Genomic DNA, 121,896 nt, shown 5'->3' with positions numbered 1-121,896 from the left:
CCAGGTGGGCAGGCGGCGGCGGCGGGGTAGGTGGCGGGCGGAGGGCCTCGGGGTCGGCGGAGCCGGGCAGCGCGCCGGGTCTGGGCGGTGAGGGAGTCGGGTGGCACCGCGGGGGAAGAGACTGGGTTCCCGGTGGAGCCGAGGGCGCCGGGCCGGAAGGTTCCTGCTGAGCCCATTCGAGGTGCCCGAAGCAGCGCCAGGCCGGCGGGCTGCAGGACACGGCCTTGACCTCAGGAGTTGAAAAGTCTTCCTTTCCTATAAGCAAAAGACTTCCCAGCTCCTGATGCTAGTGGAGACTTGAACCGAGGGTGAACCCCAGGCAGCAAGACCGGACCTTCGGCAATGGTACCCCTTCTACAACCTGACCTTTTCAAATGCTAGCCTCTTTTATTCTTTGAAGTCATTTGCACCTTAGAAAAAATTTGGTGCGTGAGAAACGACGATCACATAACCTTTCCTAGCCGCCTTTCTGCGTGGGCGGCCACATGCATTCCATTTCCATTCCACAAGTACACTCCTCCAAAGTAAAGGTCAGAGAGAGGGACGCCAGATCCCTGACTAATCTGTAGCTGTGGGACTTTTTCCTTCTTTCCCAAATCAGCATTAGAGATGCTCAGATGTATTTTTTTAATACTGTGTTTTTTGTTTGTTTGTTTGTTTTTAAATCTAGAGCAAGCAATCTCAAAAAAGAAAGTCATATCAAGTTGAAACTTAACAAGATAAAACTACGCAAACTATATGCTAATAAAAAAACAAACCAACTAACAACAGCAACAGCAACAAAAAACAAATCTAAACCCTGCAGCTCCTTCTAACATCTTAAGAGGTTTATGTGGAGGTGAGCCCTGACCTACCATAATATTGCCAGTTGTATTACAAATTAGCTATTTGAAATTATTTGGAAGTATCTCTGTCCTTGATTTGCTTCAAAACACAATACTTAACAGAACCACTTTATTTGTTTTCAAGTTTTCTTCCTGATTTCTTTACTAGCGTGTAAGTTTAGTGAGGATTCGGTTTGTTATCTGTCCGGTCCACCTTGTTCCTCAGTGCCTAACTGGATGGATATCTGTCACAGAAGAGGTGTATATTTGTGGAAAGCTCATCAAAGTCTGGTAGGATACTGGAGAAAATAAAAATATGTGTTGAAGTTGGAAAGCGGGTGGTGTGTTCATTAAAAAAATTTTTTTGTAAGGTGGATTGTGCAGTAAGTTCAAAGAAGTAGAAAAATATTAAATACTTAAAACTTAGCACATTATTATTGGCAGTACACTAAGTGTAGGCCTTCTACTATTTGCTGGGGATTCGAAGACCAATGGTGGGATTGTCTTTAAGGATTTGAGATACTTGGGAAAACAAAGCAAACAGCAAAAACAAACAAAAAAGCAGAAGGTAGGATAGTAGCAGATGAGTGTAATTCACATGATACCTACACAGTAGGTGAGGCTCACTTTTGATGGGAGAAATATCCATGGTAGAGTGGGCCTTGGAGCTGGGTGAAAATTTGGTGAGCAGAGTAGTAGAAAATTAAGCATAAAGCTTAGAAGATTTTGAGTGCATAATGGAGGATGTTGAGTACCAAGCAGAGCAACTGGGTTTGTTTGTTTGTTTTTCCTATGAGTATGGCGAACTGTTTAGAGACAAAAATTGACTCCACATTTCACGAGAGCAATTTGACACTCAAAAGGTTTTTAATGGTGTTCAGATATATTGCTGTAAAATTAGGAAAATATTTGATATGAAAGAGTTCTTTACATTTTCCTTTTTATGGCAGATTAAGAGTTGAGAACTGTGTAGAAGGATCATCAAACCATCATGGGTAATTTGGGTCATATTGTTTGTATTTGTGTGGGGATGAACAAGGTTGGGGTCAGAAAAATGATGCAGCCTAATAAACTAGGTAACTAGAAAATTTTCTAAATAACTACTAAGCTTTTGATAAAAAGCTAAGCTAAGATAAAAAAAAAACTGAGTGACTATTAAGGACAGGTGGAACTATGAGGTTTGCATAATAGGGATTTTATCTGTATTTCCCTGGTTCCGTTAGGCAACTGAAGTTCTGTGCTTTGCATTTCTTCCTGATGACATTGTTATATGCTTGCTGTCCCCAAAAAGGTGACTAATTCTCTGTTGGTTTTTTTTTAAAGGAAACAGGCAGAACAGCATGATTTAGGATTATAATCTTCCTTTTTCCTTCCTACAAGAAAATTGGTTTATGTGTGTAACTCGATAAAACATTTAATTGAGAAGAAACCTCACTAATTGCATTCAGTGAAGTGCAATGCCCCCCGAACAAGACCATTTATTGGTTAAATCACGTTATCAGCAGAGCTATAAATCTGAATCATCTCGTCGTAATGAAATTCACTGACTTCTCTTTCATTCATTCCAGTCTTTGTGTATCAGATAAACTTTACGCGTATGTACATCACATATAAATTGTATTGTATATCTCAATGTATACATAAAATTAGGGCAATTTAAATAATTACAATGGTTTAGACACATTAACTTTGGAGATTCTTTTACTTTTTAAATGATAATTGTAATGATGACAGTTGAATTTCTTGATTATAATCAAAAAGGGATATAGACGTTATGCTAAAGGAGCAGGATTATCCTGGAGGTTTTCTTAAAAATAGCTATTGTCATCTCTGTTTTGACAAAAGCAACACAAAGATTTTACCTACAAAGGTGCATCCTCCCCTAAAGCAAACAGAATCCTCGTTTTCCATTTCCATGGTAACTTAAGTTCTTTTTGACGCTGGTTTTGGCTTTGAAAGAGAAGTGGGTGGTTGAGAAATGACTCAGAGGGGGACGCCCCCCCTGTGTCCTTCTGTCAGGAAATCCGATGGTATTGCTCTTGCTTTGTGGCCTTCCCTTTTACTGTGAGTTCTTTGAGGGAAGATACCATATGTTATTTACCATTGTGACTTCAGTACCAAGTCATAGGGATCCCAGAGGAGCAGCTACATAAATATTTGTTGATCAAAGAGGCACAAATATGCTTAGTCTAACCAGTACATGATGAAATTTACAATATAAAATTATTTTGTGACATTCCATTTTGGAGTTATCTTCAGAGAACATATTCCTTCAGAACTTCCTCCAAGGTTGTACAAAGCTCTCTTTTGTGCTAGATTTGATATTTTGCGGTGATTTAAACAAAGCAGTCACTTCTGCTGGACAATATTATTTTCAGTTTTAAATAAATCACAACAGAGTAGATAGGTTTTTTGAAGGTATGATGGAGCCTGCAGACCATTTCAAAAGAGACATCCCAAAAATGTTTTGATCAGTGGTTGTATCATTGAAATTATGATTTTCCCTAAAGAACAGAAATGAAAATAATTAGACATTTGATTATGTAGACTTTGAAGTCACAGAAGCCTTCCATTTGGTTATTCCTATTCTGATGCCTTTTCTCCTTAAGTCTTTGCGCAAAACCTCCAGAGTTATTTTATGTTTTTCCCTCTAAAACTTTCAGCGACTCTCATTAGCTACAGAGTAAATTCCAAAAGCTTTAAAGCCACCCCATTACTGGTCCTCAGCCTGCATTTCCAAACTTATGCCCACTTTTCCCTCCTCGTGTAACCTATACATCAATCACATGGCATCTGTCATTTGTCACCATTCAAGAGCTATACATTCTTACAGTGTGCAAGGTTCATGCAATCCATATCATAACATATAAGCCCTGCTTCTCCTTAAAGCTGTAATCAAAATGCTAGCCAGCTTGAATTCTCTCACTTGTATTACACACATATGTTTTAGGGTCCTTATAATTTCTAGTTTGTTTTGTGGCTTTTATACATAGGTATTAAATACCCTATTTAACTCCATTTGAGCCCAAACAACAAATATCCTTGGACCTTGACTTTTTCATACCTCTCAGCACAGTACCTTGCATGTAGCAGAGACTTCTCACTATTTATAGGGATTATGGGCACATAGGAACACATACAGAAACTGGTAGTATGAAATGGTTTGGGCATTTAAGAGTAAGGATTCTATGATATTGCCTTTTACATTTCTTTAAGAGTATTTGGAATTTGGAAAATTTTATTCCTATAAAAATAGTTTTTTATGTGATTCAGTCAGCATTGAAGAGTAAATTATTATAGAACCATGAATAATTGGGATACTCAGGAAACAGGGTGCTCTGAATAATTTAATTTTCTGGTTAACCTGGAATTAGGCAGAAAATCTTTTTTGTTTCATTTCTTGTTGAGAATTCTTTCTAAATATGCTAATTTTCTCTCTTAGGCAGAGCATCATTTAGATTTTTTTTGTTAAATGACAATATTGAAATGCCTTTGGGTAATCATTACATACCTTAGTTCTCATTTTACATTACCGTATATGTAAAAAAAGAGGTTTTAAAATTTGGATTGTATCTTCAGTACATTTATCCTTGGATATTATGTTTGGATGGGGACAAACACATGATATTTGTTTTTATAATCTTAATATAAGATGATCCAGAATATGTACACTACTTGTCTTTATGAATGTATTCTTCACTTTCAGATGAGTATTTCCACAGTCTTTTGCTGCATAATTATTGGTAAAATTTTATTTCTGCCAGAAATGTTATATTTATAACTTCATTACTAAGTAAATTTATATTACTTATAATAATTAACCATATATAATAATTCTTTGATGTTTAACCTTTGAGTTAGCCTTTTCCCTTGTAACAATTTCTGTTTTAAAAGTTTCTCTGAGTTATATGTAGTTTCAAATTTGTAAGTTAACTTTTTTTACCTCTGATATACTTCTTTTTTCTTTGTTACTTTTTCAAGAGTTTCTACAAATCACAATAATTTTTCAACAGTATTAAGATAGTAATCATGAACACCAAAGACTTTGTAGTTCTTCCATGGGGAAAACCTGGACATTCTGTAAAGCTGAAGTATAAGTAAGTACATGCATATTTACTTAAGTAGACATAGTTACTGAAGTTTCTGTATATTGTAATTTAAAATGCTTTTTTCATGTGAGACTGTTTAGAATGGAACTAAAATTTTGTGATTCTTGTCTCTATTTTCTTCACAGCGCTATTTTTATCTGTAAGAGTCCATTTGAAATATTATACATCTATATAATTTTAAAAATAAGGAATAAAAATATTTATGCCACAGGAATCAAAGGGAAAGGTTGTAAATGAATGGTGGGGTATTAAAACTATAACAAAGTTATAAATATTTTTGTAACACTTATTCAAAATTAAAAAAAAAAGAATTAACCTTAAGAAAATGAAAGACGTTTAAAATTAAGGGTACTAATAGGCTGAGTGACCTTTTAACAGGAAAAAAAGAAGTACTAACTAACCTAGCACTTTGTATAGTTAAAAGATGTTATGTTGAATTCCCCTTTCTTGGAAAGCGTACCTTCTGTTCTAGATCATTCAGCCAGAACCAAGCAGTTCTGGGTATCTTGGGAATTTTATGTCATGGCAGGGATACCAGAAGGTTCAATATGTTGTTTGCCCTTGAGATTATTGCGAGTCACTAAGAATTCCCAAGACATTTCTAGCAAATATGACTAGGGTTAACCAGCATGGGTTGGGGAGACTGTCAGATTTTATTCATTCATTCATTTATCTATTATTTATTTATTTAAAATTCATTTATTTACTTTTAATCTTCACCTGAAGATGTGCTTAGTGATTTTTTTTAGAGAGAAATGAAAGGAGGGAGAGAAAGAGGGAGAGAAACATTAATAGGTTGCCTCTCACATGCACCCTGACTGGGGACCAGTCGGCGTGCACCCTGACCAGGAATCTAAACCATGGTGTTTTGGTTTTTGGATGACACTCCAACAAACTGAGTCATGCCAACCAGGGCCAGACTGTCAGATTTTAATTTTAGTTTCAGACTTCCCCGTTCCAGATCAATAGTCCTGTGGTTATTCAGTGTCTTTAGAGCTTTCCTAATTTTCCATTTACTGTAAAAGCATTGTGTAAGCTGGAAAATGTTATAATACAAATTTATGGCATTATCATGATAAGGATTACCATTTTTTGGTGGATGAGGAGCTATGAAATTGCTAGTATTACCAATTGTCCATTTTTATGCAAAAAGAGAAGGGGACATGCATTAGTTGATTTTAGTGGTATGTGTCATGTCTGTGTGTATATACTTACAAACATTCATCCAAAAGACATTTATTAAGAGTGCCTGGGAATGGTAGATACAAAGGTAGAAAGTCACAATATTTGCCACCAGGTACAATAGCTTATAGAGGATGTGAATAAGTAAAATCGCATTTACAATATAGCGTGAACCGTGATGTGATGTGAAAGCACAGGGGCTATGTGAACCTGAGCCAAAGTGCTGGGGTAGGGTTCGGTGTGCTCCAAGGTTTGTGTGAAAGACACGGTTAGTTGGGTGAAACTTGGGCAAAGGCAAAGAGAGTACATTGTTTGGGGCTTTCAGACATATCCAGTTGGCTAAGATTTATAGGACAAAATTAAAGAGAAGGCAGGGTCATATAGATAACAAACTACTGGTATACCATGCTAAGGAGTTTGGAATTTATTTTGGATATGAGGGGGAGTCATTATTTTCTGGTCTGTATGTTTCCCTGATCCACCCTTGATCCATAGCCCATAAAAACTAGGACTGGAACACCCACTCTATGGTAATTAATCTGGAGCTCCCTTTCTTGTCCTTTCCTTGTTCCAAGCCTGTTTTCATTTGGCATTGTCTTGATATTTGTCTGATATTATGGTGTCTTCCAACTCCTTACTACCTCTTTCCCAGCCCCCAACTCATTTCGGTAAGTTATTTTTGGCCTTTGGGTTTGTCATGTTGACTTGTTCTCTCTCTGTAGGATCAACCTTAGTTTTCTTCAGCGGCCTTCCCGCTCTGCTGGCTCTGTGTCCAAGGCTGTTCCAAAAAGAAGGTCTTTATCTTGTTCTAGACACAGGGAATCCCACCATAAACTTGACCACTTGGTCAGTGGGCCAGTACATTTTTTCTGCCTCAAACATTTCCTGTACCACAGTGAGGACTTCAGAAATGTTAAAAGTTCTCTCAGCAAATGAGTGTCATAGTCATATACGTGCTTTTGAACTCTTCCTCTGGAAGCCACATGGAAAGTATGGTAGGCCCTTGATACTTTGGGCTGGGAAACTCAAAGTGATCTGGGATCCTACCCAGAGGGATCTGGTTCAGGAAATGGCATCACATCCTCCTTATCACTCAATAAGAAACCTGGGATTGTCTTAGATTTTTTCTTTGTTGCTTCCCTTGGGCAGTAATCTACCTCTGGTAGTCACCAAGTGCAGTTAATTCTAATTTCTTATATTCTGAAATGTTCACATTTTTCTCTATCGTCTCTAACATTAAGATGATTAAAATAGTCTCCTAACTGTTTGCCTTGATTCCAGGCTGTGCCATTGTTAAATTTTCCATTATGCAGCCAGAGTGATCTCTCCAAAAAGCAAGTCTGATCAATTCTTTCAAAATTTTTAATGATTCTTATTGCTCATAACCTATATGGCTCCTAATGATCTTGCCACTGTAACCCTCAGGAGTTCCATTTCCTCCCATTTTTTCCATTCTGCACTTAACTCCTGGTCACATAGAGCCTCTAGCTCCTTGGCCCACATCTCGCTCTTTTTACTTGTGCCTACACTTTTCTTTATTCCTGGAACACTGCTCTTACCACCTCCCTTTGACAAATGGCTAAGTCCTTTTATCCCTTAGGGCTCAGCTCAGTCTTCACTTTCTCCAGGAATTGTTCCTACAGTCTCAGAGACTGGATATGTGTGCCTTTTCTGTATGCTCTGATACCTTCCTGTGCATCTTCAGTGAGTTCACCATCATGCTGTAGCTCAATTACCTTCATGCTTGTCCGTGTCCCTCTCCATACTGGAAGCTCCATTGGGTCTCATATCCTATTACCTGCTTCAGTGATTTTATGTAGTAGGGGCTGAATTACTGCTAGTAGAGCAGATATAATGAAAATAATGCCTCTCCATCAATATCTTTGCAGCTTCTCTGACTCTTCCAGACAGCCATTGCTTCCTATCACTTTTCATGTATCTTTCTGGATTGTGACCATTTGGGGATATATCTTTAACCTACTTGCCCTTTGATGAATGTTCACCATCTATATAAATTAGTCCTGATATCTGTTATTCTTAATTTGGTCCCTTGCTGTAGCATGCATGGGTGCCCATGCTAGAGGATTAGAGTAAACCACTAATATATAATAATGAATATGCAGTTTTAAACTCATGATAGATCATAAAAGATAGACAACTACGTTGGCTTCCACCTGTGAAAGATTGAATGACTAATGCTGGTTAGAGAACAGAATTGTAAAATGGAGAAAATGGCTTCTGTCAAAAGTTTGATGAGCTTCATTCAGATAATATCAAAACCTCTTGTATAAGAATCTATAAGGGGGCTTTTCTCTGTTCTCAAAGAAAGGTCTTTTCTTACTGCTTTTCTTCAGAGGAAACATTCCCATTTATTCTTTTTGATGGCTCCTATACCAACACCTTTAGTGGGTGCTTTCCCCAAGCAGACTCTGCTCTTAAAAAATGTTTGATGATACATACATGACATAAAGGTAGAAATTTACTGAAGGTTTAGTGAAACTATCCATTCTCCTTATACAGAAAAAAATCATTTTTTAAATAGTGTGCTTCAAACTTCTTCAATTCTTAGAGATAGTATAAAAATTAAAAAAATAAAATTTCCTTTGTTTTCTATTGTGTATCATAGATATTTGTTTACATATAAAGGCATAGCTCCTATGTAAAGTGAATTATGAATTTAAACCTCTAGGAATGCAATGGGAAAAACAAAAGTCTAAGATTTTAAGAAATACCTTGTTTAAGGAGAACATTAATAGAAAGCAAATGCTAAGAGGCCATATGCTTTAGAAACCATATTTCAAAGAACAAAGAGAGTAACTACTTTATCACTCTTTGTTATTCATAATTTTACTTAAGAGAAAAAGATGATACAAACTTATTTAACCTTGATTTTGTTTATTTGTTTAGCCCAAATAAACATTCTGCCTTTAACTCTCATCAGAAATGCTCAAGAACTGAGGATGGAGAAAGTGCAGTTGGAGTTGCAGAACCAAGAGATGGAAAAGAAACTGCGGGAATTTCAATCAACAAGGAGCAAAGACAAGGAAGAAAGAGAGTAGGTGACATTTTTAGAGAATTTTAGAGGAATAAACTGAGTTATGTAAAGAACAATTTTAGATACTATTGTAAGTCCTATAAAGATCTGTCCTGAAAGAATACTTTCTGGCTTTTCCTGGTGAACGAGCAATATTAAATTTCCCAAATATCATAAGATTTTACTTATATGTGGGATCTAATGAACAAACAAACAAGAAACAGACTCATACTGAAAACAGAAAAACCTCATAGACATGGACAGCAGTATGGTGATTACCAGAGGGAAAGGGAGGTGGGGTGAGGTAGAAGAGAATAAAGGAGCGATGAATGGTGACAAATGGAGACTTGACACAAGACGAAATACAGACGATGTGTTATAGAATTGTGCACTTGAGACCTATATAATTTTATTAACCAATATCACCCCAATAAATTCAGTAAAAATTAAAAAACACTTTTTAATTTTAATGTTTTAACTTGTTCTAGTTGAATTTCTTGTATAAGACATGTTGCTTTAAAAATTTTTTTCCATTAGTTTTATTTTCTCTGGACCTTATTTGCTCTTACATTTGCTTATTTCAGTTACATTTTTCTCCTGAATCATTTATAGTTTGGAATGTTTAGGACATCAATGTAGTATTTGCCCTTTGTTCTCATAAAATTGCCATCAACAGGGGATTGCCAATTAATATTTTGGGACATTATTCTTTATTAAAAGACTTTTTGAGGCAGAAGTTTATATGTACATATAAAGGAATCATTGAAACCCTCAAGTGTCTTTGAAATATTCTTAGCAATGTGCTTTAGTTGAAATTTTATGAGAACTTTCTAATATTATGCTTGCATATTTGTAACAATTTTTACTGAGAATTTGATTTTATTATAAAAATAATAAATAAGTATGATAAAAGTCAAATAGAACTGATAATTATAAAATGGCAGTTATCTCTTCTTAGCACTAAGCTGACTCACAGCCCATTTTATAACACCACTTTTAAGAACGAAGAATTTTTTCACCACAAATGTCATATCTTTATACAAGCCTATGTATGTGTGTATGAATATGTGTGTAGCTGATGTCTTTTATGTTTTTACAAATGGGATTATCCATAAATATATGTGAATTGACTTGTATCCTATATTTCTACTTAACATATCTTAGTGCTCCCACCAAATCAGCACCCATTTATCTCATTTTTTTAGTGGCTACATAATATTTCTTTGTGTGGATATAATAGCACTTCTTTTTCAGATTTTTATTAAGTTTTCTGTGTTTTGGGATTATATATATTCCCATGAATACACGTCTGCCACGGGAATGGAGCATGTCTCGGGGAGTGCGGTGCCCCAGGATCTGAGGGTTACTGTCCGGGGCCAGCTGAGATGGGAGTGGGGGCTCTGAATCCCTCAGAGCCCGTCTTGGGGTTGTCACGGATGGAGGAATGAACACGAGTTGTTGCAAACACTTCTCTGTCTGCCAGGAGAGGGGACATGGCTCTTCCTTCCAGTGGGGGAGGTCCCGAGCCCCTTTGTCCATAGGCTTTTATTGAAAGGGTTATCAGTGGGGCTAGGTAACCAGAATGCACAGGTTACCTCATTACATCAATATATTAATGTTCACAGAGAACAGATGATGTTTTCAAGAAAACAAATGGCAGGAACACACTGATTTACATGAGTCGGAGAGAAGGCTAGTAAACAGGAGAGGACTAAACAAAACATAGTAAACATAAGAGCGCCAAAGTGTATAGGGTTAGGGTCTGTGAATAATGTAAATTCCCTTCCCAGCATGAGCTGGCTATCATAACTTTTGAGGGAGAAACAAAGCACACTTTAAAGATTTTACTTTTAGGCCTGATTTCCCTGGGAACCACCAGATCTGGTTTAGGACTGTCTCCTGTATTGTTTTGAACTTGAGCCAGGCGGGGTGAGGGAGCCGCCAAGAGACAAGGAGACTTCATTCAGATAGAATGAGGTCTCTGGCCATGTCCAAGCTGAGCTGAGGGGTACGGGCCTTTTTGCTCTTTCTCCGTGTTCCCCAAGTCCTTGACTGCTGCCCATACCAGCTGATGTCTGTCTTAGGTTGCTTCTCCTCTTGGGAAAACTTACCTGTCAGCAACAACTGACCATCACAGGGCCAAGCAGGGTGATGTGAGGGAGGCAGGGGCGCAGCCCCTGCCAGGGGGACAGGTTTTGTCTCCTCAGTGTCCTGTTTTCCCAAGGCTTCCTTGATTATTTCCAGCCTTGGGGCCCTTTTTCCTGTCGGCAGGGTTAGAATTCCTGAAACCAGGCAGGTTTCCCAGCACACTTCTATGTATTTTTTTTTGCTTATATGGGCAAGAGTATTTATGGGATAAATTCCTACCTGTATATTTTAGGTCAAAGTATATGAGTGATTTACATATTGGTAGACATTGGAGAAATTGTCTTTCAAATAGTCCTCAACAGTCTGTAATTTTCTCCTCTAAGAGAATGAGGGTTCATGTTTCATGTGTTTTTGCTGGTAATAAATATTACCAGACTCTGTGTATATTAAATTTGTTTTTGTTTGGTGCAAAAAGTGATGGTCATCAAATTTGTATGAAGTACCTTCTGAACCATTAAATTCAAATGTTTATTGTAGTTTCAGTAGTATTTATTTTTAAGTATAACTCTTTGAAAAATATTCATGACATAAACATACCTTTTATAAAATAACCAGAGTATTGATTTAATCAAGGCATCTTAATGTTGTACATCATTCCAGGTGAAAAAGTTTATTGTGTGTCTTGCTGCTTTTCTCTTAATGATCCAATTATTAGTTCTATTTTTTGGAACTTCACTGCTTTGAACTTCTCAGTGGATCACAAATGTGTCTGTGAATCAGAGTTTCTGAAATCAGCCCTCAGGAGAGTTTTCATTAGCTCTTTTATAGAATTTAAAAAAAAATATTCTAAAGCTTGACTGAGTTTTCAGAACAGTTAAATGCTTTTCTAAGGTCACAAAGATAGTAAATGTCATACCCACAATGAGAACCTGCCACTTAGTGCTTAGGAAGTTAGAAGTCCAGTGTTCTCAGCTTGCCTTTATTTTTTATTATCTGTGACCTTGGGCAAGTTTTTGTCTCATTATTTTTTAAATGGGATTTGGACTCCCTGCTCTGTTGACTTCAAAAAAATTTGTGAGTCTCAAATAAAGGTGCCTTGAAAACTAAACTGTAAAGCTAAACACTTTGCCTTCTTTGTAATCTCTGTTACCTTTCAGTGTATGGATAATTTGAAGTTTTAATAAGGAATTGATCATGTAGTAGATCTGCTGAATTTTTTTTGTTACTATTTTACTTTACATTTGTGAACCTTAGCTTTTAAAACTGCATCTAAAATTTTCTATAAATTAGTAAAGCTGTACTTAGTCATTATAATGTCTAAAAAATAGAATTCTTCATCTGTTTGGACATTTTGTTTTTATTCATTTCATCTGAACAGTTCCAAATATGGTAGAGCAATGTGAGGTCTGTCTGGAAAAAGTCCAGCCATTGTTAGTATAACAAGAACAGTCTGTGTGACATCAATGTAACCTGGCAGCCAAGGGGAGTGGACTGGCATGCACATGGAATGAACAGTGATGACTTCACTGTACTAGTCAGTGGGGGCGGTAGACACCATTAAGTGAGCATGTGTGGCTGTCACATTCAAATGACTGGGCAAGTAGAGCAACAAATCTACATCAAATTTTGCATTAAGCTTGAACATTCCTCCATGGAAACTATTCAGATGATTGAGAAGGCTGTGGCTATGGGCAACTCATGACTGGCGGCTTCATAACCACAATGCACCTGCTCAAGCATCGTATTTCTTGCAGAGCTTTTTGGCCAAACATCAAATCACCCAGGTGACTCAGCTCCACTATAGCCCAGATGTGGGGCCCTGTGACTGACTTCTGGCTTTTTCCAAAACTAGAGTCACCTTTGAAAGGGAAGAGATTTCAGACTGTCTATGAGATTCAGGAAAATACAATGGGGCAGCTAATGGCGATTGGGAAAACTATGTGAGGTCCTAAGGTGCCTGCTTTAAAGGGGACTGAGGTGTCATTGTCCAATGTACAATGTTTTTTGTATCTTATTCAATAAATGTCTCTTTTTCATTTTACATGGCTGGAACTTCTGGAGAGACCTTGTATTTTAAAGTCACTGAGGATATTGTGGCATTATTAATATTTCATTTTCATTTTGTTGTGGTCTGTTACATTTTAACAACTGAATTTCCATTTCCTGAAACAGGAAAATATATTTGTTTTCATTAAATGGAAAAATATATCTAGTTACATTTGTCTTCTGTTTACACATATTGAAGGTCAAGTGGATATCACTGGAAATCGGGAAAAGTGGGCAAATTGGGTAATCAATCACATATAATGTCACAAAATAAAGGAAATGTTATTAAGGTAAGAAAACACTATTTGATTCTCAAGCAATTTGCTAACAAGAATATATAAATTAATTTTCCTGGTCTTGCATTCCCTTCCTAGTCTTGTTTTAACAACTCCGCATACTATTTGATTATGATTAATTTTTATAAGTTATATAGAGCTTTCATATTCAGATATCTTTTTGTTTTCCATCTACATGTTAATTTTTAGAAATTCACTTTGAGCTGAATTTTCTAAACTAATTTTTTTTCTGTGCAGTCCAGTTCTGGTTTCAAGTATGTGAAACACAACTATGTAGTTCTGTTTTAAGGTGAAAGCTGTTATTTGATGTAACAAAAGACAGATTTTTTTCTGCCTTTTCATAATATCGCATTTGTTTAATATGTTGATGTTCTGCTTGAATAGTAATTATTATTCTTATCTTGTTGATTCCATATATGAGGATACCCAAGGTAAAAAACTTACAGGTTTCCCTACTATAGATTGCTTTATTTTTACCTATGTATTATAAAATATATCATTATATTGTATGTATGATTAAAACCAGATGAGTGTCTTCCTGTAAAGAAAACTGATTTTCATCTCAATTCTTAAACACAAGATTCATGACTTTGTAATTTTTAACTTATATAGATTTACCTTTTTTATGTATGTATCATTAAACTTTCAGTGGGCAGTTGGCATCTACAAACATCTTTCTTGATGCTTCTAAACTTATTGGCTTTGCAAAAGCATTGTATTCTTTAATGTCATTTTCTAACTAAAATCAGCTTCTTTAATTTTTGGATTAAACATTTTATAATCCACTTTCCATTTTTTATTATCTTTATGAGATATAGTGTTCTATGTTTCAGATGTTTTTATATGTATGATATATTAAAAATTCTGAGTCTGTGATTATTGACTTATTTATTCTTCAGTATTTATTAAGTGCCTTCTTTGTCATTTAGTGACTTTTCCTTATTCTCCAGTAAATTCTCATGTAATGTGAAAGATGATTTACATATGGAAATATTTATAGAAAGCATCAGTATGTAATTTTTGTCATAACTATTTAGTGTATGAACCATCTGTGCTTGGGAAATAATAGTTTAGTTCTACAAATATTTGAAAGTCTACTAGATGTGTTTGTAAGAAAAGAAGTGATGAATAAATCATAATGCTAGTCCTCACAATCTTCATAATTGAGTTGAAGGATGAAAACATGGGAGGATGATGTAGAAGGAGGGTGTAGAAGGCGAGTTAGGACAGGAGGGAAGGCCTTCAATAATACTCTTAGGAGTCTTTATTTTTTTCATTGGTGAATGGAATTCCCTGACAGCTTTGGAGCAGGGGGGTTGCAAGATTAAGATGATGATTTCTGATGGTTGATTTTGATCAATTATCTAATGCAGTTGGAATTTATAAATATAGAGCAAATGATATCCAAACTATTTTGATTTTGCATCACATCAATAAAGAATATATTTTGAGCATAGCTTTGTACACATGAACTCTTTATTTATAACTAGAATTTTATACACACACACACACACACACTTGTTTTTTAATATACCATGTGCAAAATATGGATAAGGGGCCATCCTTTTTCTCATGATCACTGAAACATTAGCCTTTACTCACTGGCATCTGCCTTTCTTTTTCAGCCACTTGAAAATACTTTTACATCTAATGACCCAATCATCAAACCATATTCAGTGTTTCTAGAAATTCTCATTCTCCACAAAGAGATATTTTAAATTGATATTCAGGTAATGTTACAATTGGCCTCACACATATTACCTCACACACAACCCAAAACTCTGTGTAGTTAGGAAGTGCCACTAAACATAAATAATGTAAACATAAATAAATGTTTCTTTGCTTCTCTCTGATTTTTTCCTGAGCCCCTCAGGCATGTGTACATGCTACATTGGAGGCCACTGCTATAGAGGCAGAAAGACTATTAAAAACATCTAGAGATTCAGATAAGAAGAGTCTAACATAAAATGTAGCAGAATAAATAAAAAGGAAAATATTGGACCAGAAAAACAGTGATAAAGGAGAGGAAGAATGTAATTGATATCGCAGCCTAAGTTGGCTAGGAAGTAGAATAAAGAAGGAAGTTAGAAAAAAAGTTCTGGGGTATCGATTTAGACCGGTCCTTCCTTCCTTCCTTCCTCCCTCCCTTTCTCCCTTCCTCCCTTCCTCCATTCCTCCCTCCCTCCATTCCTCCCCTCTCCACCACTTTATTGAGGTATATGTGACAAAATTGTTAAGTATTTAAGGTGTACAATGTGATGATTCAATATACATATATATTGTAAAAGGATCCCCATGCCGAGTTAATTAATACACTTCACATATCTCTCTCTTTTTTGTGAGACCATTTAATTCTACCCTCTTAGCAGATTTCAAAGATTTAGAATTTTCATTCAAATTCTCATGTGTTAGTTGAAGCTGAGAGAGTAAATTGGTTCCTAAGAATTTATAAAAAGGAGAAGGAAGATACAAAGGATCAAGCTCAGAGAGGGCAGGTGTGAAGGGTAAAGCTCAAAGTCTATGGAGGCAAAGAGAACTTTAATATTTACTCTCTATCTGTTTTATACCAGTCAACAGTTTAGCTGCTTTTTCCGTTTTATCTCATTAAGTACTTATGTCACTCTCAAAAGGCAGTTGTTCCTTTTTTAGTTCCACAGATGAAGTAATTTACCATCAAAAGGGTTAAATAACTTGCTGAAGGTCAAGTGCCAGGGCCAAGAGTTGGAGTGCAGGCTTTCAGTCTGGTCCTAATTTGCCAGCTCTGCAATAAACGGAGCCTGAGAAGAGAAAAATGGTAGGAGTAGAATCAAAGTAATGTGATTTCATAGAAGAGGAAAGGGAAGGAGAGTGTTTTTAGAAAACATGGAGAAGTCAACATTGCCGAATGCATTGTGTAGTGGACACAGTTTTGAGTCTAGTGTTAGACCAGCATTTCTCCACAGGGGTCAGTCCCCTTCTACCCCTCACCCCTGTCACTAGGAGACATTTTGCAATGTTTAGAGACATTTTTTAGTTGTCACCAGGAAAGGGTTTTTTGTCTTTGGTGGTGGTGTCGTTGTTGTTGTAGTGGTTATTGTTTCTTCCTAATGGAAGTGAATGGCTGCAGGCTGGGATGCTGTTCTACATCCTGCTGTGCATTGGACAGCCCTCACAGCAAAGAATTATCCTGGCCGAGGTCAAGAAACCCTGTTTAGACTAAATTTCTCATTCATTTTATTGGCTCTGTGATTTTAGGCAGGTTATTTGACCTTTCTGTGTTTGTGTCACCATGTTTGTAAACATGCATAGTGTCACTTCCTAACTACACAGAGTTTTGGGTTGTGTGTGAGGTAATATGTGTGAGGCCAATTGTAACATTACCTGAATATCAATTTAAAATATCTCTTTGTGGAGAATGAGAATTTCTAGAAACACTGAATATGGTTTGATGATTGGGTCATTAGATGTAAAAGTACTTTCAAGTGGCTGAAAAAGGCAGATGGCAGTGAGTAAAGGCTAATGTTTCCGTGATCATGAGAAAAAGGATGGCCCCTCAAGGGTCTAACAGGATCAAGGAAAGGCTGTATAATACTATTTTTTAGATTCAGGGAGAAGATGAATCAGTATGTCGTGGAGAGATGGACTCACGAAAGTGGAGTGAAGATTAAAGATGCAAATGAGAAAGGCATCAGTTTCTGGGGTGTAATCTTGGAAGAGGTGGTCCATTAAGGAGTTCTTCACCAAAGGGAAGGAGGATGCATTTTCTCTGAGACAAGAAAGATGGGAGAAAAGCAAGTGGCAGTAAGGGTAAATTTTTAGAGGTTTTATTTGATGGGGACTGAGGCAGAGGAAGCTGTGGAAACCTCCCAACGGGAAGACCTCAGCATTCTTCGTAAATTGAAGGCAAGATCATCTGCTCAAATTAAGGAAGAAAAATGGGGTAAACTTGAGTTTTTTTGGAATGGAGAAGTTTTGGGTTATACATATGGGTGATTGAAGATTAGCAACAAATGAATACAGAAGTTGTGGAAGGGCCATAAGAACCCATTGGAGTTGTTCAGCATGGATTTATAAGGGACTCAATTGGGATTTCATCACAATCCTAGGTAGGTATGGGAGGCTTAAGGGGGAGGAGGAAAGGTGATTTAGCACTGAGAAACTCTGACTTTGGCATTTTGAAGGTGTCACCATACAGATATCTGGTTAGGTTCAAGGTGTGGTGGTCATAGTGGTCAAGTGGCTGAAAGAGACACGTGGAAGTTCATAGTAGTCAGCATGTTGGAGGGTTTTCAGCTTCAGGATGTCAGGTGAACATGGACATTGAAGTCTCCATCATCATCCCCCAGAAATGTGATGAAGAGAAATATCAGGCAGATCACTGACTTTCAGGTGCACGAGGATTCTGGGTATTGATAAAGGCAGGAAGTGGATGGTGAGAACCTTCAGCAGACGCAGCTGAATGATAAGAGCAGAGCAGTTCTCTGGAGGCAGCACTGAGGAGCAAACAGGGAGAAAAAATTTCTTCTCCTGGTGAGTGAAAGGGAGTAGAAATGGATCTAGTTCCTCTGGAGAATTCTGTGGAGGACGTTGTGTTGGAAGAAAGATAGGTCCAATGCATGTGAGCTTTTGGAAGAGGTATTTTTAGGAAAAGTTGAAGACATAAGATAGTTAAATGACTGTTTTATAAGTGCTCTGTCAACTGGCAGGAGGGCCTGGGCAGAAGGACAAACAGTAGGGAACAGCAAAGGTCAAGTGCTAATTAGATTAAGAATGAGTATATTTGAAAAGGTGGCTTGTGGGAGGAGTGTGGGTCCAGCGTGGCAGATTAGGGCATTGGAGGGAGTTTGGAGGCATCTGTGAATACCAGGGAGGCAGATGATGACACTGTAGTCTGTCTGACCCCAGTGGCCCAGATGGATATGTCAGTGTGGTAGAGCCACTAAACTGCCCTGGTCCCTGATGGCACCCTTTTATTATCTGCTGGTGGAGGCATAAGAGGGATAATAGGCCCTAAGCTTCAGCATATTGCATTACTGATATTTGGATATACCTACATATGCATATACATATACCCATATGTATGTGCATGTATTTGTATATATGCATGGATGTGTGTGTGTGTGTCACTGGTCCAGCCCTACTCCACCCTCAACTCTCCCAAACAGATAAAAGGCAGGCTTAGGAAGATATTCTGTTTTCTGAAAAATAGCAGCTAGCAGTTTGTTCATTGCAATATTTTTTTATGCAGTTCGAGTTATTTTTAGTAAATATGAGCAGGGAAATATTATTCACAATACTAAAAACGAAGTATAACATTTCCCTAATTTTCCTAACAATGGGTTCAGTTTGCTTTAGCAAATCCATTCTGCCCAGGTAGCCTATAACTACATTGAACATGTTGCAATTCAGATGTAATCATTAAGGTAATATTATTAGATAATTTGGTTATAAAAAATGAGATTAAATTATTTGTAACTTGTATAACATTGCAAGTTTAAAAATAAAAGCGTGATTCACTAAGAATTGCTTATGTCAATCCTATTTTCTTTTTTGCTGTGTTTGGTACACAGCATCTGAGTAACTACTTAAAGAATATGAACAACAAATGTCCTTTTGAAGCAAAACCACTAGATTCACTGAAAATAATTAGGCTGAGATTTTCAGATGACTGCATTTGGTACCACCAAAGACATAGAGGCAAACATTGTTCTCATATTCTCATGTACAAATTGGGCAATTGAGCATGCAAATTGCAAATTGAAAACTAGGCATACATTGACAGCGTCTGTGTAAATGTGCATCTTGTCTACTACATTCATTTGTGTATTTTGAATGTAGGTTTTAATAAGACCAAAGCAAGTATGTGCAATTGGCGAGTCTGTTTTATTTCTTTAAATCTTAAATTCCAGGATTTTAAGCAAATATTTATCTGAAATACCTAGCAGTGAGTCTTAATTACCCATATATATCTATATTTTTGGCTACAACTTGGGAAAGTCAGGGATCATGAATAATATATTTGAAGGTTAAATTTATGATCCTTAAGCATGTAGTTCTCTAAATTGGGCAAATACGATAATAATATTGGTGCCTCAAGTTATGTAAGCAGAGTAGCTCAGTCAAAATTCAGTTTAGACTCAGTCGACATATATATTTGACTTTGTGCCTTTCGGAAAAATCAGAGATAGAGAAAACTTTAATATTTGAACAGTAGTTTTGTCCTAAAATCTTTTCTTGATGATATATAATGATTTTTATTTAACAAATAATTTATGGCATATTTAAAAGACTGGTTTTTACATATTTACAAAATTTATATTTTTATTAATTTAATTAAAAGGCTTTTTATGCTTTCAGGGCAACCTATTAATTTTATACTATTCTCTCAAAATGTTTGGTTTGTTCAAGATGTACTAAAATTTTATAGCTTTCTAATATTTTTGTTAATGACTTAGACTTTCTTTGAATAAGAAAATGTATATGTAACAAATAATATCTATTTCATTAATACAGTTTTCTCCTGGAAAATTGAAATTAAAATTGCTGAAGGAGCAGCTTCAAGGTAAACAATTTACCACTGTATTATTAACTGCTACTGATAGAATTTCTTCTACATTTGAATTACAAAGAAAATTAAAGTGCTAGAATTGTTCATTAAATATAAAGATTCTCAATCCCCAAATGATGACTCTTTGCTTTTGATATTCAAAATACATTTCACTTATGTTTGGGGGGGAGGCTTATTTTATTGTCAAAGAATGTCAACTTAGAATATGATTATAATATAGCATTTTTTAATAGTGAGGACTTTCCTAGCACTGGTCCTTATAGTTTATTAATATAATTTTTAACTAAGATAAGAATTTTTCAGTATAAAATAATAAATTGAAATTTTACTCTAGAAAATTAAAAGAATATTGAAAAATTCCTTTATATTTTAAAACATTTTGACAATAGCAAAAACCAAAATCAATTTTGAATATGTACTAATTTCAAATGGATGACTTCTTAATTGAGGATAAACGCATTTAATTTGAATAGTTGAGATGATTTGATAGAACAAGTTATATATATAAAACATTTATTACAGAAGATGTTCTCTGTGGGCTTCAGTTTGATCCCGAGATGGGACAGGATCCGTAGGTATTCTATCAAGAGCACAGTTTTTAACACTTACTACATCCTATACCTTCACGTGTCCAGCTTAAGTGAGTTTTAAGCAGGGTGGATATGGGTGGGTGTGTGTGGCCCTGTGGTCACCGGACGGGGATGTGAGCTCCCCAGCCTACTGGGAGGATTAGGCTTGGCTACATGTCGTTATTATTATTAGGTAACTAGTATTTAATATTATTTGAGAATTTAGAAATATGTATACTTTCATTACTTTATCAATCAGAAATCTAAGCATCATATTTTAAAGTGATTAGTCTGACTTATTTTTTTCTTCCAGAGTCAGTAAGACAACCGCTTAATTATAAAATGGCAAATTCTTCTGGAAGTGAAAAACCCAAGATAAAAGGGAAGCTTTGTGGACAGTGTGAGAACAAAGCCGCGCTGCTAGTAGGTACACCAGGATAAGATATGAGAATAGAACTTAGGCATGGCGTCAGACACTTCTCCCAACTTAACCTGCTTGGGAGGCACATACTTTTCCTTTGTGGCTCGTGTTAAGGGTGAGGTGTGCATGCTGCTGGGGAAGGCCTGCCTCTCATGGAAGCGCGTCCTCTCATTCCTGTTTAAGACACTAGCTTAACTCACCCTCTCTGCCTTGGGTCATGCCTGTCAGCATACAGACATGCTGCAGTGTCTTCTGTCTACAACTAAAGCTAAAACTACAACGAACATTCTCCTTTGTCCCCCCCATTTCCCTCTGTACTTCTCTTTTGGTAACAGTTGAAGAGTTGGCTATACTTGCTATCATCATATTCTCTTCTCTCATTCTATTTTTTTTTATTGAGGTATATTTTACTTACTTGAAGTGGACAGATCTTAAATGTATAATTATATGCCTTTTGACAAATGTCTACACTCCCATCAAGTTAATGGAATACTCCTGAAAGTTCCTTGTTCCTTTTCCAATTCATCTTTACCACAAAGGCAACCACTGCTCTGATTTTAAGTACCTTACATTTAGTAGTACCTATTTCTATATATTATACAAATGGAATTATAAGGGGGATATACATACATGCACACAGGGGTGGGCAAAGTATTTTTATAGTTAGTGAGTATGCAAAACACAGTTTATTCTTGTATTATTAATTATTGCATTTATTATTATTATTATTTACCTTTTTTGCCCACTCCTGTATATATATTTTTTGTGTAAGTTTTCTTTTGCTCCATGTGGAGATTCATTCATGTTACATTTATCAGTATTTTGTCCATTTGTATTACTGAGTTGCATTCCGTAGTATAGGTACACCAAAATTTGTTTATTCCCTCACATGTTGAATGACATTTGGCTTGTTTTAGTTTTTTTTCCCTGTTACATTTAAGGCTGCTGTGTACATTTATGTGCAAATCTTTTTTTTTGCCCCCAAATGACATTCATTCTTTCCTTAAAAGTTCTGAAGTGAACATAAAAAAAATACAAAAAAATAATGCTTTCTGACAGCTCTCTAACTTTTCGTAGGTGTCAATTCATGAGCTCCAAAAAATATTGTGAAATACACCGTAATTTAAAAGTTACCGCCCTGGCCATTTTAAGTGCACAGTTCAGTGGCATTAAGTACGTTGCAGTGCTACCCTCTCCACTATGTAGCCACTGAACTCCTTTCACCTTGCAAAACTGAAATTCTGCACCCAGGAAACAATAACTCCCCACTTCCTCCTCCCCTCAGCTCCTGACGACCTCTACTCTATTTTCTGCCTCTGTGAATTTCACAACTAGGCTTCTCATATAAATGGAACCACATAGTATTTGTTTTCTATCATTAAATAGTATTGTCCGTATTTCATTTAGCATAATGCCTTCAAGAGTCATCCATGTTGTAGCCTGTATCAGAATTTTCTTCATTTTTAAGGCTGAATAACAGACCGTTGAGTGTGTTTTCCACATTTTGTTTATCCATTCGTCTATTGATGGACAGTGGATTGCTTTTACATTTTGACTACTATGAATAATGCTGCTGTGAACATGGGTGTACAAATATCTGTCCAAGTCCCTACTTTCAACTATTTGGGGTATACACCCAAAATTGGAACTGCTAAATTCCATTCTTTCTTGAACCCTCTCCATTCAGTACTGACCCTCCATTAGTGTCCAGCAACTGCTCCTATGATAGTTGCCAGTGACTTCTACATTCAATTCTCAGCTCTTAATTTATCTATCAGTGGTCTATTCTCAGTTCTTAATCTATCAGTAATATTTGATACAATATCCCTCTCCTCTCCGATGACTCTTCACTTGGCTTTCTCTGAAACACCATTCTCTCTTGGTTTCCTTTTATTTTGCTAACTATCCTTTTTCAACTGTCTTTGTTGGTTTTCTGTATTCTTGACCCCTTAACATTGCGATGCCACAGTCCTCGGTCCTTAGTCCTCTTCTCTAGTCTCTCTATACTTGCTCTTTCGGTAATTTCATTCATTCTCTTGGCTTTAAAGGCCATCTCTACTTTGACTGCTCCCAGATATACATCTCTGACTCATCCCTCTCCCCTTGAACTTTTAACTCAGTCTGCCAATCAACACCTTTAGTAGGATGTCTGACAGGAATCACTAACTTAAAATGTTCAAAATTGAACTTTAGTTTATCTCCAACAAATTTTCTACCCCCATAGTCCCCTCATAGCAACAAAAGTCAACTCAAATGTTACTTACCGCAACTGCCCTTTATAAAATAGCAATAGCTGAGTTGAACTCTGGTTGTATGAAGCTTCTTCACTTGTATACATAGCAGTTGTCATCTTATAATGTGCATTTGTTTGTTTTCTACGCACATTTAATGTAAACTTCATGAGAATGGTGATTTCATTTTGTTTGCTGCTGTGGGTGCACCATCTATGCCTGCAACTTAGCAGGTACTCAACAAATATTTGTTGAATGAGTCATTTCTTTAAAACTTGTCTGTAGTATAAACTTTAGACATATTTTTCTCTCAGTATTGAAGATACTCCCATTCCTTTTGTAATTTAATATATCACACATACTTGAGAAGCAGTTTTTCTCCCAAAGAATTTAATGATTATAACTGATATTATGGAATTTATTGTAGTTTCAGAGAATTTAGCCATAATCACTTCTGATTTAAGTCTATTTTACTAACTTTATTTCATAGTAGAGGGTCAGAGTTAGAATGCTGTGAGTTTGATAAAGGGCTAAAAACAATATTAAATATAAAACTCTGGATGTTGGTAAAATGCTCTTACTATTACATCATACTATTATAGTATTTGATGTAATGGTGGACAATAATTGAAAGAATATTAGCCAATTGTATTTATGTAGAAATGTTTAAAAATATAAACAAAATATTTTTGAAGCTAGAAGTATGAAAGGGACTTATTGGCTGAATTGAATTGTTGAGGTTCATTGTTCATGATCTGAAAAAGGATTTATGTAGTAACTATGGGTCAGTATTTCTCTGGGATCCTGTCTGTGCTGAGCACTTTTTAAAGGTTGTGGAATTTGAACAGTGTGGCATATGTAGGTAGGACTTGACCTGAAAATAAAGTCTCAGTTTATCCATGGAGTAGGAAATGCAAGGAAATGACTTCCTGGGCAGGTTAAATGACATATGCCTTTGCTGGGACGTCATTTCCCATGCCTTTGCTGAGTGATTAAAAAGATGATTTGCTTGAAACTGTAGTATATAGAAGCTGGGATTTAGGTGCTAAATATACTTAAACATTTCACTAAGATTTTAATAAAGGATGTTCTTTGATGTGATGAAAATAATATACTTGTCAAAACACAACAATAACTTGTTTAAAAATTGAAGCTAGCAGATCTGTGAAGTAGACTGTGATAGTGCTTAACTCTGAGCAAGGTTATCCTGTGTTTTAGCTTCCGTCATTCTAGGTGATAATGCTGGTTGGGGAATTAAAGTCAACCTTCCTATACCTTATGATGGGGTCTTCATGAGGGAAAGTTGTATATTGGGGTAGCAGTTAAGAGCTTGTATTTTGCGGGTTTCAGTCTCAACTTTATCTGTTAACTAAGTGACCTTTAACATATGAATTGATTCTTCTAATTTCTCTTCTCTCATTTGTATAATGGAATACTGTGAATAACAGTAGCCTATACTTTTGAGTTATTCAGGACAGTGGGTTAATGCACGTGAAATATTCAGCCTTGTACGTGGTATATTGTTAGGAGACAATAAATTACGTGCTTTTGTTTTTGGCATGTTTTCTTATGTCCTGATGCATTCACATAGATTGATGGTGAAAATAAAATCCCAAACTTCTATTTTTTTTTCTTTTATAAAGAAGTTATGGTAACTTTAGGCCGTTTCTACATGGCAAAAGTGAAATGGATAGTTAAAAATTGTATATTAATTTGGCAAAAGTGTATCATTTAATTAAACTCCAGTGGTTTCTGAAGACTTGGTACAACTGACTGGTCTAGCCTTCATCAAATTAAAAAGGTGTTTACTGAAACTGCACTTGGGTATTCCATCAGTGGAGAAGCGTCTGTGGTGGAATGGAGTGCTTATCTATGTTCTTAGTATGTTCCTGCTAGTTATGCACACTGCCTAAAAAGATTTTCCAGTTGGCGGTCATTTTAACCCAATTTAAATCCAAATGTGCTTGTATAACAAAATATATAAGCTTACTCTGCTACTCCAGCTTTGATCTTCCAGTTTATAGCGTCTGTTCAGCTACTTCCATTAAAAGTCTGTTGTCAACAGATACTTGGCTTAGAATTATGTGTTGAAACTGACTTTCTGTCCTCTATATTGCATTGTAAAACCATTGCTGAGTGTTTATAAGAAATTTATTAAAATATTAACAGATAAGTAAAATAAAAAGCAGAATACACTTTAAAATATATACTAATACAAGGATGCTACCATATATGTATCTGGAATTACAGTTTTTAATTGATTTTGGACTTGAAAAATTATGGATTTAGATATGTTTATCATCATTTCTTTAAGAGACTGTAGCTTTTGAAATAAGAGTTGAAAGGGTAAGACTAGTTCCCATAGTAGGGATAGTGTTTATTTTTCTCCCTCTTAAACAAAAAATCCAGTGCTGTATAGCTAATCACATTTGAAAAAATATATATTTGGATTTTTGACATTGGAAAAAAATACTTTTGGATTTTGACAAATACCAGCACATGCAGTCATTGAAATATTTATTTTATTCATTTATTTTATTGCAGATTTTATCGTTTTTTCAATAAATGATTAATACTTAAATTAATGCTCAATAATTGATTTAATGAATAGTAATGTGGATTGTGGGAAAAAGCTTGAGCTTTGAGTCAGAATGTGAGGTTGAAATTCTAGCTCTCTTAGCTGTACTACCTGACAAATTTTTAATCATTATGTTCTCTTGGTACCTCATCTTGACAATGGACATACAATGACCTTTATCACTTGAGAGGATTGTTGTAAGGAGCAAATGAGATATGTGAAGCCCTTAGAACAGTGAGTAAATGCTCACTAAATGTTGTGAATATTGTTATTTGATCCTAGCCTTCCTTTTTAGTTTCATTACAGTTACATAAAAGTTTCTCACTCTTTTAACCTTTTTGTAGTGTTGCCTTAATCATTTTACATTGAATAAATCTCCATTATTGTAGGTGATTGTGTCATCATATGGGGACTTAACACAGTTTTTAAAAATTAATGGACTTAAAATGTCTGTTGGATATTTGATAAGAATTAGTCAGTTTTTCTGTGTCTTAATGCATTCTAGAGCCTGATTCCTCAGTGTGTGGTCTGTGCACCAGCTGCTGCATGGTCTCACCTAGCAGCTGGTTAGAATGCAGTATCTCAGGTGGCATTTCAGCCTTTCTGAACTGGAGTCTACCTGGCAATAGATGGCCAGATGGTTCATGTGTACATTAGAGTTTGCGAAGCATCACTGTACTGCACATTTCAATCCACCACTGACCAGGACTAGGCCGAAGAGCTTGGTCAACCTCTCCCCAGTCTACCGCATGTGTTTTATGCTGATGTTTCCCTGGTATGAGAGCAGAGGAAGGAGGGGGAGAATGGTGGTGGGCACCCTAAGCGGGGGATAAAAGAGTATCAAAGGGAATGTGAGCTCCTTGTCATAGGTTTTCTGACACCATCTCTCCAAGCCGTCATGCTTTCTTATTTGCACTAACAGTAGTTCCTAACCTAGGCAAACCTCAAGAAAAGAGAGATTTTGGCATTTTAGCCATTTCCAGTTATTTTTCATATTTTTACAAGTGTTGAAGTGATCCCTGGCTGGTGTGGCTCAGTGGATTGAGTGCCAGCCTGCAAATGAAAGGGTCATTGGTTCAATTCCCAGTCTAGGGCCCATGCCTGGGTTGCAGGCCAGGTCACCAGTAGGGACCACATGAGAGGCAACCACACATTGATGTTTCTCTTTCTTTCTCCCTCCTTTCTCCTCTATAAAAATAAATAAATAAAATCTTAAAAAAAAAGAAGAGTGTTGATGTGGCTGTACAGCTGCACGGTAGTAATTTCACATGTAGTAAAAATTTCTTTGTTTTTTATCTTAACATTTAGTTTTGCTTGGTACCGTCATAAATACAAATACATCACACTTTTCTATTTATCCCTAAATTTAAAAAATTATATTTTAACACCGTAAAGAATTTAGAAGATAAATATATACTAGTCCATAATCATTTCACTGGTCATAAACATTGCTGACATTTCTGATGCAGTTCTATCTAGTTTTTAAAAATACTTTCTTTTGAGGAATCTTTTAAAAATAGTTTTGAACCTTATTTTGAGAATCATCATTGAAGGAGTACCACTCAAGGAAGTGTCTGGGGACTCTTGGAGATAAATAGTATACATATCATTTGAAATGAATTGTGCCCTGTAAATCCGTATAGAAAGATAGAAGCACTAAAACTGAAGTAGTGTTGACCAGACAGAGATAGTGCTGTTTAGTTTTAACCAGGTCAAGAAGTTTGACCTGATGCTGCCAAATGTTTTATGATTTATTCAAAAACCATATATACATACTTGCAAAACACGTGTAAAACCTACATTTTAGCTATTATAGTTATTTGATATGAGAGTAATTTGTTTCCAAGTTAGTTTTTCTCAGAGTTAAATCTTAATTGGGACAAATAGCTGTCACAATCTCCTTGGACTTCTAAATTCTAATGACATCTAGGTATGTAAGTGGAGAAATAAAGATAATAGCAATAACATCTTTACACATTTTCTCAAAGTCATAAGATTTTTTAAAAATATCTTTTTAAGGTATGTCTTGAATGTGGAGAAGATTATTGTTCAAGGTGCTTTGCCAAAATTCACCAGAAGGGGGCACTGAAGCTCCATAGAACAACTCTTTTGCAGGTATGACTTGAAAAACTTTAAAATGCTTTACTGGTAGTGTATTTATAGAATGTTTCAACACAAAGACATTTAAAACATGCTTAATTATCTAGAATTTAGGATGATTTACATTAATTTCTGAAATCCTGTTATGTACAGACGGTCTTTACATGTATCTTAAAATTATTTTACTGAACACTAATCTGGATTCTACTTCTCTATTTAAACTGTGTTTTAATATAGTTCCTGAAACACTTAGCTTGATTAGAATTTTTAGATTGTGCATTCTATCTGTGAACTTGACATTTAAAAATTAGACAATATTTTTATCTATTGTTTTAAGTGAACACATGACTTAAGTATTATTTCTAATTTATAAATAGAAATCTCATGATTGCTTTTTTGTTTAGTTTTAAAAATTATTCTTTTATGTATCTTCACCCATTATTATTTAAATAAGCTTACCTCTCAGGTTTCTACTTCTCCTCCTACATGGTAGCATCTTTTATTTATCCTCATATAGTCATTGCTTTTTGAAATGCCTAAACTCAAACCACGTCAGGTGGTCTTAAAATTTTAATACTTAAGCAATAAATATTGTTAAATATAGATACAACATTATACCATTTACATTTAACAATACATTGATTTCATTCATTGGACAGTAATTTATTCGACAAATATTCATTGAATATCATTGGGACACAGTGTCTATGGGAGGCAGCGACCGTACACAGGTAACACTAGGATCCTGCTCTTGGGCCTGGAGATAAAACAACCAAGGACCTTATGTGATGGGTCAAGGGTTTTATTATCTTAGACACAAAAGGATGGAGAGAATTAGATCTGTATTTAGAAAGATCACTGACAGATTTCAATCTTTACATGTTACTTGAACATAAATGTTGGTAGCTGTAAAGACCCAAGTCACGATAGCCACAAAACATAAAATATCAATATTTATCAATATTTATCAAAGTTGGTTGCTTTTGAGTGGCCCCTCAATGGTTAGATCCTCCTGGAAGAAATGTTGGAAAGAATGAGAAAAATAAACAAACAAACAAAACAATGACCTGTTTTTTCCCCTCCCTCAGGATGGTACAATTGAAAGGTCACAAAAAACAAGAATTGATGTATATAAAAGTGAGTGTAATTGTTAACATAGAAATAGTATAGAATTTAACTAAAGACACCTCAGTTTAAAGGGAAAGGGTGTAATTACTCCAACTGTGAGTTCATGTTAGGAATTTTCCATTCAGTGATTTATTCAGCACATGTTTTGAGTTATCACTCATTGAATTTAGGTACTGTGCTAGCTGTTACAGAACATACAGAGAGGAATGAGACAGGACTTTTCCTCCCAACTTCTGCATTTGACCTTTAAGGTTTATCCAAATCTGATTCTTTTCTCTCCCCTCTCTCTCTCTCTCTCTCTCTCTCTCTCTCTCTCTCTCTCATACACACACACACACACACACACAGAGGAAAGAAGAGAGAGAATATTTATTTCAACCTTTGTTAAATAATTGTGTGCAAAATAAAATTCCTGAGGGGAATTACTAAGTTGTCTTGCTTTTTTTCTCCTTGTTTTTATTATCCCTATGAGTTAAGGTGCTTGATGCTCTCTCTGTGCCTTGGCTTAACGACATTGTGCAGCAATTAGTGGGTATCTCTGTTTAGCTCTTATAAACCAGTCATATAGTGTTTTTCGTTTTCTACCATTTTGGTAACTATCAAAGTCATGAGATTTTTAATTGACTGCTGAATTTATACCTTATCTGAGAAGTTAGGGCACACATCTGATATCTGAATATTAATCATTACTGTATAAAAAGCAAACATTCTAGGCTAATGGTTGCTGTGCTTTACATTCTTTACCTGTGCTGACATTTCTGGCTATTATAAAGCATAGCAAAATTTGACTGTTGTAATTCATTTAAGCCCCCGTCCTATAGCTCAGCGACTCTGTACAAAGTTCACAGTTAATAAGGACCATTTTATGCTGGCATATCTTGTTTTACTTATGAGATAATCTCTGAAAAAATTAAAGGCAAACTATTAGCATTTCCATGTTGACTAACATTATAATTTCACAGGACCTTTCTTTTGACTTATGATTAATTTATACTTGGCAGTAAGTCTGACACAAGCTTAGTTTTACTTTATCCCAACTCTGTTAAATAATTGATTATTTGCAAAATAAAGTGTAAATGTACAAGGGGAATTACTAAGCATGAAAATTCTACTTCTATATTTTGAATGATTTTTAACAATAAAGGTTTAAAAAAGGTTATCTTAATGGGTAAGTCTCACATTGATGAAAAATAAGGCATTCGTATATCAGGCATTTCTATATCCTTTTAACAACAAACAGAAGAGACAAGGTTAATCAGAGATAATAGAAACTACAGGGGAAAACAAACAAAAAGGCATTCGTTCTATTGTGAGGTATGGCATGCACAGAAGGAGGCTGGATTAAATAAATCATTAACAGATTCTGTTATGTATATTTTCTTAATTGGAATGGAGATTTTCTTAAGTGGAAAGGAGAGACCTTGGAAAGTGGAGAGGTTTAGTGAGAAGAAATAATTGAGGCATTTATTTTCAGCCTTTTACATTTTTTATCACCAAAGAAAGGCAAGTCTATATAAATATAGATATAAGTGGGACTATATGCTTGTTTGAATATACTTCCAGGAAAGTATCAGGAAGAACCTCAGTTATCATCAGAGTACAGTTCATGTTTACTGACTCTGGTGGGCTTTTTTTCTTTTAGCTGGCAATGACCCAATACTAGCTTCTGGGCTCACATTATCATTATTCGGTTACTGTTTAGAATAATACAGTATTTTTAATTGAGGTATAATTTACATGTTAGTTTCAGTTTTACAACATAATGATTTAACATTTGTATTTTGCAAATGATCACCATGATAAGTCTAGGTAACATTTGTCATTATACATAGTTACAAAAAGTATGTATTTTTCTGGCAATGAGGAATTTTAAGATCTACTCTCTCAGCAACTTTCAAACAGGCAACATAGTATTATAAACTAAAGTCATGATGCTGCACATTACCTTTCTATGACTTATTTGTTTTATAACCGGAAGTTTGTACCTTTTGACCCCCTTTACCCGTTGTGCCCATTCTCTACCCCCGCCTATGGAGGCCACCGGTCAGTTCTCGTAATACAGTGTTTTTGAATCATAGCTAGTCATTTTGGATACTGTGCTTACTTAATTAGATGATCTCATTGTGGCCCATTTTAAATGCTGTGCGTACACATATTTGCAGATGCTGTGGTGTGCTGCCCTCACCCTCCTTTTTAGGACCGAGACACTCGCTTCCCTAGCTGCCTGGGGTGCTGCCTGGGGAGGAACCAGAGCTGAGTCTCTTCCCAGGAATTACCTTTGCTCAAAGGGAGCTGCGACTTCCACGCTTAAACTCCATTTTTGGAGGCAGCCCGTTTTCCAGTCCAATTTCTGGCCATTGTGAGGGTACAAACTGCCAGCATCTCACTTACTTCAGTTGTCAACAACTGTGATGGGCCGCCAAAGCTCCGCCCCTTGGGATTGGCAGTTGCCTTGAATTCAGCTGTTCCCTTTGCCCAGCTCTGCTTCCTTCACTTGTCTGTGGGTATTTTCAGAGCACTCCCCAGTAAAAGTCAGGCAGACAAATCTTAGAATTTGTTTCCTGGGGAAACTGGCCCTTTACAATATGCAATTTTGGGTAAAATTATAGATAATCATTGGCCTAAATTTAGAGTAATTTAGTGCTGCAATTTTGAAGGCCAATACAGAACATCTTTTTCTTTACTTTCTAAATTCTGAACCAAGTGAGAAGTAGGTATTAGAGTCAAAAGGTAGAAATGGAAATACCAATTTTACTACTGATACAATCAGAATTGCTGGTTGAGGTATGAATGTACAAATTCAACTTCCTGATAGTTCCTTGGCTTGAACTTTTTTGTTTTCATCTTCCCCACCAAAGTGTAGGCATTTTCCTTCAGCAGGGCAGGGCCTCCCCGGTAAAACCCGTTAAGGGACAGACATCTAGTTGGAATGCATCCCTCTTTGGGCAAGCAGCTCGTGGGGAGCCTGGAAGGCATAGAAGGCTCGCTTTTGTCTCCCAAAGCCTCACCAATAAGGTAGAAATACAAGGATGGGGAGTAAATGTTCTCTCAGAAATGAATTATTATAATTCACATGATTTTAGAGTCCAGGTGAGATTGTATCTATCTATCATCTATCTAGCTCCTAGAAATGTATATATTTGCTATTCATATTACACTTAAAAATAAAGCATTGTATATATGTATACAATGTATATATGTATGTGTGTATATGTGCACATATATGTGTGTATATGTATATATGTATACACACACATGATTGAGTATTGGCATGTCTTACCTATTTCTTCAATGGGAATAATTCTTATTTCTTGTGCTGCAAGTCTGGGTTCATTGTTCTTCAATATGATTATTACTTTGCACTTTGTCAAGGGGTTTTAAAAACTACATTGTTATTGAATAGGCCTTCTTTTATATCTTCTGATAAATTTCAAATTCTATGAGGAGAGGGACTATTTTTGTCTTGTTCATCACAGTATTTTCCATGCTTAATATTGTACCTGGTGCAAATAAATCAATTTTGAACAAATGAAAATGTGAATGAATCCCTAATGATGTGTTCAAACTCCCGAAATAATTTAAAACTATATTTTAAGTAGCAGAGTTCATTTTTTGCTGCATTTTGAAAACTGAAGATTGGATAGGTAAAAGAACTTGTGATATGTTAATGTGTTATGCTGGTGAAGGGTTAACAAAACCCTTTGCTCTTTAGTATGAGAATTTGACATTTAGTTAATTTTCTAGCTCTTTCCCTGGGAAACAGATAAAGGTAATAATGTCAAGTGTGTTTCTAGACTTGGGGCAAATATGACTCCTGATTGGCAAATTGCACCCAAACGGGAGAACTGTAAATCCTTGGCCTGAGACATGGCTCCCTGAGGGTGGTGGGCTTCACAGCCGGCACCTTTGCCATGGGGCTCTGGAAGCCCTGCGGATGGGGATTAACTACGGTGGAAAACAAGGCTCTAAGTGAGGTGTGTCCCTCAGCTATATGAGCCGTGCCTCTGCATGAACTGCTGCAAGGCTCCAACCCAAGCAGACGCTGTCCGGGTGGCAAACCACTGTTCCTATTCTTCCGTTTTGGAGTACACTGATGCCAAGGCTGGTGCGGTGACAGCCTGTGCGCCTGAACCCCGGCAGGCTCGCTGGGGGACATTACAGTCAAGTCTTTAATTAACCGGTGTTTCGAAAATCAGAAAGTAGGTTACAAAAAAGATAAATAAAGAATACTTCTGTAGGCATCGTTGACTTGAATTTTTTCAAAATTGCTTTCTTGAGATATAATTTATATAGCATATAATTAATTCATTGAAGTTGTACAAATCAATGGATTGTAGTATAGTCACAGATATGTGCAACTATCAGCACAATTAATTGTAGAACATTTTTATCTCCTCAAAAAGAAACCCATTTGCTACTACTTCCATCCCCTCTATTTCTCTCCCTCAATTCCTTAGCAACCACTAATCTATTTTCTGCCTATTCTGGACACTTAAAAATGGAATCATATAACATGTGGTCTTTTACGTCAGGCTTTTTTTACTTAGTATAATATTTTCAAGGTTCATCCATGTTTTGATATGTGTCAGTACTTTATTTTTATTCCATTGTTTGGTTATACCATATTTTGTTTATCCCTTCATTGTTTGATGGACATTTGAGTTTCTTCCTTTTGGCTATTATGAATATTGTTGCTTTTGTGTACAAGGTTCTGTGTGGACATACGTGTTCTTCCTCAGTTATACCTCCAGTAATGGGTCATGTGGTAACTTGATTTTCAGTTGTTTGAGGAACTCCATGATGTTTTCTGAAGCGGCTGCTCCATTTTGTACTTCCATCAGCAGTGTGTGAAAGTTCTGGTTTCTTTAAGTCCTAGCCAGCACTTGGTATCTGTCTTTTTGATTCTGGCATCTTAGTGGGCACAAAGTAGTATCTCATGGTCGTTTATATTTGCATTTCTCCAATGACTAATGATGTCAAACAGCTTATGGACTATTTGTGTATCTTGCTTGGAGAAATGTTGACAAGAATTTTTGAGAAGACCTAGATATGAGACTGTTTATTAGTCTGCACTTTCAGTGAAACTACATGTGTGGTGATGATCTTTTAGACGCCAGTACTAAAAAAAAGCTAGAGGAAGAGAAAAGACGACATTTGAAAAGAGCGTGGGAAAGGGAGAAAAGTGATTGTGTTAGCATTAGTGAAGAGCTGGAAGAACATTATGGTTCAGGGAGCATGTTACGGAACCAAGTTGCAGATACAGTGGAGAGGTTAGAAGCAGTGCAAGGGTTTAATGAAGAGATAGCCAGAATCAATGTCAAAGGGAAAAGAGGGGGGCCTCTCTGATATTGATGCTGAGGGGATCTTTAAGACAAGACTCACATTTGCAAGCTCAGAAACTCATAGGGCTAGTGTGTGGGTCGGATTAAACGACAACAAATATAAAAGTGTTTGTGTGGGTTGGATTAAACGACAACATATATAAAAGTATTTGTGTGGGTTGGATTAAACAACAACAAATACAAAAGTATTCTGCTCTTGGCAGGTGCTCCACACGTGAGTTTTTATTAGTCAGGATACATTGTTAGTAAAAATTCAGTACAATTCCTACACCATCTAAATTTAGAAACAGGAAAACAAAGTAATAATAAGAATAATAATAATGAATCTAAAGTATTTATGAAATGGTTACTTTTGGTTTTAGGGCTGTTTTCCAAAGTATTACAGTAATATATATTTTGGAATGCTTTTGTGAAAAATACAGACTTTCTCCTTATCTAAGTTGAGAATAATAGAATCTCAACTTTGGAGGGGACCATTCAGATCATTAGTTTAACCACATGCCTGAACCTTTAATCAGTCACACTGGTGCTGGATATTTGAGGAGCTTTTGTGATTTGCAGATGCTTCTTATGTTATCTCACAATTTTATCATGGAGTCTGACAAATTTTACGGTAGTTTTATGTACTCTAAGATATGTTCATTGGACTTAATGAGATAAAAATCATCTAATTGTGATATAACATCACTATTATATATAAAAATCAGGTATGACAGATTATTGATTGTTAGTTAATGACTATTATTCTAATCTGCCTAAAATCTGCCATTCAAAGCATTGCATATGAAATAATTTGTTCCTCATGTAGCTCAAATATGAGTAATTGCTGAAAGTAGCTAACTCATCTGGATGCATTTTTACATGTAATGTGAGTTTAAAACAACAGTAAGTGCTTGCTAAGATAATTAATATTGTGCATAATTATATGGCATCAAAACTGCAAATAGAAAGCAGATTGCAGGTGTGAATTTCCTGCACAGTTTTCATGTTGCTATTCTGGCTCACTTTTAAGATTGCTCTCTAAATAGAATTTTTTAATATTCTAGTAAAATTTGAAAGGCACAATTACTTACCCTGAGATCACATTTTGTTATTTTTTGATACCAAGATATTTAAATTTTTTGACAAATGCTACCTTTTGAGCTATTTCATGCTATATTGCCTCATTTTAAAATATTTTAACTGCATTGTTTTATTTTATTACTTTTCACATGTTACTTTATGACAGTACTAAATAAAGATCCCAGTTTAGTTTTATTTGACATTTACTATCTGTTGAATAGCAAACAACATTTATATCAGGGGCATGTGTCCGGATCAGGGGAAAGAACAGCAGTACATACACCTTTGATTAATAAAACCTGTGGTTCCTATTAGACTTTTTTATAAGAAAGGTAAATCTGAGGGTCCTTTTAGTTTTTTACTTTAAGTTTTCCTTAGATGATACTGAAATAAGCAGTAAATTTCAGCCACATGAATTTCACACTTCTAAGATTTGATTCCTGTCTGGCTTGCACTAAGTAGATTTTTATACCATTGATATTTTTGGACTACCCATGCATATTCCATATCTGTTTTTAGAAATATGATGAGCAGAGCTGGATTTCAAACATTATTCTGTTGTAAGTTCCCTTGTTGCAGTTTTATTTTATTTTTTAAAACACATTACATATGAGCATATAGTTGATTCTATATATATGGCTTCAGAATAGCTCAGTGTATTAATTAGTTTTTAAGTTCAGTACATTGACCTCAATGTTCAAAAGCAGCAACACAAATGCATTCCTCAAATCAAAGGCTGGAAGTAGCCAGTCTGGGGTTAATATGGAGCTCCATAGGGTTTAGGGATATAGGCTCTTTATGTTTTCTTGCTCTGACTTTGGGGAAAGGGTGCTCTGTTTCCCAAATTACCTCAAAGCCTGAGATGTCTGTGAAGCTTCAGTTGGCACCTGTTGCAATTTTATTTCACCACATAAATATTTAGTTTGCTTCTGTTTTTCATTTATATGATAATTTTTACTCAAGTTCTGTTTTTGTTTTTTACTTTCTGGCACATGGATTTTCCTGTCCTTCCCTTCTCTCTGCTTTTCGAGCTGGCTGGAAAACTTAACATTTTTTATATTTTCTTTTGATCCTTACGGTAGCCATAACCTTTGGTTACATGATTTATGGATATATTTTTCTTTAACTTTTGTAGAAAATTCAGATTTGACTCTGTGGTAAAATGCAAGGAACCAAATTTGCACTAAGATTCTCTATAAAGATGGATTCATCAGAAAAGCAAGATAACAATGTGCTCCAAGAATAGAAGATATAGTTTAATAATGTAGAAAAATGGAAGGAGAAAGATAATTTTTTCATTCTTGTTTAATGAATTAGGTTGATTAAAAATACGTATTTTTATAAGTAAATTATTTTTAAGTTGCAAAGATATTTTTACTAAGTGGAAACTTAATGAGGTCGTTACATCTTGTCATAGACCCATGATCATTTGAGGAATTTGTCTGTTTGGTATAGTTAGTATTCCCTCTCTTCCATGTAGTTTCCAGCTCAGAGAGATTTAGTTAGTCTGGTTTGTCACTGTTGATTTTAGTTAACGGCATCCTTAGACTGTCATTATGCAGTGTGTTCAATGCAATGTATAAATAGAAATATGCTGGCAAAATAATTTGTAGAGCTTTCTTTGAATAAATAGATCTTGAGCAAAGATTTCATAATTTTTAATAAAATTACTTTGCTCTAAATTAACACATAATTCTCCACTGTACATGTGTTTCTGCCATAAAAAGATATGTTTGTATATTGTTTTATGGCAGAAACGTGTAGACTGAAGACATAATTTCTGAAAACTTTCCCATTCTTGGAAATCACCCACTTAACTAACACGACTTAAGGAAAACTTTGGGTTAGGGGAGAGTCATTCAATTCCTGTGACACTTTGTAACTGGAGTCCTAAAAAGACAGTTAACCATCCTAATAAAACCGCCAGCATAGGTGTCTTGAGGACTTTTGTTTCCTTCTCTGTGGCGTAAATCTTGGTAGCAATTCACTTCTAACAGAGATCATTTTCATCAGAATGAAAAATCCCAATCAAACTGCTGCTTCCTTTATTAATCAATTGTTTAAAACCAGGGAGTATCTTTATAGCTTCTTTATCTGCACTCACATTTTTCTTTCTTTTTTTTTAAACAGTTTATTTATTTATTTTGAGAAAGAGAGAGAGGAGGGGAGGAAGAAAGAGAGAGAGAGAAACCCCGATGATGTGTGGTTGCCTCTCGCACGCCCCCGACTGGAGATCTGGCCCACAACCCAGGCTTGTGCCCTGACTGGAAATCGAACCAGGGACCCTCTGGTTCTCAGGCTGGTGCTCAATCCATTGAGCCACACCAGCCAGGGCTGCACTCACATTTTTCCAGATAGCTTAACTTGTTGGAATGCGTGGTTGTTCAATCCACTGAACAGTCAGTACTTGTGCTAAGAGGACATATTTCTATATATTTTCAACTTTTTTCTTAAGTTCTTCATACATTCATGGCTAAGGTTTTGGCTTTAATTGTGAGACAGCTTGCCCCCAGTTGCCGCCAAACAGTAATGTGCTGGAGAAGAAAAACTTAAGAATCAATAAAATTCCACAGCTGTACTGATACTGTAGTTCTATTTACCAACTGCTTATGAGGCATTTCACAGCAAAGAAAACAGGACAAACTGTACTTGGGAAAATATTCCTGATATGTGAAGGGCATTGTTTTTTTTCAAAAGCCAGGCCCCCAAAAATAAAATTAAATAAATAAATAAATAAATATTTGAAAATTCCATTTGGTGGACAGTTGGATCCTCCTGAAATGATTTATCATTTAAAACTGAGTCCACCTTACATTCAATCCCAACAATCTGCAAAAAGTGAATTCATTATGTTTGTTTGGCTGTAACACATTTTTTTTTTCTGTGTGTGTATGTATATATATCTCTACCCCTATCTTATGGCTTAGCATATACAAATGAAATAACAGAACTCTCCTGCAGAAGTTGGTTTTTAGTTTCTAATGCAAGGCTGTGGTTGCAATAAATCTCTTCTAAAATGTTGTAATTGGGAGATCAACGAAGGCTAACACAATGAGGAGAGACACTGCAGCATTTTCTTTTCCACACTCAGGAAGTGATATAGGTCCAAATTATGTGTGAGCTTCTGGATCACACAAGGAGGCATAGCAGTGTCCACGCGATCATTGGTATTTATTGCTGGATAGGGAACGTTTGTGATGAGGGGGGTAGGTAGAGCTCTGAAGCACTGACACTATCAGAGAGTATATCATTTTTCTAACTAAACTAAAACTTTTGCTCTTGGACCTCAACTTCTACAAGGTGCCATCCATCCCAAAATGCTATAAAATATCAACTCTCTTTACCTTGATTAATGATACATTGTCAGAGTGATGAATTCTTCTAGAGTGTAATTTGAAAGATAATATCATTCTAGGGAGAACATATAGAAAGTTCAGGTGAGAATTTCGAACAGCAAGCAGATGAAATCCTACCATCACACATTGTAGTGAAGGATGTGGGGGGAATCTGGAAATGCTGGCAGTAAATCACATTCTTTGGTTTTAGTTTAAGCTTCTATTCTATTCTACAGTGAGATACATGATTTACTATGTGCCCTGAAAACTGTTTTGGTTTAGTTTATAAACATTTTTAGCATGTAGAGAAGTTGCTCAGGTAATTTTATTCATTTTCAGTCCCCTTTGCTTCCTGTTGATACCTTTTAGTACTGCTATACATAAATTTCCATGTTTAGGAGATGGAGATACTATTATCTTTGAGTTTTAAAATTTGAATATATCTTTTTAATAGATTTAATACAGTTATGATATTTAATGTGCACAGTTATCTATTTTCAGTATTTTATAACAATAACCTTCACATTCTTGTTCACTGGCTACTTTGAATGATAGTTTTTATATTATCAAGTGAAAGATAATATGTTTTGTGTTGCAAATCTAGATGGGTTCTTCTAAGCAGAGACAAAAGGCTGCAGACATACGTATATGCCAAACTGTTAATAGCTGTTATCCCTGGGAAGTACTCTTCATGCATTAGAAGGAACCTGTATTTTTTTACTAATATGGTGCAATTATGACTTATTTTCACTCTTTCTGTAATTTTAAAAATGTTGCTAAAGCTACATCTAAGCATTTCTCTATGGGAATGCTCTTGAGCATTTTGGGCAGGAACTTTTCTTTTTAAATTGTACCATCTCTCACATTTCAGAATATTTGCTAAACCTGGTTATTACCCATTAAATGTTAGTAATGTTCTCTCATGATTGTGAAAACCAAAAGCACCTCCCTACATTTTCAAATCTCGTTGCCTAAATCGGGAAGCACTGGTCCTTGTACTTAGATCTCTTTACACTAGGTTGAGCAAAAAAGAGCTTCTCTTGCTGCTGAAGACCTCACACATGTCTAGCTGGAAGCGGGCAGGGCTGATGTGGCAGAGGCCTGGTAGGAACCCGCACTGGGAGTTAAAAAGCTGGTGCGAGCCCAGGCCACTCCTTCGCTTTCAACTTTAGTTTTTTTTTCCTGTGCACCTACTTTATTCTTTTCTTCTAATTAACAAAGTATGAATTGGCATAACAGCGGATCACTGAAAAACAGACCAAATGTCCCTTTCTTGATTGCAACTCTAAATTTTCATGAAATCAGCCTGGATCAGGTGCTCATGTCTTGTCCAATGAACTTTGGTTCAGGGGGCAGAAATTTTTAAAAGTAAAGTTACAAATGTGTGCAAAAATCATTTTTAAGTATAGAGTTCAGTATGGTCACATTATTGTGCAATTAATCGCCAGAACTTTATCTTCTAAAACTGAAATTCTATACCCACTAACTACCATTCTTTGTTTCTATGTATTTGACTACTCTACATACCTAATATAAGTGGAATCGTACAGTATTTGCCTTTGGTGACTAGCTTATTTAGCATAATTTCCTCAAGGTTCATTTATGTTATGAGTAGTGTCAATTTTTTTCTTTTTTAAGGTTAAATAATATTTGATTGTATACCATTTTGTTTATTCATCCGTTGATGACACTTGGGTTGCTTTTGCCTTTCGGGTATTGGAAAAAAATGCTGCTATGAATGTGAGTGTGCAACTATCTCTTTGAGATGCTGAGTTCAATTGTTTTTGATATTGGGTTGGCCAAAAAGTTCATTTAGTTTTTTTGGTAAGATTGTTTCAGTAGCACTTAGTTGTCTTTAACTGCATTCAAAACAGTTCTGTTAGATTGTATTGTGACAGCTGTCATATCAGTGTGCTTTGCAAAAAAACTTACTAAAATTGCTGAATTTTGGGTAGCCATTTTAATATTGAAGATGGAAGAAAATGTGCATTTTTGGCATATTATACTTTATTATTTCAAGAAAGGTAAAAATGCAGCTGAAACACAAAAAGATTTGTGCACTGTATGGAGAGGGTGCTCTGACTGATCTAATGTGTCAAAAGTGGATTGCGAAGTTTCATTCTGGAGATTGCTTGCTGGACAATCAAGTGTTTAGTCCATTTATATTTAACATAACTATTGATGTGGTTGGGTTTACATCTTCCATGTTGCTATTTGTTTTTCATATGTCCTTTGTTCCTTTATTTCTCCTTACTGCTTTATTTTGTGTTAAACAAATATTTTTAATTTTTCCATTAAAATCACCTTTTTATATGTGAATGTTCATGCATGTGTATGCATGTATTCATTCAGTGGTTGTTCTAGGTATTACAATATATGTCATAACAATTTACATTAACAGTGACTTATTGTGGTAAAATATTGTATAAATGGTTTTATTTTAGTTCTATTTTTCTCCACTTCTTTGTGATAATTTTATACATATTACATCAATGTTACAAAGCCACAGTAGTATTAATCTTATTGCTGTATATAATTTTATGCCCTTAAATTAAGGGAATAAAAAAAGAAAATAAATATTTAATCACCTTTTATATTACTTATATATTAATGTTCCTGGAGTTCTACCTTTCTTCTGGTAGATTTAATACCTTTCAGCCTTAAAACCTTTCTTTAATGTTTCTTTTAAGGCAGATCTGCTAGTAATGAATTATCTCTTACTTTGTCTACTTGGGAATGTCTTAAGTTTTGCCTTTATTTTTGAAGGATGATTTGCTGAATATACAATTATTTTTGGAAGTTTTTCTTTTAGCACTTTCTATTATTCCACTGCTGTCTGCTCTTCATTTTTTTTCAGATGCAGAACCAGCCATTGTTCATACTGATGCATGCTTATATATGATGAGTTATTTTTCTCTTGTTGCTTTCAAGTTTTTCTGTTTGTCTTTGGATTTCAGTAGTTTGTTTATAATATATCTTGGTATGAATCTTTTTGTGTTTATTTTTTGTAGGGTTTGGTCAGTATCTTGGCTTTATAAAGTAATAATTTTCATCAAATATGAGAATATTGAGGCATTTATTTCTTCATTTTTTTTGCTCATTTTCTTTCTCTGATACTTCCTCTAAATGTATGTTGGGTACTTGTTGCTATTCCCTAGCTCTGTAAGGCTGTGTTTACTTTCTCAAATCTTTTTCTCTTTGATTTTCAAATTGGATAATTTATCTTGATCTATCATCAAGTTTACTGCATCATCTTCCATTTCACATCTCTTATTCACCTATTTAGGTCATCCTCAAGAATTTTTATTAGGTTCACTCTGATAATTTCTATTTCTTAATCAGCCCTTCTATAGTTCTCTGATTTTCAAGAACATCCCATTAAATGTTTGGCTGGTCTGCTGCTCACCCCAACTGGCACCAAAACCTCAGTCTGCCAGAGCTATAGATTTGCCCCATTCATTTATGACCAAATTTGCTAGTTCACTGATAATGCCACAGGAACTTTAAGATTCTGTCCTCTGTTGAGAATCAAGCACACTCCCTACTGAGCAAGACCAGTCTTGCCTTAGTTGCACTGATAGACTTGGAAGGGAGATGTAAAATAGGAGCAGCCCCATGCACGGAAGCCATACACTCTTGCTCTTATTCAGTAGTATCCCAGCAGTTTTCCTTGAGTAAATACTTCTCAATTTGTTGTTTGTTTTTCATTTGTTTCCTGAAAGTTTTTAACAAACTTATCCAGTTTTATGGAGATACAATTATTTACTGTCTTCTTTATTATACAGAAGTCTGAAGATTCACTTCTGTCTATTGAATTTGGTAGAAATTCTGTTTTCTGTAATTTGAACAATTTTATTTTACAGAGAAATAGTGTATTGTGATCGAAATACAATGGTAAAAATCGTTTGATTGCGCTACTTTATGTGATCACTTTGCTAGGTGTTTTTCATTTAGAATGTATATACAACAGCTCTGCAAGGTAGCTATTGTCTTCATTTTACAGGTACAAATACTTAAGATTCAGTGAGGTATATGATTTGCCCTTTTATGCATTATTAGCAGTGCCATTTATTTTACCTGCATTGACATTGACTTAGCTTGGGTACAAGGAGCAAATGTTCAAATGGAATTTTTAGTCATTTTTATCCAGAAAACCAGTTAAATTTGATTCAACCAACATTTTTCAAGAACTTAACCAGCATTAAGCAATGTCCTTCACACTTCTGCAAAGAGTGAAGGGCAGGGCTGCAGGGAGAATTGAAAGAGGGTGATAGAAAACACTGTGTATAAGGCAGAAGAAGACATGGTTCCCTCTCTCAAGGAATTCATAATCATAGTATTCAACCAATTGTAACACAATTGACTGGTAGGTGTTTGGACACAGTGATGCTCAAAACTTAATGTGCATTTGAGTTATCTGTTCATTTGCAGATCCTGATTCAGTGAGTCTGAATGGGACCTGACATTTTGTATTTTTAGAAAGTTTGCAGGTGACGGTGATGCTGCTGATTTATGGATCGTACATTAAAGAGCAAAGCTCTAGTATCAATGTAAGCAAGGATTTATAAGATCACACCGAAGATATGTTAATTTTGCTATGGGTAGTTGAGGAAGAAAACCTTGTTTCATAGAGATTAAACGATTTGCCCTTTAAAGCTATTTTTTATAATGCCATTGGATATATATTAGAACTGGATAGCATTTGATCTGGGCCTTAAATGATAAATAGAATTATAGTAGGAACACTCACCTTTCCAAGTAGAAAGGAAAACTTTGGCATGGCTTGGAAATAATGTATTTATGTATGTTATTAATGGGAAACACCTTTTTAAGACAAGTTTGTTTCCCCGCCGCCCCTAGTTTAAACACTATCCAGCGAGGGGTAGTTTCCAAATATGAGACATTCTGGTAATGCTTGCTACTGTAAAGGATCCCTAAATCTCAGTGTCTTAAAACAATAAAAGGTTTATTTTCTACTTACCTAAGAGTTCAACAGGGATGTATGGCCTTAAGACAATTTCCCTCTTAAGAAATGATTTGGTGACTTTTACTTTACAATTCATCATTTTTGATATATTACTTCTAAGGTCACCATACATCTTTTTATGCCAAGCTTGCTGAACAGTACAAAGGGTAGAGAAGGCAGTCCGTTTCTTACCACCCTGCCCTGGGAAGGGAAGCTCATCACTGTTTCTGCCATGTAGTGATCTATCACAGAGCTTCATCCAATTCAAGGGGAGGACCTACGTAGGTGTAGAGACACATGTAGCAACTAGCTGTCAGTTCTTTTCTGGAGTGAACGTGGGAGATTGGGTCTGGAGAACAGGAAACTGCAAATTATTAACATGTGTGATATATGTTTCAAATATCAAAGGACTTTTCAATATTGTAAAATAGCATGTTATAGTACTGTGGTTTCTAGTCTTACTGATTCTATTAAATTATTCCTCTCAGTTAAGAGATAGGTGGTTTGTTTGTACTATAATTTCACTCTTAAAGAATATTTTTTGCCATGTTGCTCAAAAGATAATTTTTTCAAAGTTTATATTGCCCCCCAACCCTCAAATATGTAGATGACAGAGATGAGCAAAAGGAGAATCTGTCTTCCTTCAATTTGCTGGTGCTTGCTCAGATGTGAAAATAAACAAGCAAAGTAAATTAAAAACAAAATTTAAAAAATATATCTTAGTTTCTAGAAATTATAGGTAAGGTGCATTTTCCGTGTTAACATAACTCAGTAGGGAGAAGGATTAGTCTGGAAGAAGGAAAACCTTGCTTTTAGTCAAGCCCTCTTGTTTTGTATCCATTGGCTTTGACCTAAGCTTATTGAGTTTGGGTTTCCTTGTCTAGGTAATTGAGGATTGAAATGTCTGTTCCCTCTCCTGGAATGATTATTTTAAGAATAAGAAAAATAAAGTAAACACGGACACTTTTAAAACCGAGGAAGGTAATAATTAAATACATGATTTTGAGGGGAAAAACTTATCTAACCTGAATTAACTTAAGACATACAGATAATAGCATTCCATTTTGTCAGTTACCCATGATGTTTATCATATTTTTAGTAATAAACTTAATGTAAGAGTAAAATAATTTTTTGGCCATTTCATAGTCTTTTAAAATGCTCCCTTGAAATGTTATAAAAATTATTGTAACATTGAGAGCAAGATTTATTTTAGGACAGGAATAATTTTTGTGTTTAAATAAATATACATACTTGAAGGATAAATCTATCATAATTATATATAAAATAAGTATCATCGTTTTTTATTTTGATATATTCGATAAAGTGAAAACTATATATTTTAACTACTTTTGAAATCAACAGACTTTTATTTTAGGAAATTTAAAGTCGGGGTTAAATTGGACTAGTCTGTTTAAAAAATACAAACAATACAGGTATTTCTGGAAGGATAAACCATTATATTGGCTTGAAATTTTTTCTTTTCTCTCATCTTTTCATTTTTTCTTGTTAAATCAACTGTATTTATCTCCAATTTATAAGCAATAAATTACATCCATCATTTATTTCTATGTGCTCATTATTTTAAAATTGTGGTAAAAAACAAGTAACATAAATGTTCCCATCTTAATCGTTTTTAAGTGTACAATTTAGCAGTGTTAAGTACTGGTGGTAAATAAGCCATAGAGATCTAATGTACAGTATAATGAATATGCACAATAAGAATGCACTGTAATTATGAATTTCTTTTTTCAAAAAGGCTGCATAAGTCTACATGGGCTTTTGAATGATCATTGGGGGATTTGGAGCAGATACCACAGATTTGAATATGCACAGCAATATATGTGCATAGGTCACATTAGTCATTTATTTTTAAAGATTTTATTTATTTATTTTAGAGAGAGAGGAAGGGAGGGAGAGAGGGAGAGAAACATCAATCTGTGGTTGCCTCTCACGTGCCCGCTACTGGGGACCTGGCCTGCAACCCAGGCACGTGCCCTGACTGGGAATCGAACAGGCAACCTTTTGGTTTAGAGGCCAGCACTCAGTCCACTGAGCCACACTAGCCAGGGCTCAGTCATTTTTTATATGTAATTTATTGATTCAGTGTGAAATAACACTAGTTAGTTTGATGTTCACTGGTTTGATTTCAGAACCAGATTGAATCTTAATATATTTAAAAAAGACCATACTGGAAAGTTTCCATGTAATCTTGGCTATTTAAATAGGTAACTAGATGAAAATTGAAAAATATGAATATTTTCACGGGAGAGTATAAAATGATTATTTCTGACCCCTGCTGGAGTTTTCCTCTGGCTTGAGGACATTTGCTTGGAAGTAGGGCCCATCGCTTTTGTTCCTAATGCCGGGTTCTCACAGGGCCTCTGAAGGGCCTGCAGATTCCCTCAGGACATTGTCTTCTTCAAGCTCAGAGGGCATTCAGAGTCCTGCAGTGCCCTTGGACAGACCAGGGTAGCTCTGGTGAGAGGCCTCTCAGAGAATAGGGCCTTGCCGAGATTTGTCTATTTCTTTTCAGGCACTTAGAAGAAGGCCCGTGTAAAGGTTTTTTGAATTATTTTTCTCAATCATTTATTTTAATTCTGGAGTCCTTCCGCTCCATTCCCCCTCCCCAACTTTTTTTCCACCATGTGTTATTTTCCCAGCATGGTGGTAGCCATAGCAAGATTTAAGAAGACATGCCATTTTATTCTGTGAGCTCATGTGCTATCATAGAATAACTAGACACCAAAAGATGATATAAAATCAATATCGTAGAGGTTGGGAGAGACCCACTCAGGGGAAGAAGAGTTTACAGAGAATGGGCACCTCACATGACTGGGAAAGGAGGACAGGGAAAGGTTCCTACACATGTGAGTAACTTGGGACAAAGCCAGAAGAAGGAGAAGTCTGGCCGGCACGAAGGGCCTTCCTGATAGCTGAAACTCAGCCAGGACAAGGCATGAGGGGAAACTTGGCGTGCACTAGGGAACTACAGGTGGACACACCTCCTGATCTGTACTTTGAGATAGTTAATACTTTCTAAAGATGTTTTATCACCAAGGACTACTTATTACTGCTTATTCAGGCTCCTACTAGATTAGCTATATTTAGTTCTTTAGCTGTGGTATGCATAAAATAACATATCTATTTGTTTGGGGTTGACTATGAGTCAGAAGTACACACTCCTGGGGTTGCTTCCCAGCTCTGCCACCCACTCATTATGTGTCCAAGGACACATTAGTTAAACAGTTAGAGCTTTTGTTTCTTTATCCCTGGAACAGAGATAAGAATAGATATACTTTACAGTTGACTTTAGGATTAAATAACATGTTTTTAAGACACTTATAATAGTATGAATCCAAACTAGCCCCTCAAAAGATTGGCAACTTTTATTATTATATTGGTTAATGTAAATGTCAATTTATATTTTTAAATATTAAATAAAACATTGAATTTAGTAGTCATAGAATAATGAAAATATGATTTGATGAATGTAAGTTAGTTAGGCTTATATATTAGGCTTTTTAGTCATATTTTGTTCCTTTTTTAACAGGCAAAATCTCAAATATTATCCAATGTATTGGATGTTGCCCATCAGTTTATAAAGGAAGTTAATCATGATGAACCCAAAAGAGAGAATCGCTCTACACAAGAGATTAGTAAAACTCAGCATAAACCTAAACCTCCTCTTCTGCAGGGGAGCAGCTCTGAGGTAAGCTGAAGAAAACAGTAGACATTTTCTGTTGTGTATGATCATGGAGATTGTCATGCATATATTTAACTAGAGCTGCAGAGTTTTGCATATTATTTTATCATATTGTTTAATATAAATTTGTTTTTTTATTAATCAAAAACCTCTTGACTATAAAAATCCCTTTAAGAGATTGCTTTGATTCTACTGCACACTGATTTTTTGACGAATGATCTTTTGCCCATGTGGCTTTCTGGGCATTTCCATCATGTCAGGAAATAAATGAGTATTTGAGGAACATAAAAGTAGATAACACAATGCAATATAATGATTTTATATTAATCAGAACTGCAGAGCAGCTTAAAATACAAAATCTTGCCAAATGTTTTGGTGACAGTAAATCTCCCAGTTATTTAAAATCGAATTTATACCAAATGTTGGTAGTTATTGAGATTGATCACTGATCTCACAATGTGCTAGATAAGTTTTCATCAGCTCATGTCCATATTTTTACAATAGTGTTGTATTGATTTTTTAGCAAAAAACAAACTTCCTTAGATTTTGATCTATGTAATAATCCTCATTCTTTTAGATGCCACTCACCTTTTCATTGCAGTTCAGAAATAGTGTATAACTTGGCTGAAGTCACACAGCTTGTTGCTTGGTGACAGAGTGAGGCTTGAACTTCATCAGTCTGTTGAGTTCCAAGCCCATGCCAATAGAACAAAGAAGAAAACATGCTCTATTTTAGTGCGATCTCTGTTTAGCAGAGGAACTATGCTTGAATTTCCCAGGAAAGTCAGCACATTTGAGTGAATTTAATGTTCTAATAGACCTACCATGGGTGTTTGTGAGGAATCACTGAACAAGTTAAAACCTCATAATAATAATAATAATAATAATAATAAATTGAATATTGACAATGTGCCAGACACTGTCCTAAATATTTTACATGTAATATCCATTTTTGTTCTTTCTTAAAAATTTTTATTCCAGGTGAGAAAATAGTGGCAAAAACAGTTTTTATAAAGCACTCAAGGAATTATTGATAGTGGAACTTATATTTGAATCCAGATCTTCTGATTTCAAATTATTTGCTTTTAACCACTACTCAAAGACTGTGGTTTTAAGAATTTTCCTTCATGCCTGCCATTTTATCTAATTTATCCTATCAGTAATGATACTGATAAATCAACAACTAACATTTATTAAACATCCGATGCTAGGCATTGTGCTTAATTATTTCCCTGCCTTATCTTATTCAGTGATCACAATAACCATTGCATTATTTTTACTTCATTTAATAGGTAGAGATAGTGCTGGTTAAGTAATTAGCCCTACGGAAAAGCTATAGAGCTTATTTCTTTTAATCCCTACAATAAATGCTGCCCCTTGTCAATGTAGGTAACTACGCTATAGACTCTCCACCTCTTAAGAACCTTTAATTCAGTGGTTTCATCTAGGAGTATATGTTTAGTCAACTAGAGAAACATCACAGAAACACACATAACTGAATTCAGTACCTCTGTGGGTGAAGTACAGGTGTGTGGTTTTAGCAACTGCTCAGTGATTTCAGCGAGTATTCCTGGTTGGGAGTCTCTGCTATTGACCCTCAGGTGCACACCCGTCTGCAGAGTATGCACTGAAGAGATGCCCCTTCACTTGTATGCTTGCTACTTATCTGTCATGAAGGGCAGTGGTTCTTCCACTTTAAAACATCAGAAACAGAGTGTATGCATTCCTGGTCTGCCACTTAAATTTTGATTTTTTTTTTTTCGCATCTGGGCTCCAGCCCAGGAATCTGATTTTTAATTAGCTTACCAAGCAATTCCAAAGCCTAGAACAGTCAAAATGGAGGTAATGCCTAATATCTATCTTAGCGCTTTGCCTGTGGAGTCAGGCCACTGGATATCCTTCGAAAAAGGTGCAGTTCATGAAAAAGCTTTCATTTTAGAGACTGAAATCTGGGTTTGAAATACTGACCTTGATCCTCTTATAGCTTTATAACATCAAGCTATTTACTTAGCCTTTTTGATCCTCTGTTTCCTCTTCCGGAAACTGGGGATCCACTGAGTTTTCAATGCATCTTCATTAGTGCAGTATAGGTACATATACACACACACTCATATATTGCTTACTGGATACTTGTAATTACTTTCCAACATCCTTCTAAAACTCAGTATTTTCAAACTAAGTTCCTTATTTCTCTTCCATAACCTATAGATGTCAGTGTTGGTGTCAGCCTACCTTCTAGCTTCCCAGGCTGGCAAGAACAGTTATTTTCTATAGTCGTTTTCTCTCCCGCCTCTGCACATCCATGCGGTCTACCATCTAAAAACTCTTCTTAATGTTTGGTCATTTCTATTCTTGTTGTTATTCCCAATACTGAAATTAGCTTTTACTTAAAGTATAAAAGGTTTATAGAGTGTAAATTTCATTTCATTCTTTCCCCTTCTAAAAATCAATAATATTTCCAATTTTGTATGTATTTATTGAAACCAATATTACTGTGTTTTTCATATTGCTCTGCAAACATGCTTTTTACACTTAACAAAATATTTTTATATCCTTAAAAGTACATTCTAAAACTTTCTCCTTCTGTATAGTGGCTATAAAATACTTCATTTTTTTTTTACTTTTAAAAATTTGATTTCCACTGATGTACATTTACACTGTCTTTGCCAATACAAACTATAGTATAAAGAATAATTTGGAACACTGTTCTTTTTCATATATATTATATTTACATAACAAATTCCTGAAATTCCTAAGTGAAGGGGGTAGTGCATTTGTAATATTGATATTGCCAAATGGCTGTAACATTTCCATTGGTTTCTTTGCATCCATACTCATTATTCCCCAATTTCTCTCTTTCCCACAAAATTGTGTGGTACTCTTCAGTGGCTTTGTGCTTCCAGTAATTTGAAGCCTAATTTACTGTGTATGGCAGGCAGGATCCTTCATTCTCTGCCTCCTGTTTGTCTTTCCATCCTTTGTATTTTTTCATATCCCACTTTTCACTAGTACAATATAAACTACTTGCAGTTTCATGCCTTTGTGCTGTTTGACTCTGTGTCTTAATCTATGTATCATTCCCTCTCTCTGGTATCCTGCCTCTGCCACTTTTTGCCCATAGAATTCGTTTTTATCTGAGTTAAATATCTGCTCCTCGCACCTGTTTCTGTTGTGGACTTATTAACCTGTGTTTCTGTGGCCAACAGCTAGCATAGTGTTTGGCAGGTTCCCAGATCCTTTTGGTTTATATTAAAATTTTTTATACACTTATTTAACGATCTTCTCTCAGTTGTACTCTAACAATCTGCCTGTTTATTTTGCAATTAAGGACTGAACAGAAAAGATTCTACTCTTGTATCTGGAAGATACATAATGGACATTTAGCAATTTGATATTAGAATAGGTAATCCACATTTGATAATTCCATATTGGTGTGGAATTTATTTTTCTTCAATTTCCCAATTTGGATATTTTCTGTGTTTCAGTGGATAACAACCAAATTCTACCTTTATTTTCTTCAGTGTGTTCACAGCAAATCTATATTTTGTACTGAATTCACCCTTTCTCCCATCATTATGCAAAGAAGCATGCACTGTTTCATGTGCATTTATTTATTCATTCATTCAGCTAACATTATGAGCAACACTTGGTGCCGGACACAGCTTTCGGAACTGAGGGGGAAAAAATTCCCTGATTTTTGTCCATTCTTATGGAGAGAGGGAGACAATAATCAAATAAACATGGAGAAATTCATGCAGATGTTATTTTGAGAAAAATAAAACACATAAAGGATTAGAAAGCGGGGGGCCTGTATTTTTAAGGTCATCCATCAACAGGGTCATCCCCTATTCTCAGAGTAGGTAATATTTCAGCAGAGACTGAACGAAATGAGTGGAATGGCTCTGTGGCGATGTAGAGAAGGTTCATTCATTCCAGGCATTGCACAGCTTGTGCAAGGTCCTCTAGCAGGAAGGTGCAGTGCGGGTTCCCAGAACTGAAGGAATTTGTTTGGCTGGAGCAGGGTGAGTGCAGGGGAGAACTGAAGGAAGTGAAATAGAAGGCAGGGAGCACAAGGTTGTGCAGGCCAGTGTAATTCCTGGTAGGATTTGGGGGCTTCAGAGAGAGTCATTGGAAGGTTTTGAGCAGGGGCCTGACATGATCAGACTCTCTTGTTATAAAACCGCTCTTTCTGGTCTGGAGAGGTTGCAGGAGCAGGAACTTGGAGAAATAGGAGGGTCACATACAGGGCTATTGTTGCTTTCCAGGGAGAATGCTTGTGTGTAACATAATGATGAATCCTCAGTTCCGTAGGCCCCAGCTTTAATAGCTTCTGAAGGATCATTTGTAATTGCTGATACACAGTTTTAAAGAAACGAGTAAAGCATATAAAGAAGCACAACTTCCAAACATTCTATTCTGAGTTTAAAAAATGTGTGACTTACAATGCCTCATAGTTAATGCTACCTGCATTTTAAGATACAGAAGATTTTGAAAAGCATACTTAGATACATTTCAATTGGTTTAGATGGAAGTTTCAACAACACAAAAAGGAGAAGGTACAAACCCAAGAGATAGGCTCACGTGTAAAGGGTCATTTGATGAAGAAGCTTCTGCCCAGTCCTTTCAGGAAGTTTTAAATGAATGGAGAACCGGACACCATTCTGACAATGAGAAACAGAGCTCACCTGCAGCAAAACCAGGTATAACTGTTTTTTATAAAATGAATGTTGTAAAATAAAGCTGAACTTACTTATCTCCATTCTCTGCGAATATAAAGGCGATGTTCAAAACTATTAATGTTGGGATAGCAGTTTGCATGACCATCGGTTAGTGGTTTAATATTTATGGAACCCCTGAATTGGGAATTGGGGGTTTATGCTTGTTTTCTATGTAAATTCAGGCTCTCAAATGAATAGAGAATTGGTTCCTTTTCAGCTCCCATTCTCCTAGCAGAAAGTTTTTATCAGGGCAACTATTTCTTTATTAGGCTGTAATTACAATACATAAAACAGGAGGATCTGTGAGATAGGGAAAGAAAAATTTTGTATAAGTATCTTGAAAAATGTGTTTCAAATACTGCCATGAACTTCAGGGGAGAATTGATTTGTCTTCTGTTTTTCTTTGTTTTTGAAGAAATGCTTCCTGTAATCAGTTTTTCCTTGATGATTTTCACACCCACTTCCTAGATGCTGAAGAACTGGATGGCTGAAGTGTACAGTATCTTTGCTTTGAGTTTCTCAATATCTCTTGAGGAAAATCATATTTGTAAAAGTATTTGATTTATTAATTTCATTACTCAGAAACTTGTAAGGACTTCCAGTTGCTTTTAATTTAAAAATAAAATGTTAGATAATAAATTTCAATAATGTATCTTGGTTGATGGGATCCAAGACAGCATCCAATTTTACTATTTTTATTTTATTCTTTTTCAGCGAAAGACTCTCCAATTATTCCTTCTTTATAACACAGTTTAATCTCTAACATCAAGGTATCACATACCATCTTCCCATTAGAACTGGATTTTTACTAAATAATTTTCTCTCCTTCAAATATTTTTTCTTATATTTTTATGATACATTAATTTTATTAATACTTCTAAAATTTTATTTGTATACTCTATTATGTGCCTCAATATAATGTTCATTGACTATGTTTGTATGTATTTTTTATTTTAACTTTCATATTTTGATGTGCTTTTTACTTTTCTGCTTTGAAAGGGACTACGTCTTTCATGGAAATATCTTTTTGATTGTCCACTTTGAGAGACATAGTATTTAAAGTAATGGACAGATTTGATAAGTCAGATTAAGTTAAGGAAGTCCAAAAATCATTTAAATGTTTTAAAAAATTATATTTCAATTACAGTTTACATTCAGTATTATTTAGTATTAGTTTCAGGTGTATAGCATAGAAAATCATATAGTTTACAAAGTGTTCCCCCCGATATTTCCAGTACCCACCTGGCACCATACATAGTTATTGCAATATTATTGACTGTATTCACTGTGTTGTATTTTATATTTCCATGACTATTTTGTAACTACCAATTTGTACTTCTTAATCCTTTCACCTTTTCCACCCAGTACTCTAACCCCACTCCCCTCTGGCAACTATCAGTCTGTCCTCTCTGTCTATGAGTCTTTTTCAGTTTTGTGAAATCATATGGTATTTGTCTTTCTCTGATTCATTTATTTCACTTGTTATAATACCCTATAGATCCATCTATGCAAGTGGTAAGATTTCATTCTTTTTTATTACCAAGTAATATTTCATTGTACATGTGTATACCACAACTTTTTTTTAACCAATAAGCTATTGGTGAGCACTTGGGTTGGTTTCATATCTTGGCTATTGTAAATTACACTGCAATGAACATAAGGGTGAACATATACTCAGAAGTAGAATCACTAAAGTCATTAGGCAGTTCCATTTTTAATTTTTGAGAACCCTCCACACTGTTTTCACTGTGGCTGCACCAATTTGTATTCTCACCAGCAGTGCATGAGGGTTTTCTTTTCTCCACATTCTTACCACAGTTTGTTGTTTGTGGATTTACTGATGATAGCCATTTTGATAGGTTTAAAATGATATCTCTTTGTGGCAAAACCATTGAAAAATATTGTCTCAGTAGAAATGACTAAATTATAAAATCAATATCATGGTTATTTTAAATGATTTGATTATAACAAAGAAAGTTACCAAAAAAAAATAACCTAATTTTACAATCCGATTGTAACCAGTGTTAACATGTTGGTAAATATTTTTCAACAGACACATGAATCACGTGAGTTACATACACACATCAGCATAAGTGAGGTAACAGTGAATATGCTATTTGTTAACTTTTTACTTAGATTCTGTTGTGGATGACTTTTTATGTAAATACATATATTGAATACGTCATTATTTGTAGCTGTTGCATAGTATTCTGTATGCCATGATTTACTTCATCAGACTTTCATTGGTAGATATTTTGTTTCTAATTCTCACTATTATAACAGAAGTTATCATGACCATCTTAACTATTTGTGTACTTGTATAATTACCTTAAAATAAATTTCTAAATGTAGAAGTGTTGGGTAAGTGTTGATTTACTGTATGAAATTTTGATGAATATTATCAATTTGTCTTCTAAAAAAATGACTGTTAGTTTTATGCTTACTACCAGTGTGAGAGGACTATTTCCCCATATTTTCTAGTTTTTTAACTTTAGCTAATTGGATGGACATTAAATGTTAACCATTTTAGCTGGCTTTTTATGTCTACTTGTGAAATAATATTGTCTAATTTTATTTTTTTTTGTAAATATATTTTGTTCTTTTTATTTGCCAATATTTAGATACAAGTAATATTTTAAATATTAGGGTTATAAAATATTTCTCTCTTATACTCATTCTTTCAACAAATAATGAGTACATATTATGTACTATGTGGAGAAGTCATGAGCAAAAACCCTCACAATCTATTCTGGAATTTATAGTTAAGTGGAGGTGATAAAATCAATAAAATGGTCTTCATAAGCTGGAGAAGCACAAAGCCTACACGAAGTGAAAATTACCATGCACTGAAGAAGTTGCAGTATCTTGTCAATTTTTAGCACATAAGTCTGTGAAGCAAGAGGAAGAAGGGATTTTTAAGAGCGTTAGATTAAGGAAAATAAAATACAAGAATAGTTCAAGTTGGATTTATCAATGTAGATGTACTCATACAAGATATGGGTTTTAATGTGTTGGCTCAAGCACTTTAGCAATGACATTAACAATCTGCTAGGTTGGTTAATGTTAGCTTGGACTTGATATGGCAGTTAATGACAGAGAGATGCTGCAAGTGCCCTGATATTTTGTTGAGAAAGGACTTTGACGGCGCTGAGATATAGGTGGGAGTGTTGGAATCGATAGCATGCAATGTACTCAGTCATCTTTAACGATACCCTCTGTGAGGGCCCAGAGAACCCCCTCATCACCAAGGCATTAAGCACTGGACTCTTGTAAAGAGGTTTGTTGTGGCTGAAGAGGACTGTGGAGGAAGTGCTTTAATGGAGTTGAGCTGCCTGATTTCAAAGGAATCGTGGCAACCTGGACTAGTAGAGGCCAGGTGCTGGCACGTACTCATCAAAGTTGTAGTGGAGAATTACCAAAGTAAGTGTCAGGGAAGAGTTGTAAATAGATTTCTTCATTCAATTTATAGAGGTCTGTGATGGTAATTGGCGCACCTGAGAATAAAGCAACTGTAGGTCTCCTGTTTTACCTCTATAAGTAGCAAATTTATATCTAATAGCAGAGACCCAAGTTGAGCCACCATATTGGAGATTCAGAGTTTTTATCAAGTTCCCAGACCTAAGGCAACCCACACATTTGTATTCTCTTAATTTGAGATAGGAGGAGGTTCCTTTTACAGGATCTTGTATTGTGGCCATAAGGGTATACTATGTACCCTTCAAACCTTCACTACAGAACTTAGGGGTATTTATCAGGGTAAGCATGCAATGAGGAAAGGCAATACACCTTCGGAAGGATTATTAGATTCTGGCTCTGAACTTATACTTATCCCTAAAGACCTTAAGTACCACCATAGTCTACCAATAATCAGTCTTAGGGACTTATGAAAGTGAAGTGATCGATGGAGTCTTGTCTGGATCCTGTTTCACAGTGGTTGCAATGGCACTGTGAGATGATTATGTTGTTATTTACCAGTCCTGAATATGTATTGGGAATGGACATAGTAACAGGCAGAATCCCTTATTGGTAGTTTGACCTGTGGCATAAAAGTTGTTATGGTATTATACCAGAAGAAGACCTTAGAACTCTTTCCCTCCCCTATCCACTTCCCTTGACAGGCTTAGCCCAGACCTACATTAGCTCTCCTGAAGGGCCTTGATGATCTTGGTATTGCACAAATGATAATGCTTGCACGTGAGACTGATGGCATGGTGCTAAGGGGATTTGGTGAACAGGGAGCATCTGGAATAGGGTGACTGTATTTCACCCTATCATGGATGGGGCTGTAATTTCTCCACATGGGAAAATCTACATATTTTAGATATGGATTTGCTCTGCCTGCCAACAGAAGCCTTATTTATCACCATGGTATGACATACATTATCTCAAACCAAAACACTCAATTTATTATGAAATAAATAGAGCAATCAGCTCCTACCCATGGAATTTACTGATCTTGCCATGTGCAATGTTTCCAGAAGCAGCTTTCTTCATAGTGTTGTGGGATGCCCTGTTGAAGGTCCAGTGTGGGTCCCAGCTCAGAAACAACTGTCTTACAAAGTTGGCATGTTTTTTCCGTGGGGTGCTGTATATGACATGAAACTCCCGTCATGCTTTCATTAAACAGGTGGCTGTGATTACTCACTGGCATTTTGGGTCTCAGCACCAATAGTCAGGAAGGGATGCTGTACAACTATGTTGGTTGAGCCTAAGACCCAAAGAACCATTGGGTTGTTATTACACAATGAAGAAAAGATAGACTTCATATGGAAACTATTCAATAGCACATATACTAATCTTTCTGTATTCAGTGATAGTGTTCATTGAGAAAAATGCAGCAACCCAGTGAAGAGTGGGCTTGTATGGTTTTGGATCCTTTGAGCGTGAAGATTTGAGTCAATCCTCCAGGTAAAAGGTGTTGGCAGAGAGTAAGGCGAACATGGAATGAGTGATGAGAGAAGGAGGCTGTGCTAATCAAATCAACTCGGGCTTCGAAACTAGCTACAAAATTGTGACAATAGCAGCTATGTTTTATGTTGAATAATTGTTTTTTCCTCCTCTTTCTTTTTTGCAACCTTATATGATGTGTACTACTGGTATCTAACATTATAATTTAGGTTTCACTTGGGAGTATCACTAAATTGAAAATAGAACTCTCCACATGATACAAAGTGCCTATAGAATTTTGTGTTTTTCCTGTGCTTCAGAAATGCATTTTTTCTTCTTTTCTTGAGAGAGAGAGAAATTGTTTACATGTGAAATACGTAGACCCTGTCTTTCCAGATCCATTCTCTTCTATTTCTGTCTTACTCTGCGACCTGAGAGGTTAAACTCTAGATACTATATCACCTGGGCTTCTTTATTCTTTGGTTTCTAGTTGGTTTGGCCAACCTGAAACACTAACAGGACACTGAAGGGTAAGAAGAAAGAGGCAGAGGCATTTACTCTCCCTTTCTCCTTGTCAATATGTGGAGATTTTGCAAGTGACTGCATTCTCTACCCATGTTATTAGCATCACTCAGAAAAACTCTCTTCCACAGCCATTACTTTCAATGACTTCCTACAACAGTTCTTTTAGTTAGTCCCCGAGGGTTGGTAACAGCTTTCCCCTCCTTTTAGTCTTTCATTTGACATCCTTCAAATTACCCCTTTAAGTTTTCTTTTTTCTTGTTAGGACTCTGAGATAGAGATGATCAGAAAAAGGATTTCTAAGAAATCAAGATTTGGGTTGAAGTCTAGTGAGTACGTTGGAGAATGGGGACAGACAGTAGCATGTGCAAAAACTCTATGATGGGAAGGAGCATGTAGTGTTAATAGAGCTGAAGGTAGGTGGGTATGGTTGGACCTTAGACAGTAAAATACAATATTCTAGCACAACAGTCTAGAGAGGAATTATATTTACTGGCCTGGAAAGACAAACCTGCAGAGAAGATATAAAGTGGCATAGAGATAGGTAGAAAATTTGTAAAGGCATTATCATGTGGAGGAGAGTGTTTTAAAATAAAGAAGTGAGGTCAACAGTGTGGTTTCTGTGGAGAAATCATTAAGATGAGGACTTTCGTTGACATAATATGTGATTTTTATTTGCTCCAGAGTATTATACATGTGACTATCTGTGAGTATTATGTGTACGTATTTGTATTTTCCTTTTCTAAAGATATTAAGTAGATACAAAAGAACCTTTATAAGATTTATAAAGGTTCTTATAGCTGATAAAGAAAAACAAAACAGTAAGCATCCGTTCTCTCACCTCTTCTCTTCCCTCTAAGTGACTATCTCTGGCCTGACTTTTATAGTTTTTCACTCCATTGATTTTCTTGCAGTTTATTGCCTATGTATATCTCTAAATAATATAATATTAAATTTGCTTGTATTTGAATATTTTATAAGTGGAAGGCTAGTATATGTATTTTTTGCAACTTGTTTATTTTACTGAATACTATTTACTGGTATTTACTCATAAAGATGTGCATATTTGTATTTCTTTCATTTTCACTGCTTAAATGGTCTTCTGCTATATGAATATAGCACTATTTACCTGTTTAAATGTAGGTGGTTGTTTGGGTTGATTCTCATTTGTGCCATTAAGAATGGTGCTATTGTGAATACCCTACTGTGTAGTACCGGTCACCTGGAGCACATGCGCACACATTTCAAGGATGTCTTTTTCTGGGAGTGTAGCTGGGTCATCGGGGTCAGGTGTGCCTGTCTTCAACTATAATAGATAAAACCAAATTATTTGCCTAAGTGTTTGTATCAGTTTACACTCTCATCTGCAGTGTATAAAATGTTTGGTTGCTTCCCATTATCACTGACACTTAGTCAGATTTTAAAAGTTTTGTTGGTCTGATAGAGATAAAATGGTATGTCTAATTTGTGTACCTCATTATAATTGACATCAGATATTTTTCTCATATGTTTCTTGGCCATTTAGCTTAGTAATGTACTTTGAATTTCCAAGTTTTGTAGTTATTTCTTTCCCAGAAATAACCGTCAGTTTTAAACATCTCTGAGTAGTGGTTTTAATTTGGTAGTACTTCAGAAACATCTTAAGCATCTGGAAGTAAATTGCCATGCAGCTATAAATTCATGAAGATGGTTGTTTTCTCCAGGTGCCTTTCTGAGTTATTTATTTTCTGTTTCCCATAATGTGTAAATATTGTCAGTGGCTATAATACATACCTTTGTGTTTTTGTGTGTTTATAGAATATATAATGACTCTATTTGTATTTATTTTTAGCATTTAAAAGAATTAGTTGCTTTTAAAAACCATGTGAATCGGACACTTTCATTTCAAGGGTTACTGAAATGAAGTTTTGAAGGAAGCTGTCTATACTGTCATTTAATAAATCATCAATATTTAATACTTTTGCATTATGTAAGCCTAGAACTATTGATTATAAATAAATATCAGGTCATATTTGGTAAGTTCTGTATCTTGAGAGAAGTTATGATAATTTATAGACTAGGTTTCATTAAGTATGCATGTTTATTGTTACAGACTCATTGGAAGAGTGTGAAGTACAAACCAATTTGAAAATTTGGAGAGAACCACTTAATATTGAATTTAAAGAAGACAGTATATCCTATATGGAAAAATTATGGCTTAAAAAACACAGAAGGTATTTTCTGAATTTTTGCATTATTGATAAGAAATATACAAGCTATTTATGTTTTTCACTTGTGTGACATTCTTTTTTATAGCAATTTTATGTGTGCTTCATGTTTGTATAAATAATTTTAACATAATATTAAATCCCCATAAAGCTTCTAGTGTTCTCTAATAAGAATTTTAGTTCTATTTATGTGTGTGATGCATCATTAGTTTAGGGTTTTCCTTGAGAAATGTAAATGTAAATGTGGGGAAAAGGCATACAACAGTATAAAATTTATGAATAATAGCAAAATCATGTGATAAATGAAACTCTACTTTGAGAAGGTAGTGCTCTCAGACATTTTACATTCACACAAACTTCTGAGGCTATATTTTTCAGAGTCTACTTTTGAGTTTAATTAGACCTTTAATTTTATAATTTTATTAATAGTACTCAAATATATTTTACTCAAAGACTATTATCATTAGATTCACCATTTCATAAATTATTTAAAATTTAACATTAAATATTAATAAACAACATTTATTTTTCACAGTTCTGAGGCAGGGAAGTCCAAGATAAAGGTGCCAGCAGATTCAGTGTCTGGAGACTTCCTGGTCCATAGATGCCCGTCTTCTCGTTGTGTGCTCACACGCAGATGGGACTAGGGGACTTCCTCGGGTCTCTTTTATAAGGATACTAATCCGGTTCATGAAGGCTTTGCTCTCATGACCTAATCTTGTCCCAAAGGCCTCGTCTCTCACTACTATCACCTTGGAGGTTAGGATTTCAACATATAAATTTTGGGGGAGCACAGACCTTCAGAACAGTTTTCTGCTCCTGGTCCCCCCAAGGTCATATCCTACTTTCATGAAAAATATGTCCATTCTATTTCAATAGCCCTAAAATTCTTAACTGTTTACAGCACCAAAAGTCTATAGTCCACCTTCTTATCTAAATATCATCTAAATCAGATATTGGTAAGACTCAATAAATGATTCATTCTGAGGCAAATTGTTTTCTAACTGTGAACCTGTGAAATCAAACATGATATGGGCTTCCAAAATAACAGTGGTAAGACAAGCATAGGATAGATATTCCCATTCTAAAAATGAGAAACAGGAAAGAAGAAACAAGCCTTGAGCTAATCTGCAATCCAAGAGGACAAATTCTGTTGTGTCTGAAGTCTTGAGAATTATCCCCTTTAGTTGATGTTCTGCCCTCTAGACCCACTGTGATGGAGGTCCTACCTTCTAGACACACAAGAGTAGGGGTTCAGCCTTCTGGAAACTCTGAGGCAGAAGTCCTTCCCCTGTAACTTTGTGGACAGAGATTGGGCCCTCAAGTTTCTGGGTGGCTCTGACCTCATGGCTTTGGGTGGCCTCATTCCTATGGTGTCTCTGAGCTGGGTCACATGCCCATGACTCTCCAGTGTTGGAATCTGGTGCCTCTCCTAGTCTAGGGTCACATGGTCAGCCTTGTCCTTATAGTTTCTCTGGGCCATGCTCTCTGCAGCAGCCTTGGCCTCTCTTGTTCTGCGATGGGAGGGATAATGCTGATGGTTTCTGAATTGCCTTTGGCATCATTGTATTCTGTTATATTCTATCTACTGCATTGGACAATAGGTCCTGGCTTCTGTTTAGTTGGCTGACTAATCTCCCTGTCAGATGACCCTTTGGCCCTATTGTTCTCTCCTGAATAGGCTCTTTCATTCTTTTCAATAGGGGTAGGCTAAGAGTGTTCCAAATTTTTAAGTTTTTCTTCTCTTTTGATAAAAATTCTGACTTTAAGTAATTTCTCTTTTGCGTTTTGCTATGAGCAGACATGAGAAACCAGGACTCTTCTTCAACACTGCTTAGAAATTGCCTCAGCCATATATGTAATTTCTTTCTTTCTTTCTTTTTTTGTTGTTAACTCTCACTTTATTATAAGATGGTGGAATTAATTACAAATTAAAATTATAGCTTGGTAGTCTTTAGTCAGGTACCAAATTTTATTAAAAGCAAACTGCTTATTTGAAAGTGATCATGGAACAGTAAGAAGGACAAGAAACATCTTTGGCTGATAGATTGTTTTAATTCTGTCACTAGATGAAACTCATATTTTTCATTTTGAGGTGGGGTAAACTGTCCTCCAGTACATGGCAATGGAGAAAGCTTTTGCAGCCTGGCTTCCATTCAGTCAAGTGTTTCTTGCTGTCTCAATGTGGATAGATTTATTTACAGAACTGCTGTGCTTCAGCCTTCATTGCAAGCAGTTTTAGATCTGCAATGCACTTGACAATTGTCTGCTTTTTCTGCTGTGCAGAGATGCTCTGCACCACATGTTTCTCCAACCATTTTATCACGTACTCTCGTTCCTTCCAATGCATAATTTTCTGCACAGAGATATGATAGTCCAGGTTATTCTTTACCTCCTTGTATGCTCTATGCAGCCATTCCCAGTAAGTAACTTCCAAGGCCATCACAATGTTATTCTCTGGACATCAAACAGGTAATAGCACTTTTGAACCAGTGCCTGCTGGGACTTCTCCCGATCAATTACATCCCGAATGTTTTTGATGGAAGCCTGTTTCCCTTCATGTAGTTGGGCAATTTTTTTACATATTGATTTTATCAGAAAAATCCCCAATAGAGGGAGCATAGTTTTTAATTACATAGTCAAGCAACCTTATTGTTGATACAGCAGAGATGGCCTCTCAACTCACCACATATATTTGATAAGAAAATATATTATAAGCCTAGTTCTGAGCATATAGGGTCCTGTTACCCAGGTTATAAGATAAAGGAACTGGAAGAATTCCTCAGGGATCAGCCCATGGTGAACTTTTCCTCCATATTCAAGAAGAGGTGGTACAGGGGCAAGACTCGGTTGCTAAGTGTGGAAGATCCTTGTTGCCTGCAATACCTCTGGACTGAGGATGACTGTGTTCTTGAGAGAGGGAGCCATGATAGCTGCAGCAGAAAGTACCACTCGAGACAGCATGGTCAGCGAGGGTCTGCTTGGCAGTCTTGGTGTCCCAGTGACCTGGGTGATAGGGTCTGTCAGGGGAAGGAGCAAGATGGTTGCTCCCATATATGTAATTTCAACACTTGCAGATTCTACCTTTCATAAAACCCTAGGGCAGAAAACACACTTCAGCCAAGTTCTTTGCCAGGTTATTAACATAGATTGCCTTTCCTCCATTGTCTAATAACATGTTTCTTATTTCCATTTGATACCTCAAAATGGCAGTTACCGTCCATATTTCTACTGACATTCTGTTCAAGGTTACTTAAGTATTCTCTAAGAAGACTAAGACATTTTCCTACAGTTCTTTTCTTTCTGAGCCCTCACCAGAATTGTCTTTAAAGGTCCATTTAGAGTAATGTAGCTTTTTTCTACCATCAGCTTCAAAACTTTCCCACTCATTACTCAGTTGCAAAATTGCTTCATCATTTTTAAGTATTTGTTACAGCAGCACCCTGCTTCTGATACCAATTTCTGTCTTTGTCCATTGAGATGTTATAACAGAATACTGCAGACTGGGTGGCATATAAACAACGAGCATCTATTTCTCAGAGTTATGAAGGTTGGGAAGTCCCAGATCATGATTCAGTCTGGTGACAGCCTGCTTTCTGGCTCATAGGTGGCTGTCTCTTCACTTTCCTCACATGGTAGGCTCTGCCTTGAAGACCGAATCACCCCAAAGGCCCTGCCTCATAATACCATCATATTCGGTGTTAGGATTTCAACCTCTGAATCTTGACTGGACACAAATATTCACATCATAGTAATTGATAAATATTTTAGAGGAGATACTTTGAGATGATGCAAAATCTTGCTTTTCCTTACATTTTCACCTACTAATTCTAGCATTTGTCATCAGACTTTGCCTACAGCACCTGCTACTCTCTGCTTTATTGGTACTCTTCAATTTCCTTCATTTTTTCTACATTTATTATTGGAATTCTTCAAGGAAGAATATCCATTTATTCACTCAATTGGTTACTTATGTGGACTCATGGATATTTAGTTTTTGATTAGAATCTTATACTGTTCTTTATTTTGTGACTCAAATAGTTTCTGCTTTGACTATTGAGAATCTTTCAGACTGATGCCTCTTTTCTTTCAACATAGTCTTTGTTTGTTGGTTAGTTTGCTTTGAACATTTCTTCATTTTTGTGGCTGCTTCAAGATGTATTTATCTGTCCTATCCCAGGAATCATTTCTCCAAGGAATCATGATTCCTTTTATTGGAGAATGGTATTCAGAAACCAATATTTGGCCTCTAGCTGAGCTCATTGCTAATTCAGATCTCACAGATCCTAGGCCTTCTCAGAGAACATCTAGGGGGAAAATATATATATATATTTATATATATAAAATATAAATATATATAAAATATATAAATTTATATAAAATATAAATATATATATATGGAATTAGAAGTATACACTCATACCTCTAATTCCAAACCAGAATCATGTGGCTCATTTACATTATTTCTTTGCTTATTTGTAGTTTCTTTCACCTACATTGTGAGAATTCTGGCTCTCATTATCTATGAAACATTTATTAATTTATCAACTTCAGTATATGTACAAAGTGGTTTCAGAATTGCTAAGATCACTGTGAGAAACAAATCCACCAACTGGAGTACATTGTTTGTGGATAGTGCTTTTTATTGTTAACCTACAATGTCCAGTCACGACATTGTTTTCCAAAGTTCTTTCCCATCTTCCTTGGAATGATTTTACCATTCATTGATTACTTTTTAAAATTTGATTAGCATAAACTTATGTGTAGTTCCAATGCCTAGAATCACGGGTTTATCATAGTACCAAACAGCACAATTCCATCACCCCAACATTTACTCTTGCTTTCCCTTTATAGTCATCTTTTCTTCCCCAGACTATGGCAACCATTGATTTGTTTCCATCCTTATACATTTGCCTTTTTCTGACTGTCATGTAAATTAAATCATGCAATATGTAGCCTTTGTGTCCTTCATTTAGCAAAATGCATTTAAGATTCATCCATATACTTGAGTGAATCAAAATCCATTCCTTTTTATTGTGGAGTATTATTTAATCTTTGGGATATAGAGTTCATCTATGCAAATGTTGAAAAGTATTATGCTGTGCCTTGACTGTTGTGGCTCAGTGGGTTGGGTGTTGTACTGCAAACATAAAGGGAGTCAGTTCAATTCCCGCTCAGAACACATGCCTGGGTCATAGGCCAGGTCCCAGCAGGGGCGTGCGAGAGGCAACCAGTTGATTTTTCCTCCCTTCTTTCCCCTCTCTCTAAAAATAAATACAATCTCTTTTAAAAAAGAAAAGAAAAATATCTACTGTTTTCTAAGGATATTTTTTGTAATTATGGCTAATTCTGTTTTAAGTATCTGCATATAAGGTTTTGTTTGAATATAGGTTTTTAATTTCCAAGGTAAACATATGAGATTAGATTGGCTAAGTTGCATGGTAAGTGTATGTTTGTCTTTCTGAGAAACAGCCAAACTGTGTTCCATTGGACTGCATAATGTTGCATTCCTTCCTGCAGTGTAGGAGTGTTCTAGTTGCTCTCCTTGTATGTACTCGGTAGTGTGTACCTGTCAATTGCCTCCTTTTAGTTCAAGAATTATTGCATAAAAGTAACATCAAGTTCTCTTATCTTCTATGTTGGCTGCTTTTTGATGCCTTTCATACTGAGTTTGTTATACAATGGAAGAAGTACGATTTTATTATTAAATGACCATCATCATTTGTGTTTGGACACATACAAAAAGCCTTAACTGTGGGCACATGAAGTCCTGAGCTATGTTGAATACTAAATATTGGAAAATTTTTCTTGTTAGAAAATAATGGTTAGTGAATACATTCACTAGAGTCTTATTTACAGTTATTTTTTTTAACAATTATCTTTTTATTAAATTAGTGCTTTATGTCTTAATTACAGATGCTAGTGTAGGGCAATCCATTGGCAATTTACAAGTTTTTGATTGTAAATTGATTATATCAATTCTGATGCTGTGCTTCTGAAAAACTTCCTATGTTGATAATAATGATCATGGTTAAGACTTTATCTTTGCCTATAATTGTCATGGTTTGTTATAAGTTTATGAATATATGTTCCATTGCATTTTGTTTTTATATTTCTTTTCTGACTTGGATAATTTGTATTTTATATGTAACCAATATATAAGTGTTGACAGATCTTACTAGCTATCTTAATATTGCCAGTAGATCTTTTATATTCTAGGAAAGTTTCATAAAAAGAAACATATGATTTTGTTTTAGAATATTTTAAGAATGAATATTAGCAATTAGATGGTTTTCCCACTCAAATTACCACACTCTTTTTAGTACATTTAATTATCAATTCTAGCTGATTATCAGAAGTACTCAGGGCACTACTGATTTCTCTACCTAACCCTGGACGAATCTAAAAATCAGTGTTTTAAAGGATGGATATGAGAGTGCATTTAAAAAAGATCTTCCATGGTGATTCTGAGGCAAACAACCTAACAAATCACAGAATATGTTTATAACCACTCATCACATGTTTCCTCAAATGAATCAATCAATGTTCAATTTGAATTTTTAGGTAATCCTATTTTAAAACATATTTTATCTTTTATTTATATGACGTGATCTTTTAACAAAGCATGGGTGCCAGGGGTCCAATATCCAGAATAGATTTAGTTTATTGACTAACTGGCTATTTGTTTATGGGTAAATCACTTAAATTTTCTTGGCCCACGTTTTCTCATCTGGAAAATATTGAATTTATAATAAACAATCTATAGGGGTTCTTAGCTCCTATGCTTTACTACCTAGACTCTATCGGTCTTTGATTCAGGGCTTTACTCATAAAATTAGATGTTTTCACTTCATGTAGAAGTATTTGGATAATAATACATTTGTATGTATCTAAGATTGAGTTTTAATACAGTATATCCATATCAAATTGAAAAGAGATTTTTGGTGGCCAGGTGCCACTTCATCTTTGATTTTGTAGTCTTTAATATTTCCATCACTTAATTAAATTATGGGTGTAAAAAGACATGCTCATCAAATTTGTTAAGGCACAAAGCTGAATAACATAAATATTTTAGAGTGTTCCGATATATACATAACCTGTATTGGGAAAATGCACATAGCTGTAGATTGCCAGGAAACTCTCAACTTTTTAGTGCCTTTGCAAATTAAGACAAAGGCAATATAGAGTAATGGTTATGAACATGGGCTTGGGGACTTGGATGCCTTGGGTTCAAATTCTTCAGTATTTATTATCTGAATGAATTTGAGCAAATTGGTTTATTGTTTTGTGCCTTGATGTCTTCATCTGTAAAATTAAAATAACACTAGTGCCTATTTAATCCACCTACCAAGATTAAACACTCCAAATTAGTTAGAACAGAGCCTGATACATGTTCAGTTATGTTACCTGTCAATATTATGAAGAAGGTCCTGTCCTTTATATGGGGACTGCATTAGATTGTATGGTCTACAAGGGCTGTAGCTACTTTTATTCTTGGTTAAACAGTAACCAGGTTCCCATAATTTGGGAATAACCTCTGGAGCTGGATGCATACTCTTAGCCTCTGAGAACCCCTGTGCTTCAATCCCTTTAAAAGGAGATGGGTCACATCAAACCTCTATTAATTGGGTGACAGATGCCATAGTCAGAACACTTCATATTCATATCATGTAACCCTATTTTATGACCCTCCTCGCCTGATGGAAACTTAGAAAAATATCTTCAGGTTCCCTTAGACTTATCAACATAATGCCAAAGCTGTAAGACACAACATGCATTCATAAATTAGCTTTTTAAATAGTGGGATATGTTTAATGGGCCTCATGTACCTTTTGCAAGAACAGTGACTTCTATCATAACTTAACTTTTCATCCTAAACAAAAAACAGTGGGATATGCAATTAAAAAGTGCTGTGTGTTGTTAATTAGATTTACAAAATTATTTTAGGAGATTAAGATTCTCTTAGGCAATCATACTTTTCTTCTGTGAATTAGAGGTACAACTATGATTTCCTTATTAATTTTGGAGACTCACTCCTTGTGAGATAAATCAAGATTTTTGTCTGGGAAGTTTTAGATAATGTATTTTAGTCTTTAATTGCTTCTTTCTTGTTTTGTAGAATTCCACTGGAGCAATTTCAAAACATGCTACCATATACGTTCATACCTCAATGTACAACCACTACTGAGACACAGCATTCTCAGACCGAAAGCGATGAAGATAGTGATGGTTAGTTAGTCTTGATTAGATATTTTCAAATTTATTATCTCAAATTATATACACTAAGCATTAATCAGCCTCTGCTTTTGTTTTTCTTTACTCTATCCTTCTCAAGTAGACTATGTACCCTTTATCTGCTGATCAAAATACTTATCTCCCATTTTCGAGATTTGCTTTGCCTAATTTAAGTAGTTTCATTTAAAAATTGAATGTTAAGAAAATGTGTATTTTACTTGAACAAGGAAAATTGGCAGCATTTATATATTTGTGTGGTTGCACAAAAGAACATACTTTTTTATTTTTGGCTATGTTATTTGAAGGTCAGAAATAATCAGGTAAGGTATATTCTTTGATGATATAATTTTTTAATCTTATTTCCTAGTTGAGGATATCAAAGTACAGTTTCCAGTACTTTTTCTGCCAGTAGAAGAATTAAGCACAGAGAGACCCGAAACATCAGTCAAAATAGTTGAACTGGAAGATGTAAGTGCATAATGACTACTCATGTTACTTAACAAACAGGAAATTCATAACATACAGTTACAACTACATTTTACCTGCAACAAATTTTCTTTCATAGTTCAACATAATTTAATAGGAAATTTATAATTGTTTGAATTTAAACATGCTCATAGTAATAAAAGTATTATTTTGGTTTGACAGTAAATTTCTGCACTGATAAAGTGATTTTTTTTAGAAGCATGTAGTATGGAAGATGAGAAGATATTTTATTTTTTAACTTATGTATATAATGTAATTTATTTTTTTATTTAGTTTTTTTATGTTATCAGACTTTTAAACACAGATTCACATGGTATGTAATAAAATAAGTATACAGTTAGTTTTTTGAATGTCATTAGTATTTCTATTTAAAGGAAAAAACAGTGTGAAGAATGAAGGACTTAGTATAATAACTTGAATACAAAACTCTAGAAGACAACAAATAGGATCAGTTAAAGCCAGAGCCAGTTAGAACTAGAGCTCTGAGCCGAAAGTTTAAGTTGTAACACGCTCAGTACATTTCTGACTTTTTAGTCACCTAGTAGTCAAATATACCACTTATCCTCAATATTTATATTACGTGGCTGTCAAAGGAAAAAGCTAAAATGTAGGAAGTACCTCTTTAAATACTACTTTCTTCCTTAGACTATAGCCCCTGATGTGTGTGTGCACATGTGTGTTTATGTGTGCACCTAGCAGCATTTTTATTTCTCTTCTGGATAAATGTTAGCTATTGAGCAAAGTAAATATGCATACACATGCACATATATGTGTGTATGCTTGTTATAAAATTCTTGATGCATATGGTAAGCTTAGAACATGCTTTCCAGAGAACCAAAAACATCTTAGTCAATAATCTACTGTGCACTTAGTAGTTACACAATAAAATATAAGTTGTTATTACTGGTTGAGTGTGACCACAATGATAAAATGACTGACAGAGCCAGTGCCATCAACAAATACCTGTTGAATTTGTTGGGTCCTTCTAGAAACTCATGATCTATGACATATAATCAGAGAAACCATGACATTATTTGTAGAAAGAAAAATCCTTAAATATTACCTGCAAGTCAGCTGGTTAATATATAGTACAGTTATTGAACATACTAATATACAACATGCATTTAATAAGACTTATGAAGAGGAATTTGAAGAACAAGGAAACATCGTACCTTACAAAGTTGAATTAGCTGGTGCAGACAGTCGACAAAGGTAAGACCTTTCTAATTCACCTTTGATGCTTATTAAAAAAAAAACCCAAAATCAACTATCTTTTTAAATGAGAAATTTGTACTGTAAAAAATAAATAGCTTTAATGTTAGAGTGTATTTTACTAAAGCTGTGTTTAAATTTGTGTACAGTATTGCTAATAGATGTCAACATTCAGCCATTTGAAATTTGTGCATAAAGATATGTTTATACACTTCCCTAACATCTGGATTATTTAATAAATGCTTCTGAGTTTAAGAATTTATTATTATTTGAAATTACTGACCAAGGCTGATATATTTCATATGAACTTTGTTCATTTCTTCAAAAAGATAACTCTATATTTTCTTTACTTTAGTTTGGTACGAACCCTAAATAAAACAGATATTATTAATGATTAGTTTGAGAGATGAAAAGACTCCCAAACTGTAGATTGCTTCCTTAGTAGATTTTACTGTGTGATGAATAAAGTATAATGGTTCACTTCACAAATTTTGTACAATTTTGTCATTTCCAAATGAAGAATAATATCTAGCTGTATTCGTTAGTAATGCTAAAAATTACTTTAAGCCCTCTTCACTAGAAACTTTAGCTAGGATTTCAGTTGTTTTGACAAAAAGTCTTAAATTGATTAAACAGAAAAATGAAGTTTCTATTAAGTAGCCCCTTTGCCAATTCTTTACTTATATACTCAGATCATCTTAGGCCCCTTTCAGTGTTTTTGGAACAGCAGTGGGCTTTTGTGATGCACTCAGGCCTGAAAAGCCCCTTCATCGGACACATAGACCCAGATACCTAGCAGCAAAAGTGCTTTTGACATTTGACATGTTGACAGAAAGCAGTAGACAACCTTCTGGTCAGTAGATGAGGTTTTCATCCACTACTATATCTCTAAGGAAATGCATGGCATTTCTGCTCTCTAATTTTATTGTTTTATATATCTTATAAATTTTTGCTTTGACCTCCATGTATGGTATTAGATAAGGCAGAAAAAGTTACTGATCATGGTTTGGCAATAGTTTAGCAACTTGAGTTTGTAGGTGCCCTTAGAGCTTCTTATTTCCTAAGAAAAATCATAAAGAATCATAGGTGACAACAGAAGAGGACCTTCTTGTTTAAGCATAATCCATGAGTTTTTATGATGGTAGTATGTAGAGTTTGCATAAATGTCAGGTGTTATTAAATATATTAGTTCATAGAAAATGTTATTTAAATTGTAATAATGTTTATATATAGTAATCATCATTAAAAATGGAACAAATTCCACATATGCTATTTTAACTCTTATAGTTCATTGATGATAACTAAAAGTTTATTTAAGTATAAAACTTTGATCTAATAGAAGGAGACTTGACTTTGGGTACTGAACACAATAAATCATACAAATGATGTATTATAGAATTGTACACCTGAAACTTACATAGTTTTATTAACCAATGCCACCCCAATAAAATGAATAAAAAAAACCTTGATTTCATCAGATTTCAATAAACTTGAAAGATAACTCTTCATCTTTTGAAGAATGAATATAAGGATCAAAACTTATTCCAGAATATTTTTAAAAAGAAGCTTTCAATTACAATTTTGTACTTAAATCTGTGTTGGCCCAGTTGCCTATTTGCTTTAAATCCATAATACCATTTAGTTACTTGTTGTTTAGAATGTGCCCCACAGCAAGGCTGAAACAAGTATTAAATCTGTGTGAATGTCCCTATTCCCTGAGGGTTTTATTATATTTGCTTTAGCAAGCTGGGACTCTTTACATTTTTAACATTATTTCTTTCAACTCTATTCTTTTGCTTGTCCATAAACATGAAAGTTGCACATTGCATGATTATCAGAATAGCTTTCTGTGTGAAAACGACATCCATCAGCATCATGTTTTTACCCAGGGGAAAACAGGCCTCCTACATCTTTATCTAAACAACAGCTCTTATCATGAAGATAACTCAAAAGGTAACTTTTTTCCTTGATTACTATTATTAACAATACATGTTGGTAATTTAATAAAACCAAGTGGTATTGCAGTATACAAAAGCTTTGACTGTTTTACTGTTCATTTTAAACGCAGAAAGTTTAGTACTTGGAAGAAAACTGGTTGAAAATATACCCACATGGGAGCTTAGGACTTTACTGGACTGCAAATCTAGTCCGGAAGGTATTTTTTGACTTACCTTCCGGTATGGAGTATGGTGTTCCAGTTATTTGTGGGAAAATGCTGAATATAAATGTCTACTGAGTGTTACTTTAAAGACACTTAATTTATGTACATAGACTTTATTTTTAGAGCAGTTTTAGGTTCGCAGCAAAATTGAGCAGGAAGGAAAGAGTTCCCATATACTCTTTGCCACCACAAACTCATAGCTTCCCCCACTATCAGTATCTCAAACCAGACTAGCGCACTCTCAATCAACGAACATGCATCAGCACATCGTGACCGCGCCATATCCATAGTTTACATTAAGGGTCGGTCTTGGTTCCACATTCTCTGGGAATAATGACATGTATCCAGCATTATAGTTTCATACAAAATAGTTTTACTGCTCTGAAACTCCTTCGTGTTCTGCTTTCTCATACTTCTTTCCTTCCTAACCCCTGGCTACCACTTATATTTTTACTGTCTCCATAGTTTTGCCTTTTTCAGAATGTCATATATCTGGAATCATGCAATATACAGTCTTCAAATTGGTTTCTTTCACTTAGTAATATATATTTAAAGGTGCTGTCATGCTTTATCATGGCTTGATAGCTCATTTCTTTTTAGTGTTGAAATTCCATTGTTTGAATGTACCACAAATTATTTACACTTGTACATTCACTTATTGAAAACCATCTTGGGTGTTTCCAAGTTTTGGCAATTATGAATAAAGCTATTATAAATATCTATGTGTAGATTTTTTGTTTGGACCTACATTTTCTGCTCATTCGGGTAATATCAAGAAGTGTGATTGTTGGATCATATTTTGTGTATATTTGGTTTTGTAAGAAATCATGAAACTGTCTCCCAAAGTGGCTGTGCCATTTTGCATTCCCATCACCATCAAATGACAGTTGCTGTTCTCCACGTTGCTGTCAGCTCTGGTATTCGCAGTGTTCCAGATTTTTGCCATTCTAATAATTGTGTAGGGGTACTTCATTGTTTTTATTTTCAGTTCCTTAAAGGCTTATGATGTTGAACATCTTTTAATATGCTTATTTTCTATCAGTGTATCTTCTTTGATGAGGTGTCTGTTAAGGTTTTTGGCCCATTTTTAAGTTGGGTTGTACATTTTCTTATTGTTGAGGTTTAAGAGTTCTTTTGTATATTCTGGATAATAGTGCTTTACCAGATACGTATTTTGCAAACATTCTCTCCAAGTCTATCTGTGGCTTGACTTCTTATTCTCTTGGCAGTGTCTTTTACAGGACAGATATTTTTTATTTTAATAAAATCCAGTTTATCAATTATTTCTTTCATGGATTCTGCTTTTGGTGTTAGGTTCAAAAAAGTCATCATGATATCCAATATGACCTACATTTTCTCTAGTGTACTAGGAGTTTTATAATTTTACATTTTATATTTAAATCTATATTCATTTTCAGTAAATTTCTGTGAAGGATGTGAGGGCTATGTCCAGATTAATTTTTTGGGCATGTGGCAGTTCAGTTGTTCAGCACCATGTGTTGAAAAAAACCTTTGCACCAGTGTATTTGCCTTTGCTCTTTTGTCAGAGATTGGAGGACTATATTTATGTGGGTCTATTTGTAGCTTCTCTATTCTGTTTCATTAATCTGTTTTTTATACTCCTGCTAATACCACATTGTCTTTATTAGTATTGTCATATAGTAATTCTTGAAGTTGTATAGTGACAGTTTTCTGACTTTGTTCTTCTCCTTCAATACTATGTGGCTAGTGTGGGTCTTTTACCTCTCAATATAATCTTTAGAATAAACTTATCAATATTCACAAAATGGTTTGCTGAGATTTTGATTGAGAGTGCATGGTATCTATAGATCAGTTTGGGAAGAACTGACATCTTGATGATATTGAAACTTCCTAGCCATGAACATGAACTATATATTTATTTGTTCTTCAATTTCCTTCATCAGAGATTTCTAGTTTTCTCATGTAGATATGTACATAGTTCATTAGATTTCTTTCTTTACTTTTTAAAAGATTTTATTTTTAGACAGAGGGGAAGGTAGGGAGAAAGAGAGGAAGAGAAACATTAATATGTGGTTGCCACTAGCTTGCCCCCTACTGGGGACCTGGCCTGCAATTCAGGCATGTGCCCTGACTGGTAATCGAACTGACGGCATTTTGGTTCGCAGGCCAGCACTCAGTCCACTGAGCCACAGCAGCCAGGGCAGTTTATTAGATTTATACCTAAGCATTTCATTTGTTTGTATGCTAATGTAAATGGTATTATGTTAACTTCAAATTCCACTTGTTCATATTGATGTATAGGAAAGCAACTGACTTTTGTATGTTGACCTTGTATCCTGCAACCTTGCAATAATCACTTAGTTTTTTTCTTTTTGTTTATGCTTTTGGATTTTGTACTTAGACGATCATATCATCTGTGAACAATATCAGATTTCTTTCCAATCTGTATATCTTTTATTTATTTTTCTTGTTTTATTGATTAGCTAGAATTTCTAATTCAACCTTGAAAAAGGAGAGTTAAGAGGGAAAAACTTAACCTTGTTCTTCATTGTAAGAGTAAAGCTCCTAGTTTCTCATCATTAAGTATGATGTGAACTATAGTTTTTTGTAGTCTTTATCAGGTTGAGGAATTTCCCTTTCTTTCTAGTTTTTTAAGAGTTTATTTTTTAATCATAAATAGGTGTTAGATTTTTGTCATGCTTTTTCTGTATCGATTGATATGATCCTGTGATTTTTCTTCTTTAATCTGATGTGATGAATTAAATTGATGTATGAATGTTAAACCAAGATATCTAACTTTTATGACTTAACAGGGCTTCCAATAAATAGACAAAATTAAATCATGCCTGTACTTTCTGCATCACATTTTAAGCATTAATAAATAGCTATTTTGTCTTCTTTTCAGCAAAGTATCCTAATAATGGAATTTTATCACCCTGAAAAGTAGTATAGAGGTTAGTTGCAGACATTTACATGTAACAAATGTCATGTGTTTCTACCAAACAACAACAACAACAACCACCACCACCAAATAATTTCTATTTAAGTTTAGAAGGAAAGTACAGCATTATTGTGGAAGTTTCATTAAACTGAATAGTGTTTATAAGGTTTTTCTTATTAAAGCATTTCTATGACACACAAGTTATTGCATTTCCCATAGTATTTGTACAATTTAAGAGGTAATAGTTGTCAGAAGTGAACATTCTAAATACTATGTGGAATTGCCAAGCTCTATCAACATTTGATTGCCACAAGTCCTGTGGCTTACAAGGTAGAATTCACATCACTGGAGACTATTTCAATCATAGCCTCTACTGTTTTACACAATATACTTATATAGATAAGCTATTTATATTGGAAGGAGAATAAGGGATAATCAGATGACGCTGTATTAAATCTGCATAATTATATGAATATTTTTTATTATGAAAACGATGTGATACAAAAATTGTCAAATGATTTTTATTCTTCAGAAAATCTAGACCAATGTTTCACAGCCTGGGTTGCACATTATAATCACCCAGAGAATTGGTGGGGGAAAAACACACATACAAAAGATAATGCAGGGCTTGAGTCCCACTCCCAGTGTCTGAGTCAGCTGGTTTGGGGTCAGGCCTACACACTGACAGCTTTAAAGAGTACCTTCAGATGAATCCATTGTGCAGCCAGACTGAAACCAGTGATCTAAACCAAGTGATATATTAAAAGCAGACATGATGAGGTGGCGACTAATAAAATCTTGCTCATTTTGTCGCTTTCCAGAGGCAGGTGTCCCAGCTTAAACGTCCCATGTGTCCCTAGCTGCTGCTCTTTTTAGGTGGCAGACTTCCCTTTGCCTTCTCTTCATCACTAGCATGCTAAGGAAAAGAGGTTAAAATGTGGAACTAAGATTGCTTCTGCATTATTTCTCATAAATTGCTGTTGTAAAACTTGAGTGGGAGAAGAGGTAGGAGTGGAAATTGAACCATGGGCTGAATTAAAATTTGCATCAATTTCAAGATTTTATTAAAAAATAAAATCTTGCTTCCCTCCATTAGTCTCTAGCTCATTAAGGTTTGAATGCCTAAGTAAATCATGATTATCATTTATGAACAAAAACTGTGTAATAGTAATTTAACACTGAGAACTCAGTATAAGAATGTTAATAAAATAGTGTTTATTGATACAGGTTTACACCACAGAACATTTGGTTTAGGAACAGATTAATCAATTTATTTTCTTTAAATTTATTTATTTAACTCTTATAAATGTGTGTTTTTGACAGCAGGAACTTCAAATACAAAATTTGATAAAGATGTCGACCCTGATGTTTATTCTCCTGCTGTTGAAAAATTAGGGGAAAACAGCTTCTTTGAAAGACATTTCAAAGAGAAAAGTGTAAAAGATATGGAAAGTAATCAGAAGTTGGATAATTCCTGCATATCATTTGAGAGCAAGGATTCTTTGCCTAATGTAGATTTAGAACCACCTTCTGTTAAGGAGAAATTACCAGAAGGCATCAAAGAATCCATGGAATTTAGCAACCTTCCTGAGAGGCCAGAGTTTGAAGATTCAAAAACTGCAGAGTCACCACTGGTAAATTTCTATTATGTTTATTATACTAAAAATTTTATAAGAAACATCATAAGAAAGTTTCATACTCACATACTATATTCTTAAATGTTGCTTCTTATTGAAGTTAAATGCACTACCATATATAGTCATGAGGTAGTTGAAGTTTGAGTTATATGGGAAAGAATGTTAATGACTTACAGCTTCTGTAAATACGTGGTTGGTATAACAAATAAAAGTTTAAGGCTCATCTCATGCACCATATTGAGAGCGCTGTTACCTTTCTAAATGACATTCGTTACTATGAATAATTTAGTATAATAAATCCTTTCTAGTTTTTTATTCTTTAGTCACTGGTTAAAATGAATAAAAGGCACATATGTAGATAGAAGCAGTTTTTGTGGCTTACTGTAAGTATAGGATTTAAAGATAATGCCTTCAGGAACATGGCAAATAAAGAAATGGGGTGAAATTTTTGTTTCTTAGGAAAAAAAGATAAAGTAGGTCATTATTGCATTATTGCCAAAATTTAAAACTATTTATAAATCTCTGTTCTACATACTGAAAATCTTAATAATGATTATTGATAATAAATTCTTGGGTAATTGAACAAGATGAATGTTAAATTCCTTGGAAACTGGAAAGATAAACATTTGTACAATCCTTTGAAGGCATTTGAAATGAATTTCCATGGTGCCTAACTGAAGGTGGTACCAAAAATTGGACTGAGTATTGAGCTGATGCTGCTTCTGTGTGGGGATTGGAATTCTGTGCCCACTTTGTGATGGGCCTTGTTCCCTTTTGAAGAGTGAAATTGGAACTGAGACCCCTACAGAACCTTCGTTGCCTGAAAGTCTGCTTGGTCTCTGAAGGGCTTCACCAGCAGACATATTCACAGATGCAAGAAGATAAAAGGAAACTGATTTCTCTGGGGATCTGGGTCAGGTCAATACAATATCAAACTTGAAAAACAGATATCTCGAGCTTTCAGATAGCATAGGTTTAGAGCTTGAATATACATTTCCTGCTTGGAATCTCCAAGCCACAAAATTAGCATTAATGTTGATCCATGTCTATCTGTTGATACCCTGAGTGTATCTGACAAAACTAAATTCCAGTTATTATTATTTTTTTTATTGTTCAAATACATTTGTCTCCATTTTCCTGGCACAACTTTCCCCTTCCTCACTTTGGCTTTGTCCATGGGTCATTTATACATGTTCTTAACTAAGCTGTGGGAATGCCTTCCCGGAATGCCTTCCCCCAAATAAACCCTCACTGCAGATGAGCTGTTCTCCCCACTTCTCAGTGAAGAAGACAGTTGATCATAGATTGAATTTCTGCAGTTAGCACAAACAAGACCTCTAATTTTCTCGTTTCCACAGGGCATTATGAAGAGAGTGAGGTGACATCTGCATGTGCAGTGTTTTGTATTGTAGGAGAGAAATCCTGAGCATAGGAAATCCCATTTTCTACTGGGCATAGGTCTGCCCCACCTTTGTCCTACTGGGAGACATAATCTTCTGTAACCTAATAAAAGGCATTTGGCAAAACTCACAGATACATAAACTGTGGTAATTCATATCGTAATAGAAAGTAATGTAGTAGCTGAAATAAAATAGAACTACTTTCATTAGCATGGATACATCTCAAAAATATGATATTAAAATTGAAATGTAAAAGGATACATAGTTTGATAGCATTTTTGGAAATATTTATGATGTTTAAACTCTTTATGGATACACTCAAATGTAATAATAGGCAAAAATATCATTGGAATAGAGTATGTCAACTTCAGTGAAATACAATTAGCTTGATTTATAAAGATTAATATATATTTTTGGTATAGAAATCTGAAGCAGATCTTTTAAATTACTGATATTGTGTGATCAAATTGAATCATGTGCTGTACATATCTACATATTTAAAGTATTTCATAATTACAATTGAAATGTTAAAAAACTACTAATCATATTTTGATCTCTCATGCTACTATTGTAAAATAATTGGTAAACGATTACTTCATAGAGCACTGTGCTTTATAAATAATCTACTTTCTTTTCATCCCTAATGACTACATGCACTGTTTGTATGTTCCTCCTGAGCAGAAACTACTTAAAAATCTGTTGTGCTCCAGTGGAAAACTCAAGAGTTGAGCAATAAGGACAATTTTTAGCAATGGCATTACTTGACTTCCAAATTGAGTGTAAGAGAGTTCATTTTGCACTTCAGTTTTCAGAAATTGAGATCTTCATAAAGGTGGAACCACCTATGGAATTAAGTACTAACAAGCAGCAGTGAGGTAGGGTCAGGTGCCGCGAAGAACACGGTCTAGTCAGGAGCTCTTGGTTCAGTTTCGGAAACAACCAATATTTAACTTTGTGAGTCTGGGAAGAACAAACAAACCCCCTCTTATTGCAACCACGGCTTATAAACCCTTCCAGATTTGTAATTGCCTAGTCCATACACGAGCTCCGCTAGGACTGACAGGGTTCTGTAAATTGGTTTCAGTGTCTGGGAGAACCAGTGAAGATGTGATTAGAGTGGACTTGGACTTATCTTTGAAGGAGATAATTTATTGGTCACTAAGTTGGTTAACATTTACCATTTATATGACTTATAAATTTTAATAGTTATAATAATTTTCTTTTCATTGGTTATCATCTTGAACAGACTGCACTGAGGCATTCATTAGATCCATTAAGGAACTTTTAAATACTGATAGCCATTCTCGTATATTTTAAGCCCATCTGGAGCTCTCACTTCTGAATCATGAATCTGTTTCCTATTACACTCATGTATTTTTTAATCTCATTTATAGTCTTCCCTAGGATGAAAACAAATCAAAAAATGAATTCATAAGGTGATGGAATATGCCTAAGCATCAAATGAAATAGACCTATATTCAAACCTAAGTCAGCTAGTTTCTAGCTATACAAACTCAAGTTACTTAGCTCACTCCTGCCTCAGTCTCCTACTTGCTTCATGATGAGTATTTTGTTAATTTGGACTTCGTCTATGACTATGGTCAGATCAGTTAATCCCTTTGATATTTTCCTTCCATCTTTGAAATTATTTTATATACAGAAAAAAATACTAGCTTGAAAACACAGCATATGAGAGAGATTCTGTATGTGTAAAGACATTGAGGAAAAAAAATAAAGGAAAAAAGGAAGAAAGGAAAGCTTTTTTTCATGAACTCTTATACTCCTTGGATTGATAGCAACTTCATATAATTATGTAATTGTGGTTTATACATTTCTCAAAACCTACTATATATAAATGTTATCATGTCTCCACTACTAGAACTCAAACTGGATGAGGGCAGAATCCATGCAACATAGTAGGTGCTCAGTGAATGAGCGTACTGTTTTGTGTTGATGAGATGAACTTAATTTTGTTGACTATTTTGTTTTCTAGTTGTTACAAGAAATAGCCTGCAGAAGTGAACCTATAATTGAACAATATCAGGGACTTCAAAGATTCTTTGTTTCTGATAAGAATGAAAGACTAAACTTACTTCCTTCTCATAACTTAGAATGCAGCTCTTCCAGCATTATTAGGATTACCATTGCAGGTAAATTCAGACATCAGATGGCCTATGGACCAACCTAACAATTTTCTGATGTGTTTTTTTAAAACAGTCCATCGTCATTTTAGGAAACACTGGCTGATTCTGTTCAACAAATAAAATCTCATTTTTCTCTAGCAGAAATTACTAGCACTGTGTGAGTTGCCACATATTTATATTGGAGGCTGCCATCAGGATGAGAGATACCATGACTCTAACGACACTGGGGAGAGATTATTTTTAGCATTTAGAAATGTGGCCCTTACTAAACTGTAAAATAAAAATTATTTGAATCAATTTATTAACTGTTAAGCATTGTAGGATGATTTTTAAATGCCATCTTAAAAGAAAATCCCCAAAATCTCAGGATCTGTGAGATTTCTGAGACATAGCTGCGATTTCCTTTTGAAACTAGATTTTGGTGTCCTGTGTATTCTTAGGTTTCTTATGTGTTTAAATGTGTTTACTCACATACAAACTATTATACTTTATTTATATTGCTAAATACTTCTTAAATTATTGTTTCTATTCAAACATATGTGTAGTATCTTGGCAATTCAGAGTTTATTTTTCTTTTTATTAAACCATGTGAATCTAATGGTTTTTGTCGTATAATTATGAGATTTTATCTTTTCTAATATATACCAAACTGTTATGAATGTTCCTTATTTAGCTAAATATTATTCAGTAAGACAATATCATTTCATTTATTAATAAATTCACTAATCAATCAGCAACAACATGAATTCTTCTCCTTTTTAAAATTTATGTAATTGTACTATTTTTCTATGTGAGGAGACAGAGACTGGATCCCAGACCACAGTATAAGTGCACATGCTGACAGAAGAGTTGCCTTGGGTGTTGTGTGGAGTGCCCAGAGCTCGCCGACCGGCAGAGCCCGGCAGAGGACCGGTAAGGTGGGCTGTGAGACCTCACTGACGTACTGGTGACTCTCTTTGTTTATCAGTTTGTCTTTGGCACTTTATTAACCACCTGGAAATTATTTTTTTTGGTTTTATAATTTAAACTTAGTCATTCTAACTAACTGTCCTCTACTTTTCTTTCCAAATTAAAAAAAAAAATCCTAAAATAGTCCTTATTTCTGTCAAAAAGCCAGAGTTACACTTAGTTATTTTCTGCAGCAAGGTATTAAAGCATAATATTTTTAAAATGTAGCTCAGAATATAGTGTATGCTTTGAACAATACTCATCTACTCAGTTCCATTACATGTAGAGAAAAACAGTGTATTTATACTAAGTTTTGCATACTCCTCCACAGTTTACTGCTGGTAAGTGTGGGTGATACACCTCCATTCTAAACCAAAGGCTGAGTATGTTAATTCTGGGATCTACTTCATTTACTCTATTCTCTAACCAAAATAATTGCAAGATTTTTCTATGGGATAACTCTTTTGACATGTTGAATGTTTGTTGTAACATTTTCTTAGTGAGTATATAGATCTTTATTGTTACCCTATAATACCTACTAAAGTAGGTTTCTTTTATGCCGAATTTTATATGAATTTGCAGTAGACGACTGATGAATTAAGGCAATTCAACACAGATGTGTTGAGTGTGTTAGCATTGTGCTGCTCTGGGGGGAAAAGATGTGTAAGTAATGTTCCTAGATGGGTTTGTTCAGGGGGAACACTTGCAAAGGGAGCTAGCTGCCTTTGTTTGAAGGCCATCTTCAAGCCATAAATTTAATTACATATGATTTGTCCAGATGTGCAAGATTTATATGTCTCTCTTGCCCTAAATCTTATAATTAAAGCTCCTGGCTAGAATAGTTATTTTTCATATGCATTTATGTTGTGAAACTGTCAGATAGGAGATTTTTTAATGGAAAAACTATTCATTTAAAAGAAATGTGTTTTTTTTTTTTGGCTCTCTTGTTAGGTACCCATACTCATATCAGACTCTAGGTCAGCTTCAAAAAGTCTTGTTTGCTTCCTTCTGCGGCAGTCAAAAGAATTGTGTCAAGTCACTGTATATTGATGAAAACAAATTCACATGCATGCTGTGAGAAATTTGCCTAAGACAGATCTTTATATATAAGTAGCCCAATGCCTTTAATTATCCATTTGGAACGGTCAGTTGAAATCAATAACTTAATATAAAAACCATTTGTGAGAGCACCTACCTTTAGGCCAGCCACTTCCAGGCACTGGTGATAAAAATAAGCCCTCTGATGTGAATATGTTTCTGGTCAAGAGGCCTAGGTAAACATGGCTTGCCACCTTGCACAGCCACAGCAAAAATTGCAACTAGACTACATAACAAATATCACTCAGAATTGTCAGAAAATCTAGCTGTATGGAAGTCCAACAACCAAGAAATTAAAGAAGTCACATTTGTCCAGGTCTAGGGGGGCCGGAGAAGTGGAGATGTGTGGAGAGGTGCTGAGGCACAGAGGTGCAAAGATGCAGAAAGCACAGTCCCACACCCATGTGTGGCGGATAAAGTTTGGGAGGGATATCTTGGGAGCGAAGGATCTCAGCCCCACACCAGACCACCCAGTCCAATGTTCCAGTGCCAGGAACATAAATTCCCATAACTTCTGGCTGTAAAACTCAGTGGGTGTTGCGGTGGTGGAAGAATCTGCGAGATTCTCAGGAGTCTCCTCTTAAAGGGCCCCCAACTGACTTAGGACTTATGCAGACTCACTCCCTCTGGGCTCCAGCACTGGGCAGCAGCTGAAAGGGCACCAGTGGCATACAGGGAGAAATTGAAGTGTCTGGTATCAGGGCAAGGGCCTGGGAACAGCTTCTTCCAGAGGCCAGGCAGTGGCATTGTTCCCTTTGTGAGTCCTTTCCCACACAGAGCCACAGAGAAGTGACACCGTATCTGAGGTTCCATTATCCTGGTCTACATGTGTTGCCCCGCCTTGGTTATTACCTAAGTCTCCACCCCATCCAACCTATGGCTGCACTTTCTATAATGAGCCACACTACTAAGACATGGAGTCAAAGCAGCTCTATTTAATATGTAGAAACAAACACAGGGAGGCTGCCAAAATGAGGAGGCAAAGAAACATGGCCCAAATGAAAGAACAGAACAAAACTCCAGAAATAGAACTAAACAAAGTGGAGGTAAGCAATCTATTGGATGCAGAGTTCAAAACACTGGTTATTAGGATGTTCAAAGAACTCATTGGGTACTTCAACAGCATAAAAAAGACCCAGATAGAAATGAAGGTTACACTAAGTGAAATAAAGAAAAATTTACAGGGAACCAAGATTGGAGTGGATAAAGCTGAAAATCAAATCAATGATTTGGAACATAAAGAAGAAAAAAATAACATTCAATAAGAATAGCAAGAAGCAAAAAGAATCCAAAAAAATAAGGATAAGCTAAGGAGCCATTGAGGCAACTTCAAGTGTTCCAACATTCAAATCATTCAAATCAGAAGGGGCTGGCAAGAAATATTCAAAGTGATCAAAAGCAGGGACCTACAACCTAAGATTACTCTATCCAGCCAGGTTATCATTTAGAGTTGAAGGGCTGAGAAATTGCTTCCCAGGCAAGATAAAACTAAAGGAGTTCATCATCACTAAGCCATTATTATATGAAATGTTAAAGGAACTTATTTAAAAAAAAGAAGAATATCAAAATTATGAACATTAAAATGGTAATTAATTCACAGCTATCAACAATCAAATCTAAAGAACAAACTAAGCAAACAAGGAACACAGAAACGGAATCATAGATTTGGAGATCATTTGCAGGGTTATCAGGCGGGGGAGGGGGAAAATAAGGGGAAGGTTACAGGGATTGAGAAGTGCAAATTGGTAAGTAAAGAATAGATGGGGGGTGTTAAGAACAGTACAGGAAATGTAGTAGCCAAAGAACTTATATGCATGTCCTATGGACATGAACTAAGGGGGGTTGCCAGAGGTAATTGGGGGGGTACCAGGTGGAAGGGGGCAAAGGGGGAAAGTTAGAACAGTTGTAATAGCATAATCAGTGGAATATATTTACAAAATAAGCCCTCCTTTCCATACCCTGAGAGCTTAGAGTCCAATGCAAGGGTTGTCACTTGTCGGTGGGGGTGTAGTCAGCTGGGATACCTGTTGTAATGCAGCTTTCTGGACCTCACTCGTAGAGCTTATGATTCATTAAGGCTGAGATAAGATCCAGGGATTTGCATTTATTTTATCCCAACTCCATGTTATAATAATATAGTAGGCCAAAAGTTGTATGTTGAGAAAACTGATATATAGATATATAAACATCAATTACACCACCTGTAAGTTTTATAAAAGGACCATTGGTAACATACTTTTGGAGATCGACATAGAATTAATAACAGTTATAATAAATGTAAGTATCTGTGCAATCTTTTAGTAATGGAGATGATAAAATAATTGCCACTGAAAAGTTTAAATATACAATGTGTTAGAGACTAAATGACATTTCAGTCGAATCTCGAAGAATTCATAAGATTTACCAGTTAGGGACAGAGAGAAATGGCTTTATGGGGACAGAAATGGCTTTATCTTTGTGCCCCAAAATAAAGTAAAATTTTCCTGGCTATGCCATAAATTATGGAAATCCTATATTCTCATGTGAGGCTAGTATATAAAGGAATTTGTATTTCTGTAAATTTTTTAAGTTTGTGAATGTAAAAGGCTATTATGAAATAACATATGTGTTTAACAGCAAGTCCATTGATTCTACCCACCTCCTGCCAAAAGCTGCCCTAATCCTCCCCCGACCCATCTTTATGTCTCTGTAAATGGCACCACCGTCCAAATACTGCTAAGTCTGAACCCTGGGAATCATTTTGACTCTTACTCATCACCTCCTATTCATCCCTAGATTCTGCTTTTTTCAGCTCTAAAATCGACCTTAAATCTCACCACTTCTATCTTTAGTGCTCAAGATGAACCCAAGCCAGTTTTTTATCATCTCTTACTTGTCTCCCCAAAATTTACTTTTACCTTTCCACAAAACTATGATTCATTTCCATCAAATTCTAGTATTTATAGTCAGTGGATGAATTATTCATATTTGTTGTCATAAAGTTGTTTATAATTTATAGAGAGTGAATCATATTTTTCACACACTTAAGCCATAGATTGCATTGTGTCAATCTTCTGCTAAAAAGCATCCCATAACTTCTTAGATTAAGTAGAAAAAAATTATGTTGCTTACTGTGCATCACACAACACCATGCTGGCCCTGCCTGTCTTTCCTCATTGCAGCTTCTCCCACATTACAGCCCCACTGGCTTTCTTTCTGTTTGTGAACAAGCCACATTCTTACTTTACTTCTTAGCTTTACAATTTCCTCTTCCCTCTGATCCAGGATGGTCTGAAGCCTCCTCTCCATCTTCATGCCCTTTTTCCTATGATCCATTCTTTCCCATTATTTAGCCTCAGGCCAGGTACTGCCTTCTTAAAGAGAGGTTTTCTTAGACCACCCCATCTATTTAATGCTGGTCTCTTGAGTCCCTTAATCACATTTATCATCCCTTATCTTTCTCAAAGAACCTATCACTAAATAAAATTGTTTTCATTTTCTTGTTTATTTTATGCTTACCCCAGCCGTAGTGAGAAGGAAAACAAGCAGGTCGCCTGTCCTGGTCATTGGTGCCTCCTCAGTGGTGGCTCAGGGCCCGGGAGCACTGTGAACACTGACGGAAGTGAGATGGCAGGACTGCGTGTTAGTCTGGCTTGCAGCAGGGGAAGGGACCACGTCTTGTACACTTTGGAATATCTGGATCCTGACACAGTGCGAGGCCATTTGAAGATTTGACGCATGTTTTTGTAATTGAATTGGGTTGGGTGTGAACTTACAAGTTCTTGGGATTTGAGTAGTTTTAAGACATCATTCTGTCCAACTCCTTAATTTTACTAGTGAGATATGAATTTTCATGTTTCAGATGTAATCCGATTTCTAGTTCAGGGAGACTAGACAATAAGGTTCTTGCTTCCCAGGTTAGCGTTTTGTTTTTCCACCAAGCCATAATGCTAAATAAAATTTTAATGTGTTTCAAGAACCTTTAGAAAATATATTCCTATTTCTTAGGTGCAAATGCTTAGTAATTTACATAGGTGAGTGAGACTATCAATAGACAATGTTTTACAACTTTAGTTTAAGAATAAAATATTGGTCCATTGATCAGAATGGAATTTGCCATTGAAACACCGTGCAAGAAGCATGTTGATCTGATTATGCTCCATCAATTCTAATTTATAATTAGAATAGCAACAATAACTACTGTTGTATTGAATACTATTCAGTGAGTGATTCATATTTTTCATATTCTTAGCATTCTTGTGGCCAGTAATATAACACAATATTTCCAATATTCAGTGCGGTCTTATTAGTGGTCATAGAACATATATTCATTAGCTAACACCGAGAACAATTTCTTGTGTTCTGTTTTCAGTATAACTGTCATCAGTGTTAATCTATAATTTCCCAAGATTACATTGCCAGTGATAGCACAGGTTAGTCCTAAAATATAATTTCCCAAGATTACATTGCCAGTGATAGCACAGGTTAGTCCTAAAATAATTTCCTATATTTGTAATCTAAAAACTGGACTTTTAAAAAGGTATGGAGTGATCCATGCAATAGTGATATTTTTCATTAATGCCAACCTTAACTGTGTCTCAAATCTTAACCCAGCAGTAACATTAATAAGCTTATACAATGAACATTAGAGAGAATGACAGACTCATCCACATGTGTAAAGTAAATGAGTAAAATCCAGGACCAAACTGAAGTATCTTCTGTCTGTTTCTGCAAGTTGATTACTCTAAATTGCTTTTCGAATATATTTCCATCAAGAAAAACGGTCTCTCTCTTTGCTGTGTGCTAAGCATAAGTCTGATAATCGCTGGTGTACTTTTATTTATTTTTTCTCAATTGGTATCAATTAACTTCAAATACTGTGGCAACCAGATGTTGTAATAAGAGTTCAGCCGGCATTTGTACTCTCCTAAATTTTCTAAAGGACATCAACATTATGTTAAAGTTTTCTCACCTTGTATTTATCTGTGTTGGCAGAAATCTAGTTTTTGTTAATAACATCTTTTTGTTTTATTTTAATAAAAGTTCTAAATCCCTTAAATTTTACTTAGCTGAGACCTAGCACAATGTAGATATAAGGGTATGGTTTTCTCCAGGGATCTAGAATTTTCTATTTATACAGGTGAATTGTTACACTCACTGACCTGTGCTTCTGTTACTGTTCCTACTATTGCTTCACTAAGCAGGAATGGCAAATTGCTTTTCTAGATGGTTATGAATAAAATATTGATTCTTTACATCTTATAGATAAAAGGGGAAATCATTTCTGAATTCTTGTCATTAAAAAAATTAAAGTAATTCTTAAGGATATTTACATTTATTTTTCTTACAACATAAGCACATTTTTTTGTCAGTTACTTTTTCTTTAGAATTGTCTGAACACAAACAGACACAAAAGGTCAGGATCTTATTTTAATTTATTCATAATTTTATTCCAACAAAATTGTTTTCAAAATTGATTTCTGAAATGTTCATTAAAATTGGTGCCCTTCAGGACTTACCTGAGTTATTTTTAATTGCTTAAATAATTACATGCTGCACTAAGATTCTTCCTAGGATACTAGCTACGTTCAAAGTAGATCTTTAAAGTTTCAAAAAAAAAAAAAGGAATAGCTCAATAGTCAGTAAATGTTTAATACATGACAACTGCCTAAAATTCAGAACAACTCTTTTGAGTTTTACTTTTTCCTTTGAGTCAATAGACTGGCGTAATATTATGGCATATGTTCAGTCAAATCATAATTTTTATGATAAAGACAATTGTACTTCTCCCGAGAATTTAATATTTTATACAACATCAATTTGTGTTAAGGGAATACAAGCTTATCTTATAAATCATTTATACTTAATACAAATATATTTATCTAAATCAGAACAATGAATCAGTACCTTAAAAACTTTACCTGTGCTATGCATTTCTAAATTAATTTGCATAGACATTTTGCTTTAGTTAATATTCAAATTATTTTATCTTTTTCCAAATGTAGAAAAATTATGGAAAAATAACCCCAAAGTGTTCTTTATGCATAAGAAAAATAATTTGGGATTAGCAGTTTGTGGTACATTATGGATGATAACCTAAAATTTGATTTTTCATAAACTCTTTTGCATGACTTAACTGCTGTAAGTTTGAGGGGCTAGTATTTTGTATTTTTAAGGTTTCATTCAAAATTTTAAAAGCAGATGAGGTGAAAAATTTTTGTTTTAGGCCAGACATCACAGAGACCTTTTACAGCAAATTTATGACTGTCTAACTCTGTTAAGAGAAGCTCCAGCAGTTTTTTCCTTCTCTCATCCTCCACCAAGAGGTGTCCCTGTTCAGTTATTACTGAACTGGTGCTTCTGAAGTTGCAGGAATGGAACACATTCATATTACTGATCACAATGAGCCTTTCTCAGACAGTCTGGAGAAGGAATCAAATGTGTGGAAAAATCTTGCAGGTAGTGTTATTATTATTATTATTTTTTCACTATAGACATTGCAAACTCTGCCTTCTGCCTGATTCTTCGTATCGTACTTGCTCCAAGAAAACAAGCTAACCAACAAAAAAGCCTTTCCCTCTTTAACCAGCAACTATTGTGTCTGTTTTCTTGGATATCCCTTGAGGTCACCCTGAAAATGTTATGTGTGGATGCCAGCCATGCAAGAGATAGTCCCCTTTAGGCCACATAATACACGATTAAATTGTATTTCATAAGAAACTTCATGTGGGCAGAAAAATAATTTTTCTTCTCCTTTTTGCAAACCTGTTGAGTGGCTAATCTCTATAGCTTTATGAAAGCTGCTGCTCAACATCCTTGTTAGAGAATTAAGCTGTTAGATCCTTTAAAGCAGCATTTCTTAAGCTTCAGTGTATACAGAAAGCTGCCAGAGATCTTGTTAAAATGCAGATTCAATCTCAGTATGTCTGGGTTGGGGCCCAGATTCTGCAGGTCTAACAAGTACCCAGTTGATAGAATGCTGGTGGTTGGCAGATCAGGTTGAGGAGGAGTTAGGTCTGTGCATTCTCCTTGCTGAAACTCAGTGGATGTAGTCTTGTAAATCATAACCATATTCTTGAATTTACAAAGGCCTGGTTCAGTTACAAAACTTCAGGGGAAGAAATCTTAATTTTCACCAGAAAGTTGTTTGTGCCATTTGATAGAAGCCAGCTGCACATCTAAGAGGCAGGCCAGAAATTTCCCTGGGTCTGTATGTTCCACCCATGGTTCCTCCCTTGGTTTTGTCTGTGTTCTTGTTTTAGTGATATCTACCTTAGATTCACAACTTTGCTGTTTTCCTAAAAATAATCCATGTTGATTTTGAAAAATTCAGTCAATATAGAAAAATACAAAAGGAAGTCAAAATCCCCACAAAATCTTTATATATATATATATATATATATATATATATATATATGAATTTGTAGTTAGAAGGATGAATAGATTATAGGAAAAATAGTAATAATTTTATAAAAATAAATTTAAGATCTATACAATATTTTTAAAAGTTACATATTTATTTACCCAATTTAACAGAAATAATTGAAACTAAAGGAAATTATATAATTTAAATAAATATTTTTTGTAACAGAATATTAAGTTGAACTATATTATACTGCTTTTTGTTAGACAAAAAAACAATGGGATATTGGCAATTTTATATGGTTTATAAACTTGTAATTTTTACAAATACCCCTTTAAAAATTAAGGAAAATGGTAAGAACAAGTCATAAACAATTGAAGCCATTTTTAACTTTATGATTTACTTTAGACAGTAATAATTAAATCCCTATAATAAAGTATAAGAATTCATTTATTTTTTGCTTTTTACACATGTAATTATAGGCAGTATGGGATGCACTCCTGTTATAGCAATGTTGTTCGTGGAGGTCAGGCTCTCCCACGGATCAGGAGGAGAGCATTCCAAGGACCCAGCCAGGGAGATTGTGGTGTGGCAAGATGGTTTATTAGGGTGGAAATAGAAGCTGCTACCTGGGTTTCCAATTTTTCATTGCTGTCCGTCCCACCATGGAAAAAGTCCAGCCGTGTCTTCAGGAAGGCCAAAGCAAAAGACAGGGTCCAGAGCTTCTGTTTCATCTTAAAGCTTAGTAATTTGGAGCCCTCATAGTCTTCTGCAGGCCTCATTAGCTGCTAGACCCACATGGTCCTATATTCCTGGGTAAGACTGAATGTGCTAATAATGCCTGCAATAAGTGAACGTCATGAACGAGAGGGGAGAGAGAGAGAGTGCATTTGTTCCTCTGGGATTATATTAAGTTTGGGATTGGGACAGACCAGGTGCTTTTTCAAAATGACCAATCAACTTCCCAAGCTTTCACGGGCTTTTTCATAGGTCCACCCCCTAGTTAGACTGACAGGCCTCCACTGTCAAGCACTCCCCCTCTGCATCATCCCAACTATCCAAAATGGAAGGGTAAAGAGAGGAATGTTGATTGCCTTGGTGGAGCAATGCTATAATCCCCTGGGGTGTGAAGCTGTAGCTTCCTGGTAAAGCAAATAGGCGTATGCTCCCCAGTTAATTAGGTGCAATATCTAACTCCCTTTGCCCCCTTTAATAACTAGTTAACTACCTATGGTAACAGCGATGGTATAACTTTTCATTTTTTCAAATTTTCCTTTTCTTTATTTTTTTCTTAGTAAAAATTCATATTGATTAAATAATCAGAACCATCATTTTTTTACTACAGCTTCACAGTTTTGAGCCTTTTGATTCTTTGGAAGGTTTAATTAGGGCATCCTTGAGAATGTCTGTGTTTTACCCTTATGATTTATAATAGCGAGTTAGATGAATTTAGTAGATCATAATTTTTTCCCTTGCACTTGTACACTTTTCTCCATTGTCGTCTGTCACTGAATGCAGTGCTAGTTAGTCCTTTAGCACAATTTTTCCCCTTAAATTTTGTTTGAACGTGATTGTCAAATAGGTTTCCCCCCCAGATAGAGTTCACAGTAGCTCAATTTCTTGAGTTCTTTCATGTTTCAGAATGCCTGCTTACCTTTATATTTGAATAGCAAATTGAGGTCACCTTGACCTTTTACTTCACCCTCTCTCTTGCATGTGACCAGCTTCTTTCCTCATTGGATGCTTGAAAAATTTTTTTTTGTATCTTTAAAATTCAGTTAATGAACCAGGATTGCTTTTCAGTTTTAATAATCCAGCCTTTCTTAAAACAGAGGTTTCTCCTTCTGTCTGCAAAATAAGTTGCTTTTTTATTTTCAGAGAATTGTTCTACCATTGTACATATAAATTGCTTTTCTGTTCCATTTGGTTTTCTCCTGCTGAGAAACCCATTTTGTTTATGTTGGATCCTCTTTGTACAGTGTATTTACTTATATTTTCTTCACCTATTTTATCCATTTTTTACTTTCCTTTGCTTTTACTGTGATTCTCTCAAGCGTGGCTTCTATGTCAGAATTTCAATTTTCAGCTGGCTATAGTCCATTCTTTATTGATTGACTTAATAAAATAGCTCTCTAAAGGTATTGCTTTGACTTTCCTTAATAATATTTTACTTTGTTATAATTTCAAACTTACAAAAAAGTTGCAAGAATGCAGAAATAGTACAAGGACTTCTTTATACACTTTATTGAATTAACCACCTGATTGTCTTTTGTCCTTATTTCACATATGTACATATACAGCTCTTTTTTTTTCATGAGCTATTTAAGAGGAAGTTTTAAACATCATGACTCTTTACCAAAAATAATTTAATGTGCATTTCCCATGAACAAGGAGATTCTCTTACCCAACCATAGTTCAATTATCAAAATTAAGAAATTTAACATTGGTATGATTCTCTAATCCACAATGTATATCTAATTTTCAAAAATTGTTTTAATGTTCATTATAGATTTTTTTTCCGGTACAACATTTAATCCAGAAACAGGTTACCATATAATTTTTTCCTTTTCTGATATTTGACATGTTTGATCTATGAGACTCTTGAAATATATTGTTTTTATTATTTCTTTTGTAGCTAAAAACTTTATTGGGAATTTTCTTATGGTCTTGATCTGTTTACTACCAGATTGGTCTTTTATTTAATCATTCTTTGCATGCTATGGATTCTTGGATTCTGGTTTGTTTGTGTAGCTAGTTGCTATAGTCTTTTTTTAAATTTCTTATTTTTTTTGTATCTTGTTCATACTTATTGTGGGTAGCTTTGCTCAGATCTTCTCTCTTTTCTGATATAGTGTGACTTCATTTTTGCTGAAATGCTTTCCATCTGTTACTGAAATATGTCAGTCTTCTCTTTAGAGCAACATTTGTGGGTTGGATATTGTACTCTTCTGTATCCTACCAGCTCAGCATCCTGGAGAGGGTAGATGAAGGGCCAGGGAACTCAGCCTCCTTTGTTGGAGGATCTGGGTTATCTTATCTTTTTTTTTGGATTGTATTAAATGCCAAATTCCATTGAACATGGTTTCAAGTTTGTTTCCTCCCTGTGGGGTCACCTGCAGTTATGTAGTTTTCTTGTGTCTGCTAAGATCTTGTCGTAGGTATATACAGGCTTTAGAAATATTTCAAAAGTTTACGTTTCCCCTTCAACTACTTTTCTCCAAATTGGTGTGATATTGGTAAGACTTGTCTTCAGATGACTTCAGATGACTCTCCTTTTGCTATTATTAGCATATTGGGTGGAGTAGGGGGAGAGGGCAGACTCAGTAGCATTCAGCAACACTACAATGAATCTTCTGTTTATTTCTTTGGCTGCCCCTTGTCAATTTATCAAGTGAACTTGTTTTCTTTGTTTGGTTTTTGATGATTTTACTTTATTTTTATTTTTATGCTTTTTCTATCCATTTCATTCATTAGAAGTTGAGGGAGGAGAATTTATGGTCCATCTTTATCTATTCCTCATTCATTTGCATTATTCTAAATACTAAAAATCAAATGCAAATCTCCTGGGAGGTAATACACTAAAAGCAAATCATAAAATGAAGCATGTCTCTGGTCTGACCTGGATGCAAAAGGATAACCATACCGTTTTTAATCAGAAAATAAAGGGTTTCTTATTTTGATAGATTGATAAGTTCCATTATTTATAAATGAAATATAGTACTTACAAACAATAGTCTTTTTGTATGTGTGTTCCTAACCACTGAACTTTTCCCTTATCTTTATCAGTTTTATTCTTACATACTTCACTCTAGCCCTGTGTCTTTCATTTTATCATGCACCAACCCCAGCATTTTCACTAGAATAGGTACCTTTATATATATGAAAGCAAGCACGCACAGCATGGCCTGTGAACCAGCAGGGCCTTTCCACTGGGCCAGAGCAGAAGGCTGTCACTTATACACATTTGACCCCGGAACAGGTCTCTTTTTATTTGGAAAGATTAGCTTTGGATGAGTGCACAGCTTTGAGACACTCTCCTGGAGCTGAAGAAGTAAGAAGATGACATATCAGCTGAATCAACCCAACACTCAGTGAGGTGACAGATGCTGTAGTGAAATCAGGCCCTATTCTAGAAAATTCACTGATTCTGCACAAGGCTTTTTGTATTCTGTTTAGCATCAATGGGCAGAAAAATTCCACCCACATTTTGCTACTTATGATGCATTCTGGTAAAACTCTGGAGATTTGGTCTCCTGCAGACACAGCTACACAATTTGACTCTTATACAAATGTAAATGTGTTCACGTCCCTGTGAAAGCTGCATTTTTGTGAGCAGCTAACCTTGACCTGGTTTCTGTTTGCTCTAGGAAGCATCCACTTCTACTTGGTTCTGTGGAAAACAGCTTCGTAAAGGAGCCGAGAGAAGAAAAGGCAGAAAATAACTACATTAAGTAAAGCATTTCTCCTTTGATTCAGATTGCTGTGGGTGATATTAGAGCCATTTTAGAAGGAGGTGGGGTGGGCACAGCAGGGGATGTGCGTGTGCAGACACAGCTTCCTGCTGGGTCTGGAGAAAAGGGCAGCAAACAGGGCCATGGGAGCTGGGCTCTGCGGCAGCAGCATGTGAAGGGGGAGCTGGTTCTGAAATGAAATAACCACTTACTAGCTTTGTGACACTGGGCAAATTACTTTCTTAATCTCACTTTCCATCAGTTTCTATCTATAAAAGATGGGTGTAATAATAGGCCCTATCAGAAAATTGTCCAGTGGTTAAATTCAAATGTGTACTAAATATTATATTTAATAATAAGTATTAAACATATTATATGTATTTCTCTCTAAAGTAGTTTGGGTGTCATTCTAAGAGTCCTGGCAAGGCCTTGAGGATTTGAAGTAGACACACACACACAGAAAGAAGGCAGTACTTAGCACACAGTAAACCTTGCAAAAAATGTTAAATTATATAAGAAACAAGTGGGTGGTGCTTTTTATATACAGTAAGGTAAGATGCTCTTAGTAAGTCTAAATTTTTGTTAAAAAAATCTAAAAGCTGTTTCTATTCTAAAACTATGCTTTCCTCTAGACTGCTTTGAGGACTATAGTTAGCTAGAGTTCATGCCATATTATTATTCTCTCCACAAATATCTTTGTAAATAGTACTGCAGTCATTTGCTTAATAAGCTCAACGTACCGGTATAACCTATTTAAGGCACCTTGTCAGTTTTTAGATGTTATAGCCTGAAGAAATTTGGAAAACACAGAAAACATGCATTATGAGAAGGTACCAGTAATAATGCGCTTGAAGGTATGCACCTTATCAATGGTTAAAAATGATTTGTTTGGTCCAAACTCATTCTGACTTGTGGTTTAAGAGCCTCTGTGGTCCTTAAATTCCCATGGAAATCTTATGTTTATATAAGTTCATAGGTCATTTCACTGAGCAAGTAATTAAAGAGAAGAAAGCACTTTTTCTTAAACAAGAAAGAATAAAGATCCACCTGCTATTATCAGATGTAGCCAGCTGTCTGATGCAAAATAGTGAGCCATTGGATTCCTATGTAATTGGAGCTTTTGTTCATTGGTTGGCCATTAAGCATGATATTAAGTTGTAAAAGTCTACTCAGGGTTTATAGTTACCAAATTCACTAGGGACAGTCAGGGAATGAAGGACAATGAAAATTGTTTAGCTTTAAGGCACCTTTGAATTTGAGGAAAATAAATGCTCCCTATAAGTGAAAGTCAACATATTAAAAATTCAGGTGGAAGGTATATGAAACCATTCAATGAGTAGCAATATTCACTGTTTGTTCATATGCACAATGTTGCTCCGTTTGCTCTCCATAGATATTCTGGGAGGAAGATGGGGCAGGAACTACTTTTGGTTTCCCCGTTGTGGATACCAGCTCTGGGCAGTGTAACCGCCCACTGTCTCCACTGGGCACACCGGAGCCCAGGGACCAACCCACCAGCAGGTCTGCCCTGCATTTCTTTGTTTTACCAACATTCCACAATGTCACCTAAATAATTCGAAATGCTTGCTTCAAATCAGTACTGTGACCACTTAAGCAGGAAAGGATGTGGGCAGAATGAAGATAAAGGGAAGAAGGTTTGGAGGATAAGCAAAGGCAAGACCCAGTGGCAGAGTGAAAGAAAGATGCAGGGACAGGAAAACAAGGCTGAAGAGCTGAGCAGGGGGCTCACAGGTTACAGGGCTGGCACAGCCTCCTAGACATTGGGATGTCATTTGCAGCTATGCTACATAGTCCTTTAGGAATTTTTGTTGTTTTTGGTTTTGGCTCATTTTGTAAATAGCTTATCTGCTGTGTTTTTATCCTTTAAGGTTATAACTTTTTAATGTTTTTAAGCTTTTAATGTTTCTTTGGCCTTTCTTCTTTTGTCTTTTATTTATATAAGTGTTTATTGGCATGTGGAATAAAGTATATGAATGTGTTTAAAATTTTTCTCCTTTGTCTAGTTCTTTATTATTGTATTTAAGAAATTCTTGAATGATCGTAGAACATACATTCTTACTCCAGGTATAGAAAAGGTTTAACTCACAATCAGCTGACCTGACAGTTATAATGTAGAATTTCAATATAAATCAATCAAGTTTTCTCTTGTTCTGTATTAGAAAATCGGGAGACTTGAGTTTTTGTACAATTGACCTTTTAGCTTTAACACTAACCTGCCATAGGGCTTTTGTTCGCAATTTTACTTTTCCCTGCTGTGAAAAATCAAGTGACGTCTGTCATCTTTGCTCCTGTTGACTTGATGAGGTATTCTGAAATATAATTCTGATACTGAGTACAAAAACAGGCCCATTTTATTTCGCACAATATGAATTAGCATTGTATTCATTCAGTTAGGACGCAAACACTTAGGTTGAAAACCTTTTCTGGGTATTCTTTAGATCTAGGCATCACTATTGAATTTTATTACTATAATCCTACCAATTCCATATCCTGAATTAACTGTTTTCCCACTGGTACCATTTCCTACCATTGGGGCATATAGAGGTACCTGGCATGCCCATATTCTTTTACCTTGTGGAAAATGGGAGAGAAGGTGGTAGCATAAAGCCAGAGAATTAGACTCAGGAACATGGTGGTTCATATTATTGGTGAGCTAAAAGAACTCAGACCTAGTTTCAATTCTTTGACTGTGTGGTTCTGTAAATTTCAAATTGCCAATCCTCTGTGGGCCCCTCATTTCCTAGTCTCCAACAAGAGGGGATGGAACAAAAATTTTAACTGAAAAATCTTTTGTTTTTCCTCCAAATTAATCTTATATAAATCCCAAATGCAAATAAGACCAAGTAGAGCCCTCCTGGTTGCTTTCACAATCCTCCTAAGCCAGCTGAGTTTCTCCATGTATCATAATATAAAAATCAGTGGGCTGAATAATATTTAGGACACTTCCAGTTATAAATGTATTGATGTCTATCTTACAGCAGAAGTAATCTAAGTTACTTTTAGTAGGGGAATCTGCTTGCTCAAAAACTTTAATACTAAACCACCAAAAAAAAAAAAATCTCTTCAGTCAAGTGTGTAGCACACTGCAGTTTGGTGTTTGGCTGCTCTGAGCAGGAGGATGTGTACTTGGTCCTCTCATCAGCATGAAAGGGAGAATAGCGCCCAGCAATTTTAACAATTTTAAACATCATCATTACCTTATGTACAAGTTAGATGACTCTTACAATTGTATCAATGACAAAAAGAAGGCATTACAGCCTTTCTAATATACTAGTCATTTATTTTTATAATTGACTTTTTGGTAGTTTATATAAAGATATGTTATACATTTGCTTACTTAACTTGCACTGTATTTTTCCTACCTAAGCAGAATCATAGGCCCACTTTATGAAAAGGGAGAAGATTTAAGGCTCCCCCTCCTTTCCCATACAAATGCTTGTTATCTACCCAAACAATCCAAGAAAGCCACACCAAAAACAAAATCAAAAACAAGCACTGAAGGACAACTTTGCTAAGACTAACCTCTGCCTCAGACTATGTGGAAGTAAAGCTTTTATTTCTTAGATGATAAAAAGAGATAATAAAGTGTTTAACACTCAGATAAGTTGAGGAGTTGCACTATATTCCAGCTTTAAGAGGATCACTTGTCTGTCTTTGTAATTTTATGAATTTTCAGGACATTCAACACTTTACTGAAGTATAATGTGTATCAAGGAACATGTATAAGGGACCCATGGACGAGGATAGTGGTTGCGGGGGGTGGGGGTGTTGAATGTGGGAGAGGGTAGGCAGGGCAGGGGAGAGCAATGGGGGGACATGGGGGCAACTGTAATTGAACAATAAAAAATTAAAAAAAGAAAAAACAATATGGCTCCGTGAAATAAGTCAGACAAATACAAATGGTATTATAACGTGTGGAGAGGGGGTTGGGATGGGTGGAGGAGGGCAAGGGGAGAAGAACTGGGACAAGTGTCTAACAATACAGAATAGCAATAAAAATGATAAAAAAAGTAAAATTAGTAATAATTACTATATATTGGATTGTTATGAGTGTTAATCCTATGTAAAATACTTAAAATATTGCCTGGCTCAAGGCAAGCACTAAATAAATGTTATTAACTACTCTAAAATAGAACAAACACATGTGGAATGTAAAAATACAAAACTCATAACGGACTAGAGTGGTGGTTGTCAGGGCCTGGGCATGGAAAAATTGGAAGATGTTGATTAAAGAGTACAAACTTCCAGTTATAAGATGAAAAAGTTCTGATGATCTGACATATAGGAAGTGATTATAATTAATATTACTATATTATATGCTTGAAAGTTGCTAAGGTATATCTTAAGTGTTCTTACCACAAAAAAAAATGGCTTTCATATGATATGATGAAGATGTTAACATTATGGTGGTCATCACTTTGCAATATAAAATTGTTTTCAAATCAACACACTGTATACCTTAAACAATTTTACATGTCAAATATATCCTAATTAAGCTGAAAAAATATAATTGGGTAATTTCCTTAAAAAATCAATATAGTTAATGTAACTTGGAATCTCAAAACAAATTTAACATTCTCTACCCAACCCCACAAACATTAGAAAATTGAGAAATGATTAAAAATCTCAGGTCCTCTTTATATTACTTATTATTTACTCTGGATAAACTTTCTGAGCCATATGTTGTGCATTTGTTTCTTTATGTGTTGATAATTCATTAAATAAAATATTTCAGATCCTTCAGAAGAACTTTACAGCCTAACCTCAGAAGATTCAACAGCCTTCAACTACAATTCGCTTAATATAAGTCAGTCGGTCCTAGATTTCTTTAAGACCTCGCGTTCTACTGGCCCCTGTGGAATAGAAAAACCAAGGTAGGTTAAACCTGCAGTTTATATGTAAACATAATTCCTAGTAACAATTTTGACAAGTCCCAACTAATTCTTTTTATTATGTAATGAAAGATTGTCCTCATGCGTGTACTTTTAGGCCATTTTTTGTAAATATGTTTCTGTTCTTTGTTGACCTTTTATCAGGATTTAGTAAAAGACTTATGAAGGTGTTACTATAATATGAAGAGATAATTCTAAGATGCAAAACATGTCCTAAAAATAAAAAAAAATAATCCTTCAGCATTCCTTTTTAAATTGAAAAACAGTTGCCTTTAATTAAGCTAAAAATTTTAACTCTTTGCATTAACAGAATCTTACTTCACGTGAATAAAGTTTTTAGAATAGAATATTGAGAGGTTTCTTCCTTGAAATTGAATCCAGGCTGTTAATGATAGCATATTTTCATTCATTATCATTTCATTCTTTTCTCACATAAGGTAAGAGCTTTTAAGGATGACAATCAGTTTCTAGGGAACGTAGGTTATACTAATAAATGCTTAAGAAAAGTATTTCATCAGGCTGCTCTACTATTGAAATACTGGAATTCCTTGAAAAAGGAGGAGAGTTTATTACAGAAGGTTTATGATAAAAATAAATAAAAGTCCTGTGTATTATAAATTCCTTTAATTGATTTGAAGTCTAATATTGCAGTAAAAGGAAATCAAGAGTGTTACTCTCTTTTCTCTGAAGGATGAAAACAGTTAGCTGAAGTTCTTGGATTTTTGTATTTCTAACACCACTGAAAATTTATTTTCAAAAGGAGTCAGTCTAAAGTTGCTATTTTTTCCTAAAGCCATTAAGAACAAAGTACCTACACCTACCACTTATTGTCACCATAATTTCATAAAAGAAGGGACATTTAATACCAACAATATAAGGGGAACACATTAACAGAATAAAACAGTCATGTCATGTCAATTAAAATTAAGACTGTCATGTAAAAGTCATTACTACTGAAAATTCTTTATCACAGTTAAATCTGTGCTGGACCATGGATGAGAGCACAGGCTCTGCTGACTTAGCCTGTGTTGGGCATGAGAAAGAATGATATAAGCCAAGAATGTTTATATCATTCATGGAATCTTACACAAGTATTTTATATTACTTAGTGGCATACGTGGGCTGGCAATCTAAATAACTTAGACCCAAACATCTAAATTGTGCAGGCTCCCCTCTGTTCCCCACTCCACCTTTTTTCTCAAACCCTAGGACCCCACACCCTTGTCTCCAATAGGGCTTCCTCTTCACAATAAAATGCAACAAATAAAATAACTCAATAATTGTTGCCATTAATTCTGGTTTTGGCATATCTTAACTGGCTATCCACATAGTCCTAATTTACTATACACAAAAGAGGTGGTTTATCTGGCAGTCCATTCATTGGGATTCTATTAAACAGCCAGTGTAATGATGAATGTCCTTAACGATGACCCTGAGGCTCAGCAGGTTTCTGAAGTGCCTGCTGAATCATCAGTGAAAGACATGATCAGAGATCATAAAATCTTCTCTCTTTGGTACCACTATGGCTGTATTTCTTGGGAGAGGGAGAATGATGAGGATTTCTCATTAAAGGGAGGCTTGGTATATTGGGCACATTGAAAATTACGGCCCCAGTCTGAGGCAGCTTCCTCACATCTGCCCGCCTCCAGTGACTTCTACGTATGTAGTATTGATCAGAAGATAAATGAAGAGTTGCGACCTGGTTCTGTATATTGTGTATTGATCTTTTAATGTATTTCCAGCTCTTCTGAAAAAGATACTGAAATTCAGTCTTCCCTGACACTTTCTGAGAGCAGCACAGATGAGGAGGAAGAGGAATTTTCTTGACAAGCAACTTGTCATCACACTACTATGGCCAAAAAGTACCTAAGGATCATTTGTTTATTACCTCTTACGTTTTATACCCAAAATAAACAGAAAAAAGTTAGCAACTGAAAAAAGTAATCAAGTGATTACTCTTCCAGGTTCTGGAGAGGTTCACTGTTATTAATGTCTCTGATATTTTAAGGTTTGCAGACTAATAAAAATTGGTAAAATTATAAGTTTAAGGACTTTTTCTTCCAAATAACGTATCATATGTGAGATAATCTATCTTGCAGATCATATTAGTAAAATTTGGTGATGTAAAAAAATAACAGTTATAACTGTGTCTATAGAACCTACCATAGACTACAATATTATTACATTTAAAGTAATATGTAATTGTTAAATTATAGTTTAAATAATTATATCATCAGTGTACAAGAGTGTACATCTGATGGCCAAATCATACTTGGCAGTATCATTAAATGTGCTTGGAATCCATTTTTTACTTTGGGAATTATAGGGCTTTTTTCTGCTAGTTCTTATAGTTTCAAAAGTTTCTGCTAGAAAAAGGAAAAGGGTCTCATGGATATGGACAAACTGTGTGGTGATTCCCAGGGGTAAGGGGAGTAAAAGAGTACTAAGTGGTAAGGAAAAAATACAATAAAAAATTAAAAATAAATAATTATTAAAGTTTCTGCTAGAAAACAAAAAGAAGACCCAAAATAAAGTGGGCATAATTCTTTACCTCTGTTCTAGTAAAACACAGAAAAGACCCTCACGAAAACATTTTATTTTAGGAGGGCCAGTGAAATGGATAATTTTATGCGTCAATTTGGCTAGGCTACAGTACCCAGATATTTGGTCAAACATTCTTCTAGCTGCCTCTGCAAAGGTATTTTTAGATGAGATTAGCACTTAAATCAGAAGACTTTTAGTAAAGCAGATTACCCCTCAGAATGTGAGTGAGTCTCACCCCATCAGTTTAAGGGCCTTAAGAGAAGAAAGAGTGAGGTCATCCAATGGAAGAGGGAATTGTGCTTTCAGACTTCTTCCAGATTCAGGTTGCAGCATCACCTCCTTCCGAGTCTCCAGAATGCTAGCCTGCCCCATAGATTTTGGATTTGCTGGCCTCCACAATTGGTTCTGTTTTTCTGTAGAATCCTAACTACTACAGTCACTATGAAGGACTGTTGTGATAGCCAAAGAAAACAATAAATGATGGAAGTATTTTGCTAGTCTTGGGGAGTAGTAGATACTTGAGTTTATGGGTATTCAAGGTTTTACAGGGTCTTATAATTCAGGGATTTAAGAGCAAAAATGACATGGAGAGAAAGAGAGAGTTTTACAGTCTTTTTTAGGAGAGTTTCACCTTAAGGAGTTTGTGGACTTATTAGAAAAATACCCCTGCAGGTTGGTTGTGCCATCACCATAGCATAGTTATATCTCAGTGTTCAAACTATTTTTCTTCTCTGTGACTCTGGATAGTAACGCCTTATGCAAGACTGATGGTTGGTGAGTGTAAATTCATCTTTGATACTTTTTTTCCATGGCATCATTAAATTGTACTGACATTCACACCCATCATCTACTGACAGGATAGAAAATGCCGATGAAGAGACCTAGAGCCATTGCTATGTTTTTTAACCGAAAAAAATATCTTTTATTAAAAGTGATTAACATAAGTGAACAAGTAGCAATCATCAAAACCAATCATACTACCAGAATAAAATTTTCAAAGGAAATACCTTAAAATTAAGTATGTGACTTCCCAGTAATTTTCATTGTCCCCTGAGCACTTCCTTCATTATCATCCCATAGAGAGACAACCTGAGTCACCCTTGAATCTTCATCATTTATCTCAAAAGCCTTTCTAGCATCTTGTCTTGCTGCTGTTAGCTTTATGAGTTTTAGTATCTTTAGTTAAAATAGGGATTACCTGTTCAAATATGATAGTTTCCTTTTTAATATGTTTGTTTAGGTTTAACTTTTCTTGACTCTCCTTTCACTCCTTTGCTGTGAGACAACATCCTCCTTATACTTCTGATGAAGAGCATTGTTCCTCTGAATAAAATATATAACTCCAGTGTTTTTCTCAAAGTGAGAGGAGGTGTTGTTCTCTTCTCATTAGGGAAGTAGGATCACTAGTATTTTTTCTCTGTGTTCAGTCATAGCTTGAGTCTTCTATGAACTAGTGCAGAAAGAAATTTTGTAAAATGCCATTGCCTTTTACAAAATAATAATTCTGAAATAAAAAATTAGGCTGATAATTAGTTATCATCAGTGCATTTCTGGCCAGAATATGAGAAAGAGCATACCATTGACTTTGTCATTTGACTTTCAGCACGGCGTTGAAATTAAACATGAGGGTCCTCTGTGATGAGCAGAGCAGACCCCCTTCTGCCTTTATTTGCTTCCCATCACTGCACATTTAGAAAAGTTCCTTAATTCCTTTGCCATTAGTCTAATGAGGAAATAAAAACTAAATAAGATTAGAGCCTTTGCCCGAAGCAACCGCAATGTGTTCTCTCATTTTGAAGCTCAAGCTTAAAATTGCTCTTTAAGGCAAGCATCTAGTTCTGACTGTTGAATTGAATTATAGACACCCAGAACAATCACAGCCATATTCCTAATACTAGAGTTAGTATGGTGTGCCTCTCACAACTGTTATACAAACAATCACATAGTTATTACATGCATATTGGGATTTAGTGGTTTATGTTCAGACTTACCTGGTTGTGTAATAGCTCTATGAAATTCTGTAATTTTACAGGTCCAGACATACACATTATAGAAACAAATTGACATTAATTTGATAGTTTTAATCTGTTGTTATTTGTTGAAGTCCTTCATATCCAGTGCACTCTTGAATGTGTCACACAACACAAGCCAGGGGTCTATTACCCTTAAGACCACTTAATGTTGTGCCTTAACTCTGATGGTCAGAAAGCCTTTTTTTTTTTTTTAAATGAATGTTACAAAATGGCTTCATCTTTCTAATAGGGCACTCAGATATTTGGAATAATGCCTTGATTTATTTTTTTTAAAAAAACAATTATCTCTATGTCTATGATTCAGTTGTTGGAAAGCTCTTGAGCAACACTATACACTTATCTTGTTTTTGACCACATACTATTTAAGTTCTCAAAATGTACTTGCTCCATAAGACTTTCTCTAATTTCTATCTAAATTCTTGTTCCTTTTCCTTTATTTCTTTCATGGCATCCTATTTTTCCCTTCATAGCACCTATAATTATTAATTTGTCTATATTTTGAATGTATGTCTCCCAATTAGACTACACATTTCCATGGAGCATTGATTATGTCTATTTTGTTCATTACTATACACTTAGCCCCTTAGCATATGTTTAGCTTGGACTGGGTGGCAATTAGTAATGAATAAATGAATGATGAATGAATGAATGAAGCAGGACCAACTGAAAAGCTATCTGTGTCCCTGACTTTTCCCAAGGGGATGCAGTATGATATATGTAGTGGGGGAAACACAGGTTATCAGCTTACACTCTACTAGCTGACAGACTATTTATTTGAAATTGTTTCTCCATCATGCATTGGAGAAAAAGATACTGACTTAGCTCAAAAGAATGTTATGAGAATCAAATGCAGTAATCGATGTGAAGCACTTTAGGAACTGGAACGTGCTCTGTCATGTTTATCATCACTTTATATGAATTTGGACTAAAGTCAGTGAATACAGAGACAAAGTAGTCGGATCAATTAGTGAATTTAGGATAAAGTTGACATAAACTATTCACAAAAATTGAATATCAAAAATGGATAATGGTTTCAGTGAGTTGGAAAATTAGATTGAATGATGTAGAAAGCTGACATTTATGTTGAAACCTAAATATCTAAATTTATTAAAATATTTCTGAAATATTGTTCATTATGTTTGCAGATTTTGTCTATTATGTGTAAGTTCAGAGTTTTTAAATATTAACATTGCACTGGTACTTTATAAACACTTGCATGATATTTTCAAAGAGGAGAAATTTTAAAAACATACTATTTATACTTCCCCCAATCTGTTTTTTTTAATAGAAGATTCTGTTTCAGCATAATTTTCATCCCTGGTTATTTATTGTTAGCCACATTTTCATAAAAACAATCTTTATTTCCTCAGAGTTCATCTGTGCCTCTAGTTTATTCCCCACCTAAAGTCATATTTCTTTGTTAGTGACATCCTGATTGTTTGCTGGGTAAATGATTATGATGTTACAAACACGATTATGACTTTAGTAGGGAAATAACCAGCAGGCATAGATGAACTTTAAGAACAAGAAGATGTTCCTCTTCTTGCTCTTAATGCAAATGTGTTTTATAGTTAAGGAAAAGGAGTGGATATTCTTAATTTTCTCTGTGAAGTGACAGTTATGTTAACAATAAAAATAATTAATTGATTGATGAAGTTATCTTGTTTTTTTCCCCAAATACAAATAATCTATAATAACAATATGGAAACATAGTTCTGAAAGGCCTGTCTCTATTTGTTCTTATTTCTGACAGAAAGAAACTGTATCCATTTTTCTATATAAAAATGCTTAGATTTCCAAGAGAGGAAATGTACTTCACCCTTATTTTAAAATTAACTAAACCTCACATAGTCAATAGACATTAAATATGAAAGAGATGTTTAGGGTAAGTTTTGATATAATTTCCCATTTTTTAAGGTAACAATCATATTTTTATAAAGTGATTATTTTTTTGTTTCTTCAAACAAAGACACAGTTCTTAACTTTAATACTTAAAAAACGAGAGCTACAAGTGCAGGTGGGAGACAGATGTATCTGTTACTTTTCAAAAGTAATCATCACAATTACTTTCTCTTCTGATGTCCTCTGCCATAGCTTTGGAAGAATAGCTTGTGAGATAGACTGTTGAATCAGTGAGGATTTGGTTTAATTTTCTATTACTGGAAACACCAGACAACAATGGAACAACAGAAGTTTACTTCTCTTGTATGTCAAGTCTGGGAATAGGCAGTCAAGAGCTGGTATGACAACTACATCTTATTACATTATTGCCATCCTCAGGGTCACCCCATTATTCAGGATAGTTGTAGGTCCCTGGTCATTGCAATCTTCATTCAAGACGTCAAAAGTGAGGAAAGTGAGGAGAGCAAGATAGGTACCTACCAGGTGAGATTGCTTTCTTTAAAGCAGTCTTCCTGGAAGTGTCACACAACCTTTCTACTTATACATTTTTAACTAGAACTTAGCCATGTCTAGATCCAAGGGATATTGGAGATATAGTCAACTAAATGGGCACATTGCTGCTCAGAATAATATTGGGCTTACATAACAGGGAAGATGGACAGAATATATTCTCAAAGCTACTCACGCCTCTGTCACAGGCTCTCATGCTGTCCTCACTACTGATCCACAGCTGCTCATTTGCAGAATATGTAGATTTTGCAGTTAATGTGGTTTCAAACATGTGGTAGAAGCCAACATTTTGAAATTTAAATAAGTCAAATTTAAGAAATTCTACAATTACTCAAATGATTCCATTTCTAACACAAACCATCTCTTTTTCAATCTGAAAGACATATTTACGTTACACAGACAGAGACATCATCATTATTCAGCTTTAAGTTTTCACCTTAGAACTTCTTGAAACACATTCAACATCTCTTTAAAGTTCGGTCTTTGGGCTGGTGCCCAAATCCAATCTGCTTTGGCAAAAAATTTCAGTGTGCTCTGTTAAAAATACTATGATATGAAATATTTGTCTAAAATGAATGTTAAAACATTAGGGTATTTTGAAACCTATGATGTTGGAAATTTTCACAAGGACACAAAGAGAACAAATATAAAATAGTTTCTTATGGGTATGATGAATATTATTATGGTAGAGCCAGGGATTACAGATGGTCTCAGGGATAAAGCCCCATGGTAAAGTTCCCACACAGCAGTGCTTAAATCCTTCATAGTTCACATATAAAATGAGAGAGTAATTGCATTTAAATTGAGTTCTGGGGCCTCTTAGGGTTTCTTGATTTAGGGCAGGAGTATTAAAGGGGACTGAGTTGCTCGACAAACTCTTCCATGCTCAGATATTTTTTATATAAAATGTTTTTTTTTTTGGTGAAATTAAAAAAAAATCTGCCACAGAAGTTAGAGATCTGTGGCTTGTGTCCTAGAAGGTCTCTGAGGCTCATCTCAGTATAGTATTCTGGGGTTTATGTTGTCACAAAATGTTATATGTTGTCAAGATATGTGGCTGAACTTGCATCTCTTTGCTGTAAGGCCAGACTTCAGAGAACCATGGAAAGCAGATAGTTTCTCTTCCTTGGTTAATTGAAAGTTATGGAAAAATTATCTAACTTTACTCAGCTGTCTATATTGGTAACTCACTTTTAGTTAGATATTTTTTCTTCAAGTATAGAAACACACTCAAGGTATGAAATAAAGTGTGTTTATTTTAATAAGAAGTGAAATTGTATGGAAATCCAAGAACAAGAGCTATGTAAGTGTTGGCCTCACAGGAATTTGGTGTTTCTGGACCTGAGACAGCTCTCCTTCAAGATGGTATGGGCACTCGGGCCTTGCTATTGGGGGCACGTTAGCTCTGTTTTCCCCAACTGATAGGCTTCTTCTATTCATTCACACTTCCTGTCTATGCCTCAGGATCTAATTTATCATGCTTCATTCAGGCCTCTCATTCTGCCTCACAACCTTTCTCTCAGCTAACAATTCAGTCTCCTGAATTGGTTTCTCAATTTAAACCCAGAGAGAAAAGTTGGATTGGTCCAGCTTATATTTTCAAGCCAGGCAGGCTGTTGTCTAAGAAGGGCCCACAGATGAGTCAGACTCAAACAACTGTCGCCAGGCCATGGTGAGAGAGAGCGTGGAGAGAGGGAAGGACGATTTGTTATGATACGTGGTCTCTGCATCTCACCAGGCTGATGACTGTGAGTGAAGGCAATATAAGAAAAAGTGCAGTGGATTTGGTGAGCATCGACTTCTCTAAAAGAACCCTGAAAGGAAGAACTCAATGTCAAAGAGATAAGGTTTGTAGGACAGAGTTGTAAATGTTGGGGTGGCTGTGAGGAGGCGGACAGTAAAGGAAAGTGTGTTAAGGGCTAGTGGCACATCGGGATCACCATGATGATATGGGAATAGTGAAGGTGGTACCTTCAATCTCAAACAGCATCATCCTGAAGCACCTGTTCTCCTACTAGATGTCTGCAAAGCCATTCTCACACTTGTGACTGGAATACTCTCTATTCTCCATTCTCTATTTTCAAAGAGCCATTGCTGAGCCAGAGCCAAATGAGTAACCTGGAGCTCCATTCTCATTTTGTTCTCTAACGTCCTCATCATAGACACTTTTGCATTTCCAGGACAGATATACTTGACGACTATGAAGCAAAATTTCACACTTAATTTCACTCGGGGTAGAGTATTCTCTGGCAGTTGCAGCAGATTTTTAAAGCAATATTACAAATGTGGTAGGTGCCTTCCCTTGGCTTGTCTGGCATCCAGTACCAGGTGATTCTGATGGGAACTCATGCCGGTCACACACAAGATCCCCTTTATTGGTTCTTGAAATGATTTTGTTTTCTTCTTTATTGAGAGGGAACTAAACCTCAACCAGATGCTGGTGACTAAAATAAGGGATAAGGATAATAGAACTTTTACCATGGATATGTCTCCTCCTGCTATCAGAAAATGCCAAGGTGAAAACAAGCCATTTATCTGCAAATAAACATTGCACTGGGGGTAAATGGTTTGTTTTCCAAGTTTGAAACAATTATACTTTGACAGCAACACTCTCAAGATTTTAGGTTTATTATAACATCGTTAAAAACACATTTAGTTGCTATTAAGTGAAACACAGTTCATTGCATTGTTATATAAAGGACAGTTTTGACATAAAGCTAGTCAAAACTGTCTCAATTTAATTTTCCATATTTCTAAAAAATATTTCCTACCTTGTCATGAATTTAGGCAGCTCATTTACTGAGACATCTCTGAATAGCTGAAATCTTCTTTTCTAGAAACAAGAATGATAGACTATACCTATAATAAATGATCAATTTTTCATTATATGATATTTCCTGTTCTAGAAAGTAGAAATAAAATGCTTTCATTTTTAAATTAAATTTAGAGAAATTGTTTTACTTGATTCTACAACACGAGTCAACATAAATGCTACCTCAGAAAAAAGAAAGTTTTTACATTTTCTTTATAGAATCCAAACTGTACAAAATTTAAATCCAGGTTAAGCATCTAATTTCTTAGAATGAATCCCTTTTAGACTACCCACCACAGATTTAGTGAGAGATTTGTTTATAAAAGAGAGAGAATTACCATCCTTTGCTCAATCTAGAAAGTCCCTTTTAGAGAAAGAACAGCATGCTCTTATATCTTTCATTAAAAATAGATTTTTTTGAACCCTCCTCTTTAGCCATTCCATCCACAATCATTTTTGCTCCCTGAGTAGTAAAATTCCTAAAAAGACATGTTTATGCATCACTTCTATTTTATCACTTCCTGTATTTTTTTGACTCATGAAATTATGTTCTTGTTCTCACCACTTGACCATAATGCTCTCGTCAATATTGACCTCCCTATTTCTCAGAGCTCAGATTGGTCTCTCAGCATCATTTGATGTGGTTGATGACTCCATCATCCTTGAAACTGTTCTTCACATATCCCTGAGGATACCACACCCTCATGATTTACTTTTTAACTCACTGACTGCTGTTTTATACTTTTGTCTGAAATTTCTTCTCCCTTTCCCAGCTTCTGAAAGTCAATGTGCGTAGGGCACAATTTTATAACCTCTCATATAGCTATACTCTAAGTGATTCTATCCATTCTTAAATATACATAATGTACATAATTTGACTTTAAAGAATTACCCCTTAACTTCAGATTAGGGTACCAACATGGACAAAACAACTGTGGGTCTTTTGCAAACTGCATGCTCTTTCGGTCTCCCCATTGTTTTAAATGACAGTGCTATTCACCTAATTGCTGGGACCAGAGACACTGGGGGCCACCTTTGCATCTAATTCTCTTCACAGGCTCATATCAATTCTGTAATAAGTCCTATTAACTTTACCTTAAAATATACTGAGAAAATCACCTCTTCTAACTGCCCACACCATTCCCATCTGACCCAATTCACTCTTCTTACACTTGATCCAATGCCTCTATTTCACAAAGCAGTCAAAATGATCTCTTAAAAATGAAGATGAGTTCACATGCCTCCACAGTGCAAACTCCTCCACTGGCCTCATATTACCTTTAGAACTACAGCCAGAATTTCCCAAAGGCCAAGAAGGCCTTCCGTGATCAGGCCTCTCCCTAGTGCTAGAGTCTCATCAGCTCCTCAAGCTCATCCTGCTCTGAGCACACTGGTCTGTGTGCTGTTGTTTGAACTCAGGATGGTTCTAGCTTCATACCTTTATATTTCCTCTCCCTGTTTTAGACATTTTCCCGCTAGATCCTCACAGGGCTCCCCGACCGCTTCAGGTTCAGGTTTTACTTCAAAAATATCTCAGAGGATTCACTGGCCATTACATGTAAAGAACGACATACCTCTTCACTCCCTCCCTTCGCACATTTCCCCCCAATATTACTACAGAAAACATGTGTTTACCTTTTTACCTACTCTCCTCTACATTGTCTTGTTCATGACTATGTAACCAGTGTGTGTCTGGCACAGAGAAGGTGATTAGTAAATATTAATCAAATGAAGGAATGGTTTTTTTTCTTTACAAAAGCCTGTAGAGAGGGGTGTTGATTGGAGAAACAATCAACATTTCCTTCGCAACAATAACTTCATAACAGATATTGAGTTCCTATAATGTATTCCAAGCACTTTTTATTACCTCAAAATAAACCTACATAGTAAGTGCTATTTTCAGTCCCCATTGTACATATGAGAAAATGGAGGCACAAAATGGTTAAATAATGTTCTCAATGTTAGCAGGCTAGTAAATAAGGTTGCTGGATTCCAAGTTTAGGCCTCCAATTCCAGAGAATATTTGCCAACAATACTTCCTTACTACTTCCCATGATAGTGAACTTTAAAAAAATGATTTACAGTGTGGTGATTGCTGGGGGGAGCAAGGTATAAGGGGACTAAAGGGTAATGGAAAATATACATAATAAAGAAAAAATAAAAAAATTAAATCTCAAAAAAGAAATAATAGAAAAAATATCTTTGCTCAAAACAAGACTCCTCCCCTGCCCATCTCTGATTTTGCCAGCTTTGCAGAAATATATTGAAACAGTTAGTACTTTCCTCAGAGTGCTTGATTCTTTTCAGGGATTCTATGGCTTGGTGACCGTGTTGAGCCTTTCATGTGGACCTGATCACTCAAACAGAAGTGCTGGAAAGCTAAAATACATACATACATATACATATACACACACACACACACACACACACACACACACACACATATTATTAATTAATATTGATTTATCAAACATCTTTAGGTGCTAGGATTGGCTCTAGGGTTTGGTTTTTTTTTCCCCTTCTGGTAAAAGATCTTAACATGGCTTTATTAGAGTTAAGTCACTTTAATTCTTAAAAATGTGTTTCTGGGAAAAAATTAAAAATCTGCTATATTGACTCAAATCTAGTAGAGATTTAATAGGTCAAGATTGAATAAAGTATCAAAAGCAAAACCTAGATATATGATAATATTATGCTCTTAGCTTTACAGTGGTCATTTTTCCTCCAGAGATGGAATACATACGTTTTAATGGATAACAAGTGACTGGTAGGGAGGCAAAAGTTAACATGTGGCCTTAATTGTCCTTGACTGTAGGCTCAGATGCCACTTGGATCATCAGATTTCCTAGTGTGCTTGCCCAGAAAACAATTCTGTAAGGCACCTAACTGCCTTAACTACAATAACAATAATCAATATTATCCACCTAATAAACATTTTTGACCATCCATTATGTGGTAGGCCTTGAAGTAAGCCTTGAAGTAAGCTTGGGGGCATAAATGAATAAAGTATGAATCCTGCCTCAAGAGATTCATGGGCCAAGAGATACAACAAAACTGCACTAATGAATGCAGACAAAGCTCACCTGTGTGAGGTTTGTGCTAAAGAAGGCTTCACATAAGAAGGGAGGGGTTGAGGATAATTTAGGTTTGCCAATGCAACTAAGATAGGTGAGTTTGAAAAGCACTGGCAAAACTTAAGTGGCAGAAGTAGCTCACATAGAGAAGGTAAAAATAGTCTTAGAATTTCTCATTAATAAGTTAATTAATTATCATTCAGCTCTGTATTCAGGTACTTTATAGCCTGAAAATGGAAGATTCTGAAAATCTATGTGTTAAGCTTATCTTAAAGATTGACATCAGAGATCAGTATATTCTTCTAAACACTAGGACTTAACATTCTATCCTAAATGGATAGGAAACTAAGTACAGTCTATTTTGCAAGTTATACGTTAAGTAGCAAGAGGATAAAAAAAGACCAAAGGAGACCCCCATTGATATGTGGGGACAAGCTGAAGCTGGCCATACATGGCAGGGGCATATTATTCTATATAGCAGCAATGTGTTACTTGCGGCCTTGAATTTCTGGAAAAACAGTCATCACCAGGGACCTCTAGCAAAATGAGTGATGGGATCATGGGCTGCCTCCCTTTTCGGGTTCGTGTGAGATGCAAAGCATTATCAGCACTGTTCATTGAGATATTTATTGCTTGCATCATCATATGAATTAGATTCAACACGGAGAAAGATTTTTTATGTCATGCTTCAGACCCTGCTCCATGGAGCACTGGGGGTTCCAAGAAGATCCTCAGGGTAAAGGCTATCAGGGGCTGGGTGGTGACCCCTACACAAGTTTCCATCACAGAAACTCGACTTCTTTCTCTTCCCTATTTCTCATTTGTGTAAGATTTTTCTCCACCAAACATTTCTCATCTGAAACATTGAAATAACACTGTTCTAAGTGTACTATAATGAGAAATGAGTCCCTCTTGTGACTGTAATTTATATTTTAATTGAGTGGAATGCTACTATGTACATGCTTGCTTAGTGCAGCATAATGCACAAATCCAGAAAATGGACTGCAGAGCACTTTTTTGGGGGAAAACTCAACTTGACCCCAAAATGGAGTCATTATTCTAACCATGCATTCTTATTTTAACAATTTAAGAAGCACTTTAACTCTGTAAACTCTAGTTCTGCTGAAAGTAGTTTGAGAGAGACCCTCTTAAGATGAGAAATAACACTACAATGCATTTTCATTTACTCATAGTTGTAAGAAGCTGAACAAACAAGAGAAATTTTAAGTCTTTTTATTTTATAATTAGAGATTTTTTTGTTTTAAAAATTTGGAGATGTTTTGGGGTGGACCTTTAGAGATCAGGAGGGTCAAAAACCTAGGCTGTAGACATATTCCTTTGGTGGGACAGGCACTGGGGCTCGGGGTGGGGAGGGGGGGGTCATCATCCCATTATAGACAGAATGGTAGAAACTTACAGTAAAGACACTGGAAATAAAGGGGAGAAGCAATTAGCTGAGTTCATCTTCTGCCTGGCCTTCAGGCCAGTAAATAGAGTAAGACCAAGGCAGAACAACAGCAAGAGAAAATCATGGGTATTGAACAAACATCAAAACAGGGAACAATGATATACATGAAAACTTGGTTAGATAATTAGGTTGAAGTCCATTTCTTAGCTTGAGGTCTCTGGAGTATGGGGGAAATGGTACTTGCGGAACCATCAGGGAATTTGTGAATCCTATGAATTTGTAAACTCGGATGATTTTGCACTGTGGAAGGAGCCCATGGCTTTCTTCAGTGTTTTATAGGAATTCACATATGAAAAGCTTCAGGATTGCTGAATGTGGCCCAAGGTTAGATTTGACTAAGGCCAAGGTGAACTTGATGGGAGATAGCTGAGTGACAAATTGCTTCCCAATGAAAGACAGGAAGGGACTCAGAATGTGTGTAGGAGCCAACCTAACAGGAGGGTTAGGCCTGCTTTGGCCAGAGGTAGAGGAAAGTGGGCAAAGTGTAACTAAATCCGTTCACACTAAAGGCTTCTCTCTCTAGCCAGAGTTAGAGCAATTAACGAAAAGTGCTAATCCAGTCACATCAGTGGAGGTGTATGTGCTTCCTGTCTAGGGAGCTTGGATGCCACCGATAAGAGAAAGGGCAGTGGAAGATGGTTCTCAGTTTTAAATCAAACTGAGAGACGGTACTGTCATTTACAGGAATATTATAACAAGTGACAAAATTTAAAAGGAAAATTTCATATGATTATATACTTATGCTATACTATTTCCCAAACATATATTTTTTTTGTCAGGGTAAAACTACCTACTTCCCACCATTTAATGATGATTTTAAAACTAACACTATTATAACTATGAAAATATATTAACTTGAGGTTTCTACTGTTTTCTTTTGTGGTTCAATGTCATTCAGAAATGATATCAATTATATCTGCAGAACAAGACCTTTAATATACTAGTTTATTAAAAATACATGGAATTAAGCAAATATAAATCAATTTACTACAAGAAGTCTGAAAATAATACAGCAAGATGTCTTTAATCGATTTGCATTGGAATGTGATGGTTGGTTAATTCAGAGCCTTATTGGGAGACCAATCTAGTCCTGATGTGAAGATAATGGACTGCTAATTGCCATGCCTTTGAGCCTGTTAATATCTTGTTTCCCACCAGCTATGTTCCTGCTTGTTGTCCCAGGCAGATCAACCTGAGCTGTTGGATAAGGTTAAAGTGCTTCAGGCATTAAGATGTGTAGTCTTCTCACTCTCCTCTACTGCTAATATTTTTTAGTATTTCAAATAAGAAACATTGGGACGATTAGCTGTCTTAGAGAAATCATTCTCTTTTAATGCCACATAGTTTATATGTGGAGCCACTAGGAATAAAGCCAGGCAAATTGGATCATATGGCTGGTTAATAACACACTTAACAAGAGTATAACAAAAGAGAAATTATAAATTCTTGAGGGCCATAAATATTTGAACTTGGACCAAGAAAAACATAAGATAATGATTTAAAGTCACACATTATGCATAAATTCCATCCTGAGTAATGGGTTATAAAGGGAATTTGTTTGTTAATCATATGTCTGAAAGAGGAGAATGTTAATAGAAAGGTAAGAACTAGAATAGACCCAAAAGATCACTTTTACCCAAACCAATTATTTTATTAAAAAAAATACTTGAGGGCCAGAAAGTTTCAGTGACTTGCCCAAAGTCATAGAGCTATTTAGAATCAGAGCTAAAACAAAATTTCAACTCAGGATTCTCTCATGGAATCTCTTCCAGGATGTGTGGCCTATGGTTCCCTAGCATGTCTCTCCCAGAAAAAAAATCTACATGGTTCTTTATTCCTTTACTGAGAAACACTTTTTCAGGACTTGCCATGTTATTAGCACTTTGCTGAGCATTTTGAAGTTAGGAAACAATTAGCTCTTGGCTTCAAGGAGCTCACATAAAAAAAAATGCAGGGGTAGGTGTGATAGTATACACATCATCTAGTAGCATGTCAGGTATATGCATGGGGTTAGGAGCCTGAGGAGAAGGTCAAGTTGGGGTGGAAAGGAAGTCCCTAATGATGAGTAGATGATTGTTAAGTCAAGGAGAAGAAACAGGACCCACTGCTATGTAAGCACTTTTACGTGGGATTTCAGAATTGTCTCCTTTGAGCAGCTACAGCTTGATTAATAAACACAAAGGACTGAAAAGCAGCCCCGATTACTCCCTGTGCCTGAATTCTTGTGGTGTCTGGCACATCTTCATAACATGAGAAGAAGGATGTTCTGAGTTGAGGGACCATAATAGGCAAAACTAAATAACTTACATCTGGGAGGTCATTATTAATTTTAGAGTTAGATCGATTCTTATATACTCCTCTTACCCTTCCTCCTCCTAAGTCTATCTATAACTGATCAATCTGTCTAAATGTCAGAGATTGACATCTTACATTGCTTACAATATACTAGAATATTCATAAATTGTTATTTTGTCCTGGGTTGTAAGATTGTAGTTAGTATAGATTTAAATCCTGGCTCCACCAACTGCTTATTAGCTATGTGAACTAAGGCAAGTTAGTTTTTCTGTCTTATAAAATGCAGACAAAGCATGCAGTAGCAACCTCATGACATTATTGTGAGGGCTAAAAAAGTGAAAACATTTAAAGTGCTTCCAAAAGTGCTTGGCTTATAGTAAGTCTTCTATAAATGTTAGCTCTTATTATCTCATTTGATCGACACAGTAATTCTATAATGTCAGTAGTAGAACCTAATCTTCCCATTTAACATATGACGGGCATATCACTTGAGACCTCAGCACCACTTAACAACTTAAAAAATATAGGATGGATTGTGGAAGCCCAAAGCCATTCTTAAATTTTTTTTGCAAATTCCTCATGGCTCGCACTGTCCTGGTTGCCTTAGTTCCTTCGCTCTGTTCCTGAGAATGACTTGCCCTTTCTCACTGAGCCGTCCCTCCTCCTTTCACATCCCCCGCTCTTTACCATCAACCATCAATATAAAGCTTTTCAGTATAATAGGACTGCTATTAAAATTTGAGGATCTTGACAAGGGATCAAATTGTACCTTATAGAGTACAGTTTAAAATTGCACATGAGGTCTTTCTCCTGCCCTTCCACAGAGATTTCTAACACCTGTTATATGCTGTGCCGTGCCTCTCTACACTTACCAACTTGCTGTCATCTCTCTCTCCCCTTTTTTATTTCTTCTTTGATTTTTCTTTCATATCTTATTCTCCCTTCAATCGTAAGAACCATATATATCTCATTTTCTTGTGCAAGGAAACTAAACCCTCCTTCTTACTTTTCCCTACCCTTCCCTTGGCTGCTGCTTCTGTCCTCAAGATCTTATCTTTTATCCCAAGTGTTTTATTGCAGAGCTTTTCTAGACAAAGGTAATTCTCTCCCTGGATCTAGACCAGCTGTAAGAAAATGGGTTTTCCTTATGCATTACCAACACATGAGGAAACCAAAATGCAGAAGACTTATGTGGCTTCCTGAAAGTTACCCATGTGATATTCAGTAGAACAAGGACTTGAACCAAATTGCTTTGCCTCAAACTCAGTACACTTTCTGTTGTCTTCTTATTTAAGGAATAGCTATGAGATACTTGAGTGTCTTGTCTTTTGACATATTTATTAAGTATGTGTTCAATTGAAGACACAGCTAGAGATTAAAAGTTTCAAAGATAAATAAGACTTAGTCTATGCTCTGAAAGCACTCAAAGTTTTACTGTTCGCAGGAACATTTTTACAGGTTGCAAAGAAAAGGACTTTGTATCAACTACAGTAGTTCTTTTGCCAACATTGTATCTTGGGTTATTGTCTAAGACTTTTTTTTTGTAGAAATAGTTTATAGTTAAGGAACAAAAAAGGGAAGAAAAGGGAAATAAAATAAAGACGATCATCAGTATAGATAGACTAGTGTAGAAGTCTTTTGTTTCACTGTTATACTTCCTTAATTAGCCTGATATTTTATGATCATTGATTTGATTCATTCTTCTTAATTATTGTTTTAAAATTGAGAACAATTTAAAGATGAAAATAAAATTAACCTTACTCTACTCTTCATTTTTGTTAACTTTTTGTCATATTTCCTTTGAGTTTTTGTCATAATGTTCATGCACCTATAGCCAGAGAAAAATCTTTCTGCATATAATTTGTGTTATGAATCAAATGTTATCCCCTCAAATTTTATATTGTGAAGCCCTAACTCTTAGTACTTCAGAATGTAACCTTATTTGGAGATAAAATTTTAAAGAGACAATTAAACTCAAATAAAGTTGCTAGGATGGAGCCCTAATTCAATGTGACTGGCATCCTTATAAGCTAAGAAGAAGAAACCAGGAGTGAGCATGCATAGAGGAAAGGCCATAGGAAGACACAGTAAGAAAGTAGCCATGTACCAGCCTTGGAGAGAGACCTCAGAAAAAAACAAACTTTTCACTACCTTGATCTTGGACTTGTAGCCTTGTAAAAGGTTAATTTTTGTTGTTTCAGCCATACAGTCAGTGATATTTTGTTATGGCAGCCCTCAAAAACCAATTCAATTGGTATCATGTTTTTCCACAATTAATATGAAGTCATGAGCATATTGCCATGGCAATAAAATTTCTTCATAAAAGCTTTCAAAGTTGACAATTAATGAAGCCGTTGTTCCATTAAAATGGTCTGAATAGGAAGATATGGGGTTGATTATCTGAGGTAAAATAACAGTGGGAAATAGGTGGCACACCCTCCACCACAAATGAAGTTACTTGATTGCACTGGTGCCTCATTATTGCAATGACAGCTAAAGGTCTGTCGTGTGAACCTCCATTTCAGGGTTTTAGAACATGGCTGTTAAGACTTCATTTGAAATGAAACTCTGCAGAATCAATTCTCATGTTTTCTTTTTTAAGTTCTTCATTGCTGAACTTGCACTGTGACTTGGTTTGAATCTCATTAAAATGATAAAGGAGATTAATAGCAGGAGTTTACTAGTTTCAGATTTTTGTCTTTGGATCCTTTAATCTAACAGCTTTGCTTCAAAATAGAATATCATAGACCATTACTTGATCATATTGATTAGTTCAGCTTGCTAAGTAATTTTAAAACAAAACCACAGAGATATTAAATCCTAATGAAAATTTGCATATCTCCAATAGCTGCTCCTCAGCTCTTTAACCCGATAATGCTTCTCACAAATCTGAGGCAAAGAGAACAATTGCACGTTCTCTGTTCTGGTACATTATTTCATGAGGACAAGCTTTTCCTGAAACAATTTGGGACTTCATAATGTGATAGGAAGAGCATTGCATTGTTAATCAGGACTGTGAATCAGGTTCAAGGACTTCTTCTCTCGCTAAGAAACTGTGTCACCTTGGACATTTGGACATTGGACCTCCAGTGACTTTATTAAGCCTCAGCTTGATTACCTGTGTGGTAAAGGAAATGAAAACAGTGGTCCCATCACTCCTCACCTCTGCAACTGTTAGGGACCACGTGTGACTGACCAGGTACATGTGCTTCATAAATTGTACAAGTCAGTTATCATTATTACCTGCTGTGTAGATGAGACCTATGTTGACCTTTTATACAAATAGTACATACTTGGTGCTCTACTTATGTGAAGGTGATTCTACTTATGTGGAAATGTTGTAAAGCCTCCCTAAAATAAAAAGAACAAGAAATTCTCTAGTGAAAGACCTTAAGCATTTTCCATACCACCAAGAAACATCTCTCTAAAAGTACATATTCTTATGTGTAGAGCTGCATATTTTATCTGCTTTAAGGAATATAATTTTTTCTTCTAACATGATTTGAAATGCAGAGACATAACAAGGAACAGTCTGAATTTTGACTCATCTTGTTATTTTTAATTAAACTGTTATTTTTAGATACTTTTTGGTGGTTTACAAAGAAAAAGCCAGTTTCTCTATTTTAGTGCAATTTATCTAATGTGCCCCTGACTCAATTATATCTTTAACCTAAAATAAATAATCAGTTGATATAGTTTTGTTCATGTTTTAGAATTGAGAACATTTGGTTGTCTTCATTTTATGTCACTTATTGGAAACCATTAGTAATGGGCATTTATGAACTAGTTTGGAATGAATATTATTATTTGCCTCTTTAACTGTTTACTGAGGAATGAGTACAGGAAAATTTTTTAGTATTTGTGAAAGGAAGGAAAGAAGATACTTAAATCAATGAAAAATCTTCTTGGCTATAAAATTCTCTAATTACTTCATGTATCTAAAAATAACTTATGCTATGGAAATAGGAAATAGATGTCCTCTCTCAGTCACTTCTGCTAAACCTAATTCAACTCAGCCATATTGACCTTGGATTGTTTTGTCATCCAAATATAAACTTAGGTTATATTTCAGCTAGTACACGTTTGGGTGTATATTGTATTTTGCAATCCTTGGAGCTTTTTAAAAAAATCAAACCATCCTGGACCTAATAAATCAGCATCCTTTGGGATGAACTACAAAGAAGTCAGAATCCAGGGGATTCTGACAGACAACAAAGTTTGGGAACCACTGAATTAGGTGATTCATTTATCCTTAAACAAGCTAATGACTCCTACCTTTGGTCAAATTATTCTCTTTACTTAGGATAATATCTCCCACCCAACTTCACACTCTCACTCTATTCATCTTCCAAGGCCTAATTCCAAAGCCACCCCTCTATGAAATTTGACTTGAACTTTCCAGAATGAGTGGGAGAACAGTTGCTTGAGGCTCCTTTCACTTTCCTTATACTTCTCTGGTGGTAGCAATTATTGAGAGATGTGTTCTTCATCACAAGAACTAATCTGTAAGTTCTCTGGGGACAGAGAACCTTATTTCTAATTCTCTACCATCTGATTGAGTGTCCATATTCATTATTCCCATATATTCTTATATATTATGAATAGCTCAATAAATATTTAATAAGTGAAATTCATATGACTTCAGACTCCAAGAGAAAATGGTGCAAGGAGGGAAAAGATTGAACATATACTTATGCAGTTATTTAGAGAAAGTGGACTATGATTTAAGATCAAGGACAATCTGAGTATCTTTGACACTTATCCTTAATTTCAGGTTTCAGATTCAAAACTGAGTCTCTTAAAAAGGAATGTAGAGTGAGGTGATGCTGAAAAATATGAATAGTCTCTAGGAGTAAGTTTTCCAGATAAAAATATAGGGTATGTAATTAAATTTTAATTTTAAGTAAACAACAATAATTTTTACTATAAGTGTGTTCCATGCATAATTTTAGTGCAATTTTCATTGTTTTTCTAAAGTGCAAATTTAACTGTGTGTACTGAGTTAAATTGTGTCTCTCCAAAATTCATGCCACTTGGAACTTGTGAATGTGACCTTATTTGGAAATAGGGTTTTTGCAGATGTAATCCAATTAAGATGAGGTCATATAGGCTGTAACTCCAATCGCTTTTGTCCTTATAAGACTAAACACAGCCACAAAGGGGATATGGCATGTGAATATGGAGGCAGAGATTGGAGTAATACACCTAACTACAAGGTAAGGAATACCAAGCATTGCAGGCAACCGCTACATGCTAGAAGAATCAAGGAAGTAATTTTTCCTAGAGCCTGCAAAGAGAGCATGGCCTTGCTGACAACATGATTTCAAATTTGTATTCTTCAGAACTCTGAGAGAATAAATTTATGTAATTTTAAGACACTCGGTTTGTGGCATTTTGTTATGGAAGCTCAGAAAACCAGTACAATGAGTGTCTTGTTCCCTCCCTCCCTCCTTCCCTTCCTTCCTTCCTTCCTTCCTTCTCTCTCTCTCTCTCTTTCTGCCAAAATCTGGAAACCCTGAGGAAGATCTACCCAGTTTAAAAAAATTTTTATTTGATCATATTGTTAGGTATTTCACAATAGTAAGATGTGTTGTGATTATAGTGATATAATTGCAAAACATTATGTAATAACCATAATTTCAGTACAATTTTGAATTAGTTATAGAAAGAGATGGTTTTTTAAAATAAACTCTAATATTAAACAAAAGTCTTAGATAACTATGTGCATACCACAAAACCTTTTATAAATTCTGCTTCTAGCATTCTTGTACTCACTGTGAGTGGCAAAATAAAAGCATAAATCTCTACATGTGATTTCCTGGGCCTAGCAGATGGCATCAGTGCCCCACTTATGCCCTCTTCACCTACTCAGGAGGTCACCTGCATAAAATTCCCATACAGCCTGGTGGTTTACTGAGTTTTCTGTTTGAGAGTATTCTCTGGATGCTAGAGCTAGCCTACTTGGCATCACTGGAGAAGATAAATCAGAAAATGCATGCCTTTAGAGAGAACATCAATCAGCAAAGGATGAGTTGGGTAAATCTGCCAATTTCATCAAACAGGAGGTGCATTTCACCACTCTCAGTGGTCTCCAGTGGGGGCCACCTGCTCATCAGCTCACCCTCCATCGGCTCCCCTGTTTCTACTCTCATGTCCCCACGCTTTTAGGTGCGGCCTGAATTCACATATCTGATAAACCGTTTGTGTTTAAAACTATCTGTGTGGTTTTCTTTATCTGCTTTTGGGCAAAAACAAAAAGTGATTGCATGTGAAAAGCTTTACATTAAAAACTTGTTAAATTTTAAATGCTAAATGTTAAATCTGCATGCACTCCTACGACATGACATCTACTTCATTTCTTTTTTAAAAAAAAACTGAATTAAAGACTTGCCCAAACTTCTAAATCCTGTGTG

The 121,896-nt window shown here is 35.3% G+C and overlaps 1 protein-coding gene across 1 annotated transcript; it reads left to right on the top strand.

Moving 5' to 3' along the window:
* Positions 1 to 279: 279 nt before the first annotated feature.
* On the top strand, positions 280 to 100,715 carry ZBBX (zinc finger B-box domain containing). The gene is given in 22 exon segments (XM_054576928.1): positions 280 to 345; positions 4,806 to 4,921; positions 9,057 to 9,170; positions 13,483 to 13,573; positions 20,072 to 20,120; positions 21,009 to 21,118; positions 27,945 to 28,040; positions 47,409 to 47,567; positions 52,087 to 52,261; positions 59,781 to 59,901; positions 68,015 to 68,124; positions 68,498 to 68,598; positions 69,749 to 69,828; positions 71,645 to 71,781; positions 76,236 to 76,546; positions 79,943 to 80,099; positions 80,889 to 81,005; positions 88,345 to 88,467; positions 88,470 to 88,577; positions 98,689 to 98,827; positions 100,588 to 100,663; positions 100,665 to 100,715. Coding segments are annotated over 21 exon segments (2,493 nt in total). The 5' UTR covers positions 280 to 345; positions 4,806 to 4,853.
* The last annotated feature ends 21,181 nt before the right edge of the window (positions 100,716 to 121,896 follow it).

This window comes from Pteronotus mesoamericanus, unplaced genomic scaffold (assembly GCF_021234165.1).
Source record: "Pteronotus mesoamericanus isolate MK-2021 breed Mesoamerican mustached bat unplaced genomic scaffold, CSHL_Meso_final contig_116, whole genome shotgun sequence".
Classification (NCBI taxonomy): domain Eukaryota; kingdom Metazoa; phylum Chordata; class Mammalia; order Chiroptera; family Mormoopidae; genus Pteronotus; species Pteronotus mesoamericanus.
The sequence above is the reverse complement of the archived record's forward strand: the minus strand, read 5'-3'. Positions and strand labels throughout refer to the sequence as shown.